Source organism: Elgaria multicarinata, chromosome 12 (assembly GCF_023053635.1).
Source record: "Elgaria multicarinata webbii isolate HBS135686 ecotype San Diego chromosome 12, rElgMul1.1.pri, whole genome shotgun sequence".
Lineage (NCBI taxonomy): Eukaryota > Metazoa > Chordata > Lepidosauria > Squamata > Anguidae > Elgaria > Elgaria multicarinata.
The window spans coordinates 36786514-36918762 of NC_086182.1; the positions used below are offsets into that span (position 1 = coordinate 36786514).

The window sequence follows — 132249 nt, forward strand, 5'->3', positions numbered from 1 at the left end:
GAAGGACCACAATACCTGACAGAGCGCCTCTCCCAACGTGAATACCTGGTCAGTACGTTCAACATCTAAGGTCCTCCTCCGGGAGAGGCTCGGAGTGTGGCAATGAGGGACAGGGCCTTTTCGGTGGTGGCCCCCAGACATTGGAACGATCTCCCTGACAAGGCTTGCCTGGCGCCAACGCCGCTATCTTTCTGGGGCCAGGTTAAGACTTTCCTCTTTGCCCAGGCATATGGCAGCACATCTTAATCACCCACATGTTTACTTTTTTTAATGGTTTTTAATGCTTTATGTGTGTATGTTTTGTGTTTCAGAATTTTAAACTTTGTATACTCGTTTTTAATCTCAATGTTAGAATGTCTGTAAACCGCCCAGAGAGCTCTGGCTATGGGGGCGGTATATAAGTGTAATAAATAAAACAAATAAGGGTCTCAGTGGCTACCAGCCCCGATGGTTCTGTGCTACCTCCAGTATCCGAGGCAGTAAGCCTGTGTGCACCAGTTGCTGGGGAACATGGGCGGGAGGGTGCTCTTGCACCTGTGTCCTGCTTTGTGGGTCCCTGGTCGCCAGCCGGTTGGCCACTGTGTGAAGAGCGTGCTGGACTGGATGGACCCTGGGTCTGATCCAGCCTCGGGGCTCCTCTTAGGTGCCGCCGCCGCCGCCCAGCGTGTCATCTGGTTTTAACGGAGGCCTTGCACCGACTGCATCGGGTTTTACTGCTGGGCCGTCTTTCTTGTTCCACCGTTCGAGCCCTCCGGCTGCCCTGGCCGCGTCTCGCTGAGCCACCCTGGGAGCTCCGGCGGGCGGGCGGCCTGCAAGCATCTGGCCTGGGTGAATGCATCCCTCTTCCAGGGCTGTTTCCAGGACGACGACGACGACGCAGCCGCAGGGAAGGGCCCCTGCGCCGGAGCGGAACCGGCCCTGCCCCGGGGCTCTTGGCCTTCCGTCGGAATAATCGGGCTCCTTCGAAACAGCAGCAGGACTTCTGGGGCCTCCTGGTGACGGCAGCCTCCGGCAGCGCCAGGCCAGGCCGGGCAGGGCGGCTTCTCCCCCGAAGGCCCGGGGTGGGGGGGGGACCATCCGCGCCCACTCGGGCTGGCGGCCGGTGACATCATCACACGGAGCCACTCGTTTCCACGGAACGGCGCGGTGACGTCACTAGCCGCGAACTCCGGCTCCGCCCCCTCTCAATATGGCGCCGGGCGAGCCTCTGCAAGAGGAGAAAAAAGAAGGGGAAGCGCGCTGAAGCGCAGGAGGCGGCGTGAGCCCTCCGGCGCGCCGTAGGAGATGGAGGCGCGCCCCCTGGAGGAATAGGCTGGGGAGAGCCGAAGAGGAGGTTTAAACGGGCGGGACTTCCGCCAAGGGGCCGAAGGCGATTCGCTAGCAGCGGAGCTGCACGGGCGGAAACAGGTCGTTGCGCAGGCGCGCTGCAGGGGCGGTCTGAGTGGGGGAGGGGCAGGCCCGCCGGAGTAACAGGGGGGAGGCGGAGGCGAGGCGGATCGGGGCATCCCCATCGCGAGGGGGCGGGAAGGGTCGCGGCGCGATGGAGGCGCGCGGGGAGCCGCAGTCGCCGCCAGCGTGAGTGCGGGTGGGCGGGTGGGTGAGCTCCCTCCCCTCCCCTCCCCCCGCCTTCCGTTAGCTGCCCCTCCCCGGGCCCGGCTGCAGCGCCTCTCTTGGCCCCGCGGGGAGGAGGAGCGGCGAGGAGGAGCCCCGACCTGAGGGCGCTCCCGGCCGGGCAGGGGGAGGACAGGATCCACAGGCCGCCGCCGCCTCCCCCCCCCACGGCGGTGCCCGTCGGTTTCCATGACAACGAGGCCCCGGCGGGAGGCCTTGATGGTTCTGGCAGCTCCCCGGAGCTCCGGCCCTCGTGGCCGCCAGGTGCTCCCGGGAGGAGGCCGGCGGGGCTCCCGCCTCTATGGGGCCGCCGCCCCGGGGGGAAGCGCCTCGCCCCTTCGCAGCGCCCCGTGTGCGGCTTGCAGGCTTCGGGGCCGCATCCTTATGAGCATCCTTAGAACTCTGGCCGAGGGGAGGCCTTGCGGGAGGTGGCCCGCAAGGCCTGCAACCCAGGCACGGATCCTGGGCTGGACGGTGCCCAGGCTCATAAGCACGTCAGAAGGGCCCTGAGGCTGGATCAGACCAAGGGTGCATCTAGTCCAGCACTCTGTTCACACAGGGGCCCACGAGGCAGGACCCTCCCAGCGCCTCTGCAGGCACTTTCCCATCTCTGCTCCTCAGCTGCCTTGTTGTTTTTCTTCCCGGCACATGCAAGACGCCCCACCCGTTCCTCTGAAGCAGGGAACTCTGCACAGGCAGCGAGCAAAGCACACGCGTGTGCTCTCCTCACCAGGGCTCCAGCCTCTTGTGTCTACACACACACACACACAGCAGCAAATAGTTCTGTTTCTCTGTTGATTTCTGAAATTCCCCCACCGCTGCCGTGATTGGCATCATTATCCGAGCGCATGTGCTTAACCTAAGCTGTATGCATGGCGCTGATCTCTTTGTATATGGTGTATTGAAATGATTGTTTCCTCAGGGATAGAATGAGCCAGGGTGACTCAAATCCAGCAGCGATTCCACATGCAGCTGAAGATGTCCAGGGAGATGACAGGTGGATGTCACAGGTAAGAGATCCGTTTGTGCGATTGTAGGATTACCTGCTTTCTGTAGCTTGTGAGGCAGCTTGGAGCACCCTGATCACGCTAGCCAGAGTAATTGCTGCTACTGCCACACGACTTAAGGACTGTGTAGACTTGCTAATGCGTTAACATTGTTAGTCCAGTTCTTAACCTCATACCCAACTAAAGAGTGCTGGAAGGGTTACTTAGGGGAAAGGAGAAGAGTGCTGGTGTTCTTGCTTGCATAGAGGTGAAGCAGCTATAGGGTGGCCCTCGTTTTTCTCGCCGGCGGCAAAGGCCAAGAGTATACTTCCCCTCACCCTCAGGCTCTGCTGTCTCAAGGCGAGTTGCTGTAACGAAGTGGGCTTCCATAGGAAAGACATTTCAGCAGCAAAGACACAAAGTTCTGGTGGTTACTAGGAGTCAGATCCAGGATTAGGAGCACAGCCTGTTCTAAATAGGGTTGCACTCTTTCCCTCTGAAAGATCAGGTTTATAGCTTGCGTGTACTTCTGGACCTGGCATTGCGCCAGGATGTTCAGGTGATGATTGTGGCCCAGGGTGCCTTTGCTCTGCTTCAGTTGCATCCCTTTCAGGAGGAGATTGATTTGGCTACAGTGATGTATGACATAATCATTTATCCACCCCTGCAGTAGTCTAAGTAACCTTTTTGACCATGAGTGGACGGTGATGGGCATGTCCAAAGGAACAGGAGCAGGTGGGTGCTATGGCACTCACATCCTGCTTCTGGCTTCCTGTACACATTTGGGTGGCCATGGAATGCTGGATTAGAGAAGACCCTTGTCTGACTCAATATGGGTTTTCTTATGTTCGTATATCTAAAAGACCACACTCTCCCGTATGAACTTGCCTGTAGTTTATGATCTTTGTCTGAGGCTACATTGCATGTCGCACCATTGAAAGGTTGGTGGGAAAACAATACAGGGCCTTTTCTGTGCCAGCACCCAAATTTTTGGAACTCCCCACTGGGAAGGTTAGTTGAGCCCCTTTATTGCCATAAAGACATTCCTGTTCCGTTTAATTGGGGCTCGAGATTTTTTGTTCTGTTTTGTATATTTCATTGTTCCATTCTGAATTTTTATTTAAAGTTCTTTTAATGTTTGTTTTGTATACCGCTATAAATAAGCAGCATAGCTGAGAAAAAAACATAGGATCACTCACTGATTAGGTTGTTCTGTTTGTGTGCAAGAGAGATGCTGGCTTGCCTTAATCCCTCTTGCTTCCTTTTATCCAGCATAACCGATTTGTCTTGGACTGCAAGGACAAGGAGCCTGACGTGCTGTTTGTGGGAGACTCCATGGTGCAGCTGCTACAGCAATATGAGGTAGTCTGTGATAGGAGCTGGAGCTATGGGGCTCCTTGCGTAAGCCGATTTGTGGCTTCCGTAACACCCCACCCCCACCCCCAATAATCCTGGGATATCTTTTTTGGTGCTTCTCATGTTGGGATCACTTTTAACACAGAATACTTTGTGCCTTGCCTGTTAAGGTATAAATAATATGCATTCCTGCTTTGTAAAGTTAAACTTTACTTATTTATGGTATCAATTTATATCCCACTTTGATTTGTGAAAAACATTCAAAGTAGTTTGCAAACAAAGGCACAACAATAAATAATCAGGGTAGAACTCCAGCAATTATACTAATAAGTGTGGCTGCACGAAAGATTTTATTTTAAATTTCTTTCCTAATTAAAACTAATATGGAATTAGATTTTTTCATAGCAGTTGCACACTGGTTGACACTTTCATTGAACTGTCCACCACAGCTCCAAGATCTCTCTCTCTCTCTCAGCCACTCACTGCTAACACAGATTCCATCAGTTCATACTTGAACTCGGGATGTTTTTGGCCCAACATGCATCACTTTACCCTTGCTTACATTGAATTGCATCACAGATTAAAAGCTTAGGGGGGGTGGAGAAACCTCTGTTACCAAAAAGACTGCAAGTAAGAGACCCGACGGTGTACTTGTTAGCAGAACCACCTCCAAAATGGAGGTGGTTCTGCTAACAATTTCATACTCTAACATACTCAAAGTAACATACTCTACGCCCAGGATGCCACTTACACCATCCGTTGGTGGATTCCAGGGATTCTAGTTGAAAATATTCTCTGCACTCTCTCTTTTTGTGATCTCAGCATCTTCTACTTGCTCCAAATTGCATTGAGAGCAAACACTGTTTTTCATCAAGCGCAGACTTACCTGTAGAGCCAATGTCAGACATCCACACATAGGACTAAACACATAAAAAGGGGGGAGCAGAACCGTGCCTCTCTAGAGATATAAAATCTCTGGAAATTTTGAGGCCGTGGGAGAAAAAAAAATCCCTCCCACCCACCCTCCCCAAAAAAAATAATTTGGGGAAAAATTAAAAATGTAAGTAAAACTTCTCTCTTTTTAGCACTGTTTACAGATCTAAATTGCCTTTGTTGCTTTAAGACAGCCATCCCCAACCTGGTTTCCTGCAGGTATTTTGAACTTCAGCTTTCATCGCCTCAGGCAGCATGGCCAATGGTCAGGAATGCTGGGCATTGTAGTCCAAAACATCTGGAGGGCACCAGGCTGGGGAGGGCTGCTTTAGGAATATAAAGCAGCCTTTCTGTTCCTAAAATTATATTATTTATAAGTTGGCTTGGTCATAAATTTTTGATTATCCCCCTCCTCCTCCCTCCCAATCCTCTTTCCTTTTGTGTCATGTCTTTTAGATTGTAAGCCTGTGGGCAGAGACTGTCAAGAAATACTTTTGTAAGCCGCCATGAGAGCCTTTTTTGGCTGAAGGGCGGCATAAAAATGCTTAAATAAATAAATAAATAAATTATATTTAAAAACTTAGAAAAGTAAACGCAGTAAATTTGTAATTATTGTCTGAATACGCTTTATTTTTACATTTAATCCAAACGTGATGATTTTATGAGCAAACCAAGTTATACATAACATATTTTAGGTTCCTATTAATGTCTGACCAGAGGGAACGTCAGCAGCCCCCCCCCCCAACCTGTTTTTATACTGTTTGTTTTATACTTTGAATGGTTTAAATTTTTGTGAACCGCCCAGAGAGCTTCGGCTATTGGGCGGTATAAGAATGCAATAAATAAAGCAGGACGAATTGGAGGCAGAGGAAGATTGGTGTATGGCATTTGTTCCTATTTGTATGGAACTTTAGGGAAATTCCTAAATCTGTTCCTATTTGTGGGATGGAGCTTAAGGAAATCTGATCTGAAGGAGAAGCTAGAGATTTTATTTAGCTGGAAAAGACTCAGCTTAGAAATGGTGAGCAACCATATTTAATTTAAGAACTTTTAAGCAATCACAAACTATTTGAAGAATTACATTTTATTAACTTTTGGAAATAATTTCTGTTAATGACCTTCTCCTGCTCCCCAACTGTGCATTTAACACTGCTGTTAGGAGATTCACCAATCTGGTCTGAATAGAAATTATCCATTTTTTCCAGCAAATATTTTACAGGAACTTTGAATATTTTTTTATTTACAATATTTATATACCGCTTCCCATCCAAAAGATTTCGGAGTGGTGAACAATACATAGAATAAAAGAATAGAAACTTTTTTAAAAAATTACTATTTGTAGAAGAACAAAATTCTGATAAAATCCGTTCCATTGTATGAGCTGTCTGTCAGTGAAATGCCCTGTTTTTGTTAAGGGTGTTTATCTAAAAGCATGATTTGATTTGGTTACAGATATGGCGAGAACTCTTTTCACCTCTACACGCGCTGAATTTTGGAATTGGTGGGGACACAACAGGGCATGTTCTGTGGAGACTGAAGAATGGTGAACTGGAAAACATTAAGCCCAAAGTAAGATATGGGTGTGTGTGGGTGAGCGTGAGCAAGCAAGATGGTTGTAGGCGTGTGAAGATTCTCCTCTGCAAAAGAAGAGTTTGCTGGCTGTTTCATGCCCTCATTTTGTGATGTATATTTATAGCCTGTGATCTATGGCTAGTAAGGAAGTGGAGGGCTGGTAAGCTGGTTGCAAGGTGCCCTGGGCATTGAATGATACTGCATAATTCGGTATTAGTTCCTTAACTTTTAAAGCTGTGGAATGCAGGAATCATTCTGGTTTCCTTCTCTGTCTCCTGTTTCCCCCTCTACAGGTTATAGTTGTTTGGGTTGGAACAAATAACCACGAAAACACAGCAGAGGAAGTAGCTGGTGGAATAGAGGCCATTGTGAGGCTGATAAATACGCGGCAGCCCCAGGCCAAGGTTATCGTACTGGTATGCATAGCTGTGGTCAAGCAACAAGTAGCACCTTTCTGAATACCTGCATGCTTTCTCTAAGCTCCACTTGACCAGGAGGAATTGGGTGGCAGGATGAGAAGGAACACTTCCTGTTCTTCCAGCAGTTCCTGGAAGGCTGTTCTTGACCCAGGAAAAGGAGGTCTGGGTGTCTCCCTCAAGCCATCATTTATTTAGGGGGAAGTTTCTCATTGTGCTCCAAGGGAGGGGAGGGGGTGCTTATGCGGGGGAACAAGGGCTGTCTTAACTAGTTGACTAATCCCATATTATAGATGAGAACAATTTATTGAGTGTCAATGAGGTGGGGCGGAAAAATTCTGGTCAGTGTTCCAGTACTTTATTTTTCTTCAGAACATTTTCCATTTCGTAAGTTCGTTAGTAATAATGAATGGAGGCCAGGTGCAAATATAGTATTAGGCAAGCTTGGCCGTTCCATAGTTGAAATTAATGTTTTTCATGTGATTACCCCTAACAGTTGTGTGAGATACCTATATGTGACAGAGATACATAAATGTCTCAGTGCGAAATGGGACTAATAAATAGTGACAGTGAAACATGGAGGCGCCCCCAACGATTGCAGTGGAACTGTTGAAAGAGATCCGTGGTTGTCAGCATACTGGGCACAATTCTTTGGGTTGCTAAAATTAACAACTGCAGCCTCCCCCAACGGGGTTCCCTCCAGATGTGTTGGGACTACAACTCTCAGCATCCCCAGCCAGCCCTGATCACTGAAGCATGCTGGGAGTTGTAGTCTAACATCTCTGAAGGGCACCTGGTTGGGGAAAACTGAATGAGCGTGTCAACAGTCTTCAGTACCTTTGTTTCTTTTATTTAAACAATGTAAAGGAAGTACAATGCTACTGTCTAAATTTTTGCTCCACAAAAACATCTATATAATATACCATTAAAATGACAGTAAATGTGTTTTAATTTCCCCCCTCAAATATTTCAGGCCAAATACTTGTGGTATATTGAAGCAAAAATTAATGGGGTAGGGTTTTTTAGCTGTGTCTACTAAATACAAGTAGAATAAACATGTAGAATTAGATGACTCCCTAGGGCACCCAAAAATTTTCCGATGTAAATAAACCTGTGCAAAGTAGCCTAATTCAGATTTTTCCAGAAAACCCACATCACTGCACAGAGTTTTAAAAGTAAGTAGGTCTTCTTTTTATGGAATGCTTCCCAGAGAGATTTGTCATACACAACTCTAATGCTTCTCTGATGTTTTTATTTGTGCTTTTAAAATCAATTTCTCACTGTTTACTGTATAGTTTATTTTGTCTTTGCTCTTTATTGTATCATTTATTGTGTCTTTTATCTGCTTTAGTTTTGCAAGTTAGTTTCAATATTTGTTTTGGAAAGCAAGTATAAGCTAATCATGTTCCCCTCCTGCCTTCATACATGACGATAGGGTACATTGAGAGCTTTGCATAAGAATGATTCAGAATATTAGAATAGCCTACATAGAAATTCATTTAAAAGGAAAATGGAGAGGAAGAGCCAAGATTACATTAACGGGAAGCAGTTGGGCTCTCTAGGTGCAAATGGAGAATAAAATACTTCAGGTGCTTCTTAAAGGTGAGGAGGGAGCAAGGTCGGGCAGAGAGAGTCTAGCATTGTCCGGAAAGGTGGTGGGATGGATCCAGAAAGGTGGTGGTGGGTGGTGCCAAAGCCCAGAGAGCTGCAGCCAGGGTGAGCTTCCAAGAGCGTGCCTCTTACGAAGTCTGACGTGCTTTTCTCTGCTTCCTCGCGCAAGGGCCTCCTACCCCGGGGTGAGAAGCCAAACCCACTGCGGCAGAAGAACGGCAAGGTCAACCAACTCCTGAAGACCTCACTGCCCAAACTCAGCAGCGTCCAGCTGCTGGATGTGGACGGGGGCTTTGTGCACTCGGATGGCGCCATCTCATACCACGACATGTTTGATTTTCTGCATCTAACGGGAGCCGGCTATGCTAAGATCTGCAAACCCCTCCATGAACTGATCATGCAGCTCCTGGAGGAGACCCCTGAAGAGAAGCAGGCGACTCTGGCCTGATCCCAGCAGTGTTAACAGCAACCCAGCTCCCATCAGCGCAGTTCTTTTTACCCTGGCACTACAGAATCCTCCTGACTCAAAGCGCTTTCCATTGTTGAATGTTACTGGGTGTTGTGTTTAGCACTGGAAAGGGGGGAGGGGGGGGGGAAGGGAGGGAGCGAGCTGGCGTCGCAGCACACCGGTCGGCCCAGTAAGTCAAAGAGCCACCTTGATGGGGTGGTCATAACTGCAGGATGATATTGACCGAAGAAGAAGGATTTTACTTTGTCATTTCTCGTTTACAGTGTGAACATATCTGTCACCTGTCCATGGCTCATGTTCTGCTGTTGTTCTGCCAGTTCTCCTTCCTTAGTGTCCAGGCTTATTTCAATAGCCCTTCAGTGTCTGAGCTTACTAGCTGTACTCACATTCCACTCCCTGAACTGAAAAGTAGCTGCTTCTTTAAAAGTTGGAATTGTTTGGAGAGTTTTTATACTTACTGGGGTTGGGTTTTCGTTTTAAGTGATGCTAGCTGCTTTCTGGCTTTGGCAAAAAAAAAAAAAAAAAGTTACAGCTACGTACAACAACTTCAATGTGTGAAAAATGGTGTGTTAAGTGAGTGAATTCATTTAACTCGGTCTGTTTTCATTTCTCTAGTTTGATGGACATCCTTGTCTTGCTGGGGACAGTGAGAGCTGTCCAGGGTTGCATCCTGGTAGAAGCTGCCCCTTCTTGTGCGCTTTGATACAACATTCCCAGCTTCTAAAGGCCCCAAGGCCTTGGAGCCTGGCTTATGGCCAATCATTCCCACCAATGTAAAACTGACATTTCTTCTCACTGTGGTGTCTCGGGCTGCAGGATGCTGTGCGATGCTGTTCATGTTCATTTAAAACACACACACGCACACGCACGCACACACACAAAGCAAATGACTGTTACTTTTTCCCCCTTAAAAGAATAATCCATACTCATTTCCCTTCCTACAAGGGCTGAAGTTGTAAGTTGTATATTTCTTTGTTGCGTCTGTCTTGTACAAGTGTTTTATTCAAGCCAACGAGGCCTCTGGCAGTGAAGCTGAGCTGCAGCCATTCTTTCTGCTAGGCACGCTGATCCTCCAGCAAAGGGACCCATTGTGAAGAGCAGCCTGTTTCCAGGGTCCTGGTATGACCAGAGCTTTTAATGAGGAAGTTATCGGGGGATGTAAAAGGCCTTTATTCATTTCCATGTGGATGGGAGATATTTTCCATTTGAAGAAAAATACTTTTCAGATTTCCGGGTTTGGGGGCCTTGTTCTGAAACACATTTTTAAAACAAAGATGTTTCATCTATGGCTTTTACGTGAGCAAGTAATTTGTCAAAATTACCTGTTTAAACTTGTCCAATCAGTCATAGCACGAACGTGTGCTATTGCACCCCGCAAAGATGTCAGTGGTTCTTGCGTGTGTTTGTGAAAATGCTCCATGCTACAGGAGGGCTCTCAGGACCGAATATGCTTTCTGACAACCCGCACCTGATGCTTTTCATCTTTCTCATCATTATCACCTTTTTCTTGTAAACTTCTCCAGCAGAGGCAGGAGAAACCACAGGGTTGCTGTCCCACAAGAGAATTCTTGGGTCAGCTGCTGTGGTGGAGCAGAGCCTGCTGGAATCATGGATGGGAGCAGGAGGTATCCATGGCTGAGCTGGCCAGCCCCTGATGAGGCCGCGCTGCTTACCTGGAGTGACACGCTTTCACAGAAAAGACAACACTGGCCTAATGCTTGTGAAATACCTCTGTGTGGTTCCTTCTACATTAGTGAAACAGATGTTTGTAGGCCAAACATTCCAGTTTACAAAAAGCTCTCAGTTGCTCTGCTCAGAGCCAGAGGCCAGGAGATTCCAGCTGTGGGAGAGAGTGTTAAGCAGACCTCAGCAGTTCCTTTCAGCACTAGCTGCTTGTCTTACATCTTGAGTCCTGCTCAGTTGCATTTATCCATTTCCCGTGTGCTGCCTTGGCTCCTACATAAAGGAAAGTCAGTATTTTCCTGTGTCATGTCACAAAGGGGCTCTAGTCATTAACGTGACTAGAAGGCTTTGCGTTGCTCCACTTTTGTGTGTGTGTGTGTGTGTGTTTTTAAATCCTGCAAGTGCCAGCATTCTGTGTCCTGCTCCATAGTGTACCCAGAAGAGGTCCTGATCCTGGGATGTGCTGAGAACTTACTGTATTGGCTCTTCTGCTGCCAGGTACTCCTGGTAACCCCCAAGTACATCCTGTTTATATAATCTGCCTCCTCTCAAGCTTTTACTTGGATTCTCTCTCTAATCTTGTTGCTGTTTACAGTTGTGTGCTGCAACCCAGAATCTTGTCTGTCCTGTGGTGTATGAGCATTGCCAATTTTATATTTATTGCAGCGAAGAAAAAGTGTGAAGGCAAAAGGAGTATTGTCTTTCTCTCGTAATGTGTGTGTGGCTGTAACCAGGGGGCCATTGGGCCCAGGGGAGAGAATTATGTGGGCCTGAGAGTGTGGAAATGCCCTTCATCGCTGCAGTGTAGTGACCTTTTGCTGTAGGGAGATTGGGAGGCAAGGTGCTCCCTGCCCTTTTCACTGATAGCTGGCTGAACCTTCCATCCACCCCACCAAAAAGTGATGGATCTGCTTTGGCAAAATGGCATTGATGACTGGTAGAGCTCACTGTTTAGTGCATATTTCAATATAAATGTATATGTTTCACCAACAAGTTCTCATCAGTGTCTCTCCTTTGGGAGTGGGGTGGGAGCGGCTTGGTCTTCTTCTGCCTCTTGAGATCTGGCCGTGAACTGCATTAAGATAGAACCACTTCTGTGTTATGAATGGAACAAGCATCTTGGCCAATGGGTACTGGGGTTTATCTCAGCCGGGTTCTACTGGAGTATAAGGAAATGTCATTGAAATCTCTTAGGGAATGGCACGGAGTGTTTTATTTGCACCATAAGTAAGGGGTGGGTGGAAAGTGCTCTAGTCTAAGCTCATGCTGCAAAGAGGGTTTTTCTGGCACCCCCACCCCCACGTGAGGGAAGACAACTTGCATACAGGCAGCCAAGAGAAGTCATGAAAATAGTGCTAATCAGAGATTGGTCTTTGGCTGCCAGAAAACACTGGGCCTGTTTTCAGAAGACACCTTAAACCCTGCTGGTTAAGGGTTTTGGTTAAGCAGCAGGGTTTAAAGTGTCTTGCGTGATGCGTTTTCGCTAAACCCTGCTCACTCCTCTAACCACAGTCAAACTGACTGCAACAGGGTTAGCGGCTCTAACCATGGCTTAGTGTTGTGTGCGACAGCACAGCTTGTGGTTAGAGCCTGAAGTGTCATCTGAAGAGGCCCGCTGACAAAACATCCTGTTGGCCCTGTGCATTGGGAGGGTGGGGGAGATGCTGAGCTGTGGGTCCTCCGCCAACAAATGGTGCTGATTCCCTTTCTTCAGATCAGTGGAATGGAGACCGCTGGGCCTGGCTGACAAGAACCTCTTCCGGACGCCTTGCTTTTTGGTCGCGGCAGAATGAACAGATGGGAGTGTGCGGGGGGGGGGCATATATTGTGAGTTCCCCTGCAGTCTTTCCAAGTCGTGTTCCTCCCCCTGGCTTCTGGTTCTGCACAGGTGAGGGGGCAGCCAGGGGCGGCTGCCTCCTGCTCCTCCTCCTCGGGCCTTCTCCTTGGCTGGGTGTTGGGGCCTCTTCTTGACCGCCGCCGCCGCCGCCGCGTCTGCTCAGCTGAAAGCTTTGGGGCCGAGCGACGCAACCGCCCAGGTGCTTCGCCTGACCGGGGCGGAAGGAAGCCAGCCAGCCAGCAGGCCTGCCTGCCTGGGCAGGGGCCGAAGCGGCCTCTTAGGCGTCGATACCAGAGCCGCTCGCGCCCGGGCCCTGTGTCCGCACCCCGCAGGCGGTTGCGCCACCTTTCCCTGGGGCGGGGCGGGGCGGGGGCCCTTCTTTGCCAGGCCGTGTGCCGAGAAGGGCTCCTCCACCTGTGCGAGTGGAAAGGCCAAAGGCGCAAGCGGGCTGCTGGGGAGGGGAGGGGAGGGGAGGGGAGGGGGGCAGCAGGGCCCCGCTCCACCCGGCGGCTGCCTCGGGCTCCCGTTGGGGCGGCCGGTGCGCGCGGAGGCCCGCCCCCGCCCGTCCGCCGTCCCTCCCTCCCTCCCTCTCTCTTCGGAGCGGCCCCTTTAACAGGGCGCGGCCCCGCCGCTGACGCCACCGGCCGCGGCCCCGAGCCAGTGGCGATCCGAGGAGGAGGAGGAGGAGGAGGAGGAAGGAAGAGAGGGCCGGCAGGCAGGCAGGCAGGCAGGCAGGCAGCGGACGCGCAGGGAGCAGCAGCAGCAGCGGCCCCTCGCCGCGCCTCGGGGCTGCCCACGCCGCCGCCGCCGCCGCCGCCGCCTCCCCCGCACCCCACCGGGCATGCTGCCCTCCCCGGCCGCCTTCGCCCGCCTGCCGCCTGCCGGGCTGAGGCCATGCTAGGCCTGCAGAGGGCGCCGCCGGTGCCGGGGCTGCTGGCGCTGGCGGCGGGGTTGCTGCTGCTGCTGCTGCTGGCGCCGCTGCCGGGTGCGGGCTCCGGCTCCGGCTCCAGCTCCGGCCCGGCCAAGAGCGTGGTGCAGAAGGAGGCCGACTTCGACAAGCTCTACGCGGACGCCGTCAACGCCGACCTGGTCAACATCTACGCCTTCAACCACACCGTCATGCGGAACTGGGTGAGCCTCTGGGCGTGTGCAGAATGCCTCCCCGGCCCCTCTCGCCCGCCGGGCTGGGGCCCCTTCGGGGGCGCTTGGGCGCGCGCCGGCAACACCCGCGGGCCGCCCCGCTCCTTCCCCCGCCGGGGCCGGGGGGGCTGCTGGCTGGGCGAACAGCTGGAGCGCCTGGGCGGAAGAGCGCGGCTCGGGTGGCCCTTCCGCAGCACCCCAGGGTGGGCAGCCCCCTTGTGAGGCTTCTCTCAGGGGACGCCACCCTGGCTGTGGCGCGGGCTCCCCCAGAGCCTCCCCCTTTCCTCGCCCTGCGGGTCCGCCAAAGGTCGGGCCTCTCCGAGAGTGCAGCCTGTAGCCCACACCAAGGCACTGGCTTGCCAGGCAGAGCCACGTCGTCGTCCTCCTCGTCGTCTTCTTCCTCCTCGCCCCGCTGGCACCCGGGGCTCCGCCTTCCCTGCCTCAGGCAAGAGCTGTGGGTTGTCTCCTACTGCACTTGTCCAAATCAGCTGCCCTCAAGTTTCTAGATCTCAAGCGGAAACATCTCGGCTCCCTCCTCCCAAATATCCACCAGAGCAATTCCAATTAGGGGCTCTGCCTGAAGAGGTTTAACTCCTCCCCCCCCCCCCCCCCGGGCCTCCAAGTTGTGCCAAACCTTTGGCTCCGGAGGGTTTTCCTTCAGGTCCTCACCTGCTGCTTTCTGATCGTTTGGGTGGGGAGGGCGTCGAAACTTGGCAAACTGTGAGAAGTCTGTTGCTTCTGGGCAATTTATGAGGTTGGCCTTTGTCCAGATGTCTCCACGGCGGTCTAGAGAGCAGTCAAGGGCGGAGGGAGCAAAGGTGGGCTTTGCACCATAGAAGGTGCATCTTCTAACCCCCTTTCTACCAGTTGCCCTTTTCCACCTGGGGTGTTACTGCTGTCACCTGGTGCAGGTGCGTGGCAGGGCCGTGCCCATCCTTAGAGCAGCACCTCTGAGCTCAGAAAGAGACCCACGTCATCGGCGGCCTCCAAGAAGGGTTCCTTTTTTCTGAAGCGAAATCCTTTCACTCATTTTGAAATGTTGCAGTCTAGGCAATAATACTTTTGCCAGTTTCCAGCCACGGCGCCCCAGGGGTAGGTTCCAGCCCCTGGCAAGGCTGAAGCTGCCTTCCCAAGGCTGCCTCGGCACAAGCATTCAGCCTTTGGTGTTGGGGAGGGCGGGGGGGGGATGCTTTTCCTTTCTTCTGGCCGTCTCCGCGTGGGGCCGGCCACCTTGGCTTCCCGTTGGCTTTTCTAACACTGAACCGGACGTACTGCAACCCCACGGGGGATGCGTCCCCCACTTTGAAAAGCCAGCCTCTTTCTGCGGCCGCATGTGGGTAAGGACTGGCTCTTCTTTGGCTCCCGTCAGCCTCTCCTCGGTCAGCCTGTGGGGGCAGATGCCCGTTGGGGTACCGCGGCCCCTTCTCTCGGCCCCCGCCTGGCTCCTCCTGCCCCTGAAGATGCTGCTCCCACGGTGGCCGCTTCCGCCTTGCTCTGCTCCCCGCTCCTGTCTCGCCCTGCAGAGTAGCCTTGCTGGGGCCCTTCACGCCCCAGGGCAGCAGAGGATGATGTGTCGTCCTGCAGGCCGGCTTGAGCCCCCGGCCCTGTCTTCTTCAGAAACAAAGTGGAGGCCTTCACAAGCGCCGAGCCTGGTGGCCGGATGTGGCCTTCTTTTCAGGTCGCTGGCCAGCTGGCCTCGATGGACCTTCGGCCTCAATAGCAAGGCTCTGTCTGTGGTCCATCTCTTGGCCTCATGGGTGCCTTTGCCCCTGGGGAGAGAGCGGGCAAGGGCCCAGGGGGAGGCACGCGCCGCCCTGCCATTCTCTTCCCCCCCTCCGTCCACTGCCCCATTTTCTTGACTGCTAGCTCTCAGACCTAACCCCTCCCCTTGTCCTGGTTGCTCTGCAGACAGAGGGAGTCCGGGTGTCGGTGAACGTGTCCTCGGAGCAGAAGGAGACACCGCTGCTCTTCGTGGTGAGGCAGAAGGAGGCCGTGGTGTCCTTCCAGGTGCCGCTAATCCTCAGGGGCCTGTGAGTATCCCGCTCGCCTGGGCGATGGGCAGCCACCGTGGTGCTTCGGAACACCCCTTGGGGGGGGGCTCCTCTCAGCCGAAGGCGAGGCTGCTGTCGGGTCATCGCCCGGCCCTGTTCGTGTTCGGTTGCAGCCGGCCCAGACAACAATGAGGTCTGGAAATACACACACACACACACACACACACACATCTCTGCCCACCACTTCTTCCGTCTCTGTCAGTATCAGAAAATAAGTCCGTGAAGAAGGAAAAGACAGAATATCTGCACCGTGCTTTTGACTGGCAGCGCTCAGAGTCCTCTGCTTCAGACGCTTCAGCTAGGCCGCCAGAGCGGTGGGCTGGGTGTTGAACGTGGAGCTCGTCCACCCCAGCATAAGCGGCTTCCTCCTGGCTGGAGGGGGGCTGCAGCTTCTGACCTCCTTGGCGCACCCTCCCACCCACGTCCCTGAGGTCACGCCTCTGTGGTGAACTCCCCAGAGAGCTTCAACTATTGGGCAATATGGAAATGCAAATAAATTAAATAAATAAATAAATATCCAAGCTCCAGCTTTAGCAAGTCCTGCCTGGTCCCCAGCCTGGTATGGTGTGGATGTAACAAGGACTCACCTCCACCATGGTTTTGCACATAATGCTAAACCAAGAGTTATGTCAGCATGGATTGTTGCCATTACATGCAAACTCAGAAGTATGGGTTAGCTAGGGGTTGTTAACCCTGAACAATCCACAAAGAGAACCCGTGCTTTGTTGTTCGTTGGTGAACTCTGTGTTGATGTTGCGTGCCAGCCCAGAACCGTTGGTTGTTCATGGGAGGGGGGCGTTGCCAGGCAACAGAAGCAGAGTGGCCAAGAGCGGTAAGAAACCCAGCTCCTCTGCCTGCCCAGGGAGGAAAGAACCAAACCCAGGAATTGTGTAACAACATGCGGTTTGCTCAGTTCTCTGGCAGCGAAATTGTTGGTTAACCCTGGTTAAGGCAACAACCCATGGGTTAATTAAGCTAATTCATTCTGCTTCCTCCATCTTGGGCGGGGTGGGATGGGATGTGGTGGGACCGATTTTCAGCGGGTCTGCCATAGTTGAGTGGGACCAGGGGTGAGTCTCCTGTGCCCCAGTACTCCACAGCCTGTGTTCTGACGCCTTCCTGCTTCTCTCGGCCTCCAGGTACCAGCGGAAGTACCTGTACCAGGATGTCGGCCGCACGTTGTGCCAGCCTCCGACCAAGAAGGAGGTTGAGACGCAATCCTTCTATGTGGACGTTTCCACGCTTTCGTCGGTCAACGCGTCCTACCAGCTGCAGGTCTCTCGCGTGGAGAACTTTGTGCTCAGGTGAGCAGGGTCTGCCGACTCCAGCCGTGAGGAGCCGGCCCCTCGCCCTGGCAGGCCCCCTTCCGCTGGCCAGAGGGACAGGCAGCCGCGGCCACAGTGCCCCTGTGCTGGAGTTGGCCTGGTAAATGGGTACAGTAAAGGGGCGGGCAAGGAAGGGGGCACAGCCTCTGCGGAGGGGATCATGAACTAATAGTAACGAGATTCTCTGAACATGTGCAAAGTGCTCTCCCGCTCCTGAGTAGCTGAAACTTGCCTGCCCACCCATTCCCATGTCAAATTAGGGAGCTGAGCCTTCTTCAGGTTGGGGGCGGGGGCGGGGCTTCCAGGCAAACGTGGCTCCTCCCCTGTTAGCTTAACCACCATTGGTGTCTGCGTCACCCCACCGGCATGCGCGCACTCACCCCAAGGCGTTGCTCTTTCCCCTCGCAGGACAGGTGAGCACTTCAGCTTCAATGCCACGGCATCCCAGCCACAGGTGAGTCCAGCCCAAGAGCCTGTTTCTGCTGGGATCGGTGCGAGGGGGTGGGGGGTGGGGCCTGGCTGGTGAGTGCGAGGGGCACCCCTGGGGCTTCGGTTTATGACGCCAAGGCCCTCGGGTTCGGCACCTGGCTGTGAAGTGAGGAAGCACCGGTTGGCCGGTGGTGTCTGCGGGCGCCCCAGGAGTTGTGTGGCTCTGGTGGTGGTGCTTGGCCGTCTCCCTCGGGGCGCAGGGCTCGGCCTTCTGCCAGGCCGCCAGGCGATCTGTCCGCAGCCGGCAGCGATTCTCTGCTGCCTTTCCCTTCCCCTTCAACCTGAGATCCGCGTCAGCTGGACGTGCCGGGAGTGGGTGGAACCGGGGACCGTCTCCGTGCGGACCCAGCCCCGTCCTCCTTCCCCACCCAGCCGCCCTCTTCCCGCCTGCTGCCGCCCTTCCGCGTGGCAGGAAACGGCTTCTTCCGTGCCTTGAGGGGCATTTGCAGGCCACGGCCCTGCTGGGGGGGGGGGGGTTCTTGCGTGGTCACCGCTGGAGTTACCTTGAGCTGCAAGTGATTCTGCTGGACCTGGGCACGAGGGGCGGGGACGAGGGGGGGCGAGAGGGGCTCCTGCAGGGGAGGGGGCGGGAGGGGCTCTCCATGGCGCTGCTTCTCGTTCGCCAATGCCTCCGTTCTCTCCCCGGCAGTATTTCAAGTACGAGTTCCCCGCGGGCGTGGACTCGGCCATTGTGAAGGTGACCTCCGCGATGGCCTTCCCGTGCTCGGTCGTTTCCATCCAGGACATTTTGGTAAGCGAGGAGGGCGGGCAGGGAGGGTCCGTCCCCCTCGGGCCCCTCCCCCTCCTCCCCCCAGGGGCTGACTCTGTTGCTTCTTCCCCGCCTTCCTCACACGCTCGCTTGCCCAGTGCCCCGTCTACGACCTGGACAACAACGTGGCTTTCATCGGCATGTACCAGACCATGACCAAGAAGGCGGCCATCACTGTTCAGGTACAGCGCGCCCGCTGGGAACCGGGCCAAAGGCAACCTGAGCCCTGTCAACCTGGCCGGCCGGCCGGCTCCCTGGTTTCCGATGGCATCAATTAGCAGGTGCTCGCGATGCTATCGTTGTGCCCGAGGAGTCGAGCCGTGCCCCGGGAGCGCCGCGGAGGAAGCGATGCTTGTTGAACGGAGCACGGATTCCTCGGGTGCTCTCAGCAATTGGTGCGCTGCTCCTAGCATAGCAGTTGGCCACTGGGGGCCCACAACCCCCGGCCAGACCAGGCTGCCTGTTGGCTCACAGCGGCCTTCCAAAGGGGTTAAGAATGAGCCTTTTGAGGGAGTGGAGAGGAGGGCGGCTTCTGGGTCTCTTCGGAGGCTGCTGGTTGGGGCATTTGGCCCCTGAGCGATGCCCAGGCAGTCCCTTGAGCCAGGTGCCCAGGAGGGCCGTGATGCCAGCGCTGCCTCCTTCCCCCCCCCCTTCGTTTGCAGAAGAAGGATTTCCCCAGCCACAGTTTCTACGTGGTGGTGGTGGTGAAGACCGAAGACGAGGCCTGCGGGGGGCCCCTGCATTACTACCCTTTTTCCAAAGGTATGGAGGTGGGGGTGGGGCAGGGGCTTCAGCATAAGCCTGCCGGTTGGTGTTGCGTCTCTGATTATGATGCCACCAGTTGGTGCCTGTGGCAGTATCCCAGCAAGACAAATATTTGGTTGGGAGGTAGCTTAGTTTGGAGGGTGGAAATGGACTCCCCCTAAAACAGGGGGTGGGGATCTTCTTTGCCCTGAGGGCAGGATTGCGACCCGGGAAACCTCCCGGGGGCCACTTCGCAGCGGTGGCCGCACCTGCCCCCCTCCAGTCCCCCCCCCCCCCCGGGATGCAGGAGGCAGAGGCGGCGTCCTCGTTCACCTGGCTCCTCTGTGGTGCTCCTGGTGCTTTGGAGCGGCGGCGGCTGCCGAGGAAGGCCGCTCCGCACGCCCCCCCCCCCCCGCCTTTCTCAGAGGTGCCCCTGTGAGCTGCCACCTCGAAGCGCCTTGAAGGAGCAGCAGGTCCCCATACCCGTCTCTTCCCGATGCGGAGCCTTTTGCTGGGGGGGGGGGGGGGGGCAGGAGCCCCACTGGGGTTCTCCGTGGGCAGGGAGGCCTCTCGGGTTCCCCACTCCTGGCCTGCAGGAGCGGGGGTGGGGGCGTTGTTGTTTGTAGACCCAGCATCAGCATGCTAAACTTGCGCCCTTGGTGGGGGTGGGGTTGTGGCCTGCAGGGGAGCAGGGCCTGGCATCAGCCTGCTCCTGACCCTTCCCACCGATGGGGCCGCCCCAGCTGGCTCTTCTGCCGGCATCTTTTTGCTCGTGTAGCAGCCGCCCTGTGGCCCTCCAAGCGCACCTGCAGAGCTCTGCTGCTGGCAGCGTTGTCTGCCGCCGTCGGGTCTTGCGCCGGCATACGCCATCGCCCTCAGCCAGCCTGTCTTCAGAGTAGGAGCAAAGGGAGAATCATCCCTCGTTCTGCAATGAGCCAGGAGGAGGCCCTCTTCTGCAGACACCCGCAGGGTCTTTGGGGGCACTTTTTAAAAGGGTGCGAAGCAGAGACGGGGGCCTTGGAGGAGGAGGAGGCGGAGGAGGCGGAGGAGGAGGAGGCTCTTTGCCCCGGCTCAGTGACGTCACTGGTGCCGCCGTTCCCTTTAAGAGCAGCTTGCCCTCTTCCTGCTGCCTTGACGTAGGAGGCACCCTTTCGCTGGCCTGCATGCAGAGCTCTCCCGGGGGCTCTGAATGTGTAGAACCCTGTTGCCAGTCGCCAATTCCCGGGCAGACGACAAACCCACGGCTGAGTTTCAGCAGACCCCTGCTTGTGGGATGCCTGGAGGAAGCGGGCTCCATGCTGGCTGAAAGGACAACAGTGGGACCCCCGACTTGTGGCCAGCTCCTGGGGGGAGGGCGCTCCCGAGGGTTGGTTCCAGGGGAGCTGAAAGCAAGGCCTGCGTTGTTCAGGAAGGGAGGGGGCCTCGGGAGGGGGGGCGTGGAGCCCTGCCTGAGGGGAGGGGCGTGGATTTGGGGCTGCGCTCCTCTCCACCCCTGGCCTTCTTGTCCCCCCAGACGAGCCTGTCAATCAAGGCAACCGCCAAAAGACGCTGGACGTGGTTGTGTCGCCAGCCGTCATCTGTAAGTAGCGCTGGGTGGCCTCTGCACTCATTTGGTCCAGCGAGGGATGGAGAGACCAGCCTGACCTGGCTCGGTACTGTTTGACTTCCATGTAGCCCCAATGGAGCCTGGTGGTGCATAACCGTAGTGGCCCAGGTCCCCCCAGGGAGGGGGAGAGAGGAAGGCCACCCTGTCACGTGAGGCAACCACCAGGTGAAGGGAAGAGGCCGGAAAGGGCATGCAGGCCACGGAGGAAGTGCCGTCTTGCTTTGAGAGCCACGGTGAGGCTTGGCGGATGTTGGCAGGCGTCGGGCCTGTTGCCCTTTAGCAGTAGGGCTTTGGGGGGGGCTGACCGTCCGCTGTGCCTGCCCCCACCTGCCCGCCCCCATCGGACTCCAGCATCCGCTGCTGCCCCTCTGCAAGGCCTCTCTTTTCCTTCTCCCTCCTTGCAGCGCAGGCCTACGTGAGCGGGATGCTCTTCAGCCTGGGGGTCTTCCTCTCCTTCTACGTGTTGGCAGTGCTTATCGCCTGCTGGGAGAACTGGAGGTGGGTCCTGCCTTTCCCCCCCCCCCCCGCACCTCCCCCCCGGCCTTTCGTCTCCGTTGAGAATGGCCTGGTGTTGCAGCCACGCAGAGGGTCACCACCCCGGCCGTCCCATCCCGGGTGCAGGGGGCTGCCCGTCGGTCTAGGAGGGTCCTTGTGGCAACCGGCCTTCCCGCACTGCCCAGGATCTCCGTCTGCGCGTTGGCACCTGCATGAGAGTTGCCTGGAGTCCCCCTCTCTGCCCTCTACCTGCTGCCTGGCTTGGCTTGTGGCGGGGTGGCCGGCGGGCCTGCCTGCTTCACAACCATGGGGTAGGCCAGGTAGCCGTTGGGCCACCTCCCAGGACGTGGCCCGTCTGTGCTTCTGCGGCCCTTAGCGCCTCCTGAAATGAATGCCCTTCCCTGGGGCGGAGGGATCCACCCCTCAGGAGGGACACAGCAGCCAGCCTTCGCCCGCCAGCTTGGACGCCCTCTGCTCTCCTCCGTGGGCTTTTGGAGGGGCGCGAGGGCGGGCTCTCTGCGGAGGAGCCGGTGCCTGAGGCTGTGAATTGCTCTGCAGGCAACGGAAGCAGCAGCAGCAGCGGCGCCTGGGGCTCTCGGCTGCCATGGACACGCCCAGTGCTGAAACCGGTAGGTGAGGGGGAGGTTTGGGCCAAGGGCCTCTGCAGGGCGGCTCTCTCTCCAGGCCCAGCTCTTAAGCCCCCTGCCCTTGAAAGGAACTGTGCCCCCTCTGCAACTGGGTGCTCAGCTGGCACAGACCGTAGCAAGCCTAGCAGAGCTTCGGCTGAACCCACGACCTCCGAGCAAGGCGAGTGGGTGTGGGTGGGGAGATACAAGCACAAGGGGCGGACAGGAAGTGCTCCAGCCCCCAGGCGCTGCAGCCCCTGCGGAATCGTTAGGATTTCAGGTCTGCCTCCAGAATCTGAGATTAGAACCTCAACAACCCCCCACCCCACCCCCCCACACATGCCACCACCGCCACCACCACCGTCAAGAAGAACTAGGAGTCAGAGAGTCTTTGGGATGCAGCCCTGTCCCAAGACACCGGTTCCCACTCAATTCTGCCGGCTTGGAATTGCCCCTGTATACAGCCTCTGTCTGTCCCGGCATCAGACAGGAACTCCGCCTTGCTCCTCGTCACCTCCGGGCCTCCAGATATCTCGTGGGGTGGGGGGGTGGCGCTAGGAACTGTGCCCACTCCCTGTCTTGTTTCAACTGCTGCTGCCCGCTAGCCAGGAGTGACTCAGGCCTCGCAAGGCCAGGCTGCAGCTTTTTGGCTGACAGGCCCCAGGGAGGAGTGCTGTCTCAGGCAACTGTGCCATGAACTGATGGGGCAACTGGGTTTGGGTTTACACTGGTAAATCTCTCTCTCTCTCTCTCTCTTTCTTTTCCTTCTTCCTTTTCTGGGGCACCCCCCATTCAGCTTCTCTCCTGGGTAAGCACCAAATCTCCTTCGTTTCTTAGCTTCCTAACAGCGAATTCTCTTAACTCTTTCTGTGCCGTGAGGGGATCTTGGGTACACGCCCCAGGCTCCTTCCAGAGCTCTGATGTGGAGCTTACAGGGGTATGAAAAAGGGGCCGCGGGCAGAGGGCAGAGTAGGCCCCGCTCCGCCAGCACCCGTCAGCTGCGCCTTCTCCTGGATGCTCCCTCCAGCTGAGGACGGAGCCCCGGAGGAGCAGGAGCCTTGCCCACGCCCCTGCCCAGACCCCTTCTCCCCAGTCGCGGTCTGCTGATGGCTGTGCTCTGGTTCGTTGCAGGGCAGCCCCGCATCTCCCCAGACGCCTTCCTGGGACGCCCACCGTACAACGGCTACAGTTACGGCTCCTTCGGTGAGTGCAGGCGCTGCTGCCCCCTGCAGTCCCTCGCCCCACACCCCACCTTGCCTGGGCTGAGGGCGTGGAGCGCCAAGGAGGGCGGCCTGGCTCTCGCCTGCCTGCCGGCCCCCTGACTCAGGGGTGGGGGACGGGGTCTTCTGCCCCTTCACTCCGCTGCCGAGCTCTGCCCGTTTGTCAGGAACGTTGGCAGTGGGATGAGGAGATTATAAAGCAGATCATAAAGAAGTCAATCTGTAAATACCTTGAAATCAATGCGGTGATCATTAGAAGCCAACATGGATTTGTCAGGAACAAATCCTGTCAGACTAATTTGATCTCATTTTTTGATCGGGTAACCTCCCTTGTGGACTGTGGGAATGCTGTGGACGTCATATATCTTGACTTCAGCAAAGCTTTTGACAAAGTGCCCCATGATATTCTGATTAATAAACTAGCTAAAAGTGGGCTAGATAGAACGACTATTAGGTGGATTCACAGTTGGCTACAGAATCGGACTCAAAGAGTGCTTATCAATGGAACCTTCTCAAACTGGGGAGAGGCAACGAGTGGGGTGCCGCAGGGCTCCGTCCTGGGCCCAGTGCTCTTCAACTTTTTTATTAATGATTTGGACGAGGCGGTGCAGGGAACACTTATCAAATTTGCAGATGACACAAAATTGGGTGGGATAGCTAATACCCTGGAAGACAGAAACAAACTTCAAAGTGATCTTGATAGGCTGGAGTGCTGGGCTGAAAACAACAGGATGAAACTTAATAGGGATAAATGCCAAGTTCTACATCTAGGAAATAGAAACCAAATGCAGAGTTACAAGATGGGGGATATTTGGCTCAGCAATACTACAAACGAGAAGGATCTTGGAATTGTTGTAGATCGCAAGCTGAATATGAGCCAACAGTACGATATGGCTGCAAGAAAGGCAAATGCTATTTTGGGCTGCATTAATAGAAGTATAGCTTCCAAATCACGTGAGGTACTGGTTCCTCTCTATTCAGCCCTGGTTAGGCCTCATCTAGAGTATTGCGTTCAGTTCTGGGCTCCACAATTCAAGAAGGACGCAGACAAGCTGGAGCATGTTCAGAGGAGGGCAACCAGGATGATCAGGGGTCTGGAAACAAAGCCCTATGAAGAGAGACTGAAAGAACTGGGCATGTTTAGCCTGGAGAAGAGAAGATTGAGGGGAGACATGAGAGCACTCTTCAAATACTTGAAAGGGTATTTGAAGGATCTCTTCTCAATCCTCCCAGAGTGCAGGACACGGAATAACAGGCTCAAGTTAAAGGAAGCCAGATTCCAGCTGGACATCAGGAAAAACTTCCTGACTGTTAGAGCAGTACGACAATGGAATCAGTGACCTAGGGAGGTTGTGAGCTCTCCCACACTAGAGGCCTTCAAGAGGCAGCTGGACAACCATCTGTCAGGGATGCTTTAGGGTGGATTCCTGCATTGAGCAGGGGGTTGGACTCGATGGCCTTGTAGGCCCCTTCCAACTCCACTATTCTGTGATTCTATGAGGAAGGCGCTGCGAGGGGGGGAGGCTCTCCCCTGCCTTCCCACCCACCCACCCACCCTCCCCGGCCTTCTCTGAGTCTTGCTGCGTTGCTCAGTCAGACTTGCACTCCATTGCTGTTGCAGACAACGGCTCCACGGCCAGCACCGAAAACGTCACTGACAGCCTGCTCTCCACAGAAGCCTCCTACAGTTACGCAGGTGAGGAGAGGCTTCGCTGGGCTAGCTGGCACCTGGCAGCCCGAGAGGAGCCTCCTTCGCCCCAAGGCCTGGGGTTTGTGGGCCTCTGCATGTGCTCTGCCTCCCCGGAAGGGCGGGGCGGGCGCCGGGCTCTCTTGATCCTTGGGCCTCAGGGATTGCGCAAAGGAACGATCCTGGCTGAGATTCCTGCGGTGGTCCGGAGCGCCGCCCCCTTTGCCTGACTCTCTGCTTTCCTTTCAAGGGCAAGATCCGTGCCAGCACCGCCAGAGACACTGGGCCATGGCTATGGGTAGAGGCCGGCAGAGAGACCCAATCCCCTCAATCAGGCATCCCATTCCTGGCGCCAGGCCCTGGCGGAAGCTTTGGCCCCTTTGCTGGGCCGGGCGGAGGGGAGCTGCCGCCAGGCCTCTCTGTGTGCGCCGGGCTGAAAGATTTGTCATTCATGAATCACGCTTCCAGCCCTGATGGCTGGGGAGATAAACTCGCAAATGTGGGCAGTAGCCGGACTAGCCTTAAACTTACAGGCCGAAGTGGTGATGGGGCTTAAGCCCCCGCCCCCTTCTTCCCTGGAAGCCAGCTTCTGCCCATCCCCTTCTCCCTGGATTTCTGAAATTGTATTTTGAGGATTCACAGAGTACACAGAAGCCTGGTGTTGCTGCTCCCTGCCTGGGGGAGGAGGCAGGGGGCACCAGGAATCTGATGCAAAGACACCCCCACCCCACCCCACCCCACCCCTCCCCTGCTGCTCCATCTTGGGCAAGCTGCAGCTTTCTGAGGGCCTGCATGTGGGAGCCACTGAGCCCACGGAAGGGGTGGGGTGGGTTACGCTGGCATACACAGGTGCGCCCGAGGACGCGAGGGTCCACTCTTTTCCTTCCAGCCTGGTGGGTGAAGTGGGATCCCCATTGCAGCTGATGGCTGTGTGTGCGCGTGTTCCACTTTTTGCTGAGCCTGGGGGACCGAAGCCCCCTCAGAAAGCTGACAAAGACGGAGGTGATCTGCATGATGCCTCCTCCTCCTCCCCCCCCCTCCGTCCCCCAATACCAGACGATTTCGTGGGCTGGGCTCCCAGAGCAGGGCGATCACTGCTCCTGGGAAGGGAAGGGGCTTATAAGGCAGGCCGGCCAGCAGGCAGGCCGGCCGGCCGCCTGCAGAGCTGGGTAGTAGCAGGGGCCTTTGCGCATGCTCTGTGCCCGATGCCCCTGTGCCCCATGCTCTGTGCCCCATAGCACTGGGTGGGCAGAGGTCGGCTTTGTCGGTAATTCGATGGCTGGGCCTTTTGCCCCGAGGCGCTTCCCGAGACTCACAGGGTGCTGGGCTGGAGGGCCCCGAGGTGCTCGGAGGTGCCTGGCGGGCCAGCTGGCCACGGGAAGCCCCGGCAGGGGCGCCCCCTGTGGCTTGCCCTGGCGGTGACGCTAGCCCTCCCTGCCCCACAGAACGCTCCCTGGAACACGTGGCAGGGCGCCCACGGCTGGACTCGCTCAGCTCCGTGGAAGAGGACGACTACGACACGCTGGCCGACATCGACTCAGACAAGAACGTCGTCCGCACCAAGGTGCCTCCGGGGGGGGCGGGGGGGCAGCCATGGGCAGCCTTTGCGGACCAGCTCCCGAGGAGGGTGGGTCGGCAGTGACGCTGCCGTGGAGGGCAAGCAGAGGAGGCCCGAGGGAGGGAGGGAGGGAGGGAGGGGGCAGGCGGTGGGAGTGGGCACGGCGCTGGCTCCCCCCTTGAGCCCCACAGGCCCCCTGCAGGCCCCCCTTGCTGTGGCAGGGGTGGAAGGGGGCAGATAGTGCTGCCCTTGGGGTGGGGGGCAGGCTAGACGGTGGCTCAGCGCTGTGAACGGCGGGGGCGGAGTGCTCTGGGCCCCTCCGGGCGGGGGAGCGCTGGCCGCCTTGCAGACCTGGGGCCAAGGTCCTCTTTCTCGATGGGGCCGGGGGAGCTGGCTCCCAGCGCTGGCTCACACCTGCTCCTCCTGTCTCCTTGCAGCAATACCTGTACGTGGCGGATCTGGCCCGCAAAGACAAGCGGGTGCTGCGGAAGAAATATCAGATTTACTTCTGGTGAGAGGGGGGCTCGGGATGGGAGGGCCCCGGAGGCCGGCTGCCAGCCGCCCCCCCCCTTGCCCGGTCCCACTTCCTGGCGCTCTGCTTGTGCTCCTTGTTCGCCGAGCAGAGCCCCTGCAATGGGTGTCCGGCGGCGCTCTGTGGAAGTGACGCCGGCTCTCGCCTGCTCCATCTCCCACAGGAACATCGCCACCATTGCTGTCTTCTACGCCCTGCCTGTCATCCAGCTGGTCATCACCTACCAGACGGTAACAAAAGGCTTCCGGGCCTCCTCCTGCCCTGCCGGCGCTGTGGGAAACCCCCTCTGTGCCCTCCTGGGGGTCCAGGCCACGGCCTCCACCCAAGCCCAGCCGGGAGAGCCCAGCGCGGCCCAGTCTGCCAGCTCTGAGCTCCGCTCCGGTCCCCGGGCAGCCCAGGCGAGGGCCGGGGGGGGGGGGGAGGGCTGAGGCAGCCGGCCTGCCCGCCTGCCCATCCAGTTCCCTGCCCTGGTGACTCTTTCTCTCTCTCCCCCTCCCCCCCCCCTTGTGGGCAGGTGGTCAATGTGACCGGGAACCAAGACATTTGCTACTACAACTTCCTGTGTGCCCACCCTCTGGGCAACCTCAGGTATGACGGGCCAGGCCGGGGCCGGAGCTGGGGCGTGTGGGCCCCGGGAGGGGACGGGGCGGGCTCCTCTGCCTCTGTGGTGCCCTGACGCCCGCCGGCCCGCCCTTGTTCCTCGCCCCTGTTCCTCGCCCCTGCAGCGCCTTCAACAACATCCTCAGCAATCTGGGCTACATCCTGCTGGGGCTGCTCTTCCTGCTCATCATCCTGCAGCGTGAGATCAACTACAACCGGGCCTTGATGCGCAACGACCTGCAGGCTGTGGTGAGGGATGGGGGGGCATCCTGTGTGTCCCTGCCCAGACGCTGTCCATCGCCCCCGACTTGGCCAGCTCCTGTTGGGCCTGTGCTGCCCCCCTTCGGGGGGGGGGCTGTCTTAGGAGCTCTCAAGCAGGGAGTTAGAGGGGGGGGGCAGAGGATACAGCCGGCCCAGTCCTGCGGTCCTGCTAACGGCGCCCACCAGACCATGCCTGCCTCTGGAACCGCGGGTGTACATACATGCACCCGTATGTGCTCTGAGCGGTGCGTTCCTCCCTCCCTTTTCCCTTCTGCCCTGGTTCCTGGGCAGCCCTTGCCCTGGGTGAATGAGGGAAGGGCTGCCGCCACCGCTGCATGCCGCTTGGCTGGGTGTGGGGCAGGCAGTGCCGTGGGCAGGGCATTGCCCCCTTTCCCCTCCCTGAGACGGGGTCCTCCGGCCTTCTCCTAGGAGTGCGGCATCCCTAAGCACTTTGGCCTCTTCTACGCCATGGGCACGGCCCTCATGATGGAAGGGCTCCTCAGCGCCTGCTACCACGTCTGCCCCAACTACACCAACTTCCAGTTTGGTGAGCATTGAACGGGAGGTGCGATGGGGCCGGCCCCAAAGCGACTCTGCAAGCGGGGGGGGGGGTGCGGGGAGGCTGCAGGGAAGGCCCTGCAGAGCCAAGGGCTTCCTAGGACACAGCCTGCCTCACATGTTCTGCTTCGCCTTGGTGCGGGTGGAGAGAGGGCCGGGGGGGGGGGGGGGCAGGGCAGGGCAGGGCAGGGCCCTCCTGCGCATGTGCAGAGGGGTGCCGGAAGCCATCCCGGGGCCTTTCCGCACCCAGCTGCCCCTGCTCATCCCCCCCACAGACACCTCTTTCATGTACATGATTGCTGGGCTGTGCATGCTGAAGCTGTACCAGAAGCGCCACCCGGACATCAACGCTAGCGCCTACAGCGCCTACGCCTGCCTGGCCATCGTCATCTTCTTCTCCGTCGTCGGGGTGGTGAGTGACGCGGAGCCAGCTAGCTGTGCGGGGCCGGGGCCGGCTGGGAAAGGGGCCCGGGCAGCCGGCAAAGGCACCCTCTGGATGCTTGGGACTACAGTTCCCATCAGCCCCTAGCCAGCCTAGCCAGAGGTTGTAGTCCAAAACATCTGGAGAGCATCAGGCTGCCTCCGCCTTGCGCCAGGGGCGCGTTGCGCTCTCCCAGGGCCTCGATTACTCGCTTTGAGAACCGAGGCGAGAGGCTTAGGGCGGTCCGGGGCCCTTTCGCCCTCCTCTCTCCCATTACGCGCCACGCTGTTTACGTTGCCAAAAAAGCTCCAAACGGCTTCCTTGGAAAACAGAACTGCGGGAGCGGAGCACTCCCTGCGCACACACAGAAGGCGTCTAATGTGGGGCGCGGGACGGGGGGAAGGGGAGGAGGCCGCGGGCGGCGTGCAGAGCCCTAACCCCACCCTACTGCATCGCAGAAGCCGCGGGCCGTGCGCAGCCCAGCTTACACCCTAGAGCAGCTTTTCAGGACGTCCGAACCTGGCCAGGGTGGGTGGCCGGGCTGCTTGGGGGTTGCGCTGGCGCCGTCTTCGTCACTGGAGGCTGAGGTAGCTGTGGTGGCATGGAGTGCCTTTGGCCAGCTCTGGTTGGTGGCCCATCTGCATTCCTCCCTGGACATGGATAAACTAGCCTCTGTAGTCTGTGCTCTGGTAACCTCCAAGTTAGATTACTGCAATGCAATCGACGTGGGGCTGTCCTTGAAGACGGTTCGGAAGCTGTAGCTTGTGAAAAATGCAGCAGGCAGATTGATAGCGGGGACCAGAAGGTCTGAGCGTGGAACACCGGTTCTGGCCCTCTTGCCCTGGCTGCCACTATGTTTCCGAGCCCAATTGAAGATGCTGGATTTGACCTATTAAGCCTTACATGGCTTGAGAGCAAAGTACCTGATGCAGCACCTCCCCCGGTACAAACCTGCCCATTCACTATGATGGCCCCCTGAGGCCCTCTTCCAGGTGCCTCGTCTGAACAAGGTATGGTACAAGGGAGAGACCGCAAGGGCTCTTCCGTGTTGGCTCCCGACTGTGGAACACTTTCCCCAGTGAGGTCCGCCTGGCACCCACATTGCCATCCTTTCAGCGCCAGGCTAAGACTTTCCGCCACTCCTCGACGTTCGGCAGCCCTCTGATAAGGTTTTAACCGGTCCTGAGATTTCTGTGGTTGATTGCGTTGAGTTGTTTGTTGTCTGTAAATGGCTCTTCTTTTTTCCTGTTAGGTTTTATGTTTCATTTTAAGGGTTTTGTCTTTTGCAAACCACCCGGAGAGCCGTGGCTCTTGGGCGGCGTAGAAACGTGGCTCAGGGTAACAGTGCGTGTGCTCCATCCTCCCAGGTCTTCGGCAAGGGCAACATGGCCTTCTGGATCGTCTTCTCCATCATCCACATCCTCTCCACGATGCTGCTGAGCACCCAGCTCTACTACATGGGCCGCTGGAAACTGGGTGAGCTGTGCCAGCCCTTCTCCCTTCGGTGGCTCCTGGCAGGGACTCCCCCCTCCCTCTCCTCCCCTCTCTCTCTCTCTCTCTCTCTCTCACACACACACACACACTCACACACACGAGCCAGTTTTCTCTCAGCATCCCTCCCTGAGGCTCGGCAGAGTCCAAAGGACAGAGGCCTCGTGGGTGTCTGTCACCCACGGGCGCTGAGCACAACAAGCTACCCCAGAGGTGCCACCCTGTGGTCTAGCTGGGATGGAGGCCGGCTGGGTCAGGCAGGCCTGTCCAGCCCCTAGAGAAATGCAGGCCGCCCCCTCTCTCAGGACCCACCCTCATCCTGGACCCCCGGAGGGGCCTTCTGCCTCCAGCGAGCCCACTCCAGGACCGCGCAGGTTCCGCGTGGCTCTAGCATGACGTCTCTCCGCAGACTCCGGCATCCTGCGCAGGATTTTGCATGTGGTGTACACGGACTGCATCCGCCAGTGCAGTGGGCCCCTGTACGTGGTGAGTCACTGGCCCTGCCTCTCCCTGTCCTGGAAGGGGGGTGGCTGGAGGCTGTGTGGAAGCTCTCCCCCCTCCCCCTCCCCTCCTCTCCCCTCCCCGGCCTCTCTAGACGTGTCCCCTTCCCTCTGCCTGTGTCCCCAGGATCGGATGGTGCTGCTGGTGATGGGGAACATCATCAACTGGTCCCTGTGAGTAAAAGCGTTGCATGGTTTGAGGGTGAGGGTTTGAATGGAAGTGTCTTAATGTGGGTTGAGGGTTTTAACGGAATTGTTTTATATGTGATTGTAAACTGCCTTGAGGCCAGGAATGGTGAGGCGGCGCTATAAAAACGCTTTAAATAAATAAATAAAAGCTGGCGGGCAGGAAAGGGGCCACGAGGGGGTTGCGTGCAGTCGGGCCCTGGGCATGGGGAGACGCCGTGGCCGTTTCGGGGTGGCATCAGATCTGTGGAATACTTTCTCGCCCCAGATCTGCCAGGCTCTCTCCCCCTCTTCCTGCACTTCCTGCTCTTCCAGGCCCATGGGCAGAGAAGCAGCGTGTGGGTCAGTTTTTTAAATGGCCCACCTGCCCCTTTCATAACATTGTTTTGATCTGCGCCTTCCTTGTCCTTCATTCTTTATTTTTTTGCAACGTGACCCTGCTCTCTTATTTCACCGTTTAAGGTTCCGTGGCTGTTTTTGCTGAGTTAGTGTTTTTAGTGAATTTGCATTAGATCTTTTAAAAAAACCCTATATAAGCTGCTTTGGTGGTAGTTGGACAGAGAAGCAGGCTAGCAATGCAGAAGTCGTGCCAACACGAACGGGCCACGGAGCCTGGCGAGTCCTAGCCCCACCGGAGCGGCTCTCCAGGTCCCCCCCTGACCCCCCGACCCTACTCCCACAGCGCTGCTTACGGCCTCATCATGCGGCCCAACGACTTCGCCTCCTACCTCCTGGCCATCGGCATCTGCAACCTGCTGCTCTACTTCGCCTTCTACATCATCATGAAGGTGCCCCCAGCCGCAAGACGGGGCTCCCGTTGGGGAGGGGTGTGGAGGGAGGGGTGGCAGCCAGTCCCACCGGCAGCTCCGAGAGAGAGAGAGAGAGAGAGGGAGGGAGGGGGAGGGAGAGAGGGGGGCTCTCAGTCACTGCAGAATTGCACCCCCCACGCACTGCCAAAGGGGACCCCAGGCCACGGCACACATGCGCCACGGCGGCTCTGATCACTCCCCTTTGCCCTGCAGCTCCGGAGCGGAGAACGCCTCAAGCTCATCCCCCTGCTCTGCATCACCTGCACGTCCGTCGTGTGGGGCTTTGCCCTCTTCTTCTTCTTCCAGGGCCTGAGCACCTGGCAGGTGAGCCGTTTCTCTCCCCCCGCCCACCCCAGGGGCCAGAAGGAGCTGCTTTGTCCAGCCCGCCTCGGGGGACACGAGATGAAGCTGCACTTCGGAACCAAGTCTGGAGGGGCCCGAAACACACACACACACCCCAGCACCTGCCGTGCAGCCCGGTCAGCCCTGCTCCGGTGCTCCTGCTTGGGCGGGGGAGGGGGAGGGCGGCAGTCAAAAGGGGGGTGCGCCTGCCCCCCTCCCCCCTCGCAGCGCCCAACTCCCGCGCTTGTGCTGCAGAGTCATGGGCGGTGCGCAGGCTGCGCACCGTCTCCACCCAGCACAAACCGGCCCTTGTTGCTGTTCTCCGCAGAAGACGCCGGCTGAATCCCGTGAGCACAACCGGGACTGCGTCCTGCTGGGCTTCTTTGACGACCACGACGTCTGGCACTTCCTCTCCTCCATCGCCATGTTTGGCTCCTTCCTGGTAGGTGACCCTGGCCGGTCTGGGGGGCCCAGTGGGGGGGGGGCAGAGGATAGCAGCAGCCTCTCCCTGGGGCCCCCCGGGGCCATCTGTGCTGAAAGGGCCCCCTGATGTCAGCAAGCTGGGAGGCAGGATGCGATAAGGGGGCTGTCTGCTGTCATTGGCTCCCTTGGAGCCAGCGCGGTGTAGTGGTTAGAGTGTTTGACTGGGACTCCGGGGACCCGGGTTTAAGTCTCCATTCCTCCATGGAAGCTCACTGGGTGACTGTATGCCAGGCGCTGGCTCTCAGCCCAGCCTCCCTCACAGGGATGTTGCCGTGAGGATGGAATGGGAAGGGGGAGGGGGAGGGGGAGGACCATGCGAGCTGCCTCTGATTCCTTGCAAGAGGGAAAAGGCAGGATATAAATGTAACACATTAAACAATTACTGACTTATTAACATTTATATGCCACTTTATTTGCTAAAAAGCCATCGAGGCAGACTGGTGCAAGAATTTTAATCAACAAAAACAAGAACATAAAAAACTGAAAAACTTTAAAATAACTACGTAATTTAAAGGCTAAATTAAAAAGAGGAGTCTTCACACCCTTTCCAAAAGCCAAGGGGGCGAGGGCCAATCATTGTTCCTGGAGGAGTGGGGGGGTGTGTGTCATGCCGCAGTTTGAGAGTGTTTCACAGCTGTGGTGTCACCACCGAGAAGGCTCCCCCCCCTTTCTGGTATCCATCCATCTTACCAGGTGACAGGGCACCTGCAGCAGGCCCAACACTGGCGATCTTAACGTAGGTAGACATCGAGCCACTTGGACTTTAAACTACCCCAGTCCTGCGCTATGAAGGGCTTTAAAGGTCAAAAACAACAGTTAGAATGGACGGGGGTCCAGTTCAACGGGCAGAGCGCCACCGTAATATGCTGCCGATGCCCAGTCCTGGGTACTCATTGAGTGGCCGCATTCTGCACTAACTGCTGTTTACAACCAGTCTTCAAAGGCCGCCCCATGTATATCGTTATTGCAGTAGTCCATCCTGGAGGTTACAGGAGCACGTGGATCACTGAGGCCGCTTCCGGGAGGTGGGGGCGTTCCTGTGGCCCGGCGTGGAGCCGGCGTGCCCCACCCCCTTGGCCCTACGCTGAAGCGCAGTGATTTTGTGCCCCCCGGAGAGAAAGGTGGGGCCTTCTTGTGCCCTTGCCCACTCCCCTGGCAGGAAGGGGGCGGCCTTCCCAGCGTGACGTCACGCCTCCTTCCCTTCTCGTCGTAGGTATTACTGACTCTGGACGATGACCTCGATTGTGTCCAGCGTGACAAGATCTATGTCTTCTAGACGGGCAGACCCCTGCCGGGCACTTGAGGGTTTCCTGCCTGCGGGCCTCAACGCCTTTTCAGTGACTGTCGGTTCATGGCGGACCTCGCAAGGGCCTCTGGCGGGAGCCGGGCTTGCAACGGGCTTCCCTGTCTGTTAAACGCATCCTGAAGATGCCGCTGCCCTGGTGGACCTGTGGAAGCAGGACTTGGCTGAAAGGAGGAGGGAAGGAGGGAGGGGCCCTCTGCCCACACGGAGACTCCCTGGGCCGTTGGGCAGCTGTGGGTGTTGTTCGTGTGGCGTGGCTGAGGCCTTGTGCCATCCGGCGGCCCTGCTTGGGAACGAGTCCCTCGGAGGGGATGGGGCACCTGAGTTGTCTGCCTCTGCCGCTGGGCCCTGAACAGCCCTGCAACTGTCCCTGTGGGGAGATGGGGAGACCCTCACTCTAGTGAGACCCTCACTAGAGGCCGAGCCAGGGTCCCGGGGCCACGAGAGCCAAAGCCCTTGTGTGCGAGGGCGGGCAGCCTCCGGAGCCCTGCGTCCCTGGGCAGCACACCTCTGCCAACCTTAAGCACATCCCCTGAGCTGGACAGGGGCCTCTGGCCGCCTCCCGTCCACACGTGGCCTTTCGCCATTGGGCAGCGTGCGACTGAGCTCACTCGGCAACAGCACGCCCTTGTCCTGGGCAGCAGCCGTGTCCCAGGCTGGGGGCGCTCCCGCCGCGCTGGGGGCGCGTCCCTCTCTTCTTCAAGCACACCGTCTGGGACGCTCTTCAGTGCCTACCGCGGGGTGGCGGGCCGGGGTCCAACCGCGCCCTCTCTCCTGGCCAGGGTCAGGGACAGCGCCACCGGACGCCCGCCTCTTGGCTGCCGCTGTGGTTCTCGGCAGCTGAGTGACCACGGGCTGTTTACATTGCACTGCCTGAACGTGTTCCCTCCGCTCTGTGTTCGGCGGAGGACTTTGCTCTTTTTTTTGTATGAGCTACACAAAGTATTCCGAAGAAGAATAACCCTCAGTCCTTTGACCGCTCAGTCTGCCTGGGCTGCAAGCCAGAGGGAGGCGCCAAGCGCCGGGGGAAGGGGAGGGACCCACCCACTGCCTTGTTGGGGAGGGGGCACAGCCCTCTCTCCCCCACCCCCCAAAATGAGAAGGGGTTCCCATGTTTGTCCATTCCTGGTTCTTGGTTGTGGTTTAGATGGTTTTGTTTTTTAAATTGTTCTCCGTGTAAGTTGTTGCAGGGCAAATTGCAGTTTTAATTTCTACAAATTCTGCTGCCAAATGCAAAGAAATAAAAGTCAGCCTTGCCTTGCCCCTGCGCCTGGTCCTTGCTGCTCTTCGAGTCACAGAATAAGTAGAGTTGGAGGCCCTGGAGTCCAACCCCCTGCTCCGCGCAGGAATGCACCCTGAAGCATCCCTGGCGGATGGCTGTCCAGCTGCCTCGTGAAGGCCTCCCGTGTGGGAGAGCCCACCGCCTCCCTGGGCCAGGAGGCAGGGGAGAGGGGTGTTCTCCGCCGCGCCGTTTCCTCCCCCCACGGACCCCCCCCACGATCTCGCCGTTGCTTTTCTGCGCCGCGCTCGGAAAGGAGCGAGCCCGGCGCGTCTCCCCCGCCGGGCAGATCCCTCTCCCCTCCCCTCCCCAGGTAATCCTGCCCTGGTAGCTCTCGGCTCCGGGGGCCGTGAGCTCTCCTCGCCAAGGCCGAGGCCTCGATTGCGCGGAGCTTGGCGTCCAGCCGCTGGGGCCTGCTGGGTGGGGGCTTGGGCTGCTTCGAAGGGGAGGCCATCCCGGAGGCCGGGGCAAAGGAGAGGCTGGCCCCCGGAACGCGCCTCCCCCTCCCCGCCGCCTGGCTTGTGGCCCGCGGGCCTGGGGCAAGTCCCCGGCCGGCGGCCTCCGTGGCCCGCCGCTCCGGAAGCCGCGCCCGGCCGTCTGGAAGGCGCCGTCTGGGGTCCGGGGCCTGGGGGCCCCCAAACCTCCAGCGCCTGGAGGCCGCTGGGCAGCCCTCCCGCGGCGCGCGCTCAGCCCGGCCGACGGGCAGCCTTCAAGGACGCGCCCATCCGGCGCAACGGACCACCCCCTGGGCTTTGGACAGAGCCTCCCTAGGCGAGCGCACTCTACCAGCTCGGGCTCGGCCCGCACCCGGGCCCGGCGCTGCCCTGCCTAAAAAGGGCCGGCTGCCCGGGCCAGCCCCGACAGAGCCCGCGCGCGCCTCCCTCCGCCTCAAGCACGCACGGAATGTCGGCGGAGGCTCCTCCATCACCGTCTTTTGGAGTCTTTCCCCAAATATGGTGCCTGGCGCGGCGCCCCGGCTCCCGGGAGGGGCGGGGGTCGCCCGTGATGTCACCCGCCCGGGCGCTGGAGCCTTTTAGCCGCGGCGCCCGCCCGCGCTGCCCACAGTCCCGGCAGAGCGGAGCATCGTCTGGGCGAACGCCGAGCCGCCTCCGTGAGTGCCCCTCTCCGGCCCTGCGCGGCGGGGCGAGGCTGAGCGGGGCGGGGGGGGGGGCGCTTCAGCCGACGGTGGGGATTAGGCCGCTGTGCCTTTGCCCCCTGCTTGAAACGGAGCCTGGGCTGCGATTCAACCGGTGCAGCCTCTGCGTTCTAATCCAGGCAGGGCTGCATCTGCCCGTTGGGACCAGATGCGGTGAAGCAGGCAGCACTCAAGGAAGAAGACAGGCAGCACCTTGCCGGGGTGGGGTGGGGTGGGGTGGGCGAGGGCGAGGGCGAGGGGGGTTCACTCGCTGTGATGGAGAAATGGGATTGGCTTTCGAGGCCAGCGCGAAGTCGCTGCTGATGAGCAAACTGTAGGGTAGGTGAGTTGCCTGCTTGTGGGCTTCTGAAAGGTGCCTGCCTGCCTGCCTGCCTGGGCTCAGTGAGTGGAGGGAGTTGCACCCACCTGGCTCTGATCCAGCTGCAGGGCTCTTCTGCCCTTCCCCACCCCACCCCAGAATGTCTGAGCCGGCAACTAGCTGAGAATCGGAGAATCGGTTGGAGGTGTTCCTGCAAGGTGGCCCATGCTGGGAGGGTGGAGCGGATCTCCGAGGGGTGGGGGGCAGGTGGACCAGGCGCCTTGGCAAGGGGCTCCGCCAGGCCCATGGGTGGAGAAGCAGCGTGTGGGTCAGTGGACGCCCTCGTAGTGTGCCATCGTGACAGGGCAAGGGGGTCTCCCACCAGAGCGTTGGGCGGTGGGGAGGGAAAGAGTGGAGGTCTGGCTTTGGGGCTGGGGTGTCAGGAGGGCTGTGCCAATAGGGCAGCATCACTCATTGCCTTTGCAAGGCAGGGGCAAGACGAGGCTCCGTGGACTTGGAGACGCGTCAGGCTGCCTCTGGCAGCTCCACCGTGGACATTCCTGAGCAGCTCTTTCCGTCCAGCCCAGCTTGGACTTTCAGGGTCCCGGAGAAGCCAGCGGGAAGGGCCTGTGCCCTGGTTCCCAGGCCCAGAGGGTCCCTCGGGACTGCGGGGGTTCATGTCGCACTTGGCAGGAGGATGGCGGCACGTGGAGCCAGGCGTTTTCGATCACAGAGGCAATGAAAAACAGGCTGGACGATGTGCAGCGGAACGAGAAGGCTTGCAGAATGGGGCGGGGCGGGGCGGGGCGGGGCGGGGGGCGTCTTATCAGCCTCCCCCTGCAAGGCTGGCTTCTGCTTTCCACTGGGGCGGGGGGGGGGGCGCAAGGAAATGTGCACAGAGGCATTGATGCTGCTGGTCAGCCAAGCGGAAGGGTGGGAAAGCCTGCGCATACTGACCGCTGTCAGCCCCCTCCGGGGCCAGTAGCCCTAGGCCAGTTGCTCTCCATGTCACAGGCCAACTGGCTTGGGCTAGGGCCTGCCCTCACAGGCTGGTAGCAACTGCTGACCCTGGCAGCTCTTGTGAGAGGAGAGCATGGCACCAGCGGCCCCTCCAGGTAGAGAGGGCCGGTCCTGCGTGTGGGAAGGGCCCCTGCCAGAGCACCCGTTTTGGACGGCCTCAGGCAGCCAGCCTCGCCCTTCTCTGGCCCACCGCCTCTGCTGGCCTCAGGAAGGTGCAGGGCGCCTAAGCCCCCATGGCTCCCGGAGCACAGCCTCGCACCCAGCCCCTCGGCCCACAGGCCTTGCCCCGCTTTCCACCACGGGGCTGAGGGGCTTCAGCCTCCCCATCTCAGGCCTACGGTCAGTGCCAGACCAACGTGAGGCCCGAAGGCTTACGCCTTTGGGGTGAGAGAAAGCCGTGTTGTGGTTGCTTAGGAGGTAGCGGGAGGGGAGGGGAGGGGAGGGAGCTGCCCTTCTCCCTCTCCCTGGTCAGGCAATGGGCTGGTTTTAGCCGCCACCACCGCCTCTCTGCCTTCCTAGGACTTCCATCGAACATGGCGAACAAGGGCCCTTCCTTCGGTATGAGCAGAGATGTCCAGGCCAAGATCGAGAAGAAATACGATGACGACCTGGAGGAGCGGCTGGTGGAGTGGATCGTGACCCAGTGTGGGGAAGACGTGGGGCGCCCCGAACGTGGCCGGCTGGGCTTTCAGGTCTGGCTGAAGAATGGCATCGTAAGCATTGAGCGTCCCCTCCCTGCCCCTTTCCAAGTTCCCAATGTGGGGTGTAATGATGAAGGAAACAGGGACTCTGCCCACGTACAGACTACGCTCTCACCTTAGCAAGTAGCCTTATGGGTGCCAAACCCTTCTGGGGTGGGGTGGGTGCAGTCCAGGCAAGTCTGGGCCCTGGAGACTCCTCCCATGAGGTAGCCCCCTTTGGAAACTGCAGCTCTGCGGTCTGAGAAGGCAAGAGCTGCCCTGAGCCACGCAGTCCATCCAGGGCAGGACTTGCCACACTTGCTCGTGGGTGATCCAGGTGTTCCTCCAGGGGTGGCCGGGGGGATGCGGAGGTGCCCGTGGCGCTCCGCCTGGCCCCCGAAGTGAGCTGTGCCCCCTTTGCTCCCTCCGGCAGATCTTGGGCAAGCTGATCAACAGCCTTCACCCCGGCGGCTCCAAGCCTGTGAAGATCCCAGCCCCTCCTCCCACCATGGTCTTCAAGCAGATGGAGCAGATCGCCCAGTTCCTGAAGGCAGCCGAGGACTACGGCGTGGCGAAGACGGACATCTTCCAGACGGTCGACCTCTTTGAAGGTGGGCGGCTGGCCGAGGCTGCGCGAAGTGGGTGGCCCTGGGCAGAGCGCTCAAGAGGACAGGGAGTCCAGGTGGGGTCCACGTGAAACTGCTCCGCAGCCCCCTCCCTGGGCTGATACGAAACGTGGCACTGCGCTGGCCTTCACGGCTGTGCCTCACCAGTGGAGGCAGAGGCAAAGGCAGGCGGTGGCCACTCCAAGGCACGCCTTGAGCCCAGTCCTCTCTTCCGCCCTGTCCCGGCTGCCCCAAAGGACGTTTGGCCACGGCTCTGCATGGTCCACCAGGCGGACCGTTTCCCAGTGGGGGAAGGGCGCGTGCAAAGGAGGGCTGCCAAGGAGGCTTGGAGCAGAGGTTGGGGCCGAGCGTGGGCTCAGGGGTCAGGGGAGGCTGCTGCTTTAGACGACCTGCTCTCTGGGGCCATCCAGTGCAGGGTTGCCTACACAGGCTGGCAGCAGCTCCCCAGGGATTCTGGCAGGGCCTTTGCCAGCCCTACTTGGATCTGTGGGAGATGACGGCCGGGCAAGACCTTTTCGCAGGCCACGCAGGGGCAGGGGCAGGGGCAGGGGCAGAGCTGTACTGGAAAGCCAGAGAGGGGGACCAGCCCCCTCCCTCTCGCACCTTGCAGCAACGGGCCAGGGTGGCGAGCAGTGGCAGCGAAGGACCCAGACCCCGTGGAGATGCTTTCTCTCTCTGCCTGTCTCTCTGCTCCCAGCTAAGGACATGGCCACAGTCCAGAGAATGCTGATGGCCCTGGGTAGCCTTGCGGTGACAAAGAATGACGGCCAGTATCGTGGAGACCCTTCTTGGTTCATGAAGTAAGTGGCTTCTGGCACTCACAGGGGAGCGCGGAAGAGGCAGGCAGAATCCTGGGCAGCAGAGCACTCGGAAGGGACCCTGGAGTCCACGTCACCTCAGCCATGAGGATCAGATCCCTGCATCCCCAAAGCCCAAGGATCAGGGCCGGCGGCAAGGGAAGGCCTGGTTGGGCCCCTGCCGAGGGCCCACACCCCAGCAGGGGCCCCTGGAGTTCCCCCTCCTGCTGCTGCTGGTTCAGCTGCCTTCCTTCTGGCCCAGGCAGTCTCTCTCTCTGTGTGTGTGTGTGTGTGTGTGTGTGTGTGTGTGTGTGAGAGAGAGAGAGAGAGAGAGAGAGAGAGAGAGAGAGAGAGAGAGAGAGAGAGAGAGAGAGGAGGAGCAGGGCTGGCCGTGCGGCCTGCTGGCTCCCTGCCGGTCAAGCAAGCAAGTGGCAGCGAGGAGGAGGAGGAGGAGGAGCAGCTGGTGGGGAGGTGGCAATGAGAAGGGGGGCTCTCCAAGGGAGGGGGCACAGGGGGGGCTTGCCCAGAGCCCGCCCCTGCCAAGCTCTCAGCTCCTACCCAGGAGGGGAGCAGTTGCTGGGGAACATGGGTGGGAGGGTGCTGTGGCACCTTGTCCTGCCTTGTGCGTCGCTGGCCAATGGCTGCTTGGCTGCTGTGTGAACAGAGCGCTGGACTAGATGGGCCCTGGGTCTGACCCAGCCTCAGGGCTCGTCTGATGTTCTCATGACACCCCCCCCCCCCCAAATCAAGCAACTGGGTTTTCTTCATTCTGGTTGCACCATGTGCCTTAAGGGCCCAAACAATTGCAGCAGGGTGTGTGTAGAGAGAGGCGGGGAAGTGGCTCGGCCCGGCGCCGGCCCCAGCCGCGGCCTCTCTCGGTCTGACTCTGAAGAGCCTCCTTTCGCTCTCCGACTCCAGGAAAGCCCAGGAGAACAAGCGGGACTTCTCTGACAGCCAGCTGAAAGAGGGCAAGAACGTCATCGGGCTGCAGATGGGCTCCAACCAGGGCGCCTCCCAGGCGGGCATGACGGGCTACGGCCGACCCCGGCAGATCATTGGCTAAGCAGGGCCGCCCAGCACCAGCACTGCCCACCCCCAGCAGAACTGGCCCTCCAGTGCCTTCGCTCACCGCCCCAACGCCTCCCCACCCCACCCCACCCGCCCCGGATGAAGCCTGCTGCTGGGCCTGCGATGGCTGCCGACTGGGTGTTTTATTGGAGGACTGTTGGAAATCACCTTGACTCTGCCCCAGAGGTGGCATCTGGGAGCCAGCAGAAGGGCCCCAGCGAGGCTGCGGCGTAGCGACGGCCTTCCCTGCAGCTTGCTCCGTCTCCGTGCCCCGACGGCGCTTTGCATGCTCCCCGCTTCACTGGCTCCCCTGGCCCTCGCCCCCGCCCGTTGCGCAGCTGAGGCCTGGGCCGCTTCACCCCGCCTGGGCCGGCGGCCTTGTATGGTGCCCCTTGGAGAAAAAGTCCCCTTGGAAATCGTGTCCCTGCTGCAGATTTGAACGTGGCTGAAACTTGCACAAGAGAAAGGAAGCCTTGTCTACAGATCCGGGCTAAGAGGTGGGGGGAGGGGAGCGTCTCCCCCCGCCCCCGTTTTGTACTTTTTTGTTGTTCATCAATTAAAAACTACGAATCTTTTTAGGTTTCTTGGCTCTTTATGTGAAGCTCCCCCATTCAGGTGCTGCCCTTACGATGCCAGGGAATGCTCACGTGGACTGACTGGACTGGGAGGAAGCGGACGGCCAGGCCCAAGCCGCGGCCCCTCGCTTGCTGACGGCGCTGCTGTAGCTGCCGGAGGCCGCGTCGGCTTCCTTGCCTTTGGCGATCGGCACAAGCCGCCGGGCCTTTCCAAAGGGAGGCTGCGGACGCCCTGCAGGTCTTTCAATGCGCCGCTTGCCACACAGAGGGAAGAAACGCGGCCAGTCAAGGGTAGCACCAGCAGCAGCGTGCAGGGGCCAGCGCAGGGCGTAGCCAAGGGCCCCCACCCTCTGGCCAGCTGCACTGCCCAAAGCCCCCGTGCCCTGAGGCCAAGCGTGCCCCTAAGAGCAAGACCGGGCTGCCTCCCAGGGCAGTGAGGGCTCCCGCTTGGACAGTGCGGAATGAACGAGCCCCGAGCTCCGGCACTTCCGTTGCGGCAGAGGCCTGGGAGGGCCTGCCGCCCCGGGAAGCGCTCAGGCCCTTCGTCGGGGCAGGGTGCCGGAGGGCCTTCGCACAGGCTGCGCACAGGAAGGGAGACGCACACGACTTTGGTTTTAATGGGTTTATTTTGGAAAGCCGCAAAGAAAAGCTTCTGATGTTAATTTAAAAAAGCAAAATCAACTCAAAAAACCCCACCCCAAGCCAGACGACGACACTGGGAGAGGTGGCAAAGGCCTCCAGAAGACACAGGCGTTCCCTCCTCCAGTTAAGCAGCAGGCGGCTCATGCAGCCCCCGCCCCGGCCCCCGCAAGGAGGCCCATTCCTGTGATCCTACGAGAGTGAGCACAGCCCGCAGTCCTTCGCGAGGGCTGGGCTAGCCCAGCCCCGTGGGTTGCGCCAGACCGGAAGGGGAGCAAGGCAGCGCGCTCGATGCCTGCCGTGGCTTCAGTTGCCCCTCGGCAGCAGCGCGGGGGGTGGGGGTGGAGGTGGGCTCCAGGAGGGAGGGAGGGAGGTCGCCAGGGAGCACGAAGCGCAACGGCGGAAGCCCCAGCCCTGAAAGAGGCTCCGTTCAGCCCAGGATCTGCGCCTCCTCTTGGGCACGGGGATTTCCCAGCAGCAGGGCGAGGCAGTGGGCCGGCAGGGGCTGGCGTCTGCCAGGGCTCCGAAAAGTGCTTCCCCCCAGGTCAGGGGCTGTCCCACGGCCAGGCCACAGCCCAGCAACCGCCGTGCTCAGGCTGCGTGCGGCGTCTGCCCTCCCACGAGTCCCAGCAGTCCCAGCAGCTACAGGCCAACATGGCGTCCTCAAAGGCTGAGGCTCCGCTTGGACCGTCCCCTCCGGGGAGTCCGGACCGGAGGGGGGAGAGCTGTTCTATGAGAGCGCATGGCCGGCCCGCCGGCCCCAAAGGCAGAAAAGGGCCCGGGAGACCACCAGGCTTCCAGCTCCTTGGTCAGGCCTCCGAGCCGAGCCCCGAACCCCGGGGGGGCAAGAGTGGCTGAAGGAGGTGCCCGCCGGCGCCCTTAGCATCCCTGGTGCTCTCGATCAGCCGCCAGTAAGCCACGAGGGGTGAGGTAGGCGGCTCCTGCCCTGGGAGAGTCCGCCAGCCGGTCCCCAGAGCCCCGTCGGGCTTTGCCCCCCTCCGGGCTTCCGGCGCGCGGCGGGAGCGGCTCCGCCTCGGCCTCCTTGCCCCCGTACAAGGGGACCGTCTCCTCCATCTCCGCCCCCTCCTCCAGGCTCTTGGCTGTCCTGCCTTCGGAGGACCACGGGTGGGGGCAGGGCCTGGCCCCGCCACAGACCACCAGGTCCAGGGCCCTGCTGTTGTGGCGGGTCAAGAACACCTCCAGCATGTAGTAGAAGGTCCAGAAGACAGCAAAGCAGCCCAGCAGCATCAGCGTCTGGCGGGGAGGAAGGGGGCGGTCAGCGCTTGAACCCATCGATCCGCGGGAGGAAACGACGCAGCTTTTAACGCCAGCCGTTCAACCTGGAGGGAAACCTCTGGCCAAGAGCAGCAGCAGCACAGCTCCTCCGCCCTCGCGGGCCACCGGCAGCCGACGCCCAGGGATCGTCCCCTTGTCCACCCCAGCCCTCCTTGGATGACCCGCAGGGCTGTGACGAGGCTCCCTGGGCCCCCAGCCCGCCGCCCCGTTCCCTCCCCACAAACCACCTGGCGGCATCCCGGGACGAGGGCCGCCCCATCGCTTGACGCCTTCGTCCCTCCGCCAGACCCCCAGCACTGCCGGGACCTGCAGCGGTCCCACTGCTGCTCCCCCCCACCCCCGCTGAGCCAGAGGCAGCGTGTGCCCCCTTCCCCCCCAGCTGCCCTCCCGGCAGGCCCCGTGCACGGCCTGCTCAGGCTCCGGGGCAGGCGGCGCTGGCTCACCTTGAGGGTGTTGGCACTGACGGTGTAGGGCTCCTGCTCAGGGATCCGCAGGCCAGGCGGGCAAGGCAAGGCGAAACTGCTGTCCAAATACCGGCCACTCATGGCCTCCTCCAGCAGCCTGCAGGGGGAAGAAGGCAGTGGGGCCGTTCTGCTTTCCTTCCCAGAGCCCCGGCCGGCCTTTGGGGCAGGTCACTCTGGCCCACCCCCCCCACCCCAGCAGAAAGGTGCATGCAGAGCCACTCATTCACGATGGCTCGTGCGAGTGAGCCAAGCCGCAAACTCCTGGGGACAAATGAAGAGGCAGAGGCTGAAGACCCAGTGGGTCGCTGCTAGTCTGACCGGAGGAAATCCCTTCCCCTCCTGAGTACAGCGACCAGACTGCCCCAGGCATCAGCCAAGCCCCTCCATGGATTGCAAGGGGGGGGCCAAGGGGGCCTCACCCCAGGAGAACCCTGATGCTGCAGAAGAAGCTGACGTGGGGAACCGCCTTGGTGGGGGGGGGTCGGACCACTGGCCTGCCAGCCGCTTCCTTCTCCAACCTCCAATGGCTCCCTGAAGTCTCAGGCAGAGGGACAGGGAGGCAGGTTTTTTTTTTTTCCTGCACCCCTTTTTCACTGACGTGATGCTCAGGGCTGCCACGCGCACAGCCCCTGCTCAGCCCGTGCCAGTGGGGTCAGGTGCCCAAGACCGATGCTGGAGGGCGCAAGGCTTCTGCCTGGGGACTGCGGAGAGGAGAAGGCCCTCTCCGGCCTCCAACTGACGCGCCCCTTACCTCTGCCGCTCCTGGATCTCGGCGAGGGCCCACGAGGATCCGTAGAGCGTCAGCTGCCACTGCTTCAGCACGCCAGCTGGTGGTAGTGCCTCGTCCCCTGGGAAGGGGGAGAAGGCAGGGGAACGGGTGGCGGTTCAAGGGGACGCCTGGGCAGGTGCAGCCACCACGGAGCGAGCTTTGCGGGAAAGCCCTGGCGCGTGACGGCCGAGGGCACGATGGGAGCTCACCACCTCCCACAACCCCTCTGAGAAGGCGGGTGGGAGGTTGGGGCTAGGATCTGGGATCCGGGGGGTGGGAGAGCAGCGGCTGAGGGAGACCCCTGAGCCCAGCCACAGGTGGGGAAGGACTGGGTGGGGGGAGCGCCTGGCCAGGGACTCCTCTGGCGGAGGCGGCACGGAAGCCCCAGCAGCGCCCCCAGTGGGAAGACTCACCAACGTCACGGACCACGAGCCGGTAGGTGCCCTGCGCCTCCTCGCCCCAGCAGCGCACTGTGGAGAAAGTCCAGTCCACAAAGCCGTTGGGATCTCTGTGGATGAGAAGGGCAGTGAGGGGACGCACCCACCTGAAGCGAGGAGGCCCTTTCCTGGCTGAGTGGACACCCCGGAGGGGAGGCGAAGTGGCAGCCCCCGCAAGGGACGAACGGCCCAGAGCGCCCAGCCTGGCAAGGCCTGGCGTTTGCTCACTCGCTCCACTCCGCCAATGGCGAACTGCTCCCACGGAAGAGGCCTGCCTGCCTGCCTGCCTGATGGACAAGTGCGTTTAGCGGAACGCCCCAGGTGGGCCTCTCCCGGCAGGGCTAGGGCAGGATTCTGCCTGGAGCCCAGGAGAGAGAGCGCATGTGCCAGCATCGTGAATACAGGAAAGGGCTCCAGGAGGACGCGCTCAGGTCCCATCCCTGGCAGCACCTCCTGGGAGGGCTGGAAAGACGCCTGCCGGACGCCCTGGGGAGCCGCCGCCGCTGCCGCTGCCAGCCAGTGTCAGCCAGACTGGGCTGGACGGGCCAAGTTGGACACAGCAGAAGGCCGCTTCCTGCGCCGGGAGCAGCAGCAGCAGCAGCAGCAGCTGTGGCTCCGTGGCAGAACTTCCCAGGGTCCGCCTCTCCGGCCCGCCTACGCTGCCTGGCTGCAGCCCCCGCCCCACTCACGTGTCCATGCTCCGTGCCGTCCCAACCAAGGACTCCATGCCACTGGGACAGAGGAGGCGGATCTCCAGGTTACCACGGCGAGGGTGCGTGATGGTGACCGTGACGGCCACGTGCTCCAGCGTCCTCATCCCGGACAGGTCCAGGTCCGATTCCGTGACTGAGGAGAAGGAAAGGAAGGGGGTCGAGCTGCAGAGCCAGGCCCTGGCGGTCGGAGCCCCACAGCTGGAGGCCTCCTGCAGGCTGGGGGGCATCTGCCCTGGGCCAAACAGGGGCAGCCCTTGTCCACCGATGGGGCATCTCGGCCACACAACCTCTTGGCTTACACCTGGTGGCCACGTTTTGTGCCCCATGTCCCTATGCAGCTCGGCACTGGGGTGTCGGCGCCCGCTGGGTTGAGCACGTACGAAGGGAGCGCAATGATTATGGGCCAGCCCCCCTCCCATTAGCCCCCCCTCATGGCAGGGCATTTACTTGCCCCCCCTCCGCTCCGCTAACTCTTCCCCATATGGGGCAGGGGTGGGTATCAACTGTCTGCAGGAGCACTGAGCATCACAGCCGGGTGAGCAGCCAAGAGCCTTGGTGGCCATTGGGCCGTGGCCCGCCAGCAGATGTCTCTGGCTCGTAGGAAACGTGGCTCAGCTGCAGCCTCCCCCTCCCCACAGAGATGCTGCTTTGTGAGGGGAACTCCCCCCGCTCACCCCCCCACACACACACCATTCTTCCGTTGCTCTTCAAGCAACCCAGGCTTCCTGCCCCACGGCGGGGGCCTGTGAAAGGGTTAACCCGTGGGCCCCCGCCTCGAGGCCAAAGGTCCTCCCCCTCGCCGCAGGGCCTGACCGGTGCATTCCTCCCGGGGGCTTTGGCTTCCCTGGCCTGGTGCTTGTTGTGGCACATTTCGCTCAAGAGAATGCCTTATAGGGGAACAGGCGCGGAGCAGCAGCCCTGGACTCCGGGCCAAGAGCGCCTGGACCTCCCGGCTCCCGGGGAAGTTGGGAGCTGACTCAGGCCCCCAGGAGGGCTCCGCCCCCCAGCCCCCACCCCCAGCACACACCCTGGCTGGGATCATGTTGTGTCTTGCTGGAGCTGCCTGGGGCCTCTCCAGTCCAGGGCGACGTCAGCCCTCCAGCCTCGCTGAGCTGGGGCTGGAGCCGGGCGGAGGGAGAGGGCCTCAGCCTGTGCAATGGCACGAAGGCAGCGCAGCGGTCCAGAGCTGGACGGAGGCAGGGAGGCAGGCAGGGAGGGGGCAAGGAGCCTGCTCCACAGAGGGCGCCCCCCGCCCGCCCCCCACCACGCAGCCTTTCGAGGCCCCTCAAGGGCCCCGGTGGGCTTGACCCACTCTTGTCTTCCCTTGGGGCTCTGATGCACCCCCGGCTCCCCCTTGCATTCCGCCCACCTGTGGGGCTGGACGGGGCCCTGGAATACTGGGCCTCGCAGTGGGGCTGACCCTCGCCTGCGGCTGACCCTGGCGGAATGAACCGCTGCCGTTGTTTGAAGGCGAAACACACGTCAGGCGGCCTCACGGCTTCTGGTAGGGGACGGACGGACAGACGGACGGACAGAAGGGTTGCCTGGGAGGCAGGGTGTGGGGCAAGGCCGGCGCTCCTCCCCATCAGTAGCTGGGGCTCGGGAGGAGGGTGCCCGGGGGGCAGGGGCGGAGATGCGTGTCTCATTTGTGTGGACGGACGGAGGGTGGCCAAGACAGGAGCTGCTGCATTGCCTAAAATGGGCAGAGGCAGCTGCAGGCCTGGGCACCTGCCACGCACGCATTCTGCAGGGACTGAGCAGGGAGGCAGCAGCCGGGGTTCGGCTGGGGCAAGAGATCCTGCAGGATCGGCGTTCGGGCAGCGGCTCAAAACGCACAGGCAGGCAAAGGCTCCCCCTCGCCCACCAGGAAGTTCTCCTCCCACGCTTCTGCACAGCTCCTGTTCATCCCCACAGGACCTGGAGACATCCGAAGAGCCCTGCAGCCGGATCAGGGCCAGGCCTCCCTAACCCTAACCCCTGTGTTCCCACCGTGGGCAAACAGGAGCCCCAACGGGACGCCCCGTGCAAGAGCCCGCTCCCGTGCAACAGACGGGGACACCCCCCACACACACCCCCTCGAGGCTGGGGGGAGCGCAGAGCCATCTTGGCGAGCAGCCAGGATGGGTCAGCCGGAGGCTTCCCGCCGCGCCGCGCTTCTGTCTGCTGCACACGGAGCCGTGCGTCTTGCCCCTCTTTCTGCTAGCGTGGCCCCCTGCTCTCGAGAAGCCCTGGCAACTTCCCACGGGAAACAACGGCCCTCCACAGACCAGCCGGGGGGAAGTCGTGACCGGATCAGGAAGGGGCCCTCTCCTCCCCCACTCCGACCCCCCCTTCCCGGCAGGGAAAGTGCACGAACCGTTCCACAGCACCTCCAGCCGCCCTGGCTCCGCGGGGATGACTCTGCTCTCCTTCAGGACGGGGCTGACGTAGGAGGCCAAGTAAGGGACCGACTCCCAGACCTGCCGGAGGTTGGGGGGGGGGCAAAAGTCAGGGTTTGGCACCACACTCCGCCCTGCCCGCCGCCTCCAAAGGCCCTTCCCCAGAAGATGCCCCACCTCCAGCCAGCCAGGTCTCCAGTGTGAGGGAGGTTTGCTGCTGGGAACCCACTTTGTCCTGCCTGCCAACGTGACCCCCCCACGGGCTCTTCCACTGCAGGGAAGGAGGGGGCGTCTTGTGGGGGGCACTTCTCCCCCACCCCACCCCACCCCGTGCTTCTGCCCATGCAATAGGCTGACGGCTGGCTGGCTGGCCCTTCACCCTCTCTGGTGGGGTGGGAAGCCAGCAGTCCTCAGCCCCACGGGAGGGGGGCTTCTCTCTCTCCCAAGAGGGGCAGGGAGCCGGCTACCTTGGCCGCATTCACCAGCCTCCACGCGTTCAACAAGCCAAATCCGTGCTGGTGGCTGTGGCTGAGTCCGGCCTGGTTGGTGTCCCAGCTGGCGCGGTGGTCTTCGTACTGCAAAGCAAGGCAGGCAGGGAACGGGTGAGCCAGGGCAGGAGCCTGGGTGGCGGCAGGCAGAAGAGCACCCAGTTTCAGGAGTGGGGGGGGGTCTTTGCCGCTGCGCCCTGGATTCCTGCCTCAAACAGAGGGGGCAGGCTGCATGCAGTGGGGCAGGCAGCAAGGGAGCCCACAGCAGGAGAGGGGCAGCCTGGAGCCAGTGGGGGCAGCTCACCCCACCCCACCCCCTGCCCCGAAACCTTGATAAAAAGAATGAAGCAAGGCCTTTAAACAGGCGGGCGGAGAGAGGGAAGACTCACTCCTTCCGCCAATTTCTTTGGGGGAGGCAGGGGGGGCTTTGTGGCATGAATTGAGCACCAGCGTCGTTTGCTCTGGCAGGCGGGAATCCCCAATCTGCAGGAACACCGCCATCGCCACCGCCGAGCTGCAGCTTCTCTCTCTCAGCAATGCATAGAAACCGTGGGGCTCCCTGCCTGCCTGCCTCCCTCATGTGTAAACACGCAAGCGACACGCGCAATCCAACGCAATGGGGAGGCTTGGAGGGCGCCTTTGGGAGGTGGTTCGCTCGGGGCTGGTCCCATCCCGGCTAGGCAGGCAAGGGATCCGTGGCGGGGGCCCTCTCTGGGCCCCTTCACAGGCCCGTGGGGTTGGGCTTTTCTTGTGGAAGCTAGACTCCCACCCAGCAGAACCAATTAGCCTGGTGCTCAAGTCACAGCCACACATTTTGGGAAGTGGAGCCGGGAGCCCTGGTCTTGCCAGGCCCTGCGGAGTCCCTTTCTCTCACTGCCACCTGTTTCCTCGCTGCCGCAGGGCCACGGAAGCCGCCCGAGGGCTTCGTAACCACAGGGACAGAGGCAGCGGCCTTCGACCGAGTCAGAAGGGCCCTGGGTCCACCTGGCCCGGGGCTGCAGTAGCCCTCCAGGGCTCCCTTCCCAGCCCTCCCTGGAGATGCCGCCGGGGAAAGGACCAGGACCTGCTGCTTGCAGAGCAAGGCTCTGGGCCAGGCCCTTCCCGCAACCGACCGAGCAGGCGGCCCCCACGCATGCCCAGGACCCAGACCAAGCTGGCGCTGCAGAGCGCGCACATGCGTGCACGCTGGGGAGGGGGGCTGCTCTTGGCTCACCTTGGTGGCTGTGAAGACAATGATGTGCTGGACATCCCGCCAGGTGAGGCAGGGGCGCACCTGCAGCATGAGGGCGATCATGCCGGCTGCCAAGGGGGCCGCAGCGGAGGTGCCCGTGTGGCCTTCCGTGCACCCCGTGCCCCGCTGCAAATCCCAGTCCGTGGTGGCCTGGAAAAGGCGAAGCAGAAGGACGACAGGTAGGAACTCTTAGATTGTAAGCCTATGCGGCAGGGTCTTGCTATTTACTGTGTTATCTGTACAGCTCCATGTACATTGATGGTGCTATATAAATAAATAATAATAATAATAATAATAATAATAATAACTCTTCCGGGGCGGAGAGCTGACAAGTCCCAGGCAGAGGATGAGGAAAAGGCAAAACCTCACCCAGCCAGCCAGGCTCCAGAGCATGTGCAAAGGACGCAGCAGGTCTGGCTCAGGACTTTGCTTGCTGCAGAAACAACAGTACTTGAGGGGTGGGTTTTGGGCTCAGGGAAGGGGTCCCCGGTGACAGGAAGGTAGAGGGAGAAAGACCAGCACCGCTCAGGGTACGCCTGGCTGCTTGTTCCGGGCGCCCACTTCTGGCTGCAGCCCAATTAACGCAGTTCTGTTTCAGATCTTCATAGCCCTTCTTTCAAGGAGCTCTCTGGCACACACGCACGGGAGCATATCACATCCTCCTCTATCTCTAGGTTTTGCTTCCACTGTCAGTCCACTAAGCATTCTATACAGTTTGGACGTTTGTTCCTCCTTCACCTTGAACGTTAGCAAGACCAACACACAGGACTGTACACTACAATGATCTTCTGAGGCCCTCCTCCCAGGGAGGGTCAGAGGCTGGCAACAAGAGACAGGGCCTTCTCAAGGGTGGCCCCCTGATTACGGACCCGCCTGGCAACGACACTCTCCTCTTTCTGGCACCAGGTGAAGACTTCCTATTCTCCCAGGCATTTGACAGCAAATGACCAGACTTGAAAAGGGTCCTGGGATTTTTTGTTGTTGATTGTATAAAATTGTTTTGTATGTTTTTTATACGAATGTTTTTATATTGCATTATATTGTATTTTTAGGATTGTAACCTCTGTACGCCACCCAGAGCTCTGGCTGTGGGGCGTTATAGAAATGGAACAAATGAGTGAAGTCCCTTCTCTGGGACAAAGGAAGCTGCTCTGAGGGGAACCTGCAGGAACCCTTCCCTCACAGGCCTCAGAACTGACGCTGAGCAGTTGTCCGAAGTTGTCTGGAATCCTCCCCCTCCCTGCCCCAGTACTCCAGAAAGGGGTCCGGGGTGGGGGTGGGGCTTCCAGACAAGGTACTGATTGTGCAATTGCACGCTCTCCTCCATGGAATTTTACCAGCGCAAGTGGCTTGTCCGTCCGGATGCCATCTTCCACTTGCAGCCCTCTAATGTTTTCCAAGCGATTCTTCTGCCTTTTTTCTTACCAGAAAAATCCATTAAGGCAGGAAAGAAGGACCGACGGCACTGAGGCCTTTCTGCAGTTACAGCAAAGAACCCTTGCTGGGAAGCAGGCAGGGACTGGAAGGGCAGCAGCTCCGGCTCCTGTCCCTTGCGCCGGGCGACACGGGAGGAGCTGTTTGGGGGTCTCACATCTCGGTGCGAGGGCATGAAACCACGACAGGAGGGAAGCCTCAGGGGTTCATTAGACTCAGGGTTAGGGCTGAGGAGGGGGGCTCCCCTGGCAGGAACTGGGGCCACGGAAGAGCCGAGCAGGGCCAGGCAGACGGAGTGTTCTCGATGACCCACTCTGGCCTAACGTTTTGGCTAAGACAGCAGCCGTGCTCACAGCGGCATCCTCTGCGGAGGGAGCTTTGGCTACTGGGCGTTATAGAAATGTAAGAAATAAAGACAAGCCGGACAACCCTCTGTCAGGGATGCTTTAGGATGGATTCCTGCACTGAGCAGGGGGTTGGGGTCAATGGCCTTATTATAGGCCCCTGCCAACTCTACTATTCTTTGATTTTATGTGTGGACTAACATAGAGACCACACCCATGGATCGATAACACAAAATGCAGAATTCTTTCTCAATGGGGGGGGGCAGTGTTGCCTTCCTCCTCCCCCTGACCTATTCAGCTTGGCCACCTGGTTTCCATCCTGGGCAGCCCAGGAGCGCTTTGGACATGGTTTCTGTACATCCCAAGGGAGACGGTGTCCTTGCTTACACAGGGGAAGCCATGGCCAGGAGGCCCTTTACACACGTGTAAAAAGAGCTGCAGGAGTCAGCAGCTGAGATTCGGGAAGCGGAAAGAGAGCTCGTGGTGACCCAGCACAGCCAGGAACAGGGAAAGCATGTCATGTTTTGCAAGAACTGTTCAGCGCAAGCTGCAACAGGGTGGTGGTGGGTGGAATTTGGACCATGGCCATAAGCAGTCCTGTCTCTGGGGAGCCCCACCCTGAGTAACCCCACCCTGAGTAACCACTTGTCCAATGGGGCAAAACTGAGACCACTGCATGTTTAGGCCTACAGATCAAATGGTTTCAAGGGGCAATTTAGATCAGGAAATCGGAATGGGGAAAGGGGGTGAGGTGTCCCCCACCTGCACCACCGCTTCCTTGATGAGATGAGCAGCCTGCTTGGGTTGCATCAAGCGAGAGAGGAAAGGGAGGAGTGCTGGGGGGTGGCTCGTGGCTCTTCCAGCGTCCCACGGAGACAGGCCACGCACAAGGGCGGGAGGCAGCCCTGCCCCACCCTGCTGGTGAGTTTCTAGAGGCATCCGTCCAGCTCCATGAGGAACGGAAGGCCGTCCCAGATGGAACGTTGCCCTGATCCAGCTAGGCCAGTTTTATGGTCACGGTCATTAAGACTCGTTTCCACAAGTATCAGAGCCCATTCAAGCAGGCGGATGGCTCCGTGCCTGTCAGCTGGCTGCCGTGGGATCCGGTGGCGGTGGCTGCCTCCTCGTCCTGCTGCCAAGAACAGCCCTTGCCCAAATGACTTTTATGTCGAACGTGGGACCCTTCTGCCAGCTGTTAACAGCGGAGATTTGCACTCGGATTCTGGCTGCCCAGTCCTCAAACAAGCACTCGCTTTGCCAGGAGACGCCAACTGGTGCCAAGAAACTGGGTTAAATTCTTCCCATTAAGGGAACAGTAGAACATCAGATCAAAAACACGACAAGACGGCTGGCAGCAGAGTGATCTCCAGCACCTCCAAAGGGCAGCTCAAAAGCACGGCCGGGGGGCGGGGGGGAACGGCACTGTCGCGAATGCACACCACGTGAGCCATCTCTCTAGGCCAGAGCGGGAGCAGGCAGGCTGAGCCCCCGGGGGTGGGGTGGGGGGGGGCAAGGCAAGGCAAGGCGCTGTCGGCCCAGCCTTTGCAGGAGGGGAAGCTACGCTGAGCAGAGCCATACCGACGGGGGCCTGGTCCTCCTCTGTGCCAGGGAGGGGGAGGAGGGGGGAGGACCCCGCGACTGCCAGCCCTCCCCCTCGAGCCGACCCACGCTTCAACGGGCCAGAGACCCAGGGCCCCTCGGCTACGGCTGTCCCTGGCTACCCTGAGCGAAAGTGGGATGTTCAGCCTGAAAAGGAAGGTGGGAGGGAGGGAAGGTGGGAGGGAGGGAAGGTGGGAGGGAGGGAAGGTGGGAGGGGGCGCCGCCATCAATAGCTATCAAGGGCAAAAAGCTCCAGCTGGAACCGAGGCTGCGGACTCGGAGGGAGGGAGGGGGGGAGGGAGGGAGGGGGGGAGCCGAGCAGGGCCTGGCTGGGAGGCAGCCGCAATGCAACCAAGGCCCGCCACTGGAGAAGAAGCGCCAGGGGTGCAGCGCTGGGTGGGAGAGGGCTGTGCAGAAAGCAGACGCCCCTCCAGCCTGGGAGGCCGCGGCGATTCCACCCACTTGCCCCCAGTGCGGGAGCACAATGGCCCGGGGGGGGCCCTGGGGGGGATTCCGCTCCACGCGGCATTCGGCAGGGCGCTGACATGGGCTCGGGGAGGAGCATTCTCTGCCGGCAGCTGGCCCAGCAAACGCCCAGGGGAGGGAGTGATGCTGGAGCCCCGAGGGCTGCAAGAGGGGCACGGTGGTCCCTGTCGTTGTGTTCCCCACCCCACCCCGCCCGCCCCCTGCCCTGTCGTTGTGTTCCCCACCCCACCCCGCCCGCCCCCTGCCCTGTCGTTGTGTTCCCCACCCCACCCCGCCCGCCCCTTGCCCTGCTTTTGCCCGTTCCGCCAGGAGCAGAGGCTGCGGTTCTGCTCTGGGAGGCTTCTCCAAGAATCCCAAGATGACTCCCCATGAAATCCAAACAGAGGCCCCCCCTAGGCCTGCCCCTGCCAGGAAGGGTGGCAGGCAAGGGAGACCCACGACGCGTGGGTCAGGGACCAAAGCAATCCTGGGCCCCACGGGAGCGCTCCACCACGTGTCCTACTCACAATGCTCCTCATCAGCCTGTCGCCACCGCTGAAGGTCACGGCCAGCATGGAGGCACACTCCTCGGCGTAGAAGGGCATGTAGCCCATCTCGTCCACAGCGCCTGGAGGAAAGCAAGAGGGGGAAAGGGCTCTGGGGCTGCAAGGAGGAGCAGGGGCCCAGCCTCGGGCCCAAGCAAACTCCCCCTGTTCCCGGTGCCTCCATCACTTTGGGACCCAGGTTGCCGGGCGCCCCATTCCCCAGAGAGCCGGCGTGTGCAAGCAAGCGCTCTTTTGCCAGCGGGCCAGAGGTCCCCGGCCCCAGGATGAGCCTCCGATGGCACGGCACGGAAGGTAGACCCCGGCCAGCCCGGACCCCCTTTGCGGGCTGAGTCGCACGCCTCCTCCTGGCCATGATCCATCAGCCTCGGGCAGGACTGGGCTGCTGTTTCAGCCTCTTCTCTCTGCGAGCAGGTGAGACCTGCAGCGAGCAGAGCGCCCCGCCCCGCCCCACTCCCGCGTGGGATGCCAGCGTCAGCAGGCGCAGCAGCATCCACAGTGTGGCCGCGATAGAATCTGCCTTTGCCTCCTCCCCGCCCCCCCTTGCACTAGGAAGCTCCTGTAGTCTCAGCAGGCCCAGAACCCCTGGGGGGCGGAGGGAGGCGCACTGAGAGGGGGGAGGAACAGCCCCTGAAGCTGGCGGGGGGGGCGGCTCCTCCCTCCCCAGCCCCACCGGGGCCATTACCGATGGTGACGGTGTAGATGGAGTTGGCGTAGCCGTCGTAGTTGCAGTTGTCGTTGTGGTGGCCTCCGTTGCCACTGGCCACCACAAAAATGCTGCCGAAGCCCCGGCGGCCGGCGATCACCCCGTGCTGCAAGGCAGCCTGTGGAGGAGAGCAGGCGGGGGGGGGGGGGTTTGAGGGCGCCAGGCAGGGCGGCCACGGTCCTCAGCTCAGGCACAGGAAGAGGCCACCCAGCCGCACCGCCTCCGCGAGGCACGAGAGCCAGTTGCAGAAGCGCTTCCAGGGAAGGCAGGGGCGCTGCGCTGCGCCCCCTGGACACGGCCCCCTCTCAGCTCCTTCGGAACGGTGGCGGAAAAGGGTGAGGGTTAGAAGCCGTCGCCGCTGTTCAGCTCCCTCGACACTGACCTACAAGTGGGCTCCTGGGGGGCTCCACACCTCCACTGTGCCTGTCATCCCTGCCCCTCCCTCCATGCTGCGGGCCATGAGGTCCACAGGCTAAAGCATCGTCCAGGCCCTGAATAAGGGCAGGAGACAGCCGAGGCTTTAACGGTCTATACATAAATTTTAACTTGGTGTTTTAAACTTGTAATTTTGCATTGCTGCTGTTTTTATCTGGTTGAGCTTTTATATTGTATTTTGTATTATGGTTTTATACTGTTGTTTTATACTTTGAATGTTTTTCATTTTTGTGAACCGCCCAGAGAGCTTCGGCTATTGGGCGGTATAGAAATGCAATAAATAAATAAATAAATAAGACGAGCCCCTCCATCCCTCCCTACCTTCCCGAGCTGGTGAGGGCCATCCACCGTTTTGCCGTCGTCGTCCGGACCCCAACTGGAAGGAGACACCCCAAGAAGCAGCCTGAGAACACATGTGGGACCAGAAGGGCCCAGGGAGCAGCGGCCGCCCCAGACGGAACAGGGTGGAGAGGGAACGTCTCCCGCCAGCCGCAGGTGGAACTAAACGTCTGCAGGAAAGGGCTGGTGAGGAGGGAGGGAGGGAGGTGTGGGAAAGCGGCCTGCTGCATTTGCTTCTGGGACCAGGCCCTAAGGCCCTGACTCTGCCTTCAAGGGGGGGTGCTCACCCCCCCCCGCCCCCGGTGAGCAACAGAGGAAGCTGCCCTGGACCGAATTGGACTGAAGGTTCTGGGCAGGCTAGAGACTGCAGCCGACGGAGCCGCCTAGCAAGGGGCAGAGGAACACGAAGGGTGCTCACCCACAGGGACAGGCCCCGCCCTCGCCCGTCCCGGACCGGCAGCAACGGCTCTCCCTCCCTGCGATGCCGCTGGGGATCGGGCCTGGGGCCTGGCGCAGGCAAAGCAGAGCCTCCATCCGCCACCCGCGCTACGCTTCCCCTCCCCGCCCACCCCCCACTTCCTCGCTACCATTTAGGCGTCGTCCCACCACACCGACCTGCAGCTGTAGATGTCGTTGATCTGGTAGTGCTTGTTGAAAGCAACGGCCTCCATGCTGTCAGTGAGCGGCCCGTCCAACACGCGGATCCCTGCGGAAGCAAGGGCGACTCGGGTGTGCTCCTGGCCACCTGCGTGCCGCTCCCACCTCAGCCCTCGCCTCGCTGCTGTGGACCAGCTGGCCGGCCTCGCAGCGGAGGGACACGAGCCGGAAGGGGAGGGAGGCCAGAGAGCACTTTGCACGTGACAACAAGTGCTAACAATGACCATTTTTGCAGTGAGAGCGGGGGGGGGGGGGGGCTGGTGAAACTGCCGGAGGCTACACACCCGCGGCTGGGGAGATGTTTGCCGCCAGCGGAACAGAGTGCCTGGTCCGGGGCTGTGCATGTATTGCTACGAAAAGGGGGAAGGAGCCAGGAACGGCCGAGGGCAGGGTGGGCAGCAGGGAGCCAGCAGGGCAGAGTTGGGACTTGCTCTGCTCAATATTCCCATGAGCAGAATATCTATTTTCACAATCCTTGTGGGGGGATCTGTGTGGTGCCCCCCCCACCACCACTTCCACCCAAGACCCATCTCTACTTCTATCTGAAGCAAATGAAAAAGGCAGAAGGATTTTCCAGGCAACTCCATGCAATTCATTGCCACCGAGCAGCTAGATTTTTTTTAAAAAAAAACCCCACCAAGCCTCCCTTGGAAAGAGTTTGCGAAAGCAAGTGAAAAACAGGCTGTCAATGAACCAACGACGAAGCCAATTTGCACAGGAAGTACAGACCGGGCAGTTTGCAAACACGGGTCCAGAAAGGAGCTGCAGCGATGCCCGGCTCACCCCAGAACCGGCCCACGAGCGCACGCCCGGCCTCCCGCTCCGGCTGGCGGCACGGCAAGCGCGGCCCTCGCGGCTTCACCAGACCGTCCCCAGCAGCAGGTCGGGCTCGGCGGAGTCCGCGCCCAAAACACCTGGGAGTCGGGTTTTGTGCAGCTTGTGGTATAAAAGGGGACCCACTCTCTCCTCACCCCCAACGCGTGCGCACCACTAAGAAGAAACACGAAACCAGAGAGCGTGGGCAAAAGGCCGGGGACCCAAAGCATCGCGCAAAGTCCGGCACGGCGGAATCCTTCGGCACAGAAAGCTGCATGCCAGAGCCCGAACACCTTCCTGGAAGCAGCAGCGCAGGGGCCATTTTCCTAGGGAAAAGACGCCCCCTGCTGTTCAGAGGGGAGAACGGCAGCCCAGGAGTGCTACACCCGCAGGCCCTCCGGCCCGGGTTCCTCCTTCCTCAACCTGGTCTCCCCACCCCTTTGAATAGGGGAAATGGAAACGCCTTTGACTACTCAGAGGGCTTCACGGACCCCACCTCAGTCCTCTCCGTACTGTAAGAAGGCCACCCTACGATTCTCCCCAGGCACTGGGTGTGTGTGTGTGGGGGGGGGTTTGGACTCTTTGCCACCACACCAAATAACGACATTCCTGTAAAATATGGCCGGAAGGAGCAGGAGCCCTTCCCCACTGCAAAAATGAGCAGATGCCCCCAGGCCCGGATCCCAGACACGCGGAGGGAGGGAGGGAGGGAGGGAGGGAGGGAGGGAGGGAGGTACCTGCGATGCGGCTCCCGTAGGCCACTCCCACGGCACAGAAGCTGTTGTTGGAGACGGCCGCAATTTCCCCGGCACACCGGGTCCCGTGGTGGTTGCCGTTTTCCTCATCCGGGTGGGGCATGGGGTCCGGGTCGTTGGAGTTCAAGTCGTAGCTGCCTTCAGGGCTCTGAAAGAGAGACCAGGCCCAGCGTTGGGGCCAACCATTTCCATAGGGAAGAGTGGGGCACCGGGCGCTCCACACAGGTGAGCAAAAAGACACACACACACCCAGAGCAACAAAGGCCGCCATCCGGACTCACTGCGCCTGGGGCTCAGAACAGGGCCAGAGCGCCGGGCTGCTGCCTCTCTTGAAGCCTTGAGGGGAACGGCCAAAGCCGGCTCGTTCCTAACGCCGCCCCCCTCCTCCTGCTACAAATTGTGGATGTCCAGAAGCAGCCGGTTGGCTGCTGTGTGGACAGAATGCCGGACAAGGCAGGACCCTTGGTCTACAAGGCCATCGAGTCCAACCCCCTGCTCAATGCAGGAATCCACCCTAAAGCATCCCTGACAGAGGGTTGCACAGCTGCCTCTGGAAGGCCTCGAGTGTTCAAGAGGCAGCTGTGCAACCCTCTGTCAGGGATGCTTTAGGGTGGATTCCTGCATTGAGCAGGGGGTTGGACTCGATGGCCTTGTGGGCCCCTTCCAACTCTGCTATTCTATGATTCTATGATTCTACGGTCCAGCTGCAGGGCGCTGGGTTGTAACGCTGTGATGGAGATTTGTTGGTTCTTATTGTGATTTCATTATATACACACACACACACACACACACACACACACACACACACACACTTCTTTTTCAGCTGTGTTGATAGAGCCACCTACTGTAGCCAAGCGGCAGGATATAAATAATGTAAACGTATAAACCACTGAACACCTAGCTGCCCTATTTCCTAGGCCCCAATGGGGCGAACGAGCCGGCCCCTCCCCTCCCCTCCCCCACAGTGCTTGTGGGATCAGGTCAGGGTGGGGCTGAAGGAGGCTTCCCCCCCTCCCCCTGCGTCAAGCACAGCCCGTCCACTCGGCCACGGCCTTTGACCTTCCAAAGGGAAAGTTTCACAGGCCACGACTCCGCCTTCGCCAGGCTGAAGGAAGCACCCGGGCCTCCCGGTGCACGTTCCCCCCGCACTCCTGTTTCTGCGGTCTCAGTCAAGGGACACCCAAAAGCACCTGGATGTGTTTCAGAGCCTTGGTGGCCGTTGTCTGAATCTATCCTTATTTAAACACGGCACACTATTGAACAGGGCAGGCCACCTCTTGCTGCTGTTGGAAGGCAGCAGAACTCGAACCCAGAACCTTGACATCCAGAGAGAGGCTTTGCACGGCAGGCCTAGGAAGCTGCAGCTCACCCCCCACCACGGCCCATCCCAAGGTTGTAGGCAGCCAGTCTGCACCATTCCAAGTCTCTAGGCCAGCCCCAGTTTCCTGCCCTGGCGGGAGTGGGGCATCGTCGGCTACTCACATAGTTGGGCTGGATGTCTTTGACGGTGTGCTGCACGCCGTCGTCCACCACCACCACCGTCACGCCCTGGCCCGTCACGTTCCTCTCCCACACGCCCGTCACATTGATGTCCATCCCGGGGCTCTTGCGATTGTTCTAAGCCGACAGAGAGAAGGGAGGGGCAGAGGGCAGAAGGCACAACAAGAAGTGCAGCAGGCAGGTCGGCGGGCAGGGGCCCCCCCACGCCCCGATGGCAGAAGCAAAGTCTGCTCCCTCCACGGATGGTGGGCAGGGATGGAGCAGCAGCCGCCCCCTGCCCCAAATCCCCACCCCAACAGCCCGGCCTGATTCCTCCCAAGCGCTAGCAGCAGAGGGCCTCCTGATCTCCAGCCTCTGGTGGGACGAGACAGCAACCCCCCTCCCAAGCCACACCTCTGGCAGCCCCTCCCTCCTGGGAAATCATTCACATCCTGGTTCTTGAGAAACTGCTGTCTGCCCCCCCCCCTTTCAGCTTTAGGGCAGGGATGAGCAAGACGCAGGACAGGCCTGGATGTTTGGCCCTCAGTGTGCCACATCCCTGACCATGGGTGATGGTGGCAGAACCACCTTCCACCCACCGCTGCTTCAGGCCCGGGGCCCTTCGGACGCTTTGGGCTACAACCACGGGCCTTGTATCCAAAACATCTGGATACACCGTTGGGATTGCCTGGAGCCGGGCAGCCGCTGAGCCGTGTCACGGGAAGGGGGGGGCGGGGGCTTACCAGGTGCCACTGCTGGGGGAACTTGGGGTCGTTAAAGTGCAGGCTGCGCTTGGAGCGCTTGAGCAGGCTCTGCTGGGCGTGCCACCTCACGCCGTCGTGCCGCGCGAAGAGCGCCTCCGCCGAGCGCTGGACGGCCTCGAGGCCTGGATCCGCGGGGGGGCTTGCCAGCCGGTAGCCAAAGAGGTAGTGGCCTTTGAGTTCACCGATCCGGCCGATGTTCACGAGGCCGGCCTCCTTCGCCAGCTGCTCCGCCCGCCAGTCCAGCTCCCGCTCGAAGGAAGGCAATCCCTCGGGCACAGCCAAGCGCACCGCCCAGGTCAGCGCCACGGGGCAACGGGCGTCCCCGCAGGGCTCCGCCCCGGGCTGCAGCGCTGCCCCAGAGGCAAGTCCACTTGGCCACAGCAACGAGATCCAGGCTGGCATCAGCCAAAGGCACGTGGGGGGGCGCGGCACAGCCTCCATCACAGCTCTCCATGGCCGCCCCTCGCCCCTCCCGGGCGGCATCCGACAAGCAAGCTGGAAGGGAGCAGAGAGCAGCGTCAGCCCAGCAACCCACAGGGGCGGGCGAAGGCCAGCCTCACGAGCGTGCCCGATCCCTGAACCCAAGCGGGCCGCTTTCTCGGGCAGAAGCCCCTCCTCCTGCGACGCAGCGGCCGCTTCAGCCCAACCGGAGGCCCCGGCTTGCTCTTTGGGTGCCCACTGCCTTCACCCCACGGCTCCGAAAGGGCTCCTCTGTCACATGGGCCAGGCAGGGGGACGGGGAACCGGAGTGCTCCCTTCACGCCTTTTATAAAGCGGTTCTGAGACGAGATTCACATTCGGTCTTGTTTTTTATCACTGAGAAAAAGTTGGGTGATGCTGAGAATCCATACAAAGAGCCGCGAAAGGGCCCCCACCTAGTCCAGCGTTCTGTTCCCACAGACGTCCCCCTGGGAGGCCCACAAGGAGGGCATGAGGCACCCCCCACTCTGCTTTGGCATTTCCACCCGCGCAAAGGACATTGTCTGGACTCCAGACCTGCTAAGCAGGCTGCGGGAGTTAATGTTTCGCCAGCCCGCCCGCTTTCTGCCCGCCCGCCTGGCGTAGTACCTGACGTTGTGCTCAGCAATGCTGCCGCTTAGCAGACTTCGGGAATTCAGCAGACAGCAAAACAGGAAAAAGAAATGCTCTTTTAATTACTTTCCGGACAACGGCTTGGGGGGAAATGCAGCTGAGCAACTGTCGTGGCCAGAAGCCTGGCAACAGGACCCTATTCCAGAGGCCTTTGATAAGTTGGGAGCGACACCTGTCTGCCCCACAGGGCCCCTGGGACTGAAGCTACGCCGTGTAGGAAAGAGTGAGCCGGCTAACAAAATGCGTCGCAGGCTCTTGGCAAATGATTAACACGGGCGGTGGCTTTCAACCGTCATGGGATGACTCCCAGAGAGCGCCCCTTCCCTGATATTTATCTTGTAATTTCAGGGCTTTATTACAGCAGCAAAACAGGAAGCTGCAGAGTCTTTTTATGAACTTTTTTAGGGGGCAAACTATAAAACTTGTGAGCATTACCAAAGTACGTCCTCTTCCTACAGGCGGGGTCAGGGTTCCACGCTGAGATTCAAGCCTCTGCAAAGCTTTAATCTCCCTGCCTGTGGCACCGTAGCGCTGACATGCAGCGGCATCCGGCACCCAGGAGCCGCTCCGTCAGCCATCTGATCCAAGGGACACGTCCTGACCAGAGCCTGGTTGACTTTGGTCCCCAAGGAAGCCTCTGGGCCCCACACCCTGCTATCAGCACCTGAATCCCGCCAGGGCCTCCAGAGGGGGGCAACTGTCCTTCCCGAGCCCTGCCTGGGACGGGCATCCATCCGGCTGGAAATGCCAGCGCCCTGGTGCTTTGCCAGGCCGAGGCCAGGCCGCTGGTGCCATCAGCAGGGGGAAGCCAGGCCGGTGGCGGAGGGGGGCAGGGATGCGCCCGGGGCCCCTCAGCTGCACTCGAGGAGCCCAGGGATCCCCGGCGGGGCCACGGGGCAGGCGCTGGGCCCGATCCCGGGGCGGGGGGGCGCGTGGCTTCTTTCCCGGAACGCCCCGTTGAAGGGGAAGCCTGCCGCGCAACCGAGGAGGAGCCGCCGGCCCAGCGGCGGAGAAGCGGGCTACTCGAGCCTCGCGCTTCTTCCGCCTGCAGGCGTGCGTTTCCCCGCGGCGCTTTGGAGCCGGGGCTCTCGGGATCGGGCCGCCGCCGCCGCGCAGGGCTCGCCGAGGCCAGCCGGCTCCTGGCGCCCGAGAGCGCGGGGGCGGCTCGGCTGGGGCGCCCGCCGGTGGCTCGCAGCGCCCCTCCCTGCTGCTCCCGGGCCAGCTGGGCCCGCGGCGGCGGCGGCGGCGGCCCTTTGGGGAGGGGGCTGCGCCGAGCAGCAGGCCAGCCCGCCGATCCCGGCCAGCCGATGCCCAGCGAGGCTCGCGGCGGCGGCGGCGGCGGCTGCACTTACGGCGGAGGAAGGGGCGCTGGGGGCCGCATGGATCGCGTCGCTCCTGGCCGCGGCGGCGGCGGCGCTTGCTTGCCTGCCTGCCTGCCTGCCCGCCCGCCCGCCTGCTCGCCTTGCCGGCCCTCGCTCGCTCCTTGCCGGCGCCCTCCCTCGCTCGCTCCTTCCTTCCTTCCTTCCTTCCTCCCTGCCTGCCTCCCCCTTTACTCGCCTGGGTGCAGAGGCGGCGGGGTCGGATCCAGCGGCGGGAGGCGCGTCACGTCCGGCGGCCGCAGAGCCTCCCCCTCCCCTCCCCTCCCCTCCCCCTCCCCTCCGTGGCTCAGGCGGGCAGGTGCCGAGGTGGGCCCCGATCCTGCTGCCCGGCGCCCAGATGAAGGGAGCCCGGGGGAGGAGGAGGGCGAGGAGGAGGCGGGCGCAGAGTGGGAGCCCCCAGCCCCCAGGGCATAGGCTCTCGGGAAGGGGGAGAGAGGGGAGGGGAGGGGAGGGGAGGCGCCACCCCCTACCCACGCACCCCGAGGTGCCACCGGCGCAAGAGGAGAGGGGGTCATCCCCACCCTCACCCCGAGGTGCCTTTTGGGCCGCCCCCCCCACTGGCGGCTGCTTCCAGCACTGCTGGGGGGCGGGGCGCCTCCAAGCCGCGGAGCGCCTCCGGTTGCATTCAGAGCAGGGCTCGAGTCCATGCACTCTGCACATGCTCCGCCTCCGCTCCTTTTGCCACCAGAGCTGCTGGGGATATGACGTGAGCCCGGGCGGGGGGATAGCCATGGCTCCCTCCGTATTTGGGGGTGGGGTCGGCGCTGCCTAACCCCCCTCCCCCCCGCCTGACATGCCCCCGGGGCGGGGGCGCCTCTCCCCTCTCGCTTGCCTTGGCCGCGGCAGGGCGGCAGGGGGCGCTGTGGCGCTCTGCAGGGCCTCCCTCTTGGCCGCGCCTCGTCGGCGGGACGCTCCTTCCGCCAGCCGGGGCCGAGGGAGGCGGAGGCGGAGCGGCAGCGGCAGGAAGGCAGGCAGGAGGGAGGGAGGCAGGCAGGAAGGCAGGCAGGAAGGCAGGAAGGCAGGCCGGCCGCGCTCCTTCCCGCTCCTGCTGCCTCCTGCCCGGCCCGAGGTGCGGCGGGCTCTTGGGCGGCAGCGCCGAGCACGGCAAGTCCCCCCCCGCGCCTCCCCCCTCCTGGCCTGCCTGTGGAGACCCCCTTCCTTATGGGGGGGCTGCCCCTGTCCTCCTCCCAGCCCCCCCCCCCCGAGAAGGCCGGCGGGAGCCTCCGTTAAGGACCCTCCCCCCCGAGTCTGGCGCAGGGGCCCCGAAGGCGGCAGCCCCCCTCCGTGGGGCGACGTGGAGGGCCCCGCCTGGGCCGCCCCCTGCCCTGCCCTGCCCTGCCCTGCCCGAGGCACCCACGGGCCCTTGGCCACCCGCCTGCCACCCCCGTGGCCGCCTGCCTGGCGGATTGGGCGCCCCAGCGGAAGGGGAGGCAGGAGGCGCCTCTTTCCCTGCCTGCAGAACGAGCTGCACCTGTGGAACATCCTCTTCTGCGCGGCCTGGGACGGGCCAGACGCGCTCCCCCCCCCTCCTCCTCCTCCTGCCCCCATCCTGCCCCAGGCAGATTGTGGCTATCGGCACGGAGGTGGATGTCAGGCTGCCGCAGGGAAAGAGGGGGTGGAGGGGGGACCTGCCAGGCAATGGGGAGGCTCTGAAGGATTGGGGGGGCCCCTCTGGGCTGCGGAGGGTCGCCAGCTGCTTGCTTGCGGCGTCTCCCCATGCCTTGTGGCGGCGAGGGCTGCGCTGCTCCCGCTGCCCTGCCGTGTCTCATCACGGCTGCCGGCTCTTTAGCCTGGTTGTGTAAAATCCACACTTCTGCCCACGCGTGGAAGAGGAGGAGCCACAATCCGCCTCCGAGGCCGTCCTCTCGTGAAGAGAGCAGTTGTGATTGTTGGGTTCTTTGCTTGCAGAGAAGGCGCAATGGCATCAGAGCAGACCAAAGACGAGGAGACGGAGGAGGAGGAGGAGGAGGAGGTGGCGGCGGCAGATGTGGGGGTCCCCAGCAGCCAGCCTGGCCCGTGTGATTCCGACCTACCGAAAGGAATTGCCAGTTTGTCTCTCAGGTAAGCTGGACGTGGCAACGTTGCCTTAGGCTGCTGGGCAAATGGACTCTTGCTTCAGAAAGAGCCGCTTTGCCCCACGAAGGGGAGACTGGAGGCCTCATCCAATAATGCAGCAGCCTTCAACTGGATCGGTCCGGATCGGTGGCTGCAAAGCTCTTGCCACCGGTGGGTCCCATGTTGCAGCTTGGGAGTCCTGGTTTGCATGTAACAATAAGGCAGAATTCTTCAGAACAAGCTGGTGTCCGGTGGACGCTGCCCAATTACTCTTAGGCGAGTCATTCTGTCAGCAGGTTAGTGCTGCTGCATCCAATTCCAAACTGGGATTCCTGGCTTGTTGCTCCCAAACCCTGGCTTCAGATTCTGGCTTATTTGGGAGAAGCAAATCAGGAATGCTGGTTCGGACAGAGCGCTTAACCTTTTGCTTGCTGGTGTCTTCTTGGTTAGTTTAGCTGCTCTGGCTGGCAAGGGGAGCCAAGCAGGAGTGACTGGGCAGCGTGCATCAGCATGCTTGCTTGTGACCTGGGCCCCTTGTGTCTTTCACCTCAGAAGGTTCCAGGACGAGGTTCAGGCACAGAAATTGCTTCCTGAGCATCCCTTTGCCACTTTTTCAAGATTTTATCCAGGAAAAATCAATCCTGAGACATCTGGCTTCCTAGCAAGAACACCTGGGCAGGTTCCCTTTCCTTCTGGCACCTGCATATGTGGGGAGAGGTTGCGGTCACATACGTGGCTGACGTTGGCGGTGATGAACGTCTCCTTTTTTATTCCATTCTCTCTCTTATCTCTCGGATAGCGTAAGTGACCTTTCTATTCACAAAGATGATAGTCTGTCACTGGCTGCTGCTGACCACGCTCATCCCACAGTCAAGGAGAACCGGGAAGATGAGCACATGGATGAAGGAGAAAGAGATTCTGGGATTCCGCAGAGGGACTCGTCCTTGCCAGTCCCCAAGGACCACGAGACCTCAGCGGAGCCTTTGGCCAGTCCTCCTGCTGAGGCTTCCTTGCTGCCTCCTCCCGGCCCCTCAAGTGAGGAACTCTCTTTGCCTGACTCGGATGCTGCTGTGGGAGAACAGAGATGCGCTCTCGCTGGGGAGATTCTGCTGCTGGCTCCTCCACTTCCACGGGCGGACCCTTCCACGGACCAGACTCGTGCCGCCCTTAACTGCTCCGAGGCTGAGCTGGGATCTTTGATCTTGCAGCATGGCAGGCGGCAGAATGGGTGCCCAGATTTGGAAGACTCACCCTTGGCAGCATCTCCGAGTGGGGAAAGCCAAGGCCAAGAAGGCGCGTCCCAAAAGCCCTCCCAGAACATTGCAGTACAGGTTAGCGCCAGTAAGGTTTCCCGGGGTTGGAGTCAGGGGGGCGAGAGCACTGTGTGTGTTTGGGGGGGGGGCGGCTCTCCAGTCCTAGAGAGGGTTCTTCTCACCCTGTGCTGAAGTGGGAGGCCGGCTTGCTGTAGGCCAGCGGTTTGCAGTTTCTTAGTCCGTGCAGCAGCCATGCAAGTCTGGGCCAAGGAGAAAGATGGCAGACTCCGCGGCTGCGCAGGCGTTTCAAACGACGCACAAGGGCCGACGCCCTCTCCTCCACGCCAGTTTTTCTCCTTAGATGTGTTTTGGCCCTCAAGCAGCGCGAAAGTCTGGGGCTTGAGTTCTGGGGGGGGGGTCCTCATGACCAAGGGCCCCGCAAAGCAGCGTCCACTGGAACCTCTGCAAGAGGAACGATGCATCCGCGCAAAGCGTAGCGGTTCTTTGACAGGCAGGACTCTCGCCTCCCTTTGCAGACCGACTTCAAGACGGCTGACCTGGAAGTGAACACGGATCAGGACATTGAAAAGAACCTGGTAAGCGTTGGTGCCTTGATGTGTCCGTGTAGCTGACTCTGTGCTCGAGGGGCCGCGGGAGGCCATCGGCACGGGGGAAAGCCCTCTCCTGGGATGGGAAGACAGCGCCCAGGCTAGTAGCCGCCCATGGAAATGGCAGGGAAGCAGCTTTTGGCTTTCCCTTAGGAGGAAATTCCTAATGGAGGAATCTGCCTCGGGAGGCAGTGGGCTCTCCTTTGCTGGCGGCAGAGGCTGGAGGGCTATCTGCCAGGCAAGGGGTTGGACTAGATGATCGCTATGGCACATCCCACTTCTGTGATTCCCATTTCTGGAGGACAGGCCTCCCTCCGTGACCTTTTCTTGCCTTGATAGCAGGCAAACAGACTCCAGCAGGGCTCCTGCGTCAGGGCTCCTGTGTCAGGGCTCCTGCCCTTTAGCTTCTCGGCCTGGAATTCGGGGACATGCGAAGGGCTGCTGTGTCTGGCCAGCCCACAGGAGGTGCGCTTCAGTCAGAGGCCCACTGGGCAGCTAGCTGTGCAGGGGCGAGAGGCGCCCCCAAGCCCCGGAGCTCCCTGTTCGTGTGCAGTTGTTTGGGGACCCCACTGGGCCCCTGAGGGGAAGGGGCATCCATCCCCGTACCGGCTGTGATGCCTGGGCCGCCTGCCTGCCTGCCTTTGTTCCAGCAAGGCCTCTGGCTGGGTCCAGGCACCCTCAGCTCTGGACTTGGGCCGCTTGGAGGCCTGGAGAGCCGTGGCTTCTTTGCTCTCAATGTTGCCCCAGAACTGGTACCTGGTTAGGGCGTCTGTACTGTGCGTGGGGCCTGCTTCGTTTGCTCGGGCAATGGGGGAGCTGGCCCAGCAGCAGCGCCGTCATCATGCTAGCAATGGACGTCCTGTTGGTCCGAAAAGGGACCTACTTCCCCCCGCCCCTGCCCAGGTTCTCCCTTCATTTTCTGACTCCCACCAGGCTTAGAGGGTGTGGTGGGAGGACACGTGGCGGAGCGGAGCGGAGCGACCCCTGAGACGGAGAAAGGCGGGCGGGGGTCTCTACTTACCTGTCTCTTTGGGCCCCGGCAGGATAAAATGATGTCCGAGAGGGCTTTGCTGAAGGAGCGCTACCAGGAAGTGCTCGACAAACAGAGGCAAGTGGAGAATCAACTCCAGGTGCAGCTGAAGCATCTGCAGCAGCGAAGGGAGGAAGAGATGAAGAACCACCAGGTAGCGGCACAGTTCACCTTCCTCGGCTCTCGTTCCCACAGCAGCTGAACGGAGCCACCGCCGGCCTCCGGCTGCAGGGGCAGAGGGGAAAGCGCCCGGAGGAGCCGGGCCGCAGGGTCCGTCTCGCCCAGCCTGCCTGCTCTTTGGGCTGAACAGGATTGCTGCTGCTGCTGCTGCTGCTGCTGCAATCTTAGGTGTTTTGTTTTAAATGTTGTGTATATTTTTTTGGCATTTTGTTTTATCTGGACGTGTTAGCTGCCCTGGTTATGCAAAATGGATGTTGAAGGTGCTAGATACGAATAGCCCCCAAAAAAGTATGTGGACTGCCTTAGAAAGCACCAGATACGGTAGAGGCAAAGTATTTACTGCTGCTGCTCCTTCTCTAGGAGATCCTGAAGGCTATTCAAGATGTGACTGTAAAACGAGAAGAGACCAAGAAGAAGATGGAAAAGGAGAAGAAGGAATTTTTGCAAAAGGAGCAGGATCTGAAGGCAGAAATTGAGAAACTCTGTGAGAAGGGCAGGAGGTATTTCTGAGGGTTCAAAGGCTGCAGCTTCCGGCCCTCCACAGAGGCTGGTTCAGAACAGAGGAGAAACCAAAGCCAGGCTGGGGGTGGGCTGAGTCTCTGCTTCTGCCCAGCAGCTCTGGCTGGCCCCAAAGCCCCCTGCAGCCCTTCGGGTGGCCGGTCCCACTGCTCCGGAGAGCCCATTGGGCCAGCTGCCCTCCATGGTGGGAACCCAGTTGGGCCGGGGCCTCCTTGCTGGGCGCCAGCAAGCGCTCGCTGCTTATTCACTGAACCCAGTGAGCAGCGGAGGGCGGCTCGTCCGCCTGAGCGGCGCTTGGGCCCCCGGCGGTGCCTCTTCTGCTCCGCCCGGCCCCTGACTTGGCCCGTCCCGTCCCGTCCCTCTTTCTGTGCAGGCTGCTGAAGGAGCAAGAGGAGAAGGAGAATAAGATTGTTTCGCTCATTGCCGAGCAGTCTGAGGAGAAGTAGGTTTCGCTCGCTTCTCGGCGCTGGGCCCTTGCCAGGAAGCCGCCCTTTGCGCACGAGGCCTTCTTCCCACTGGTGGGAGGGGTTTCCTTTCCCTGGATGAGGTGGGCCGCTCTTACACCGCAGAGTTACGCTCAAGCGGGTGAACTTCATCTAAACGTTAGCGCCCCTGGAAGTGCCAGCCACTGGCGGGTCTGCACTTGGTGGTCTTGACATGGGCTGGCGTTTCCTCCTCACGAGCACGACTGGCACGGGTTGGGGCTCACATGTCCTATGGCTCCCAAAGGGCGGTGGGGTGGATGTTAGAGCTTGCATGCGAGGGTTGACTAATCTGCCCCGTCCGCTCAGGGGGGTGCCCGGTAGCGTGCCCCACCATCTGGAAGCTAAGAGGCCCAGGAATGGCGGGGTCCTGTTTCATGGGACGCCCATGTCAGGGGCGGCTGCTGCTTCCTGGCCCCTAAGCCAGGGCCTCCGGCTTGCTCCGCAGGGAGGTGTGGGAGCTGGAGCTGGACAAGCTGAAGAATCAGCACAACGAGATCAACAGGTCAACCCTGGAGGAGACGGAGCGGGCGTGGAAGGCAGAGGTAGGGCGGCTGCTGCTGCTGCTGCCGCTGCCGGCGCCATCCTGCTGGATGCGGAGCGTCCTCTGGCTGCCTAGAGCGGGTGGGGGCCCGTGGACGGGGCGAGGGGAGGCAGGCCTCCGCCAACCTTGCTCCGAAGGCGTGTCTTGAGTTCAGGGCACCGTCGCGGCCCCAGGGGCCTGAGCAGAGGTCCTGGGAGGCCTCCCCGAGGGCTATGAGCAGGCGCCTCCTCCCTGAGCAAGTGAGCAGCCGCAGCCTCCGGGTTCTTTCCAGATCCTGTCTCTGGAGAGCCGAAAGGAACTGCTGGTGCTGAAGCTGGAGGAGGCAGAAAAAGAAGCGGAGCTGCACCTCACCTACCTCAAGTGAGTGTGCGGCCTGGGCACTGTTGCGGCAGAGAAGCCCGATGGCGTAGGGCCATGGGCAGCTCCAGCGGGATGTCCCCCAGGCCCCCCCCCCCCCCGGAACTCAGGGTAGCCGGGCCTCCTGCTCTCCTTGCACCCTCCGCCCTTCTCCACCTTTTTCCTGGCAGGGCCCAGGAGAGCGGCGCCCAGCCCTCTTCCGCCACCCTCCTGTCTGCACAGTGCCAGGGGCCACGTCCCTTGGGGACGGCCTTTCATCATGACCGGGCCATGTGGCACAAGTGGCGGCTCGTAACCTAGCCAACGGCTGCGCTCGGAGAGGCGGCAATTTCTTACTTCTCTGAAGCTGGGCCTCCACCCCTGGGAACGCTTTTTAGGAATCTCGCTGGTGGCTTCGCCCTGGCCCGAGGGGCGGGAGGCCGAAATGTGGGCCGCTTCCCCTGAGGTTCTTCCACTTAGAGTAGGAGCAAGGCTGTGTGTTCCCTGCAGCGCCACAAGCGATTACCTGTCCTGTGACATCACACATGCCCATCTGTGACTGAACGTGTGCTGCTCCTCACACAGAACCTCTTGGGAGAAGAGCCTGCCTTGCTTGGCTCTGGGGAGGGCCAGGCGGGGGGAGGCCTGTGTGCTTTTCCCTCCTTCAGCTGGCTCTCTCTCTCTTGCCCCTGGCAAGAGCGTGGCTGACACTGTTTTGCCTTGACTGCTGCTGTGTCTGGGCAGGTCGACGCCCCCCACCCTGGAGACCATCCGGCCCAAGCAGGAGTGGGAGACGAGGCTGAACAGGATACGGATGACCAAGGAGAGCGTCCGGGTAAGTCCGGAATGTTCCCACGCAACGTTCCCCGTGACAGACAGGGTGATTGGCGGAGGGCTTTGGGGCCCGCCCCCTGTCCCAGCTAGTAAATAGCCCCCCTCCCCTGGGATTGTTGGGGAAGGGGCGTGTGTATTCAGCAGGAGTGGCCGTGAATCGAGGGGGAGGCTTTTTGTTCACCTGCGCGGTCGGCCCCGCGGATGGCGTTGGTAGGGGAGGGCGCTCGCCTCTGCCTCTGGGCTCAGGCTGGAAGCAGCTTCACAAGACAGTCTCCTTTATGGGGAAAGCTATGCGTTTGGACCTGTGACAAGACGTGGCCTGTCCCATTCTGGGCATAGGGACTGGTAGGCTGACTAGCCCAGCTGGGCTTGTGGCCTTCTCTTGGGCTGCCCTGTCTGCTCCCAGAGGGGGTCATCCCTAGATTATGAGACTTGGCTCACCCCACCCCCCACCCCCACCCTGTGCTATATGTGTGTTTTGTTTGCCAGGACCAGTTCAACGAACACATCCAGTTGGTGCGCAACGGGGCCAAGCTGAGCAGCCTGCCCCAGATCCCCACGCCCCCGCTGCCGCCGCCCCCGCTGGAGGTGAGCCTGGCCTTGCCTTCTGGAGCTGGGAGTGGGGCAGGCTTTGCGAGGGGCGCTGGGTCCTGAAATGCCAGCTGCAGCCGCTGCACTTCCCGGGCAGCCCCTGTGGCTGGGCCCCCCCCTCTGGGAAGCCTCCAGGCTAACGGCCTCCCTCCCCCCCCCCCTCCCTCTCTCTCTCTCTCTCTCTCTCTCTCTCTCTCTCTCTCTCTCTCTCTCAGACGGACTTCCTGCTGCCGGCCTTCCAGCCCAATGCGGCCTCCCTCCCCCCGCGGCTGCCCTTCCCCATCGGGACCGTGCCCATGGTCATGCCCAGCGCGGACCCCCGGGTGCTCTCCTTCCCCCTCCTTAACTCTTCCATCGCCAGGCCCCCCCAGCCCTCGCCCCCGTTGCCCGCTGCTTCCCAGGGCCGGAGCAGCCCCGCGGCGGCCTCCCTGGTGGGCCCCCGCATGGCCCCCATGGCTTCCCTCCCTCCACCGCCGCCAGGCCTGGCTGGGGTCAAAGCAGCCCCGGAATTCCCCAGACCGCCCCCCGTGGACAAGCTGGAGAAGATCCTGGAGAAACTGCTGACGCGGTTCCCCCAGTGCAACAAGTGAGTGGCGCGTCGGGGCTGGGGGAGCTGCTGGCGGCCCCTGCCCCGGACCGCGTGCCCTGGGAGCAGGCCTGCGAAGGGTGGAGGCGGCCGCCCCCGCCCCCTGAGCTGCAAGCGACAGCTTGGAGCAGGGGTGAAGGGGTGTCCGGCCTGAGCGCCGCGGCATGGAGTTGGGAGTGCTGGATTGGCCCCAGGCAAGCCAGCAGCCCTGCCCCCGGGGCGGCTGTGGGGTGTTAGATGAGCAGAACTGGGATCGACCCAGGAAGGGGAGCTGCGTGGCGGATCCCGAGGGGACCCCCTGACGTTGCTCTGGGCAGTTCCTTGCACGGTCTGCTGGGTGGGGTGCAGCTGTCCCTGGCCAAGGCTCAGCCGGGCTCTTCCGCCACAAGGGGTGCGGCAGGCAGAGGGCGGCCCTGCGTCCTCTCCGATTTGCGGGTGGGGCGTCAGCCTGGAGGGCAGCTCCCTTGCAGGCCGGACCTTCCCCCCAAGCCAAGGCCTCCCTCTGGGGGCTCTAGCTGGCCGGCATCCCGGCCCCTTCGTCCCTCTCTGGGGGAAGGCCAAGAGCAGAGCCCCAGCTTCCTCCGCTCCCCTCCGCAGGATCCAGCTGACCGGCATCCTGCAGCAGATCAAAGCGGCACGGAGGACCTTGGCAGGACTCACCATGGAGCAGCTGAGCCAGCTGGTGGCAGCCAAGCTGGCCCAGCAGCAGGACAGGGGGGCTGCCGTGGGCACCCAGGTAGGTGGGGGGGCTTGCGGGGGCCACACGTGTGGGTTCAGGCCTGCGAGGTGCTGGGTGCACAGCCATCCGGCCTCCTGGGCGCTCTGGCAGGGGGAGTCCATGACCGGCCACCCTTCATTTCCTCTCCTGCAGCCTCATGGCCGGATCTGCTCCCCCATGTTCCCTGCGCCTCTGCCTCAAATCAGCAACCCCATGTTCTTGCCCCCTGCCCAAGTCTCCTACGCGGGGAACGCACCTCAGGTGAGGCAAAGCTCCTGACCTGGGCCCGGGCACCCTGTCGGGGGGTGGGGGGAGGGCGGCTGGGAAGGGCCCAGGCCACTCCCCACTGCCTCTGCTCCTGCCAGGCTCCCGCTGCTGCCTGCAAGCTGTGCCTGATGTGCCAGAAGCTGGTCCAGCCCACTGAGCTCCACCCCATGGCCTGTACCCATGTGCTGCACAAGGAGGTGAGTGCTGTGAGATGCCCCCCTCCCGGGGGGGAGAAGCTCTGAGGACGTTCCGGGCAGGGGTGGTGGTGTGCAAGGCGCTTCCTGCCCTGTGGGGGAGATGCCATAGCATCCGCTCGGCGGAGCGGAGGGCCCGGGTTCAGTCCCCGGTAGCAGCAGTAGCTGTGAGCTGCTGATACTGGGCTGGACGGGCAGAGGTCAGGCCCGCTAGAAGGCAGTTCTTGGGTCGTGGTGGCAGTTCAAGGTTTCGGTCTACTTACGTCATTTCTATACTGCCCCAAAGGCAAGGCTCTCTGGGCCGGTCACAAAAAGATCGACGCTCCCCCCGGGCGGGCCGTTCCTTCCCCCTTTAAACCGGTTCCCCTTGGGGCTGGTTGAGGAGACAGCGGTATGTATGTGGCTGCACGCCCCCCCCCCCCCATCCCCGGCCCCCTGCACATGTGCATTTCCCCCCCCGCAGCGCCCTGACCTGCACGGCGGGGGAAGTGGTTGGCAAACGGCAGGCTTTGTCCTCTTCCAGTGCATCAAGTTCTGGGCTCAGACCAACACGAACGACGCCTGCCCCTTCTGCCCCAGCCTGAAATGACCAGCGGGGCAAAGCGATGGTGGCAGCAGCAGCGGCAGCAGCAGGCGCCTGGGGCAGAGGAGGAGTCGGACAAGACCGGAGGCATCCCAGGATTTCTACAACTCTGTATTTATATGGCCATGTATACACATGTACATTTTTATTCTATAGGGAATGTGTGTATAGAAAGTCTGTATCCAGACCAGTTCATAATAAAGTGTGTATATTATGCAGGACCTCTTGCTCAGTGCTGAGCTTTCACTGCTGGGATCACCCCCACCCCCACCCCCACCGGAGCTGTGCAGCGGCTTTCTCTGCCTGGTGGTCGGGGCTCAACTACCCCAAGTTTTGGCTCTCCCCCCCAACCCCCCCCTTCCACCGTGTCTCTTTCCACTCTGCTACACCGCAAATAACTGGGCTCAGAGCAAAAAAGGCATTTTTCTCCCTTTAATGCAGTAATTTACCATAGTAACATTCATGACACTGACACAGACCGGGGTGGGGGTGGGGGAGAGAGATGGAGGGCCTGCCCCAAGCGCCTCTCCTCTTGCAGCCCCCTTGCTAGCACTGCTGCTGGGAACATGGCTGTCCTTGGTGGGGGGGGGGCAGGAGCAAGGCCGGCCTGCCTGCTCTTGGGGGTCAGCAGCACTTGGGGCTGCCCCCCATGGCTCCACCTGGCAGCGCTGCCACCTTCCCTCACGCCCAGCCCTGAAGTCCCTGTAAGAGCGGATTAAGGCAGTGGTTGCTAGGAAGTCTGCGGAGGCCAGGGAGAGATGGCTGCTGCAGCCTCCTACCATTTATGGAATGGAAAGGAGTGGGGGAGAATGTCCTGAGCCCCCTCACATGGCTGGATGCAAAGCTAGCTAGAAAAGGTAGTAGATCCCCCCCTCCCCCCCCCCTTCTGCAGAGCCTGGCTTGCAGTTACTCTGCTGCAGCTAACTTAGATCACTGGTCTTCAACGTGGCCGTTAGGTCACAAGAGCTGCACTCCCACCTTACGAGTATGTGGTGGTGGAGGAAAAGTAAGTCCACAAACACATGTCTGAGCTAAAGATGGGTCCTGGGTCTGGAGAAGGCGGACGATGGTCGCCTTAAAACAAAGGAGGCATTTCTCAGGCTATTTAAACCGGGAGCCCCTGCTAGACTCACTCTACCGTCCGTGACGCACCCACCCACGCTCCTTCCCAGCGATGGCTTCGACGAGCAAACACAAAGCCACGGCCACCGCCGTGTGCATGAAGAGCTGCAGCCTGGGGCGTTACTCCACCACCTGAGAGTCCCTCAGGTGCAGGCTGGAACTGGGACAAAGCAGCTAATGCCATTACCAAAGCCGACAAATCAGGGAGGGCGACACGCTGCCACCGGCCTGATCACGCTAGAAAGCTTCCTGCTATGTGGAGTTCCTTAAAATGGAGATCTAGGCTATAGGAAATGAAAATGGGCCTGGTGTGTGCTGGGTGGAGGCAGGAAAGGGGACTGTTTGCCAGTGTTGCAGTGAGATCATTAGCTGACCATGACCATTTTACAGAGCTGTGCTGATCGCTAACGGAGTCTCGCAGCCACTGGGCAGCCCATCACGGTCACCAGGCACGGGGGGAGGGCATCCGGCAGCACCACCACAAACTTGGTGCAGCCCATAAAGTGCATCTCCAGCCATCCCCCCCCCCGTCCCTCCCTCCCTCCCTCGCAGCTCAAAGTCCACCTGCCCGTGAAGCCCAAACAAACAAGTGCTTCAAAGCAACCAGACATTTACAAAAAATTAAATTAAAAAGGCCTTGGTCCGGCTCTCTTGCCTCCACTTGCGTTTGAGACCTAGGAGGGGATTTGGGAGCCAGCATGACAAATATTTACAGATTATTGTACAAGCACAAAGCGCCCGGTATTCCGGCACACAGAACGCAGCTGCCTACATCCACAGGGCAATAGCCCTGGCCCTAGGCAAATGGCTTCTTGAAGGAGCATTAAGAACATCCCATAATATATGCGTATTAGAACCATGGAGCTGGCTGGGCAGGCAGGGGAGCGCTCACAAGCCGCCCCGTGTGCTTCGGAGCAGGGCCGTGAGCCAGCAGCCTCTGGCAGGCTGGAGGGGGGCTTCTCCAAGCAGGGGGCCCAGAGGCAGGAAGCGCTGCCCACGGCGCCAGGCACCCCCTCCCCTCCCCACGGCTTTGGCAGATGGACGAAGGCAGGCCTCCACGTGCTCCTTAGGGCCCCTCTCTTCCGTGGCTGGGGCCGTTCCCCACTGGCTGCCGCCGCCTCCTCCTCCTCCTCCTCCTCCTCCTCCTCCTCCTCCTCCAGGGATGGCAGCAGGCAAGCCATCGATTGCCCCGGCCTCACCGGCAGGCGAGGAAGCAGCCACGCCGAGGCCAAAGCAGCTCCAGGAACGGCCGGGAGAGACGTGGCCGAGCGCCAGCGGAAGCAGCACCGCCTGTTCCGTGGAGCTCTGAAGGTGTTGACTAGGGGTGCAAGAGTGGGGGCCTGCAGCAGGCCTCACGGCAGGCCAGGGCCTCCCTGCCCACTGCAATGGCAGCCAGCCCAAAGGCCAAGGTCTGCAGCCAGGAGGCAGGGGGCCTGAGCGTGTTCAAAGGGGGCTGGGAAGGGCCCCGTTTCCCTGCAGAAGAGCTGGAGACCCCATGGGGCAGCTGAGCACACGGCACCTTCTGGAGCCCTCCCAGGGCCGCCCCGCCCCTGGCCCATCGCCCCTTCCCGGCAGGTATGGCCCAAGCCACAGGGGCTTGAGACGGAGGGGAAGCCTTGGAACCAGAAGCAGGAGCCTTGGAGCTGGCCCAAAAACTGGCTCAGGGACACGTTCCCAAGGGCAGGGACACGATCCTTTTGGAGGGAGGGGGGGAATCCTAGCCAAGAGGATGACCGGGGATCTCGCTCCACCTGCGGCTGCTGTTTGCACGGAGGCTCCCACGTGGGAACTGCAGTGGCCAGCCACTCAGGCAAGCATTTGCCACAGAGGGGTGCCCTGCGGAGCACCTGTGCTAGAAGCCCCGGATCATGTCCTCCAAGGCAAGGAGCTGCCGGGAGGGTCTGGAGCAGCAGGGAGCTGGGCTGTGCAATCCCAGAGTCCAGCTCATGGGCGGGTGGGTGGGTGGGGGAGATCCTCCCAGAGTTTGGGGAGAGGGGATGCCAGCCCCGGCGGAGGCGCCTTGAACCAGGGTCAGGACGGCTGCTCCTTGAAGAACGGAGCCCCGGCCCCTCTGAGGGAGCAAGCTGGGAAAGGTAGTTAGAGGGTGGCGCTGTGGGGTCCGAAGGGGAGGCCGCTGCCCTTCCGCTTCCCCCCCCCCCCGGCCTTGTGAGCCACCCATGACCGGAGGCCGGTCCCTGTGAATGAGCTGGGTCCCTTCACTCACGATGGACATCTGCAGTCCCTGGCCCCGGCCCCAGTCTGGGCTCCTTCAAGAGGTGCCCCCGGGGGGGGGGAGATCAGAGCTGGAGCCTGCAGGGGGCCCCCATGGGCATCAGGGGCCCCTCTCTCCGTTGGTCATTTCATACGTTATATATATTTTTTGAGAGCGAAACACGCGCACACACGCACGCACGCACACACACACACAAACTGCTTCAGAAAGAACAGCCTCTCTGGTCAGCTCTACCGAGAAGCGAGACCGTGGGGCCAACGCTTCCACGAAGAAGGGGGGCCTCATGAAGCCTCAAGGGCAGCCGCGGCGCTGAGCGCACAGCAGCCACCGGAACACCACCTGGGCTAGGAAGCAAAGGCAGGGGATGTCCCCGGAGCTCACCTGCTGGAGCCCCTCGCTCACCGCTCCTCTTGCCAGGAGGGCGGCAGCAACAGGCCTCGCCCGCCCACCCCGGCGGGAGGCTGTCCTTCCGCTCACCGTGGGAGGAAAAGGGGATGGCGGCGCATCGTCCGCCGCGCTCCTTCGGCCAGGCGGCCCCCGCTTGGCGCACAGTCAGTCCCAGGGGGCGGCAGCCGCCCCACTCGGTCGAGGCGAAGGCCCTCCGGCGAGAGGAGGGGGGAGTCCGTCCCTCGCTGCCCCCAAGCCCCTGCTGCCGGCGCCCGCCTGGGGAGGGGGCAGCGCTCACTTGAGCAAGGAGACGTCGTCGGCGAAGTCGTCGTGGCCCCGGTGCAGGCAGCGCAAGCAGCGCCACTGAGACACCATGAGGCAGAGGGGGAGCATGAAGAGCGCGCAGATGGCGGCCATGACGTAGGCGATGGTCATCAACGTGGACTCGTCCGTCTGGGGAATGTTGTACCCGCAGTCCTCCATGTCGGGGTGCAGGAAGGGCCCGTCCACCCCGGCCATCCGGAAGTCATCATGCACTGAAGGCAGAGCGGAGGAAAAACGTGAGCGCGTGGCGCGGCCCCTGACACGAGCCAGACCGCCGGTCCGTCTGGCTCAATAACGTCTGCCCTGATTGGCCGAGCATCTTGGCTGGCGAAGGCCTTTGCACAAAGAGGGTCACCACGAGCGGGGAGGAGGCGCACAGGAAGGGCGACTGCGAGGGTCCGGCAAAGAGGCCGCACTGGGCTTAAGCCAACCCGACTCTCCTTGCCCACCACGCAAGACAAACAAGGCCTGAGCGTGGCCACTCAGCGGCCAGGGAAGGAAAGGGACCTGGAGGAGGTTCAGAAAGGAAGGCAGTCTGGCCACTTCACACGTTCCAACGCCAGACGCACACACACACGGAAAACAGGTTTGGGGGCTGAGCCCTGCCTCGACTTAAGCCCTGCAGAGGAAGCAAGCCGCAGGCGATGGGGCGTGTGGCTCAGTGGCGCCAACCTTGTGCCCTGGAGTGGCTGTGCAGGTGGGGTGTCCACGGGAGCAGGCCGCCTGCACCGTGCCCCTGTCCTTACCGTGGCAGGCACTGACGGCAAAGCCGATGCGCTTGCGGGCCCGGTCAAAGACCACGTAGAAGCCCTCCATGATGACCGCGCCCATGACGGTGCCCGTGGAAGACTGGGAGATGGCAAACTTGTAGCACTCGTCCATGGAGGTGGCGACGTCCTCCACAGGGCGCAGGTATTGCTGAGGGAGGGAGGGAGGGAGGGAGGGAGGGAAGACAGGCCTTTGGTCAGCGGCCCGGCAGGCTCCCTACCTTCCCCAAACGGGAAGGCTCAAGACTCACGCCAGCTGCCACACCCAGCCTTCACCCGGAAGCCTGCCGGCCTGAGCTCACGTGCGCTGGGGCTACTTGGGATTGCCCAGGGTGACAGGGAAAGCCCTCCCCCCTGCCCAAAGCCATGCTGGGACTGAGCCCTGGCGCCGAAAAGGGCTGCAGCTCCAGCGGCAGAGCCCCGGCTTTGCACGTGGAAGGGCCCCGTCCACCCTCTGGCACCTCCCTCTCCAGAGAGGGCTGGGCACCCCAGGGGAGCAGCTGCTGCCAGTCAAAGCCAACAAGACTGGGCTGGATGGACCAAGTGGGGAGGCCGGACTCAGGCAGCTTCCAGTGCTCCTGGGGATGAGACCAGTCCGCGTTCATCTCTGCAGCGTGGCCTCTGGCTCCTGTGGCTGTGGCCACCAGCCCACGGAGCGCCTCGCACCAAGCCTCTTTCCCCACTTGTCAGAGGGAAAGAAAAAGATGGAGGCCCGTTCAGCACTGAATGACAGAACTGCTCCACCGTCTCGCCTTCCTTGTTTAGTGCCATCCGATCCGTGCGCACTGGCAGTTCCCGTCCTGCCTTGTTCGAGGAGAGCGCTGCCCGCTCGCCCACCCACCTGTCCAGGCGATGCGCGCTTGACACGCCTGACCTGAGCCTCTCTTCCCTGACGCCCTTCTGGAGCTGAAGGAAGGCGGTCCTGCAAGGGCCACTTTACACACATTTTAGGAAAGCCCTCAGCCCTCCCCAGCGGCCTGATTTTAAACAGCACTGCTGGTATTTAAAAGGTTTTTTAAAAAGTATTCAAATTCTGCATTTCAATTAGTTGAGGAAGGCCTCAAATTCTCAAGCAGGTAAAGTGGGCACTTCAGGAGGGGCTCCTCTCCCCCATCCCTCCCCCCAAATACCAGCCAAAACTTGATTCACTGACCTTTCCGGCTGAGCTCTAATCCAGGTGCCCGCAGCCCCCATGTCCAGACCCCAAATGCCCGCCTGAATCTGAGATCTTCCTCCAGCTGATGCTGTTTTCCATTCCCCAGAACCCCCCCCCCGCACCCTCCCTCCCTTCCCCCCATCTAAAGCGCAACGAACTCAGGTGCTCACCTGGGGCAGGATGCTGATCCGGAAGGACTGGTTGGCGCTCTCGCCCATCAGGTAGAGAGAGATGGCTGGGAAGATGTGCCAGGGAGTGGTGTCCACCTGCCAGCACACCAGCTGCTCCCCCAGCCAGAAGCCATCGGGGAACTTCTCCGTCTGCGGAAGAGGCAGGCGGGGGGGGGGGGGTGGAGGAGGAGGAGGAGGAGGGTCTTCTTAGCACTGGCTGGAAGAGGAGCTGCTTTCTGCTCCCTCCTCTCCCCAAGTCCACAAAAGCCAAGGAGCTCCAGAGCTTTGGGACCTCCCCACACCCCACCAGCAGTGCACATGGAAGTCAAGCTTCCACGCGTGGCGACGCTGGCTCACACTCCCGGGGGCGGGGGGGCGCACACCCCAGACGCACGCCAGTGGACGTCAGAACACACCCATAGTCCCTTAGGCCCTCCGAGACCACGTTACGCCCAGCCAACCCACCTGGCATCCTATCCGCCCACTGCAGAACCTGAGCGGCCTGGCCCGGGAGCCGAGAACGGATCAGGCCGCACCCCAGACAGCCCCCACCTCAGAACTCCTGCTCTCAGAACTCCTGCTCTTTTCAAGGGGCTGCCAGGCCCCACCCAGCCCTTCGAAGCCCTCCTGGGCATCCCTCACCGAGGAGGCCGTCTTGATAGATTTCACAGCTGCCTCAAAGACCTTCTTGGGGAGCCGGAGGTTGGTGGTGCCGCTGTCCACGATACTCTTGTCATAGTTGTACTGCAGGGGAAAGTGAGACGTGCAGGCTCAGCCCCGGCCTCTGCGTGCGCGCGCGTGTGCCTTCGGTGTGGCGGTTCCCCACCCCACCCCGATCCCTCCTACCGGGTCCACGGAATGCCCTTCCCAGGGAGAGCCAACACAACCAGACCTGGCTCTCAAAGCCGGCACTGAACCGTTAATCTGCTGCTTGATTATTAATGCTACTGTGGACTCCTCAAAAGTTTTTAATAATTTAATATTTTTAATACTTCACAATAAGAGCTGGTGTGGCACTGGGAGTCAGGAGACCTGGGTTCGAGCCCCCACTTGGCCATGACCTCGGGAGGTGGTGGGCTCTTCTCCCACACTGGAGGCCTTCAAGAGGCAGCTGGACAGCTGGCTCCCAGGGATGCTTTAGGGTGGATTCCTGCATTGAGCGGGGGTTGGACTCGATGGCCCTTTGGGCCCCTTCCAACTCTGCTATTCTATGATTCTATGACCCTCACTGGATGATTTAGGGCCTCACAGGGTTGTTGTGAAGAAAAAATGAGGAGGAGGAGGAGGAGGACCCACATCAGCTGCCCTGGGCTCCTTACAAAAGGGGGTGGGGATGTAGGGTATAAAAGTAATAATAATTTTTAGAAAAACAATAAATATATAATATTGAATTATTGTCTTTTTGTTACTTTTTGTAGTAGTAATATCAGTAGTAGTTTTATGGTTGTAAACTGTCCCAAGGGCATTTGCCAGTTTGTGTGTGTGTGTGTACAAATCTAACAAATAAACAACCCAGCACCTGGATACTGGGAGACTGAGAGAAGCAACTCCATGCAAGCCCTGGAACTCTGGTGTTGGTGTTGGGGGTGGGTGTTGGGGGGAGCTGGAGCTCTGCTGCCCCCTCCCCTTTTGCAGCCTAACTGAACGTGATTGGATCTCAAATGGGGGGCTGGGAGGGGGAGCCTTGGTGAGTCCTGCCAAGCAGTAGAGGGCCTCCAATCTTCAGCCCTCCCGCCGGGAGCCTGTCCTGCCCCCCTGGCCCGCCAGATCGCGGCTGCCCCCTCACCTCCTTGCAGTCCATCTGGAGGTCCTGCCCGTTGATCTCTATCTTGACAATGACGACCTCGTAGTACCACTCCTTCCGAATTGGCGTGTACCAGATGCTGCCCTGGTAGAGGGATGGGTCGATGCCCCCAATAATCTGCAGGGAGAGCAGGGCAAAGGGGCAAGGGTTAGGGGGAAGGGCCCAAGGGGAGGGAGGGAGAGAGGGGGGAAGGGCTGCTGACCCACAGCAGCACTCCTTGCAAGGGGGGCTCCGATGAAGGGCTGCACTGGAGCCAGTTTGCTGTGGGCCGGCAGCTCCTGCCCTCCCTCCACGGCCGGGTGCGGAGGGAGCCACTCACCATGCTGCCCCCCACAGACGCCAGGGCCTCGGAGCCGTTGGGCGGGAAGGCCGCTCCGCACAGCTGCAGCGAGAAGACGTTGGGCACCTTCGTCTGCTTCACCAGCGAGTCAAAGAAGGGCTCCAGGCTGTCATCGGGCTGGAGGGGGAGAGGAGGGCCGGGGGGGCGCCCGTGAGGTGCGGGTGGGCTCACAAAAACAACCCAGCAAACTGGGCTCTCCTGCCCCAGAGGAAGGCGGTTCCCACGGGGTTGGGAAGGAGGCTGCTCTATGACGGCATTTTCCGTCCTGCTTAAGGCTTGCCTCAATGAGGCCGACCCCCCGTCTTCCGTGCGGTGCCATTTCAGAGAGCCGGGTCACCACTGCCCATCCTCGCCAAGGACCCGGCAGCCCCCAAACCTACGCATGTTCTGTGCGACACCTAAGCAGGTGGGCGGAAGACGGAGCACGCACAGAATGAGCCCTTGCTTTCATTGCTTTCACTTTGCGGTTTGGGATCCCTCTCTTACGTCCCACGGCTTCCACAGCGTCAAGGAGACCTTCTTCCAAGGTGCCAACGTTGATGCCAGACTCACCCGGGCAATCTCTGCATACGCCAGGCCCAGGATCCCTTCCCAGTTGGAGCCGTTGATGAAGAACTTGTCCGACTCCGTGATGGCGGCGATGTTGGCACGGACCGTGACGTTTGGGCCGTGGGGGATGGCCACCAAGTCCGTGCCGAGCTCCCCTTCCCACTTGCCCTGCGTGTACGGCACGTAGACCCCCCTCCGCAGGTCCCGGTAGGTGCTGGAGCTGCAAGGGATACCAAAGGACCGGCGCTTGGGGCCTTCGGAAGGAGCGTGGCCATCGGGGGACCCCAGGAGGTCCAGGAGGGGCAGGTTTGGCTCCGGGGTGAGCTGCCGTACCCCTGCTGCAGCTGGAGAGGCAGGTGAGGCTGAGGCAGGTGTGCCGTCGTGCCCCGAGACCAACCACCCCGGCCCTGCCTCCTGGCCCCACTTCAGCCAGAGCCCCCCCTCCCCCGTCAGCTCCTCCCCCTTCCTCCCTTCTCCCCAGGCTCCTCAGGAGGCCATGAGCCAGGGAACAGCCCTGCCATTGTCTACCGCGTCCCACGGCTCAAAGGCCGGGCAGCGCCCTGGCACGAACGGAGGCATTGAGCCCCGCTTTGCGTGGAGAGCACCGGGTGTCACCCGGACACTGCCAGCCCGTGGCCAGATGCTCCAGGAAGAGCCTGAGGAAGGCAGGCCAGACAGAGAGCAGGAAAGGGTGCAAGGAACAGGCACGGCACTGGCAAAGGCCGGGGGGACGGGGACATGCAGCCAGGCTGCTCGCGAGCAAGAGAGGCGGCCTCCCCTGCAGGGCAAAGCTCAGCACTCGGTCCCCCCCCCCGACCCCCATCAATGACCTGCATACTCACAGCTGGTGCCGGTAGTACCGCCGTAGGAAAGGGTGAGCAGCTGCGCCCACCGCAAAGTTACTGCTCCCCGTGTCCACCAGGATATTCAGCTGCGGCAAGAAAGGGGAGGGCGAGCTCAGTGGGTTGCCCCCAGGACCTTGCAAGGCAACCCGCCCGCCCCCCTGGCTCCCCCGGCCGGGTTTTCCCAGAGGGGAACAGCCTCCTCCCACCTCCAGAAAAAACAAGACACACGGAGCTCTCTCTTACGAAGCTGGCTTGGGTTGGTGCTGGGAATACGCCCGCAGCCCCTCCTCAGGGAGTCAAGAAGAGAGCTCACTCCCAGGCGGCCCGTTGGCGGGGCCGGGGGATGCAAGCCTTGTGTTGCGCCTTCGAGGGCTTGAAGCGCAAGGCAAGCCCCCTCCCCCCCAAAGAGCGCCTACGCGGGCAAGGCCCCCAGCGCCCCACCCGCCTCCTTCCAGCTACCCAGAGCTCCCTTCGAAGCACCGCTGCCACCGCTCACTCGTGCTCAGCAAGCCTTGGAGGAAGCTACACAATCAGCAGCGAGCCGCAGGCGGATCAGCTTCCCTGCGCAGCTGGGGAAGGTCAGAGCTGTGGAGCCCAAGGTGGCCCTGCAGCTAGAGGCAGCCTGCCGGCCAGCCGACCTGCCCTCCCCAGGATGCCCTGTACCAGCCGGGGGCAGCAGACAGGGCGGTGGGAGGGGGGCAGCTAGCCTCGCCCATTCAATGGGACAAACACGGGGCACGTCTGAAGCAACTTCAGTTCGCCTGGCCGGGATGGGCCACAGTGCTTGCCCACGCATGCACGAACACACACGCCCCCCCCGCCCCGTCCCACATGGGCCCACGATGAGAGCACGAGCAGGAAGCCAGAGACTCGCTGGCTTCTTCTCCTGGGTTGCTCACATCGGATCCTTCTACATTTATAGAGCATTTCAGCAAAATTCATCATCGTTCCGTCCCACATGGCTCGCTTGAAAAGTCCACCGGCAGCCCTTAGCCGCTGTGCACAGCACGGGGCTGATCTAGATTACGGGCGTCCTGTGGGTCCGCCGCACGGAAGTGCCGGATGCTGAACGTATCCTTGAAAGTTTACGCAACCCAGAGCGTTTGGTCCTGTTCCTCTTGCAACGTTGTCAGCGCGCTTCACAGGGGCTCTTCCCTGCACTGCTGCCCTCCCCCCGCGGGTTCCAAGGGGTCCTCAGGCCACCTGGCAGAGTCGGGTGCGGCTCCCGTCGTCAGCGTCCCACCGGGCAGCTGGAGAACGCTCTTGGCAGCCTCGGGCCAAGAGCAAAACGCCGGAGCCCCTGAGAGGCCAAGACAAGAACCAGGTGGCAACTGACCCAGCAGACCCTTGACTGGGACGGGGTCTCCACGAGCACCGTGGTTTGCCACGGAGGCCCTCCACACCTGGAGCTGTGAGGGAGGCGTCCTCTGCGCCCAGGTGAGAACTGGCCCCGCGCAGGGACGGGCCTGGCGCCAGCCGGGACACGTCAAGTCAACGGAGAGGGAACGCGGGCCGCCCCCTGGGTGCCTTCCTCGAGAGCAGCTGCGCCCACTTGCTGGAGTTTGATATTTTGTTAATTGGCCGGAGGACGTGTGGCCCTCCAGGTCTTGCTGGACTGCAACTCCCATGGGCCTTAGCCAGCGCTGGGAGGTATGAGGGCACCTGCAGGGGAGGGCCACATTACCCAGCCCTGGTGTCTAAGGAAAGAAGGGAGGGGAGCCCCAGGGACGGAAAAGGCCCTTTGGCGGAGCCCCACACATTTCAAAGGCCATTCTTCTTCAGGGGCCTGGCCAGGCTCAGGTCCTCATCACCAAACTCTGCGGCAGAATCGCTTTGGGGGCTGGAGGCTGAAGCCGGCTCTTCCCAGGAGAGCCCCGGGAGAAGAACGCAACTCAGAGCGTGTGGGGCTCAAGACCCCATGCTTCTCTGCCCTCTCCTCACCTTGTATCTGGTGCCTTCCGGCTTTGCCTTTACCCATCTGCTTTACGAGCAAAGTCCGCTCTGCAGCTCAGGACTCTCTTGCCACAGGAGCACAGAGGGTTGCGCCCGCGGGGCATTTTGCCCAGAAGAGGAGAGGTGGAGAGGCCCGGCCCCAGAACCGGCTCTTCCCTGCATCCCGGAGGAAACAGCAGCAAAGGCTGCCAGGGCTCGGGCAGCAGCGATTCAACACCAACTCCCTCTCTTCAGGTCCAGGCCTGCAGGGGTGAACGCAGGGCAGTATGAACGCAGCCCACGCTGCTCCCGCTGTGGAGAGCCAGGTGTCAGAGAGGCCGTGCCGACCTCTTCATGGGACAGAGGTCCTGCTCCAGAGCCTCCCCGTGAGCAGCAACACAGACCTACAGCGTGGGCCTTAGAGAGCCCAGCCACGTCTCCCTCTTGGGTAACCTTAATCCTGACCTCGCAAGAGCTCCCAGCTCCGCTTAATCCGCCATCCAGAGCAGGCCAGAAAAGGAATTACCGCATTTGTGCTGATCGGAAAACCACAGCAGGGATGGGGGGGCAGGGGGGGCAGGTGTGTGCATACACAGGTGCGCACACCCAGTGAAGCCCCAATCCCTGCTGGGCTCCTGTGTCTGGGTTTGGGGGCGGCATCCGGCCCCCAATGAACTTTTAAAATCCCAGCATCCAGGGCAGGCGACGGGCCGTGTTGCATTTCCATATGTTTAGCTGAATTAACACAGGGTTAAATGAGGCGGGGAGGGGGGAGACGGAGAACAGCCTTCCAGGGCAGGCCCAGCCGTGCTGCTGCCCCTGTGCCCCCTCCCCGCTTGGAGGCAAAGAACTAGCTCCGGCCACAGGAGGGGGGGGGTGCACGTCATAACTTGAAGGCACCAATCCTACGGGGCACCACCGTGCCTTGCTCTGGGTCAAGTCCTATTGAGCACAGGGGCACGTTCTCCGAAAGGGCCCTGCGTAAGGCCGGCCGGCGGCAAGAGGTGCCTTCAGCTCGGAGGACGCGCCGTGGAGGGAATGCTGAGGCGCAAAGCGGCCCCCTCTTCCTTCCCCCGGGACGGAGCTGGTGTCCCACCTGGGGCACCAAGAGCCTGGCAGTGGGGGTGGGAGTAGCTGCTGCCCACCTGACCCAGCCCCACTACCCATCAGGGAGCCCCGAGGGAGGTGGAGGCAGCCCACGACCCCACAACGCTGCCTCAACAGCACTGCCCCTCTCGCCCTTCCCGGACCCCTGGGAAGGCCACGGGGCTGCACGCCCAAGGACCCCGCCAGAAGGGCTTTGCTTATGGGGAGGCCCTCCCCCAAGTCCTGCTTGACTCTCACTCGCACACAGACCAGGCACCAAGCCCCATCAACTCCTTCACACAGGGGCCTGTTGGCACCATCCTGGATTCTGGGTGGCTCGTGAGCCACGGCAACCGGGCGCCTTCACTGGGCCAGGACAAGGGCGCAAGCGGCACCAGGGAGGGTCATGCTTCAAATCGGCACGTGACCAGCACACACACACACACAGCAGCAGAACAAGCCACTGTGGCTTATATCCCCCCCCCCCGACTGCGTGAACCCAGTCGCACCTCCCAGCACTCCGCCACTCCAGCCAGGTTTGAACCTCAGCACCTTCTGAAAGTGCCCCCCCCCCCACACACACACCTTGGTCTGCCCTGGCTTTGGGGGCTTAGGGTTAAGAGGAAGCTTGATGGGGTTTTAAAATTCACTTGACTGGGGTTGTTTTTTATGTCTCCAGTGTCATTCACTGTGAGCTGAAATAAACAAGTGAGCGTGGCCAGAGGCAGGCCTGGTGCCGCTTACTCACACGCGGCAGCAGCGATACACTCTCGGGCTGCTCCCCCCGCTCGCTCTTTATATAAGGAACCTTTAATTCCACTGAAAGCACCATATGCTGTTGGCAACTCTGGCTCACGTGGCGCAAAGCCAGAGCTGAAGAGGCAGCGTGGGGGGGGGGGCATTGGAGCCTTCCTGGAACCAGGCAGCTCTGAGAAAACCCATTTGGAAAGGCGGGGGGGGGGGGGGCGCGGAGCTGCCCATGGCGTTTTCTACAGCCAAAGTTAGTTCTCCAGCAGAAAGTGCAGGGAGCAGCTTGGCCCGAACCGAAAACACGCCCGGGGCTACAATCTACAAGCTGGAGCTGCGCCACCTCCCGTTAGTGGGAGAGGCATTCTGCACATCCTCAGAGGCCCCCATTATTATCACAACACCCGCCTGTTGTTCAGCTGAGCCTAGCCATTCACCGCAGGCGCCAGGGCTGAGCTGCCGCTCAGAGGCAGCCCCGGCACCTGCCCAGGTGCGTCTCGCCCCCCACGTGCCCCCTCGCTGCCCGCAGCTGCCGCCAAGAGTGCCCAGCCGCATTTCTGCTCAGCGCACGGAAGCGCTGCCGCTGCCGGCCTCAGGCTTCAGGGGCTTCAGCTGCTGTGCTTCTGCGGGGAATGCTCGGCGCCCGCGTGGGCCCAAAATTAAGCCACTGAAATGCCAGGAAAAACCCTCCCCACCAGGGCTGGTGCTACCATAGAGGCCACTCAGGCGGCTGCCTAGAGCGCCAAGCTAAGAGGGGCGCCGCGCAGAGCAGCACTCACGCGCGTTGTTGGCTGTGAGCCAGGCCGGCCCAGCCCAAGGATTCAGCTGGGCCTGGGCGGGCAAGATGGTGCCCCGCGCCCACCCAGCCAAAGCGAAGCCAGGGACGCTGGGGTGGGGTGGGGCTCCATGTTCGGACTTCCACCCGGAAGCCGCCCTCCCAGAGCTGGGAAGCCACCGCTGCCAGAAGAAGAAAAAGCATGTGGCGAGCTCGACCCTGGTTCAAGCCAGCCTCTGCCTTACTCCTGAGGAAAAGGCACCGGCTCGCCTCGCCTCTCTCCTCAAATACGCTGCGATGTCCAGGCAGGCGGGCAAGTGGGACTCCGGCCGGATCTACACTACTGCTTTAAAGCACTATAAAACTGCTTTAAAGCAGTAGTGTAGATCCGGCCGCTCTCCCTTCCCCCAGGAAAGCTAGGGACTTGTGGACTCCTTGCAAGGCAAACTCTCCTGCTTCCTGATCCTCCGCGTGTGGATCAGCAGGACTTGCATCCGAGAAAGTGTTGCAGCGGGAGGCACCAGTGCAGCCCGATCCGCCTGTGCCTCCTTATTCGGAAGCCTTATTCCCCCGCGTAAACGTGTGGAGGGGATCGGGATGCCAGGCTGCGTAGTAAGTCCTGGTGAATTCCAGACGGCTCGGTCCCAAATCGAAGTGCTCCAGTCCCAGCTCTCCACTCGGTGCACACGTTTGGACTTCCGTGCAATTCGGGGTGGGGGGGTGGGGTGCAAGTAGCTCTCCTTGCCTAGGGCGCAAAATAGTCTGGCACCGGCCCTGCTCCCCGCCCAGGGAGGCTGCGGGCCTCGCGCTCTGCCTGTCACGCCACGGGAGGGGGAAGAAGAGGCCCCACTTCGGCGGGAGCCCGATCCGACCACCGACTCAAGCACGACTCGAGGCGGACCGCCTTCTCCCCGTGTCTGCCTGCTCAGAGCAGGAGCCCGGAGGCCCACCGGCGCCGCCCCCCCCCCGCTCCGCGCTCCCCGCAACGGGCGCCCTCTCCTCCGGACCGCGGCTCGCCGGCGGAGCGCACCCGGCCTTCCCCCGGCTGTCACAGGCTCCCCGGCCCCCGACCCCGGGGGACCGACGCGGTGCTGGAGCGCTGGCCCGTGGCAGGCAGGCCGGCCGAAGAGCGCCGCGCCCGAAGCGCCGGGAGACGCGAGACGGGCCTGGGCTGGCCGCCGCCTCGCGGCCGCTCCTCGCCGCGCCCTCCCCCGCGGGGCCCGCCGCCGCCGCCGCCGCCTGCCCCCGGCTCACCTTCTGCGGGGGGCTGCCCACCGTCATCTCCACGTAGTAACCCTGCCCGGACTTGCCGCGCAGGTTGTCGATCATGTCCACGAAGCTGCCACCGCCGCCGCCGCCGCCGCCGCGCCGGGGCTGGCCGGGCTGCTGGGCCGAGCGCGGCGCCCGCGTCTCCGGCTGCGGGGAGCCCGGCGGCCCGCTGCGCAGGGGCAGCCGGAGCGCGACGGGGCCGCGCGCCACGCCGGAGCTCAGGCACAGCAGCAGCCCCAGCAGCGCCCGGGCCATGCTCGCCCCGGGACGCGCCAGGCGCCCAGGCCGCGCCGGAGGGCAGGAGCGCGGGCGGGCAGGAGGGCGGGCGGGCGAGCGCGCGGGCGGGCGGGCGCGGCTACTCCGCAGCGGCCCCGGGGCCACCTCCGCGCCGCGGCTGCATCGGGCGGGCCTCCGCGAGAGGCGGGCGGCGGCGGCGGCGGCAGCTGGGCGCACTCCAGCAGCCCGCGAGGCGGAAAGGGAGGCCGGCGCTGCGCGGCTGCCGGGCCCAGGCCGGGGCTTGCCTGCGCCGGAGCTCGCCGGGAGTTGTAGTCCTCGCCCAAGCGGGCGGAGCCGAGGCGCGGCGGCGGCGGCGGCGGCGGCGGGTGCGCACGCGGCCAGGGGCGCTGCCTTCCGGGGGGGGCGGCGGCCCGCTCTCGGCGCCTCGAGGCGGAGGCCGGGCGGGCTGGCCGGGGCCTTGCGAAGGCTGCCTTGTACGGGCCGCAAAGGACGGGGGCGCGGCGGAGAGCGGGGCGCGGGGCGCGGGGCGCCGATGCCCCGGGGCGCTGGAGGCCAGCTATCCAAGGTGCTGAACCTCCGGATAGGCCCAGCGCCTTGTGCATCTCCTCTAGGGCTCGGCCTGCTGAAACCTGGAGCGGGCTCACCTGCCCACGGGGCCCAGAGCCGCCGGCCTCCATGGGATGGGGGGCTGGCTGGCCCCAGAGCCCCGGCCTCACGGGCTCTCCTTCAGAGAGGGGAGGGGGCGCCCCCCAGCGCTGAAGGAGGCTGCTGCCAGAGCCCTTCGCCCTGCCAAGGTCAACCACGGGACTGCCCAGTGTCCAGCCTTCGGGGCATCTTCCTCGTGGGTGCAGCTCAGCTGCGGGGCTTCCTTATTAGTTGCATCCATTCCGGGCTGGTCATCCAGGTGGAGGCCCCGTGAGAGCGTTTGCTCTACTGCGTCGCTCAGCGGCTTTTCGGTACCGTCGGCCAGGGTCCCTTCCTGGACGGGGGGCACCTGATACTGTTCCTTTCTGGTAGGCTGGGCTGAGCAGGTGGAGCTTTAGGGACACCTGTTCTCTCCTTTAGGGTAGCATAAACTTCTGCCTTTTGACCCTTGCTTTTTAACATCTGCAGACATGAAACTGCAGGGTGAATTTATCCAGAGACGTATGGAGCAGGCAGATGACACACAACTCTCCCTTCCGCTCCAGGGAGGGGGAGGGGGGGGGCAATGGAAATCCAATGTCCGGATTCAAGTTGAGAAGTGGGTGGGGTCAACAAGCTGTAATTTAACCCAGACAAGATGGGGGTACTAATTAGTCCTGAAGGGTCCTGGAGTTGGAGGCATTGAACTAGGTGATGTGTTTCGACCTGTTCTGGATGGGGTTGCCCCCTCCTTGAAGGTGCAGACACATGGAGGAGCACTCCACCCCTTCCCAGGGAGGCTCAGGGTTCCAAGGAAGGCCTTTTACCAGCCTTGTGTGGCCCTTCCTGGGTAAGACAGCCTCTCCCACTAGTGGTAGCAAAGGCTCCTTTCTGAAGCCCTGGAGAGCTGCTGCCAGCTGAGCTTGGAAGGCCAACAGTCTGACTGGGCACGAGACAGACTCAGGTGTTCCTATGTAGCCGAAAGTGTGCACAAGGTTGCTCCGTTGCAGACCTTTCTCCCGAGCCTTGCACAGCAGAAGGCAGCTGTGCTGCACAGGGGAGACAGGTTGACTTCTAAGAGCCCAGGTGGCAACACGGGCATAACACAGACTCCGTTGTTGCCCCAAGCCTTGGGGAGGGGCAGGTCAACTCGGAGGGCTTCAGAGTCTAACAGTCTATGCGTTAGACTATGTGCCATGCAGGCGGCAGAGGGCAGCAGACTGCCCCTCTGCCTCCCCTGCACAGACTACAACTCCCACAAGGTGTCGGGGCACCAAGGCGGCTCATGTGATCTTGGGTCCATCTGCCAGCTAATCGGGCATCGCTTTGGTACACATGTGACCAATCAGCACAGGGTAAGGGCTCCAGGACTGACATGGGAGGCGAAGTGCAGCACTTTGGACAGCTACTGAAAAGGGAGAAGCGCCCAGAAGGGGAACCAAGGTCAGGAAATGGGGTGGAGGTGAAGTGGAGAAGTTGCAAGATGGTGATTGTATCCATCACTTCACGCTTTTGTGGATTTTTTTTTGTGGGGGGGAGTTGTTGTTTGCTATAAACTGTAAACGTTCAATCCCAAAACTCTAAATCTGACAGAAGTAAAGATTTTGGTTTACACCTGGAAAAAATTAGCTACTACTGTCAGAAAGAAAAGGAGATCAAGGAACGCAGCTCAGGACATAAGCCCAGGTGGGAGAAGAGCCACCATCTCTCCTCCCCCCCCCCCGCCGCCCCGCAGTTTCTCTTTTCAAACACCTGTGAAACAGCTTGGAGAGAGATTCCCGGGCGCCTTGTACTGCAAGAGCCCCAACCTTATATGAGAGAAGCAGAGAGAGACGCTGCAGGCTGCTTGTGGTTCCAATTCAGTTTAATAAGTTAAAGTCCATCACACAGCAGTGTTCCAACATATACAAAGGTGCGGAATTTCACAATCATCTTTAAATAAATGTTTTACTGTAGTCCTTTAAGTATCTACACAATTCCTATTTCTTTTAATCTAAACAATCTGGGGTTTACAATAATCCACCCACAGAAAAGGCCTCAGGTACGGAAGAGCCCATGAGTGTAGGGTGTTCGCTTGGGCTCTGCTTGGGGTGGGGGTTGGTCCAGCACGTGTACAAGTGAACTACGGTGGCACACCCTAAAGGGCAGCAGCAACACCTAAAAAGTAACGGACTGCCACAGATCTGCGGAGGGTGGCACACGGGAGACGAGGCCGCTCACCTTTCTAGCAAGGCTGATACTGGGGAACTCTGCTCTTGATGCTGCGGGCAGCAGGAGAGGGCAGAGATGCCACCCGCACACAGGTGCCGCTCCATCCTGCCTCAGACGTCATGAGCAGCCATGAATTACCTGTATGGGAACAGCCTGTTCACCCTCATACTGAAATGACGAGGAAGGGCAGAGTGACTCAGCGGCAACTCTGGCCCAGGGAGAGAGGAAGTTCTGCATATACCAACTCAAGGGAAAACTGTCCTGTGCAAAAAGTATGCTGTGTTTGCAGTATTCTGCCCCCACCCCAACCACCACCTTCACTGGTTCCCTGGCAATAATGCAAAACACTGCAAATTGGAAAGGGCACGAACTCTTCCACACCCACCCACAGGCCACTGGCTCCATCTTTGCCGTGGTTTCTGATTCCTCCATTCAGCTGCCACTGATGCTCCAAGCGGATTGGGTGGAGAATTAAGGATGCAAATGCTTCTGGCAAAAGCAAGCGGAGAAGGAGACTCAGAGAAGGACTCACTAGGGTCTGAAACGTGCTCAGCTCACCAGACATTCATCTCTGTGCCTAAAGCATAAGAGCCATTTGTGAAACAACCCGCAAAGTATCTTTCACTCCACGGGAAAAATATATTGTAGTGCACAGTCCCCAAGGAGTTCCATTTATCAGCTTGATAAACCCTGGGCAGCAGAACGGCTGCCCATGCCCCCATGCTCCTGATGCTCTGGCGTGCACATGAGTCACCTTGCATCTCCACTGTGCAGCTCCCCCGGCTTTTTCATTCCTCGACCATCACAGACCTGGGGATTCCTTCATTGCCCATTGCAAGGAAACTCCGTTTAATTTCCTCCTCAAGCTATATACTGACTATCCTGACCAGTCAGCGGCCTTTTAAAAGGCAGTAAGGAAGGGGTCATGCATGAGCAACTGCCGCTCCAAGGCCTCCACTTCATCCTAGCATAAGAGTCAGCCAGAGATTATGCTTCCTGGCCCCTGCAGCCTCTTTGAAACACCAAAACACCCTTTGCAAGTGTGGACGGTTCGAGCTGGGTCTCCGTGGCCGTCAAGAGGTAGTCCACAGTGGCTGGCATTCAGGGGCAGGCAACCTGGTGCCCTCCAGGTGTTTGGACTACAGCTCCCATGTTCCCTGACCATTGGTGATGCAGGTTGCAGGTGATGGGGAATTGTGGGCCACAGCCTCTGGAGTGCACCAGGCTGCCTTCCTCTTAAAACCTTGAGGGGTTCTTCCATTCAGGGCAATGCACAGCTGCTAACAGTGCCTCCCCCCAGCCCACTGTTCAGCAGTCCAGCACTTTATACAGAGAACAATTTATACAAACCAAAGCAGCAAGCCTTACAGAAATCAGAGTGCAAGAGCAAATGTTGTCAGGGTAATTTTTCAAGGCCATGATCCCATAGCACTACCCTATTTCCTGCTCAGAAATGCAAAAAATGGCCGAATGGCAGACATGAGGCACACCTGATCAACTGTGGATGGGTAAGGAATCCATGATCAGCAGACATATATGGCAAAAAGGACGAATTGGCAAACACCGACAAATCTGCAGGAGTCAAAAGAGGATTGATTCAAATAAAGGGGTTGCACCCAGGAGGGAGGGAGGTGTGTGGGGGGAGGAGAGAGGTGTGTGGGGAGGGGGAGAAATGTAGTGGAGCTAGTCTTCACAGTTCAAGTGTGCCGGCCAGGGTGGGGGCTTCAGCCTCTGCCATCGCAGCCATCCTGCCACCCCTGACGGCAATGAGCATCCTGCCCAAATGGCTTCCATGGCCCGTCCTCAAGGAAAAAGGCACCTGCCTTCTCCACTGCTGAACAGTTGCACAGACAGAGTGACAGGTGGGCGTGCCCCGGAAAAGAGCCCACCCACTTCCCTCCCCAGGAGGACTCACGCAGCAAAGCCGGCTCAGGCGCTCTGGAGCCCCAGCCCCCAAGGCGGAGGCAGCCACGCCACGGGCCGGTCTAGACTGCAGACCCGCTTCTCTCTCAAGCATCTGCAGAGAGCGTGCCCATGGCAACCATCCCTGCAAGGTGTCCCTCCTTGGCCTGGAGGTGAACCAAAGATCAACTCTTGGAGCACACCGGGCGTCTTTGGCTCTGCAGCACATCCCACGGGAGATTTCATACAACAGTTCATTGAACCTAAACCCCAAATCCAGCTTTTGAATCCCCCACGACCTTGGACCATGCTGAAAAGGGAGGCCCCCAAACTCAGAGGGATGCAGGACTGCCTCCAACCTGCAATGACAAAAGAACGAGACTCCAGAAGTGGCAAGAAAGTCGTGACGGCAGCAGAGCGCAGTTCTTCCAGGGACCCACGACATCGACACCACAACAGAGGATGTAGCTGACCTCTGATGATGGGGCGACGACAGCTAGCAGCCTGGCCGAAGACACACATTCATTCGTCAAAGAGGAAAAGAAAACACACGGGGGATGGGCGGAAAGCTGCCAACGGCGGCCGAGCCCCCTGTCCGCCGCATTCAAAGAAGTCTACTTGGATGGACGTCCCCCGTCTCCACTGTCCATAGCCCACCCACCCCTTGCTTGGGCAGGCCCCGCAGCCGCTCCTTCCAGGGACAAGACATTCCTTCCTGGCCAAGCCTCTTCCACAATGCTTACGAAACCTGAGTACTGACTTTCCGAATGACCCAAGAGTTTATTTCCTTCTTGTGACAGCGCCACCCCCTCCCTCCCACCCTCCCTCCCTCCCTCCCAGCCTGGTCCTTCCATCCCTTTCCCACAACCTGCAGGGAGGAACCAGCCCAGCCACAGCAAGTTTGCCCCCCCTCCCTCCCCTCCCCCGCCCCCGCCCCATCACTCCCACCGCCTGTCAGGATCCCCATTGGCAAGCAGCCGGATTTTACAAAAGTGCAGTTCAGCTCCGTTCAGGTGCACAAGGCCTCATTTTTGGAATGAAACTTCAGCACTCCAGTGTTAAGCATTTGGTTCTGCTGGAGCAGTCTCTCTCTCTCTCTCTCTCTCTCTCTCTCTCTCTCTCTCTCTCTCTCTCTCTCTCTCTCTCTCTCCAAGCTCTGAGGGAGAGTTGGCGGCTGAGGCATCCTGCAGAGCCTTCGCTTCTTGTCCACGCCCTGACGCAGGGCAGATCAGAAATCCAATTGTGAAGAGCGGAGCAGGAGCGGAGGAAGGACCTTTCCTTTGAGCCAAGGCAGAGGCCTCTCTCGCACCCAGCCCAGCCCAGCCCAGCCCAGCCGCTCTCTTCCCACTGCAAAGTCATCACCCGGCTGCGTCCCATCTTGTCTTCTGCCGACACAGGCCAGGCAGGGCCTTTGCTGCGGAGGGCCATTGTGGCTGGCTTCCCCGACAGTGACATGGGCAGCCTCCGTGGGAGAGGAAGCCACTGGAATGCCCGAGGAGTCTCCTCTGGATATTAGCTTACAAACCGGGCAACTGCAGTAGAACCAACAAAAGCCAGTAAGCCAGGAGAACGCGCCCAGCGCGCGCCTTGCTCCCTGCCCGATAAGAGTGTTTCACGTGCACCCAGAATAGGGTGGGGGGTCATTACCCCACCGGGATCATCTTCTCCTTCACGTACTCCCAGGAGTTGAAGTTCAGGCTGCAGGCGGCACGTGGGGCCCGCTTCCTTCCCCCCGCCCCGCCCCCAAGACAGAGTGCACAGATCAGCTACAAACAGGGCTGTGGCAGCACGTGGACTGTTCCACCAGGAGGCCGCAGCATCCACAGTGGCCACTGGGCAGCAGCTCCCAGCATCATCACACACACACCGCCCTGGAGGGGGCCGCTCCCTTTGCTCGGGAGGGAAGAGGAATTGGGGTTGTGATGCAGACGCGGAGTGGGGGGAGCATCGACACGGGGGGGCTTCTGGAGACCACGGTCCGGCAGCCAGCTTCTCAGTGCTTGTCCACGGCCAGCGTGCTCCCGTTGGCCTTGGCCTTCGGCTTGGACTTGAAAGAGAACCGCTTGATGAGGCGCCGGGAGAAGCTCCCGGACTTCTTCCTGGCGCTGGAGCCGGCTGCAGCGTTGGGCAGGTCGTCGTGGGACTGGCTGAGGCCGGCTTCCTTCTGCTTGTTCTTCCTTCGGAAGATGAGTTTCGTGCCGCTCCGGAGGAAGCTCACTGCAGCGTGGGGGAGAAAACACGGCAGGGCGCGTCAAGGGGCTGCCCATCGGCTGAGGCGGCTGAACGAGCTGCCGCCATCGGCAGAGAGGGGCCGGTGGGCCTCAGGCCAAATCCGGGTTTGGACAAGGAATCCTCAGGACTTCACGGTGCCCGGGCCCCACGGAAGGAGGGCCCTGGTCAGCCACCAGCCCCCCACGCCAGGCTTCATCCCAGCATGTCAGCCAGCAGGACTCCAGCTCCGTGTGGACTTGGAGGCCCACGCCACCCCGGGACCACCCCAGGGGAAGGGTCTGGGAAGGGCCTTCCACCAAGGCAGCAGGGCCGGCTCAAAGCTTTCTTGGCTGACTGACGGCGACTGCCAGGGCTTCAGGTGGGTCTCTCAGCCCCCGCCTGGAGACGCTCAGGTGCCTGCTGCTGCACAAAGGCGCCTGGGCAGCTGCACTGGCTCTCATGCCCTTGGGTGTGCAGGTCACTTAGCGGCACCCGAGGAACGCCACCAGTGACCAGAGTTTGTCAGTCGTGGAAATACCAGCTCTCACTTCCCAGACGAGACGACACGAGAAAGGGAAACGCGTGGCCGTCTGAAGAAGTACGAGCATGGGGTGGGGCTGGGTGCCCGCTCTTGGCGTTTCTGCCCGTGGGACGCGGGGGCCGGCCACGCTCTCCCGCTCCCTCACAGGAACGCCCCAGGCCCACCCTGCAGACCCACCCTGAGTCCCACCTTTGTGGTCTTTCAGGCTCCGGGTCTCCAGCGCCCCTGTCGAGCCGGTCTCGGATTCCACGTCATCCACCGAGGGCCTCTCGGAGATGTCCGAGCGCGCCGTCTCATCCAGCTCCTGGCTCGCCCTTTGGGCTGCGTAGGAGGCCTCCAGCTGCTGAGCGGGATCGGTGAGGCTCTGGCTGTACTCGGACATGCCGGCCAGGAGGGAGTCCTCATGGAGCGTGGCCTCCAGCGAGGCGGCATAGCCCAGGGACAGGGCCATTTCATCCTCGGCAAGCGGCACCTGAGGGCAGGGAGAAGAGCCGCCTGCCAGGTCACGGGAGGTGGCGGGGTCCCCGGGGCCTTCCGGCCAGAGCCACCTCCGCCTTCCCGCCCCGAGCAAGGACTGCCAAGAGCTGCTACCTTGGAGACGCCCGAGATGATCAGCGTACTGCGCTTTGTTGGCGTCTTCTTGGAGGGCTTCTTGGTCACGTCGGTCAGCTGCCTGATGGCCGTCTCAGCCACCGGGTCCAAGCCGTTGGACACACGGCTGCTTCCTGGAGCGCGCAACACACAAGCGCCATCCTATTAATTGGTGTGGCCGAGGGAAGGAGGTCTTGATGCTGGCCAAGCCTCCCACGGCCCCCCACAGCCATCTAATGGCAAAGGGAGCCAGGGAGCCGCTCCGCCCCTGCTTCCAGAAGCCCTTTTCTGCATGAGGCTTTTATCCCTGCCATCCTCCATGGAGCCAAGGGCGAGGCATATTATTATTATTATTATTATTATTATTATTATTATTATTATTATTATTATTATTATTATTGCCCGCCTCTCCATTTTGATTGAGGCGGGGAACAACAATAAACGATAGAAACATGGTCCCCTCCGCCCCACCCCGCCCCCAACAACCCTGTGAGGTGTTTTCGGCTGAGGAGACAGTGGCCGGCCTGGGAGCACCCAGCAAGCTCCCCGGCCGAGTGGAGCTTTGAGCCCAGCTCTCTCCGATCCCAGACCAATGGTCTAACCGCTATCCTGGCCCCAAATCTCATCCCAGGCAGGAGTGAAGCCAAGTGCAAAAGGACTGGGCGGGGGGGGGGGAAGGAAGAGGGCTTAAAGGGAAGGTCTCCAGCTGGGCCCAAAGAACCCCCCTCTGATGCAAGGCGGAGCAGGGCGGGAGAGCCACCACGGCCACGTGGCTAAATTTGCCCACACTGAAAGAACTGGGCATGTTTAGCCTTGGGGAGAAAAGACTGAGAGGAGACATGATAGCACTCTTCAAGGACAGAGGAGGGCCAGGATCTCTTCTCGATCCTCCCAGAGTGCAGAACATGGAATAACGGGCTCAAGTGACAGGAAGCCAGATTCTGTCTGGACATCAGGAAAAACTTCCTGACTATTAGAGCAGTATGACAGTGGAGGTGGTGGGCTCTCCCACACTAGAGGCCTTCAAGAGGCAGCTGGACAGCCATCTGTCAGGGATGCTTTAGGGTGGATTCCTTCAATGAGCAGGGGGTTGGACTCCATGGCCCTATAGGCCCCTTCCAACTCGACTGTCCTATGATTCTATTGATTCCTGGTTCAACCACGCACGCAGCCTCTCCCCCATGACTCACTGCTACTGCTGGGGGATGCATTGCTGGGACAGCCGTTCTCTGGAAGCATCGTGGTCACCTTCTCCGTCACCTCCACCTTTGATGGAGACCTCGAGGGCGAATCTAGGCTCCAGAAGGAGGGGGCAAAATTAGCGAAGAAGGGCACAGGCAGGCGGGATGCAATGGCTGCCCCCTGGGTGTGCTTTCCCCCTCCCCCGGCCTCTCTCCCTTCTCCTGTGGCTCCCTAGAAACCCTGGGGAGATGTACAGCCCCATGCGTGTGGGAGAGCCCTGGGCTGATACCCCAGATCCGAAATTCGAGGGGAGGCAGGGACTCCAAAGCAGAGCTGCTCTTATAAGCGACAGTCTCTTCTCAAGTGCTGCGAACGTGTCCAAGCCATGAGTGGGGGAAGGTCCCACACGCCCTCGCAGAGAGCATCTCCCTTTCAGCTCAGTAACAACTGCTAACATTTCACACCTCCTAGCAGGGATGCTGTGCCGCCGTGCAGGCATCACTCCCACAACGCCCCCATGCCTCCGATGAACCATGGCCCTTCCCACAGGCAGGAAGAGAGAACCCCTCTGAGGCCCAGCCCTGCTGCTGGTGCTGGGGGCCAACGGCTGTTCCCCCTTTGCCTCCTTTGCCCTTCCCCAGGGCCGTGTGCAGCATTGCCGCTGCCCACGTGTGCACGCAGGCGCGCAAAGGCTCCGTGGGAGAGCGCATCTCCCGGGGCCCTCTGGCGCAGTGGAGCTGCCGGGTTCCTGCAAGGCCCGGCCAGAGCGGGCCCTTGGGCCACTGTCCCTGGCCACCACCGGAACCAGGCTGGCTGCTCACCGAGCTTGCAGTCCATTTTGGGCCTGGACTGGATGGTGGTGACAGTGGTGACGATGGTCCCGTCGGGCATGATGGTGCGGTCCATCTCAATCTTCTTGGTGGGGGTGATGGTGCTGCGCAGCAATGATGCAGCCTGCAGTTCCGGCACTTCCTGATAGAGCAGCTGCCAAGACAGCCAGAGACGGACGTGGCAGGCAGGCAGGCAGGCAGGCACAGGTGACGCTCGGCAGAGCTTCGCACCCGCAGCAGCTGCCTGCCTGCTTTGGGGCAGGTGAGCTGCAGCTCTATGCCCAGCATCAGCTGCCCTTTGTCCGGCCTGACCTTCGGCGGCTCAGCTTGCCCCAGCGAACAGCTGGGAGACAGAGGGTCCCTCGAGGGCGTGCAGTGGCGCCAGCCAGCCAGCCAGCCAGCCAGGACTGCGGCTTCCGTGGTGGTGGAGAGCGCCTGAACAGGAGAGCTCATTCGCGGGAGGGGTGGGGGGCTTCTAGGCTGCATCACTTTCAAGCCCCCGCTTCTCCTTCCCCTCCGTGATGGATTTTGGGTATCCCACCTCCCCCCCCCCCGCCACACACACAGAATCTCGAATTCTGATTAAAAATGAAAGAAAAAAGCACCAGAGAATTCCACCTATGCACAGAGACCGACGCCCTCACCGCACGGCTCTCACCTCCACTGCAATGGCGGCGGCTGGGGCCAGCTTCCGGCCAGCCCCAGGACTCAGCCGATAGAGCTGCTGCCCCCGTGGCTCCTTGGCGGGGGGGTCCAGGGGGACCGTGGCAAACCCCACGAGCACATCTGCAAGAATCAACAGTGGTCAAGAGCGGGAGCACAAGAGGAGGCCGCTTCTGTCAGCCCGGGAACCGGCAGCGGAAGCGTCTCATGCCGCTCCCCCCTAGGCTCTCCCAGAAAGGGGCCCTGAAAGCCCAACGCTGGAGCAGGGGGCAACGAAGCAGGAGCCCGGGCCCAGCAGGATCAGCCTCCACGCCCCCAGGGCCGCGGGACTCTCAGCCCCCCCCTCGGTGGAAGACTTACCCTCCCCCCAACTGTGGCTCCGGAGGACGCTCAGCTTCAGCTCTTTGCTTCTGGGGCCCAGCTCCCTGTGCGAAGCCAAAGAGAGGAAAGGGCTGCTGGGCTGGTCACACGGGGCTCCCCCTGCCCCCCGCCCAGCCCCCTCCACCCCGAGGGACGTGCCTCTTCCCCAGTGCCCTGCCCCACCCTCGCGGCTGAGGGCTGGCCGTCAGGCTGACCAGCAGAGCAGTGCGAAGGGCGCGGGGCAGAAAAGTACTGTGCAGGCAAAGGCTGAGAGCACACCCTTGGGGGCGCAGCGGGGGGGCATCCCACCCCCTCTAGGTGGGGAGGCAGAAGGGGCACCCGGGCTTTGAAGGGCACCCTGTCTCGCCCATTGGTATCTAGGAGTGCCAGTCAGGGGGGTGCTGCCTTCTCCAGCGAGCCCAGCGGCCAGCAGCAGTCCTGCCCCCGCCCCGTGCCCAAAGATGCAACCTCGCGGCCTCTTACAGAACGAGCTGGTCGGCCCACTCCACCTCGGCTGCAGGGCTGGAGCTGACGCACGGCACCGGCTTGGTCCTCTTCTGCTGCTGGGGGCTGCCCAACTCCACCACGCAGCACAGCTGCCCACCTGCTGAAAGGGGCCCAGAGAGCAGGACTGGGCTGAGACGCAAGCAGAAGCTTCCAGCCGGGCTCGCAAGCCCCGGGAGCGCTCCTCCAGGAAGCCGCCGCAGGGGAGCCAGCCCCCAAATGGCACTGCTGTGATGATCCATTTATGCTTCTGCTATCTTATTCGTCCTCACAACAACCCTGTGAGGCGGGACATTAGCATCCCCATCTCATAGTTTGGGAACTGAGGCTGGCAGGGAGCCATTCACAAAAGCTGCTCCGGCAGCAGGCGCTGAGCAGGGATTGGAACGGCCGCCTCCCAGCCCGCCTGGACCCCTTCCGCCACCCTTGTATAACCTCAGCACATGCGCCAGAAGCCCAAAGGGCCGTTTCCCCTTCCCCTTCTGAGGGGCCCTCGCCCTCTGCTGCACGGTGGCCCCTCGGGGGCCTCTGGCTTGGCAAAGCCCCGCACAGATGACAGATGACAGCAGGGCTGCCCACAGACTCCCTGCAGCCCAGGGGCTGGACCGAGGCGTGCTTGGTTCCGCTGTGCAAGCGTGACTGGGCCTCCGCCCCCAGCTGCAGACGAGACCACCACCACCACCAGAAGCAGGGGCCCCCATGTTGCAGGAGGCCCGTAGCCCCCCAATTTCTGCATTGTACCTGGCATCTCTTGGGCGCCCAGGCGGAGGGCCTGCAGGTGCTGGAGGAGCAGCTTGGGCATCACAGGAGAGGCAGGGCTGGACGGCAGCCCCTGGGACAGCTGGTTACAGGATACCTGGGCAGAAAAACAAGGCAAGGAGGGAGGGAAACTGGCAAGGAGGGGCCACCCCCACCCACCCCACGGGCATTCCACCCCACAAGCTCCGCCCCGGAGAGGGGCAGAAGGTTAAGTGTCACGGCATCTTGGCCTGGGATGAGTTTTAGATGGCTGTTTGAGTTTTGTCATCCTCGATGAGTTAAGTTCTCATTGCACCCTCTGTTTTAACTTGTTCGTGAGTCACCTTGGAAGGGCCTTTTGCCCTGAAAGGCAGTGTAGATATTCTACCACTAGTTTTAAAAACAGCCATCCCTCTAGGCCACACTCAATCTCCCCAACTAGTTCTGGGCTAGACGGAGCAGTGATCTTATTCAACAACAACGAAAGAGGCAGGTTTCTTCCCCATGGTCAGTCAACGCTCCCTACCTGCCCCCCACCCCCCACCCCAGAGCCCACAATCTCACGTGGAGAAGACGCCCCGTCCTTACCACGGTGCCGTCTGCTACACAGGCCTTGAGATTCACCATCATGGCTGGCTGCGTGCCAATGACAGAGTCTTCAATCAGGTCCTTTATGGTGGAGAGGTCCACTTTCCCCTCCTCCTCCTCCTCCTCCTCCTCCTCCTCCTCCTCCTCCTCCTCCTCCGCCTTCTCCTCCTCCTGGGGAGAGCATCGCGGAAAGGAAGTCAGAACCAGCCCAGAGATGGACTGGGAGGGTCAATAGCTTGGGCCGGAGAGGACCATCAGTGGCCCTGGGCAGTGCTTCAAGAGGCAGCTACTGCCCCAAGGCCGGCCAGCCGGCCGGCCACTAGAAGCCCCTCTGGGACAGCTCCCCCTGAGCCCCAGGAAGAGGGCAGCTCTAGTCCTGCTGCTCACACACGTGCACTTGGCACCACCGGCGGGCCAGGTGCTTTCGGCGCGCAGCTCTCCTGGGGTCAGCCCACGCAATCTCACAGCGCGTCCTGGGCAGATGGTGCACATGCCTCTGGCCAAAGCCATGGGAAGCGAGACGGCGCTTTCCTACGAGCATGACTCACAGGATGGAGGCGCAGCCTTGGCTTCCGCCACATCCAGCCCTGAGTTGTGCAAACGAGCCCTTGGAGGAGCTCTGCTCTGCGGACACGGCCCAGAAGGCCCGCGCCCGTTCCGCCGGATCCCAGGAGCCAAGACAGAGGGCGAGGCGCTCCGGGCCTTACGCAGCGCACGCAGCATCCGCACGAGGGGCCGCTCTGGCGCCGGCATGCAGAACCTCTCCCAGCCTGCGGGAGATGCTCTCATGGGGGGGGGGGGCTGCATTCGAGTGCGGGGGAGGGGGGCAAAGGCAAAGCGGTTGGAGCCCAAACACCTGCGTGTTTCAGCTCGAGGTGCTTTGCTAAGGCCTGGGGGAGGCATCTCCGCCTCTTACAATGGGGATAGCTGCACAGTAGCCTGGAGGCCCCCCAAGGACTGGTGGTCGGGGTGAAAGGAGGCGGGCCCATCTGCGGAACCCCCAAGAGAGCTGGGTTTCGCCCCTGGGCCTGAGGACCCCTACCTTTGCCAGAAGTCTCGGGCAGCTGTGGGAATTTGCCACACACACACACACACACACACATGCACACATGACAGTCACATGTGACCACCCCACCCCACCCCACCCGGAAGGCCTTTCTCAGGCCTTTGCTCACTTCACGTAGCTGCAGCTTTGGGACGACCGAGAGGTTCAGGCTGGGCCGGCCTCTGAACGCCCAGGAGACCAGCAGTCCTTCATCCCGGATCTCCTCCAGACGGATCTCCAGCTGGCCCCGCAAACAGAAGGGGGCCCAGGTCAGTTGCAATGACCATGTGCAGAGCTATTGATATCCCACCTATGTCGTATGAACTGCAGGGAGGCTGCAACCAGCTGAAATAGTCCACGCCACGTACCGCAGAGCTCATCCTGCACTCCGAGAGTGGCACCCGAGCCAGAAGCCGGCCTCGTGCAGACGTGCCCAGGCGCCCACACGGCTGGCGTCAGCCTCCCTCCACCGCCCCCAGCGATAGCGTAGGAGGCCAGAACAAGCCCTCCTGCAAGGGCTGGGGCCGGAGTCATTCCAGCCCCACAACCGCCTGCCCCCTTTACCTGGGCCTGCAGCACAACCAAGGTGACATGGTAGGTGTCCATGGAAACCGCAGCTGGGGACTGCTGAGTGACTGAGACGGGGAACTGCACAGCATCAGCTGAAAGGTGGCAGTGCAACATCTGGAAGGAGAAGGGGAGGGGGAGACCGTCACAAAGCCCACTGGAGGGGCAGCCAGAAGGCCAGCAAACAGCAGCAGGCAGGAGGAAGGACGGAAGGAAGGAAGGAAGGAAGGAAGGAAGGAAGGAAGGACGGAAAGACGCCCAGGGAAACATTTGGGGTCTCCCTCTTCATCACCATCTTCAAACCCAGGTTGCCGACCCTGGTGTTTTTTTTTACAAATAGTAGCCATGGGAGACCTGGGAAATGGGGAGGTGAATCCTTTTGTCCTCTGCTCTGACCGCCCCCCCCCGCACCCCAAAGCTGCTATTTGCCATGACTGGAATGCAGATGTGGGCTTAGATCACAGCAAGCAGCAGTGGGGGCCGGGAGGCAGGGGAGACGTTCACCAGTAAAACAGGACAGATGGATCTCTGTCAGGCCCACTGCAGCAGTCATGGATTTCCTGTATCAGCAGCAGGGGGTTGGTCTAGGTGACCTTTGAGGTACCTCTGTAAGAGTTAAAACCCTCCCTCTCAGAGAGAGAGAGAGAGAGACAGAGACAGAGACAGAGAGAGAGAAACTGAGGGAGAGAGATCCAACAGATCCCCCCTCCTTATGGCTTCCTTTCTGAAAGTTTAAGACAGTGGAGATGCGTTCACACATCTCTGTCATCACATCTACTTTGACCCTGAGTTGCCTTGGGACACATCTGCCCCAATGAAGCCTGGGTCTCCGCTCAGCCACACAGCCTTGGCAAGATCCCCGTGGGAGTTTATGGCTCCTCGCTGACCCCCCGCGGAAGGCTGCTGCTCTCTTTACCACAAAGGCACTTTTCGTATCTGCTGACAATGTTGATCTGGTTCTCTCCTGGTTTCCTGCCTAGATTCTGCTCTGTTCTTTTCCACATTACAGCTTGAGTTTCCTGCCACCGCTGCCGCTGCTGCTGTAATTAAAGATTCACAGAAGAAAACCTGCCACCGGGATCCTGCTCAGAACAGCGATCTCCACCAATGTTACGCTGCATCTTTGATCAGCCGAGAGAGCACCCTGTTGCTTCCGCTGGCTCATCCCACTCCCTGGGATTGTTGCTTCTCTGTCAGTTCTCCTGCTCTCTCTCTCTCTCTCTCTCTCTCTCTCTCTCCCTCTCTGATCTTTGGTCATTACAACCTAACAGACTCACGGCCATTCCCCAAGTGCAGGGCTTAACCTGGGGCCAGAGCAAACCAGGGACTTGCCCTGGAGCCTGATGTCAATGCCAGCACAGTGGCTCCTCTGGGCATGTACAGGGTGGACTCACATGCCTGGCATTACAGGAAGAGGTTTCTGTGGTTCCAGGCTTTGAGGCAGCCACGGCATTTGAGATTGTCGGAAATATCCTTCCAGCTTCTCTGCTCCAGCCCCATTGGATGTTTCCAGGAGGAGTGCCTTGGTTCGCTTGAGGGTCCTCCTTTGTGCATCACTCACTGCCCTCCTGGAGCCCGGAAGAGCAGCTCCTCAGGCAGCGGCTGAGTCGCACGCCTCCCTCAGGTGCTGCCCCGTGTTCCCCCCCTGGGCAGGGCGAGTGGCACACAAAGGAGTCCCTGCTCTGGGACAACCTGGGGGCCAACTCCTCTGTGGGCTGGAGTCTCCTCCTCCCTGCCCCAAACGGCTTAGGAACACAGCATGTGAAGGGCTGTCTACACACATTTATTTTGTAACATTGATAAACTGCTCTATTTTTGAAAGATTCCTGAGTGGTAAATATATATAGCTACAAAATAATTAAAATATGTAAAATCAATTTATACTAATAAAATTGTGGTTGGTGCTTTTCTCAGGAAAGGCCCTTTTTTAAAAAAATGTTTCTGGCAGATGCCCCAAAAGAAGCCACGTAGACACCTGCCTGACAGGGAATTCCACAGAGAGGGAGCCAAAACACGCAGGCAGACTCCAGACCTCAGGTCCATGCGGAACCACCAGGAGCATCTCGGAGGAGGACCTCGGTGGCTGGGCAGGTGGAGAAGGGAGAAGGCACCCCTTCAAGTATCCTGGTCCCAAGTCTTTATACAGCAAAACCAAAACATTAAAGCTGGCAAATAGGCAGCCAGTGCTGCTCCCTCAATCGAGGGATGACCTGATGAAAAGTGGACGCTCCCGCATTCTGCACCATCTCCAGCTTCCAGGGCAGCCCCACATAGAGCGTGTTGCAGTACTCCAGTCCTGATATGATTGGATATAGAGGCCTTGCTCACGTGCCCAACATTAAGATCCATTTGGGTGGCGGGTCCCTTTCAGCCGTGGCTCCGTCCCTCTGGAACTCCCTCCTGTGAGATGTCTGGCCAGCTCCCTCTTTAACGAGTCTTAAACAGGCCTTGAAACCTTGACTATTCCAATCTGCATGCAATTATGTTCATGGTCTGATGTATTTATGGAAGACGCTATATTGGATGGTTTGAGTTTTGAAGTTTTTGTGTTTAACTGTTTAATTGTGAGAGCCTTTGGTCCTACTGAGCTGAATATAGATATTACAAACCATCTCTCTCTCTCTCTCTCTCTCTCTCTCTCAGACACACACACACAGAGCCTTGTGGCATCCATTCATACCAGTAGAAGACTGGTGTTGGAACGTCATCGTGGCTTACCATACTGCAGTCCGACTGGTCTGTGCAGGTCACGTGGCTGATGTTTACAGCTGGCAGCTGCTGAGGCCTCTCCTCAAATGTGATCTGGACCGAGCTCTGGGTGAAGAAGAGAACCTGGTTAGCCCCCCAAATGACCAGAGCAAACACAACGCAGCCGGTGCTGCGTCATCATCAGGCGTCTCCCTGTCAGGGGTCCTCAGGCAGGAGCTGCCGCACCAGCACTGGCACAGGTGACAGGGCTCGCGGTGGGCCAGCCAAGGGCATCCTCTGCTGGGATCCAGACACGCCCCGCTTGCTTTACGGATGCAGGCCTGAGGACGCAGCCCATCTTTCCAGTCCTCAGTTCATGGAGCAGAGCCTGGCAAGGCAAACCCCATCCAGCCACAGGGCAAAGAGGCTTGAGAAACCCACGCTGAGGCACCATCCAGTCACAATACGTAGCTTTTGCGTAGCACTTTCAAGCGTTCAACATGCTTTCCACACACCCTCTAGTTATTATCCTTACAACAACCCTGCGAGGCAAGTCACTACGATCACCCGACATCTGCAAGAGACCGAGCAAGTCCCTTGCCTAAGGGCCACCAAGCCAATTGATAGCAGAAGTGAGCTTCAAGCCCGGGGCCTTTCCGATTAAGCAGTGCTGGCGAGGAGGGGCTGCATGGGCTGCCCCCAGGTTTCTGCCAGGGCTTGGGTGCTCCATGGCAGGGGAAATTCAACAAGTGACGTTTCCCCTGGCATGGATGTAAGCAAAGAGGAACTCTGCACCCACTGAACATTCAATAGGCACCCCTGCCAGAACACACAGAAGCGCCCCCTGTTGGCACCGCGCCCCCTGGCTCAAGGACTCCTCTGACAACTGCCCTGCAGGGGCTGCCTGGGTGGAAGGAGGAGAAGCGTTGCCCTGCAGGAGAGATCCTGGGAAGGAGAAAAAGAGGGCGGCAGAAGGAGGCGGGGCTGTGTTTCACAAACCGCAGGGAGTGTTCTCCATTTGCCCCCATCCCCAGGGATGCATTATTCAGCCGCAGAGTCGATCCACCCACAGCACTCCCGTCTATTCAAATCACAGATCCGTGGGCTGGTCAAGGCAGGTTAAGCCCAGGCAGGGTTGCCATGGCAGCCAGGGGCTGGGATGCCCCTTCTGCGTGGGACAGCAGAGCGGCGGCCAAGAGGCAGCTTCCCCGCTGCCTGAACCCCGGTGGGTCTGCCCCAGTGCCTGGCCGTGCTGGCGAAGGATGAGAGAAAGTGGCACGGGGAAAGGCGTAGGTCAGCGCGCCAGGTGCTGCATGAGGGGACGCACAGAAATCCAAAGGGGGGAGCATGAGGGAGGGAGGAAAGGGATCCGACCCCCCCTCGCACGCACGCACACTCCTGTCATTTGCACCTGAGCTGGTGAAGGCATTCGAAAGGAGCAGCTGTTTCCAAGGAGTCCATTTGCATGAAACAAAACAAGTGTTCTGTTCCATCCGCCCCCATTCTGTCACCCCCCCTGCCCCAGTTCTTTTTTTTTTCCAGGAGATGAGCTTCTGTGTGGCTTCTCCACAATTCAAATCGCTAAAAGGGAAAAACGATGACATCAGAAGGAGCTAAAAATAATCCTATCCAGAGGGGACCTGAGATCCGTTGCCTCCAAAAGAAAATCCATCCCAGAGTCCTCTTGGGGTTTCAAAGGGAGAGAACGGAGTTCCAGCGCAGGCTGGGAGGGGAAGGATCAGGCCTTAAGCCCTTCTCGTTCCCCAGATGAAAGATCTTCACTGCCACTGCAGTCCTCGTGGATTAGGGCTGGGGAGAGAAAAAGCTTCTTACGAGGACGTGAGGATGTTTTCAGTGACAAATCACCAGAGCCCAAAGAAGGGTTCAGCTAAACCTGAATTCACCTACATGAAACAAAAGAACTTACAGCTAAGCACAAGCTTGGATTTTTTGAGGCACGGAACGAAACTCCTGTTCCTGCACATAGGCTTGATTTGATTTCAGTGTTTTGCTTTTCTTAAGTTTAACATACTTTGAAATTTAACCCATCAAAGGTAACATGAAGTCAAACAAGACCCAATGAAGCAGGTGCCAAAGGAACCTTGCTGCAGCCATTAAGACAGCAAGCCTTGAAGAACCCCAGGCTCAGACTGTGGCCAGTCCCCAATGGAAGGGAACCCAAAGCTGTGGGGCAGAGAAATATGGTCAAACAGGGCTAATCATGCTCACTGCTCCCTTGCAAAACTCCCCAAATCTGGGGCTAGTTATGAGTGAATCATCAGAACAGGTGGATGCAGGATCAACACATGTCCTGCCCTGTTCCTAAACAAGGAGTTGGGTTTTTTTAATGTGTAAGAAGCCGTACAAACATCACAACACATCACCTGGGTCCATTTTGCAGTCTGCACACATACTCCCCCTTTGTACAGGTATCAAGCTGGACACGCACCTGCGATACGTGATGGAACACCCCAGGTACTTTAAGAAGGCTGCAGACAGGCAGGAATGGCTGATCTAGGTCTGGGCTTCCAGCACTGAGCCGGAGGAGGTCGGGCTCCATGGCCTATGAGGTGCCTGTGAACTCTGGAGTCCGACAGAGATACACGCAACACTCAGGAGAAACAGCCTCAAACGCTGAGGGGCCCCATCTGGTGGGGAAGCAGCCCAGCAGGGAGCCCCCATGGCCACCAAGTCCATAACTATTGAAACTTGCCATCTGCTGGGCGACACAAGTGTAGAAACACACACACACACACACACACACTTTCTACCCCCCTCCTCCCCAAATATTTGTATAACCAGGAGTGCAGTGGAACCAGATCAGCAGACAGACAGCATCTCCTCTGGACTGGAGACTGAATGAAAAGGGGGCTGGGGCAGAGGAGCGGCACTCGGGGTGGGGTAGAGGAAAGGCCAAAAGGAGAGCCGGACCTGGTAGCCCTGCAAGGAAAAGAGGAGCACTCCCCCCCCCCGCCCCCAGGCTGGGAAGGCAGGTGAGGAGGAGGCGCAGCAGCAGCTACCCCTGGACTGCTGCCTCTGCAGTTGTCCTCTGGGCTTGGCGCTGTTTAAACAAAGGTGAGAGACGGGTTCAGTTTGCGCAGGGAGGGGCCGGCCAGGCCTCCTGGGCACAGCCACATTCCAGCAGCATTCCTCAGGACCCTGGCGGAGAGCGCTGCTTATTTGTTTGTTTGTTTATTTATTTATATAGCACCAACAATGTACTTGGTGCTGTACAGAACATCCCAATAAAACAGCAATACCCTGCCTAGAGGCTGACACTCTAAAATCACATTAAAACATATGAAGGGGGGAAGGGGTTACCAAAAACAGAAATAAGGGAATCATCATAGGAATGAGAACAGTAAATTAGGGTAAAATACCAAAAGCTACGGGAAACAGATGAGTTTTGCATGATGGCACTGGCCTGCCCCCAGGCAGCCCAGATGGCTCAGGATGGGAGGGTGGAAAGTCCTGCATGGCGGGGCAGGTGTGTGAGGAGCCCCCCGCCCGCCCCCAGGCAAAAGCACCCCAAGCCCACCCGGTTATCAGCAGGGTGGTGCCTAATAGAAACGCGGTCTTTTGAAAGCAGGTTTTGCTCCTGCAGGCAAACGTTTTGCGGGGTGGGGGTGGGGGTGGGGGTTGCAATTGCCTTTGATTGGTGTAATAACACCTTCTGATGGTGAGGTGTGCATGAACACAAAGTACGATTCAATGCGCTACAACGCCTGCGAGACGTCCGGGGCTGTGGATTCAGGAGCACCGGGACCGTTCACAGGCAGGTCTCCAGAAGCCCTCCGCACAGCTGGTGGCCTCGCCAGGGAGAGGCTGGCTTTCGGCCGGCAGCCCTTCCTCGCCCGCCACTGCTGGGGCGGGGGTGGGGGGCAGGCAGCGTGCCCCCCCAACACACACGCGGGCTCCCAAGGTGGTCAGCCCGGAGGGGCCCCTCTCCCGGAGAAGGCGGGTCAACCTCGCCTTGCTTTCTCAGCGCCGCTCAGCAACGGCCTCCGGCCTGGGAACCGGAACGCCGCTGCAGCTCGCGCGGAGGGACGCGATGCCCCCAGCAGGGCCGGTGCAGCGAAGCTCCTCGCTGGGCTTCCCGCACAGGCAAGACCGGGACGGGGGCTTAGCCCGCCTCCCCACTCGGTCGGGAGGGAACGCTGTCGCCCGCTTCGCCAAGGCTGCCTGGGCGTTCGGCTCGAGGGGGCGGCTGGGGAGCAGCAGCAGCAGAGCCGCCTACCCCAGGAGGCAAACGAGGGGGTCGGGGGCCCGGCCTCCCTCTGCGGCTTTGAGGAGGCCGGGGCGGTCGGGGGGGACGGGGGACCGCGTGTCCGCCCCTTCCGAAAAGCCGCAGCCCGAGCCGCTTCCGCGAGAGACAGCTCCGGGCCTGAAGCGCCAGCGCGAGTGAGGACAGCTCCTCTGCACATGTACAGAGGGCTCCCGCCCCCGCCCCTGTCAGCTCAGGCACTCCGCGCGCCGCCCCCCCCCCGATCCCCCGCGCGACTCACCCCGTGCCGCCGGGCCTGCTCGTTGAGGGCGCGCAGCCAGGCGCGCTGCCAGTTCTCGCGGAAGGCGCGGAAGGCGAAGAGCGAGGCCAGCAAGCCGCGGGGCCCGGCCGCCGCCGCCGCCTCCCCGCCGCCTCCTCCTCGGCCCGAGCCCCGACGCAGCAGGGCGGCCCAGAGGCCGGCGGCGGCGGCGGTGCGCGGCGTCGGCGTGGGCGTCGCTTCCTGGGGCCGGCCCCGGCCGCGCCACACGCCGCGGGCGAACTGCAGCAGCCAGGCCGAGACGGTGAGCAGCGAGGCGGCGAAGAGCAGCACCAGCGCCGCCCAGCCCCAGCCCAGCCCGGGCTCCGGCTCCGGCTCCATGGCGCGGCGGCGGCGGCGGCTCACGGGGGCATCGCGGGCGCGCCGGGCCGGGGAAGGGACGCGGCCGGCTCGGAGCTCCGGGCAGCCGCGCAGCGCTCTTCCTGGCCAGCCTGCGTCCCGGCGGCCGTAGCGAACGGGGCGGGCCGGCGGGGCGGAGCGCAGGAGCGCGCGCGGGGGGGGGGGGCGGCGGCTGGGCAGGGCGAACGCGTGGCCGCGCCTGCCTCGCCTCCCGCCGCCGCTCCCCTCCTTAAAGGCGCCCCAGCAAAGCGCTCCGCCAGCGCCCACCCGCCCCGTCGGCGGGCCCCGAGCCCCGGAGAGCGCCGGTCCAGGAGAGGCTGCAGCGGGGCTGCGCTTCGACGGGCAAGAGCGCCAGCGAGGGAGCCGCCCGCAGCCCCGGGGGACGCCGCGCCGCCGCCGCCTCGTAAGTGCGCCGCTGACGGGGGCTCGGAGCCCGGGCAGGTGGGGGCACGTGGAGGGCTGGCGCGGCTCGCTCGGGAGGCAGGGGAGGAGGGGAAGGCGCGCTCCTCCTCCCGCCTGGCAAGGTTTACTCGCAAGGAACACCCCTCCCCTCCCCACCCCCCACCCCCTGCCGCCGAGGAGGCTTCCCTTGGGGCAAGTGGCCCCAGCTGCCGGCGGTCCCTCGGGCGGGGGTTCCGGAGCGCAGGAGCAGTTCGGCGCCCCCCTCCCACGGAAGCTCCCTCCGGCCTTGTGACCCCTGCTTTTCAATCTGTTCACAAACGCTCTGGAATCCGGAGGGAGCAGTGACGTGGCCGAGTTGGTTGATGACACCCAATTAGTTAGGGTGGTCAAAACACCAAGGGATCGTGAGGAGCTCCAAAGGGATCTCTCCAAGGTGGGAGAGCGGGCCTCCCAACGGCAGGTGCCGTGCAATGTAAGCAAGGGGAAGGTGATGCCCCGCCCCGCTTGAGGCAAAAAAAAGAGCCCAAATATAACCTGGTGGGAGCTGAGCTGGCAGAGACAGACCAAGCAAGAGATCTTGGGGTTCTGATGGACAGCGCCGTGAGACATGCGGCCGCTGTAAAGAAGGCAAACTCCATGTCAGGCATTATTTAAAGAAAGAAAAGAATTGGGAATAAAACTGCCACTATCTTTACTGCCTGTATACAGATGTATGGTTCGACCACACTTAGAATGCCGTGTACAGTTCTGGTCACCACACCTAAAAAGAGATATTGCAGAGCGGGGAAAAGTGCAGGAAAGGGCAACTCAAATGATCAAGGGGCCGGAGCCTCTGACCTAGGAGGGAAGGTTACAGCAGCTGGGATTGTTCAGCCTGGAAAAACAGAGGCTGAGGGCAGACAGGATAGAGGTGTACCAAACTATGCACGGGACAGGAAATGTGGAGAGGGAGACATTGTTCTCCCCCTCTCATACAGCTAGAACCCAAAGGGGTCATTATCCCACGAAGCTGATTGGTGGGAGATCCAGGACAAATAAGAGGAAGCCCTTCTTCTTCACACAGCGCATAGTTAAAATACGGAATTCACTTCTGCAAGATGCGGTGATGGCCACCAATGGGCATGGCTTTAAAGGGGGTTGGAGAAATTCCTGGAGGAGAAGGCTGCCCATGGCTACTGGTCCCGGTGCCTATGTGCTACCTGCTGTATCAGAGGAAGTATGCCTACGTACACCGCTTGCTGGGGAACATGGGCAGGAGGGTGCTGCTGTTGGACTTATGTCCTGTTGTAGGTTTCCTGTTGACAGGCAGTTAGCCACTCTGTGAACCAAATGCTGGACTCGATGGATCTTTGGCCTGATCCAGCAGGGCTCTTCTTGCAATCTCATGAGGCATGAAGGGGATGGGGGGACGCCGTCCCTGCTCCTCCGCTCTTCTTTACGGCCTGTGCAGCAGCGTCTGTATGGGGTTTAGGAGGGCTGCAGGGGCAGCGCCCTCGCTGGTCTGTGGCTGCCCCTTCAGAAGGGCTGGGGGTGCTGAAGCTGCTGCCGCAGCCATGGCAGATGTTAGGCCCCGTGTCCCCAGCCTGCTGCCTCCAGGCAGGTGTTGGACTGCAAGTCATAGAGTCACAGAATCATAGAAAATAGCAGAGTTGGAAGGGGCCTACAAGGCCATCGAGTCCAACCCCCTGATCAATGCAGGAATCCACCCTAAAGCATCCCTGACAGGTGGTTGTCCAGCTGCCTCTTGAAGGCCTCGAGTGTGGGAAAGCCCACAACCTCCCTAGGTAGCTGATTCCATTGCTATACTGCTCTAACAGTCAGGAAGTTTTTCCTGATGTCCAGCTGGAATCTGGCTTCCTGTCACTTGAGCCCGTTATTCTGTGTCCTGCACTCTGGGAAGATGGAGAAGAGATCCTGGCCCTCCTCTGTGTGACAACCTTTCAAGTATTTGAGAGTGCTCTCATGTCTCCCCTCCATCTCCTCTTCTCCAGGCTAAACGTGCCCAGTTCTTTCAGTCTCTGCTCATAGGGCTTTGTTTCCAGACCCCTGATCACAGCATCCACGTTGCTGGGAGTTGCAGTCCCAACACTTCTGGCGGGCACCAAGCTGGGGAAGGCTGGGCTCAGCTTCATTCTGAAGCCTTGTTCCGTCCGAAAGAGCAGCTGACACGCCACCCATCGCGCAAGGGAGGCGGCGGCGGCTCATTCCTCCGTCCGTCGGAGCGGCCCCGCTCCGTCCCTCGCGCAGCCTCGGGCCGTCTTGGAGGTACCACAACAGACGCCGCTGTTTGGCTCCACCAATTCGCCCAAGATCCCGGCCAGGAGCTTAGGGCTGCAATACTGTCCACGCTTACTCGCGAGTAGGCCCCGTGCAGTGGCGGTGCGGCTCGAGCTGCTGCCTGCGATGTACTAAACAGCCGCGGCTCCTTTAAACGGCCCCGCCCGGAGCAGAAGCGCGTCGCCCAGCCCATCGAGAGTGGGGTGACGTGGAAGGGAAAGAGGTGGCCAGAGCGGCGCCCACGTGACACCTGGGGCCCGCCATCTTTGGCGTGGGCGGCATCGCTCTCGGCTCAGCCTCTTCGTCCCAAACACCGCCGTTCCAGCCAGTAACAAATATGGCGGCAGTGACGCGGGTCCCATGATACGCTCGGACGGAAAAGCCGCACTGGAAGTTGGCGGTGCATCGCCGTAAAACGTCCGGGCAGAAACCTTTCCAGCGAGCAAGGACGCGAAAGGAAAGGTTCCGGCCTGTCGGGGCGTGAGGTCGCCCAGCAGGGGCGGCAGCGGTGGCGGCGGCGGCCGAGCAAAGGCCCAGGCCCGCCTCTCTGCGGAGCCATCCCGGCCCCTGCCGCTCGGGTAGGCCGGGAAGCCGGGGGTGGTGGTAATGTCATGGCCCGTCTTACCGCCTGGCCGAGGAAGCCCAGATCCTGCTCCCTTGTACACGTGTCCGTTCGTTCCTCAGTCTGGAGGCGTGTGTGTGAACGGGTACAGCCTTGCTGGTTCTGAGTGCCCCCTCCTGCTTGTGGGCGTGACACCCTCCCCACCCCCACCCCACCCGGGTTATTCCACTCGCCTTTCAGGTGTGCACAGATGTGTTCTGTGAGACACAGGTGGACTCTTTGCATCTACAGCGACCGCTTATTTCTTATTCTTAGTGATGGAGATCGGTCACCATGGTTGATGCTGGAACTGGATGCTGGCGTTGGCGGTTGTGGCCTAAGGATCTGCCCTCTGCCACTTGAGCAATAGTCTGCAGCTGACCGACCGGCGGCAGCGACGAGGCCGCCCAGCGACTCCCCTTCCCTCGCCCTTGCATTTCACCACTTGGGCGCCCCCGGACCTGGCCCTGAGATGTGGAAGTTGCCGGTCATCCCCCTGTTGATCAATCTCTTTGGCTCCCTTCTGGGCTTCGTGGCAACTGTGACGCTCATTCCAGCCTTCAAGGACCACTTCATTGCTGCCAAGCTTTTTGGGATTGATTTGAACAAGACTTCCAAGCAACCGATGTGAGTAAACGCACTGCATTCTGTTGTGTTCTAAGCTGCACTTTGCAAGAGTAGAGTGAACCTGGAGCGTAGAAGCCCGTGAGGAGATGTAGGGCTGAGGGCTGGGGCAGTTGTGTTAAGGTATTGCGCAGGGAAGGAGATGCTGGATTAAGTCTGCGTCTACAAAACGTGGAGATCAGTAAAGGGAGTTCCAGCCGCTGCTCTTTGCGCACTCTGACCTTCTGCTCGAAAAGCCCACTTGTGCTTCAGTCCTGCGGTGGGCCTGGTGGGATGGCGTCCAGTAACCTTTGGCCTGTGCTGCGTGTTTTCAGCCCAGAATCCCAAGGCGTCATTAGCGGGGCGGTGTTTCTGATCATTCTCTTCTGCTTCATCCCGGTGCCCTTTCTGAGCTGCTTTGTGGAGGAGCAGTGCAAGGCCTTCCCACACCATGAGGTGAGTCTGGAACCGGGACGGGATGCTCCAGCTGAGTCGGGCGTGGAAGTGCAAGGAGTGGAATCTCACGGCCTCTCTCTGCCTCGCAGTTCGTAGCACTCATTGGTTCCCTTCTCGCCATCTGCTGCATGATCTTCCTGGGCTTCGCGGATGATGTCCTCAATTTGCGCTGGCGCCACAAGCTGCTTCTGCCCACCATGGCCTCGTTGCCTCTGCTCATGGTCTACTTCACCAACTTTGGGAACACCACCATTGTGGTGCCCAAGCCCTTCCGGATGTTGCTGGGCATGCACCTGGACCTGGGTAAGTGACCCACGACCAGCCCTGGCAGCCTGTGTCCCAGGTGACATCCAGGTCGTCTGACTAGTGTCACTAGAACAGCCGTCGTCTTGACATCGCTAGGGGGCAGCTGGCCCTAAGCACTCTGTCGGTGTTGCAATGGGCAGCCGTGGGAGCAAGAGTCCTGGTCTGACAAATACCACGACGGGTGGGTGCGTTGCCACGCCTCCCCACTGCCCCCTGCTCTAGAGAGTGTTGTGTGGCTGGTGACTTCGGAAGGAATAGGAGTGGAGGACGGATGGGTTTTTTCTTGCAGGTATCCTGTACTATGTGTACATGGGCATGTTGGCTGTTTTCTGCACCAACGCAATCAATATTCTTGCTGGAATCAATGGCCTGGAGGCTGGTCAGTCGCTGGTCATCGCTGCCTCAATTGTCACTTTCAACATCATAGAGCTGAATGGTAGGAAGGGGATGATGCCTGGGGACTGGCCCAGAGAAGGCCTTGCGTTGTCTGCTCTGCAGAGCTTCAGGCTGGATGCATAGCAAGAGCAGGGCTCTCCCTCAGCTGCTGTGCTGCAGTGGGCCTGGTGGGCAACTGCACGTGTGGCACGGAGGGCCCTGGGGCTGATGCCAATTGCCTGACCCGGCTGCCTTCCCCCCTCCCTTTCTCACAGGGGATTACAAAGATGACCACATTTTCTCTCTCTACTTCATGATTCCCTTTTTCTTCACCACGTTGGGGTTGCTGTATCACAACTGGTAAGGGACACCATGGAACGAAAGGGCCGGCCCCTGTCTTATGGGAGAGAAGAGATGGGAGGATGTTTGTTTGTGAGGTTGCAGGTTTTGGAGTTCACTCGTAGCAAGACAGGATGTGGTGCTTTGATGTAGCTACCATGTTGAGGGTTCCAGGGGAGCAGGAGGAGGTGGAAGTCTTGCTTCTGGAGCTAGAAGGTCCAAAGGGCCATTTCCTTTGCCTTGAACTGTGTGGGAGTGTCTGATGCCCACAACTGTGAGTTTGTTAGAAGGAGCTTCAAAATGTCACCCGCTCATTAAACCACGTGTTGCCTCTGTTCTGATTGCTCTCTCCCTGGCTGAGTACAGGTACCCATCCCGTGTGTTTGTGGGTGACACGTTCTGCTATTTCGCTGGCATGACCTTTGCCGTGGTGGGAATCCTCGGGCATTTCAGCAAAACTATGCTGCTCTTCTTCATCCCTCAAGTGCTCAACTTCCTCTACTCCTTGCCTCAGCTCTTCCACACCATCCCTTGCCCGCGCCATCGGCTACCCAGGTAACAAGGACTCTGCCGCCTGCCGGCCTTGCTTTGTCAGCGGTTGTGGACTGGTACAGCATGCCTCCCCTACATGTCCCTTGGCTTCGAACCAAGGAATGTTATTATTATTATTATTATTATTATTATTTATTTATATAGCACCATCAATGTACATGGTGCTGTACAGATAACACAGTACATAGCAAGACCCTGCCGCGTAGGCTTACAATCTAATAAGTTGTAGTAAACAATAAAGAGGGAAGGAGAATGCAAACAGGCACAGGGAAGTGTAAACAGGCACAGGGTAGGGCAAAACCAACAGTGTAAAGTCAGAACAAACTCAATATTTGAAGGCTATAGGGAAAAGAAAAGTTTTGAGCTGAGTCTTAAAAGCAGTGATTGAGTTTGTAGTTCTCAAGTGTTCTGGAAGAGCGTTCCAGGCGTAAGGGGCAGCAGAAGAAAAAGGACGAAGCCGAGTAAGGGAAGTGGAGGTCCTTGGGCAGGCGAGAAGCATGGCATCAGAGGAGCGGAGAACCCGAGCGGGGCGATAGTGTGAGATGAGAGAGGAGAGATAGGCAGGAGCTAGGCAGTGAAGAGCTTTGAAGGTCAGTAGGAGAAGTTTATATTGGATTCTGAAGTGAATTGGAAGCCAATGAAGAGATTTCAGAAGTGGAGTGACATGGTCAGAGCGGCGGGCCAAGAAGATGATCTTAGCGGCAGAGTGGTGGACAGAGACCAGCGGACTGATGTGAGACGAAGGAAGGCCAGAGAGAAGAAGGTTGCAGTAGTCCAACCGAGAGATAACCAGTGCGTGAACGAGAGTCTTGGCAGAAGAGACAGACAAAAATGGTCGAATCCTGGCAATATTATACAGGAAGAAACGACAGGATTTAGCTACTGCCTCGATGTGAGGAGTAAAGGAGAGCGAGGAGTCAAATATAAAGCCAAGACTACGAGCTTCCTTGACCGGAGTAAGCGTGACATCGTTGACAGTAAGGGAGAATGAGAGGTGAGGAGAAGGTTTAGGAGGAAAAACTAGCAATTCAGTCTTTGCCATGTTAAGTTTCAAACGACGATGAAGCAGCCAGGCTGAGATATCTGAAAGACATGCCGAGATACGATCGTGAACATCTGGAGAAAGTTCCGGAGATGAAAGATATAATTGTGTATCATCGGCATACAGGTGATATTGGAGGCCGTGAGATTAAATGAGCTTGCCCAAGGGCAGCATGTATAGAGAGAACAACAACGGGCCAAGCACCGAGCCTTGCGGAACCCCAACTGAAAGGGGAAAAGAGGAGGACGAGCTGCCGTTAGCCGACACGCTGAAAGAGCGACCCTCTAGATAGGAGGCGAACCAGTTATAGACAGAGCCACAGAGTCCAAGGTCGTGGAGGGAATCTAAGAGAAGATCGTGATCAACCGTGTCAAAGGCTGCGGTTAGATCAAGGAGAATAAGAACAGAATAATGGCCTTTAGACTTGGCAGTAAGAAGATCATTGGTGATCTTGGTAAGGGCTGTTTCAGTGGAATGCAAAGGACGGAAGCCAGATTGAAAGGGATCCAGAGCAGAGTTATTAGAGAGAAAGTCAAGACAACGAGAGTAGACCAGACGTTCCAGGATCTTTGAGACAAAGGGCAAGAGGGAGACAGGTCGGTAGTTAGACAGGGATAGTCGAATGCTGAGGACTGTAGCGGGTGGGGAATTCTACCAAAGGCTGGATCGCAGGGTTCTTAACTCCAGTTCCCAGAGTTCTCTATGGAGATCCAGGAGAGTTAAATCAGCCTAAATGGGTGGGGGCGCCTTTACTCAGGAGTCTGGGGTGGGCAAGTTGTAGACCTCCACATGTTCTGGTGTTCAGCTCCCATCAGGCTTAGTCAGCATAGCCAATAGTGACGGATGACGGGAGCTGCAGAGCCGCCTTGCCCGTCCCTCCCAGTTGGGGCGCAGGCATCCGTTCCTGGCATCGCTGCATCCTGGGCTGACTGATTTTGTGTCCTTGCTGACTGAGCCTGTGCCTGCCTGCAGATTCAACGTTCACACAGGGAAGCTGGAGATGAGCTATTCCAGGTTCAAGCCAAAGAGTCTCTCTCCCTTGGGAGCACAGATCCTTAAGGTAATGTCAGAACACTCTCAGCATCTGTGGGGTGGGAACATCCAGGTCTCCTTTGGACCAATGAAGTGAAGGAGTGGGAGCTTACTAGGGAAGCACCAGTAGCAAATGTTTCTCCCCAGATATCCAAGAAACTCCATCTGGTTGACGTGCATCGAGGAACAGACAAAGATGGAGAATACATTGAATGCAACAATATGACTCTCATTAACTTTGTGATAAAGCTTATAGGACCAACTCCTGAGAGATCCCTGACTGTTGTGCTGTTGATGATGCAGGTAAGAAGCAGAGCGGGAGGAAGGAGGCCAGGAGTTAGAGACACTGTGGTATAATTCTTTACCAAAGGCTGATGGGGTGGGAAGAGAAAAGGCCTCCTTCATTAAACGTTTGGTCCCAGAATATGGGTAAGAAATCATGTTCTTGGATTACAGCTTGTCCCTTCTGTTGGTTTGTCTCTGTTTAGGTTGCGGGGAGCATCGTTGCCTTTTCTGTCCGGTACCAGCTTGTGCGTCTGTTCTACGACGTCTGAGCTGCCCTTTCGGCACCTGCTCAAGCCCCCACCTCTTGGCTTGCTTCTACGCGTGGCTCAGAGCTGCACATGGCCTGCAGCAGCCGGTCCCCCTCCCAGAAGGGCTTCGGAAAGGGCCTTTGGGGATATACAGGTGTCTTGCGGTGGGGCAGTGGGGGTGATGCCTGTTTGGGGATGGTCTGCTGCTTCTGCTCCTATCATGGGAGCTGCACTGTGTGTTCCCGTAGCATCGCTGCTGTACTGACAAAAGTGGAAACGTCACAATATGGGTGGGTGGGTGGGTTGACGGGCTGGTTTTGTATATCTTTCTCTGGTGCAGCGTTACACAGCTGCTACCGCCGCCACGAACGTCTTTTTAGGGTGAACAGGCCCAAAGCACATGCAGCCTGGACTGAACTGCTCCCTCCCTCCTTCTCACTGGCTCCTGCATGTTAAGTTTCCTGCGAGCGGAATAAGCTGCAGCCGCCTGTGATTTTCTCCTGTATTGGCAAGCGCCCTTGTGAAGACGATGAGGAAACAGCGTTCTCCCTCCGGTCGGCTAAGGCCAGCTGCAACAACTTTAGCGATGAGCTCCTGAGCCAGAGCCCCAGGCAGCGTTGGGGAGGGGGCTTTGTAAATATTCCCCCTCGCCTGGGTGAGTGAAGGGCTTTATGTCAGTGTCACTTTTGTGTCTCATGGTTGGCGATGAGGTGCCAGAACTGCCACCCCTAAGCAGGCTCACGGTGGAGGGAGAGCCCAGCGGGGGTGACTTCAGCTCACGCTTGCGTAAGTTTGCGCACGGAGCCCATTCAGGACTCCTGCACCAAACCACTTCTGTGCTACGTCCACTCCCCCTGCCCACCACAAACCCCCAATGGAGATGATTTTGATGGTGCTTTTCTATGCCATTATCTTGTGCACATTGATGGTGGTAGACCTGTCCAGAGCAGTAAAAAAAAAAAAGGGCCAGTGGTTAATGCATTCTGAGGATATGGGAAAGGGGGAGGAATGTTAAAAACCAAGGGATATTTTAGCCTTCAGTCAGGAGGGCAGGAGACAGACGACCCTTTAATAAAGCCATGAATGAATGGAAGTGGAAGTTGTGTTTATTGGGGAAGGGAGGCTCATGCAACAGAAGGCGTTTTGGCAGGCTCCCTTGAGCCGTCAAGGGAAGGACTTCTCCAAGTTCGTGCCCATCTTACCTCTTAGTAATTCCTCCCTACTTACTCCCACCTGCTTTGGTCCTGCCCAGGCTGGAATGTGGCCCCTGAGACCTTTTCTCAAATTGGAACTTGGTCTTCAGACTGAAAAAGTCCTTCCAGCCCCTGCCTTACTGCTTCTCTTCAACTGCACTATTCACACTTATTGTGGCCCTTTCTGTGTTGTCTCATTCATCTAAAATCTCATCCTGTTCTGCATGACTACCATGAAACAATGCGGGGGGGGGGGGCTTTTAAGAATGGGCTCTCCTGACTGCCCAAGTGTGAGGGCATGGCCACGAGAAGCAGCTTGTTCATTCCAATAATAATAATGGGCCCCCACTAATAATAATAATAATAATAATAATAATAATAATAATAATAATAATAGGGCCCCACTAATAATAATAATAATAATGATGATGGGGGCCCAATAATAATAATAATAATAATAATAATAATAATAATAATAATAATGGGGGCCATGGCCTTAGATGTGACTTGCAGTTGGGGTGACACAAGAGGGGCTGAGTAGGTGATCACAACCGTGTCTGCTGCTGCTGCAGTCACTTACGGGGTAAGATATGGTAACAGAGCCGCTGTTTCCTTAGCCTCTGAATGCAATTGACGTCTGTTGCCTCTGGATACCTTTCACAGGGCCGGCCGCACCACATTCCCAGTTGTGGCCTAGTATGCAGACCTTACTGCCTGTGGCATCACCTTTGTGACGAGTTCAGATGGTGACAGAAGTCAAAGTTCCACTTAGATGCCTCACAGTTATGGAACCTCCTCCCTGGAGAGGCCATCTGTCCACTTGAGGGGTTTTTTTTGGAAGAGAATATAAGGAGAGCTGTGCCAGAGCAGACCGAGGCGCCACGTAGTCCTGCATTCCGCTCACTCAGTCTGGGACATGAATGCTATAGCATGATATCTCTTTTCTGTGCGGTTCTGAGCTGGTAAGACTCTTTGCTGCAGGTGGTTGGTCCGAGTGCAGCAGCTAAGAGACAGACCTAGGAAGTCCCTCTGCCATGCCCACGGGCGTTCTGCGTGGGCAGCCCACACTTGAGAGAATAATGACTTGCTTTACGAGGCGCTTGTGAGCAGATAAGGCAGGTAAACGGCCTTGAGTACTAGAAAGTGCTGTATAAGCATTAGGCCTGTTAATGTTTAAAACGTGCCTGTTTTGTGAGGCAAACTGCTCTAAAAGTGTTTTGGGGAAAGTGATATATACACATTTTAAGGATTCTCTTAGGATATACAGGATATCTCTTACCCACGTGGGGGATGGGGGATTCCCGCCGGCTCCTTCCTGCGCAATAAGGGGACAGAGAGGCGCTTTCGCGCCTGGCCGGCAAGGAAGTGGGTGGGCGCAGAGAAGCGCGGCCCTCCCGCGTATTTTGAATTTGGCGCGCTGCTTTCCCAGTGGCCGGGAAGCTGGTGGCGGCGTGCCCAATCAGCGCGCCGGCTGGCCACGGCAGCGGGCCAATGCGAGCGAGCGCCGTCCAATGGGCGGAAGGCGCGGCTCCTATAAATGCGCGGAAAGCGCGGGCCAGGCTGTTCATTCGCCTCCTTCCGCGCGCGCCTGCCTGCTGGGTCCATCCTTCCCTCCCTCCGTCCCTGGAGTGGGCCATGTCGGGGCGCGGGAAAGCGGCCGTCGGGGCGGCGGCGCGGGCCAAGGCCCGGTCGCGCTCGTCGCGGGCCGGGCTGCAGTTCCCGGTGGGCCGCGTGCACCGGCTGCTGCGGCGCGGGCGCTACGCGGAGCGCGTGGGGGCCGGCGCGCCCGTCTACCTGGCGGCGGTGCTGGAGTACCTGACGGCCGAGATCCTGGAGCTGGCGGGCAACGCGGCGCGCGACAACCGCAAGACGCGCATCGTGCCGCGCCACGTGCAGCTGGCGGTGCGCAACGACGAAGAGCTCAGCCGCCTGCTGGGCCGCGTCACCATCGCGCAGGGCGGCGTCCTGCCCAACATCCCCGCGGCGCTGCTGCCGCGCAAGGCCGGCGGAGCGGCCAGCGCCGGGGCGGCGGCGCCCAGGAAGAAGGCCAGCCAGGCCTCGCAGGAGTACTAGCCCCGGCCGGGGCGGCGGCGGCGGCGACGGCCACGAGACGGTGGTGGAGTAGCGGCGGCGGCAGGAGGCGGCCCCCCTCGCTATCCGGGACCGCGACGCCCCCAGGGCCGCCGCGGCGCTTCGGGACGGGGCCCACAGACGGCGCGCCACGTTTGGACAGGCGGGCGGCGGGGCTGCCGCCGGGACTGTGTGACTTCGAGGCGGGCGGCGGGTTCATTAAAGAGCCGAGTGCATTGCAGCCGAGTGGCCTCTCCGTTTGTGGGGCGGGGCGGGGGCGAGCGGGCTTGGCGGGGGGGGGGGGCTGGGCATCAAAACGAGCTCCATCCGCCCAAAGCGTTCCCTGTGACGGGGCTGCCATGCGAACGCCGAGCTCCTGCGCGTCGCTGGGGGAAGAGGGCAGCTCAAACGGTAGCAGGGGAGGCTTCGGACGACGGGCCGGAACGCGGCTCAGAGTGGCCCAAAGCCCTCTTTGCAATACAGGGAACTTGAGGGATGTGCTGCTGGGAGGCCTGGACAGGGATGGCGGTGCGCGGGGCTTTACCCTAACCCATAGCCAAGATGGGGAAGGTGCCGTTGCTTGCCGCAGTGCCTGAGCTCTTCCCACAATGGCCAACCAGATGCCTCCGGTCGGGCCCCTCCTGCTCGTCCAACAGGTACTCGGAGGCAAGTCGAGGTGGGGCTTGAGGCTCTCCTTTTTGAACTCGCTTGTGCCAGAAGTGTTGGGTGGGCAGGTGAGACATCTGGGGGGCCTGCAACAGCTGGACAAGGGCTTCTGAGTAAGGCTGCCCCATCCCCGCTGAGGCCACTGAAATGAACACAAGGAAGGAAACAAGTGTTTGTCTTGGTGACAAAAGAACTTGAGCCCCCTTCTTGTACTGAAATGGAGCGTGCTCAGGTGCCCTGACCCTTAACTCCCAAGGGCATGTTTGGGCCCCGGAGCCCCCTTTTTCATTTGGGTCTGTTTGGTGGATCTTGGGGTTTAGCAAAAAAAAAAAACCCACCCACCACCCAAAGTTCTTGCGAGCCTGAGGTTTGCCTGCTCCTGCCATCTCTTCTCTAGGCCAGGGCTGGCCATCCTGCAACCCTCCAGATGCTTTGGCCTGTTGATCTGCCATGAGCCCTTAACCAGCAGAGTCAATGGTGAGGGATAATGGGACATGTAGGCCAAAATGCTTGGAGGGGCCACAAGAAGCCCAACCCCTGCTGCTTTAGGAAAACTGGTTTCCCTCCTCTGAAAACAGGCTAGTTCTTCTCGCTGGACTAAGAGCCCCTAGAAGTCCATTTGCACCCACTGCCTGCTTGAACAAGGCTTCAGGCACTGCTTTCAGTTTAGATGTCTTTAATCAATTTTGGCAATAATTATAAACCAATATGAATCACTTAATTCTATACAACTGGTACCCCGCCTCTGCCTTGTGTAAGAACAAAAGTGTGAGTCCAGCTTCTTTGTGAGGGTTCCTCGAATTTTGAGCTGTGTGTTACTGGGAATGATCCTTGCCAGCAGCAACATTCAGCAAAAAATGAGACTATTAGCCAGTCTGTAGGAGCTGAAATGAACAGTGGTAGCTACCGTAATAAATTAAGATCTCTAAGAGAGGGGAGAAATTGGCAAGTGGTGTGGGGAGCAGCCCCTCAGGCGTCGTTCAGCTGCCTGGCCACGCTGAGGATGTGCCCGGCCCCTCGGCTCAACAGCAGCCCAGCCAGCTCAATGCCCAGCTTCTCTGCAGCCTCTTGAGCCAGGTGGGGGATGTTCTTGGCTGTGATGCCGACGTGCTGGATGTCATCATTGGGCCCATCTCCGTTCTGAAAAAGGGCAGGTGGCTCGTGGGCAGGTCCCTGGCAGAGGACGCCCCACACCCTCCAGCTGACACCACAGGGGAGGGGGCTGCGTCTAGGGCGACCCTGACCCATTCAGTGGACCAAGCGGTCAGAATTCCAGCTGGGGTAACCAGGCCTGCCATGAAACAGAACCAGAAGGGGGCACTCCTGGCTGAGGTGCCCAGCAGGTGGGGCCAGACTTCATCCAGAGACCTAAGAGACAGGGGGGGGCGTCTCCCCAAATGGGATGTTTTCAAAGCAACAGAAGCGGGTACCTCCTGTGAGAAATTCACGCTGGTTTGCATGGTCTCCCGCAGGCTGTCGGATCCATCCAGGCTGTAAACGGCTCCAGTCATATATAACTAGGGAGAACAAAGAGGAATGTTTACTTGAGCAGAGGAAAGTGCAAGCGAGCAGTGCAGAGAGAAGAGCAGAAGGCCACCTCGGGGCCCCTCCTTAGAGAAGGCGTGGGCAAGCCGGGAAGCCGCCTCTAGTTTTCTACGTGGCCCCCAAAATAAGCATTATGAAGGCTGCAGGATTAGAATGTTCAAGGTGTTTCACCTCCGTCATCTTGGAATGACCTTTACAACAGCTCTAAGGCACCCAGTGAGTTCATAGCAGAGGCAAGATGGGGACCAGGGACCCCTGGATTCATTACTCGGTCCCGGCCCCCTCCATCCTGCTCTATCCTTCAGAATAGTCTCCATCGTTAACCCCCACCCCATGTCAGGAAGCAAATGAGCAGCAACGGCGGCCTGTGTTATTACCTGAAAGTCCTTCAGCAGGGTGGTCACTGCCACCGGCACGCTGCAGCCACCCTCCTGGAATGCAAAGTGTCAGAGAGGTCAACGACCTTGCCGCCATCGAGAAGCTCCCCTCCGCCCTGCTTCTCCCCCCCCCCCCGCTCCTTTGGCCGCAGAACCGGCACCTCCCCAACCTTACCAGGTGCTTCATGAAGGCCCTCTCGGCAATGCAGCGCAGCACGGTCTCCCCATCGTGCAGAACAGACACCATGTCCAGAATCTCCTGGTCTCTGGCTCTCACCTCCACAGCTAGGGCACCCTGCAAGGAAAGAGGCAGCCCATGCGTGCCCTGCTCAGCCTCTGCTACAGCGGAGTGGCTCTGAGTTGCCCCCTCCCCTATGATTAAAAGCCCCCGCCCAGCCCGCAATGAGCAGGGACAGCTGTCTTGAAAGAGAGAGGACGTGGGGGGGGCCCTCCCCCATTCTGAAAACAGGGATCCATTTGGGACATGGATATCGAACACACACAAACCAATAGTTTAAGATGGATCTGTTGTTGGGAGTTTCAAGTAAAAAAAAAACCCCGCTGTTCAGAGGTTTCACCTGTCAGGGCTCAGGGAAAAGCTGAGTGGGCACCTAATTAAAGAAAACTTGCTGATTAATCAACTGCATTTTAGTTGATTAATTAAATTAGCATTTGCAAAAAAATAGTTTGAGGGTCTTCCCACCCCCTCTGTTTAGGCACAGATATTGCAGCCGGGTATCATCTTAGACTGGACCTTCCTTTGTTGTGACGCAGAAGGAACGTGGGGCGATTTAAGTGTTCTTCCAATTAATTACATTGAAGGCTACTTTAAAGAACATGTTGATCAAGGAGTTTTAATTACTGATCTAAACATCACCTGGTCAAAAGACATACTGCCCCACCCCCGCTCACCACTGTTCCCGGTGGAAACTATGGGGAAACTTGCAAGTTACCTAGATTTGCTGCCTAGACACAGCGCCTCTACAGGGACCGCTTTCGCCAGGGGCCTTCTGAGGGTGGGCTTGGAGGTCTGAGAGCCCCACCTCGCTTGCCCTCCACTTCTTAGCCCAAGCGAGGTTCACTTGTGGGAGGACAGGGTGAGCTGCTGGCCTCTCAGGCGAGGGGGCACCGGCGAGGAGCGTATGGCTACGTCGCTTCCCAGCTCCGGCGTAGATGCTAGAAGAGGGCCTGCCCGAGAGGCGCACGGAGCCTGCTGTGCCGGCCAGGGGGTGGGGCGTGTGAGGCGCAGGATCAGGGCCTGCGTGTCACCCGGTCCAGGAGGAGGGGAGGGGGACCGGCCACGTTGGGCTCAGCTGTCGGCACAGCAGGGAACACCGGGGAGCACGGCACGCACCTGCCCGACAGCGTATAAGCACTCCGTGGGGCTCAGGATCTGGAGAGAAGCAAAACGGGGGCGAGGGATTAGCCTCCCCAAGAAAGCCTCAGCGCCCCACCAAGAAGGGCACCCCGCCAGGCCAAGGCCTGACTCCAAGCAGGGGCCACCCCCCCGGGCACCTCAATCCACCCCCGCTCACCTGGCCAATGCGGCTCTCCCAGCCCATCCGCCGCAGGCCGGCAGCAGCCAGAACAATGGCGCTGAAGTCCTCCTTCTCGTCCAGCTTCTTCAAGCGGGTGTTCAAATTGCCCCTCTGCAGGATGGCTTAAGTGAAAACAAGAGGCCAAGAGCAGCGGCTGGAGGGCGAGGGGGCGGCACTTCCACACCTGGCCACCAGGGGGCTCCGGCACGCCATAATCAACACACACGCGCACACACACTACCCCCCCCCTTGCAGGTGTGTGAAAATGCAGAGGGCAGGGAGGGGGGGTTAGAATGGCATTGTGGAATGGCAAAAGGATACAATATCCCGGAATTCCAGCTGAGGGAACATCCTCTTCAGCTGAGCTGCCCGACGAAGTGAGCTGGTCCCAATCACACTGGGGGTGGGTGGGGGCAAAACAGAAGCTGGGTCAAGGGGCAGCCCCCTCCTGCCCAAACCATCCCTGGGCTCCTCCGCTCTACGAAAGGCGCCCTTCTCTTCCTGGCTGTTTTGCTGCCCAGAGGGGCGGCCCTTTCGATGCCCTCCAGCCCCTGGGAGTGCCAACTCTGCCCATGGCAGCTGCTCAGCCAGGGCCCCTTCCCAGCATGGCTACCCAGGGAGAGGGGCTTAAGTGGGGGTGTCTGAGGGGCACACAGCCCAGAAGGGAGGAAGCAGGCTCACCTCTTCTCGGGGAGGCTGCTGAGGGTTTTGCCAGCATGTCTGGGGTGAAAGACCACGGCGTCGTAGGGGCTCTCTCTCCTGGAAAGGAATGGGGGGGGGGAGTGCATTTTAGGAAGCAGCTCCCAGGCCCCCTGAGTGACGCACACCTGCCTGGGCAGGCCCTGGCACTGCAGGGAGGGAAAGGTGGGCGGCCAGAGAAGTCCCTGCTGGGCCCAGACAGCAGAAGAGCTCAGCACTCACTTGCAGACGGCGCCAATGGTGAAGCCGGGCGGGAGGGACGTGGGCAGGTCCTTCAGGGAGTGCACCACCAAGTCAACCCTGGAAGAATCAGAGCAGCCCGGTTGGTGACTGGGCGCTAAGCCTGAGAGCAGCCTCTGAGTCATGAGCCCTGCATGGCCATAAAGCTCAGTGGGTGGCCATGAACAGGTCGGTCTCCCCGTGAGCAGACTGTGCGCTTTAGAAAATTGGGCTCTGTTCCCTCAGGAGAGGGCAGGGAGACACCGAAGACCCGAGGGGAGGGTACCGCCGGAAGGCTGCGGCTCCGCTGCCAGTCCTGCTCCGCGCCTGGCCTCCCTCTCCCCGGAGCGAGTGGATTCCTCGCTGGCAACGCTGGAGCAGAGGAGGTGCTTCCACCCACCGGGGATTCATCGCTTGCCGGGAGGCTCCGGCTGAGGGGCTGCCCGCCCGCACCAAGGGCCCTGCCAGGCTGTGCTGCCCCGACTCCTGGACTTCCGCGGAGGGGGGGGGTGTGTGCGCTTCCCACACGCCTCCCAGGCAAAGAGCACTTACTCCTTCCTTTGCAGTGCATTTTCCAGCTCCTTGGTGAAGAGGCTTTTCTCCCCAATCTAAATGGAGAGAGAGAGGGTTACAGCCCGGGCCGCATCCTGCCCGCCTCGCACCCGTTGAGCCATATTGGTGCGTCAAGGGAGGAAGAGAGAGCTTACCTTGGACAGCGCCGTGTCCAGGATCTTGTCCCCAGTGGTGGACATGGCAACTAGGCAGAGAGAGGCAGAAATGACCGGTGGGATCACACTGAACCAGCACCACCAGGAGACCCGGCCCCCTTTGCCCTCCGCCCTGGAGAGGGTCCCTGCGGAGGGCAGGCGAAGGGTGCGCTTTCTAACCACTCCCAGCTTTTCATCTGGGGCCCAAGAAGTGCAGCAGCCAAGCAACACAGACGTTTCTAGATATATGTTGTCTGTTTGAGCGGTTGTGATTTTTAAAAATTTTGCATATTGTAATTTAAATTTTTCGCACCTTTGCGAACTGCCCCTATATCGCTTCTGGGGCGATATAGAAATGAAATTAATTGCCGTGGCCTACTTCCCCTCCCCACCCAGCCCTGCTTGGCCTCGCAGCCCAACACTCACCAATCTCGAAGCGGAGGTGCGAGTGGTGTTCCTGCAGCATCTGCACCACGCTGTCCGTCTGGATCCGGGCCAGCTGCAACAGAAGCAAGAGAAGGGAGGCCAAGTGCCGGGGCAGGTGCGGGGGGTGTCCAGCTCGGTCCCTTCAGAAACGCCGAGGGCAAGCGCTTGCCACGCCTGTAGCCAGGGGCCCTTCTGCACAAGGAGGCTAGGCCCACCCCGTGCCCTGCGAGCTCGAGGCCCGTTCGCCTGGGGCTGCTTGTCCCTTCCTGCAGTTCTGTGGGGGCAGCTGGAGCCTGATCAGACATGAGAGACCACTGCAGGCAGCACCGGAGAACGGGGGTGCAGAAATGGCCGCCCAGCGGATGTATCCGAGCAGCGTCCCAGCACCAAGCTGCCAGCAGGCCCTCAGCTCCCAGGCCAGCCCAAGAGGCACGGGCTTCTAGGGAAGGGAGGGTTCTGACACGGCCCCCTCCCTCTTTCACACCCAGGCGCCACCCCCTGCGAGGCCCAGTTCCGGAAGGGGCTCCGTGGGCTCCCTGCTGGGGTGCCACAGCCCTTGGCAGCAGGAGGCAGTGGGAGATTAGCGCTCCGGCCCGAGGGCGGGGTGTTATCTTCCTCCGCAAGCCTTTGTCTTTGGGCGACTCCCTTTGGGACGGGACATGGGGAAACCTTCGCCTGGCTGTGCAATGCCCGGCACTCCCACGGCTGGAGATGCTGAACTCCCACTCTTGCTGCTGCCGCCGTGACACGCGTGCAGAGCTGCCCTGGGCCTTTTGGCCTGCCTTACAACCCGTGCTCCCAGCGCCTGTGTAGCCACCCATATCCACTGCAGAAGTGTGGCTTTGAGGTCCGCCCAGCCCGGGCCTGCCAGCCGGCGTGAAGCAACAGTAGGGACAGATGCTCAAGGGGGCTCAGTCACCGCAAGGGCAGTCCAAAAGGTCTAGAAAGGCCTTTTGCGGACGCTGCTATAAGCCTCCCCAAGAGCAGCGGAAAAGCCCTGCCGCTGGATCAGACCCCAGGCCTCTCCCCTCCAGATGCCCCAGCCGGAAGCTCACGGGCGGAGAGGAGTGAGATCGCGCCCTCGGGCTTGTGTTCCCCAGCAACTGGAAGCCACCCACAAGTGGCTGTAACCACACAGTGAGGGGCAGCAACGATCCACGAGCGACGATGTCTTGGAGAGAAGCACCAAAGCAAAGCTCACAAGTCCGAGTGGACGGCTGCTGGAGGGAAGCAGCCCCACCAAGCATGACCCAAAGATGAACGCTGCCTGGGCTACTGACCCAGCTGGAGAGGCCGGGGTGGCTCCCAGAAGAGCACGGGAGCTCATGCTCAGCAGCCATCATGGGGAAGGATCCTAGAGCAGGAGGGGGGTCGGGAAGGTCATCTAGTCCAGCCCCTGCTTGATGCAGGAAATGCAGCGCTAGAGCATCCCCAACAAGTGGCTGTCCGGCCTCGGCTTGAAAACACCCTGCGGGGAAGAGCCGACTTGCCCACTAGGTAATCCTCTCCATTAGTGCCTCCTAATGTCCCACCAAAATCTACCCTCCTTAGCTCTACTCCTGCCCTCTTGGGCAGCAAAGGACAAGCCATTGCCCTCTCCTCTGGGACAGCCCTCTGGGTAAGTCTCCCCTCCGTCTTCTCTTCTCCAGGCTGTGCGTATCCAGCGTCCACAGCCTTTCCTCACAGGACTTGTTTCCCATACCCCTGACCATCTTCCTTGCTCTCCTCTAAACCTGTTCCAAATGTCGTTACCAGGAAAGGGATAGAAAATACCACACTGGCCCAAGCGAAATCCATACATCCTGTTCTGTGTGCAATGCAGTTCACCCCTCCGCAAAAGGAGCAGACCCAGGAAAGGCAGACAAAAGCAGCAGGCAGGAGAGAAATCAGATGCCTTACCTGGCTCTTCCTGGTTCCCACACGGATAATCTGGTTCTTCAAGCCATTTTTGTCCTGCAAAGAATGGTCTCTGTTAGTTCACAAAATGAGGCTCCAGTTGAAATTCCACGGGCTCTCTGCAAATCCAGAGGCAAACCGGCACCACCCGACGCCTTCCTGCTGGTGGGGTGCGGAGTTACAAAGAGGGCCGCCCCAGGAAGGCCCGGGCGGAAGCTTATCTTCCCAGAGACATTCTGCAACGTTCAGTGCTTTAAGGGCGCAATCCTCTGAGGGTTTAGGCAGAAAGAAATCCAGGAGGACTTTTTTCTGTTTACAGGTACACAGGGTTGCATCCTAAAAGAAACAGTTCTAGAAGTGAACTGAACCACGTGCAAGCTGAAGCACATGCCAATGAATGGGACGCTTCCCCTCCCCTCTCCCTCATTCCTCTTCCTCACATCTAAAATTGCAAGCTCCTCTGGGCAGAGACCTGCCTTTCTGTTTCTTACTCTGCAATGCACCATGCACATGGATGGCGCCATCTTAAAGCAGTGCTCTTAATTTAGTTTCTTTGCCTGAGCAGCCCTCAGCAGAGCCCGGGGCAAAGGGGACCCCATAAAACAGAACCGTGGACCTGAAAGAAGAGCTCAGGGGATCCAGCCCACAGACAGGGCCCCCCGTCACCCAGGAGCTCCCCACAGACCAGGAGTGTGTGCGGCTAGCAGAGCACAGTGGCCCCACAGTTAAAGGGCTCTGCGGGGAACAGGCCAAGCCACACGTGGCAGGACGAGGCCAGGCGAAAGGCAGGCAGGCAGGCATTGGTAAGCTGTAAAAGCACTTGCTGGTGCGGGGTGGGTGTCTGTCTCGGGCAGCACCCCTGAACCTGTCCCAGCAGACAACAGTGGAGGTTCGCATGGGGGCTGGGAAGCCCGGCTGCAGATCCAGGTCGGAAGACGTCCAGGCGCCTCAGAAGGGGCCCGTGGCTCCCGGAGGTTTGAAGGTGCGGATGTATTTCGCCCACCCTGCAAACAGGACACCCCCAGCCCGGCTTCCTTACCGGACGCTGCTGCCCCTCCATTGCCATCTCAGCCGGGAGCCCGTGGGGTCTTTGCTGGAGGAGTGGGGGAGAGCTGCCTCTTTCGCTGCCTTGCCCTGCCTGGGGCTGACGGGGGAGTCTCTCCTCGCCCGCCAGCCCCAACCTGGGATCAGAGATAAGGACGGGGAGGGCCCTTTGCAGCAGGGGGAGGGGCAGAGCCAACCGCCGGCACGGGGCGGCTCAGCCTGGAAGGACCTGCAGCTGCCGGGCCGGCTGGCAAGGAGCTGCCCAGGTTTCACACAGAAATAAACTGTTCTA

General features: G+C 60.2%; 11 protein-coding genes across 17 annotated transcripts in view; 7 read left to right on the top strand and 4 right to left on the bottom strand.

The window, feature by feature from the left end:
- The first annotated feature begins 1192 nt into the window (after positions 1–1192).
- Positions 1193–9499, top strand: PAFAH1B2 (platelet activating factor acetylhydrolase 1b catalytic subunit 2). 2 transcript variants are annotated; one of them, XM_063139342.1, is made up of 6 exons: positions 1193–1407; positions 2534–2621; positions 3870–3959; positions 6339–6455; positions 6752–6874; positions 8655–9499. In XM_063139342.1, exons 2-6 carry the CDS (start codon positions 2541–2543, stop codon positions 8931–8933), a joined length of 690 nt encoding a protein of 229 aa, XP_062995412.1. In that variant the 5' UTR covers positions 1193–1407; positions 2534–2540; the 3' UTR covers positions 8934–9499. The 2 variants fall into 2 exon arrangements, with proteins under 2 accessions (XP_062995412.1, XP_062995411.1); XM_063139341.1 differs by lacking the exon at positions 1193–1407 and adding an exon at positions 1499–1575.
- A 3997-nt stretch (positions 9500–13496) lies between these two features.
- On the top strand, positions 13497–34926 carry SIDT2 (SID1 transmembrane family member 2). 2 transcript variants are annotated; one of them, XM_063139338.1, is made up of 27 exons: positions 13497–13605; positions 15523–15644; positions 16805–16969; positions 17399–17444; positions 18129–18230; positions 18347–18430; positions 18911–19010; positions 20506–20571; positions 21003–21100; positions 21662–21722; positions 22851–22922; positions 24561–24635; positions 24877–24924; positions 26072–26190; positions 26622–26695; positions 26880–26946; positions 27231–27304; positions 27442–27565; positions 28007–28124; positions 28411–28547; positions 29924–30032; positions 30457–30533; positions 30675–30721; positions 31416–31521; positions 31756–31866; positions 32213–32326; positions 33581–34926. In XM_063139338.1, exons 1-27 carry the CDS (start codon positions 13594–13596, stop codon positions 33641–33643), a joined length of 2391 nt encoding a protein of 796 aa, XP_062995408.1. In that variant the 5' UTR covers positions 13497–13593; the 3' UTR covers positions 33644–34926. The 2 variants fall into 2 exon arrangements, with proteins under 2 accessions (XP_062995408.1, XP_062995409.1); XM_063139339.1 differs by lacking the exon at positions 24877–24924 and having other exon boundaries at positions 21003–21096; positions 21652–21722.
- A 1076-nt stretch (positions 34927–36002) lies between these two features.
- Positions 36003–40925, top strand: TAGLN (transgelin). Its single transcript, XM_063138868.1, has 5 exons — positions 36003–36060; positions 37943–38136; positions 38537–38714; positions 39427–39529; positions 40445–40925. The coding sequence occupies exons 2-5, from the start codon at positions 37957–37959 to the stop codon at positions 40587–40589; spliced, it is 606 nt and encodes a 201-aa protein (XP_062994938.1). The 5' UTR covers positions 36003–36060; positions 37943–37956; the 3' UTR covers positions 40590–40925.
- Positions 40926–41776: 851 nt separating this feature from the next.
- Positions 41777–62478, bottom strand: PCSK7 (proprotein convertase subtilisin/kexin type 7). Of its 3 annotated transcripts, none has more exons than XM_063139356.1 (16): positions 62385–62478; positions 59920–60435; positions 59180–59314; positions 57680–57845; positions 56085–56175; positions 55452–55506; positions 54675–54813; positions 53954–54054; positions 49567–49734; positions 48333–48440; positions 47844–47946; positions 45464–45620; positions 44751–44845; positions 44320–44416; positions 43548–43665; positions 41777–43062 (listed from the first exon to the last, which is right to left on the bottom strand). In XM_063139356.1, exons 2-16 carry the CDS (start codon positions 60421–60423, stop codon positions 42688–42690), a joined length of 2412 nt encoding a protein of 803 aa, XP_062995426.1. In that variant the 5' UTR covers positions 60424–60435; positions 62385–62478; the 3' UTR covers positions 41777–42687. The 3 variants fall into 3 exon arrangements, with proteins under 3 accessions (XP_062995426.1, XP_062995425.1, XP_062995427.1); XM_063139355.1 differs by lacking the exon at positions 62385–62478 and adding an exon at positions 61009–61797; XM_063139357.1 differs by lacking the exon at positions 62385–62478 and adding an exon at positions 60816–60889.
- An 875-nt stretch (positions 62479–63353) lies between these two features.
- Positions 63354–73412, top strand: RNF214 (ring finger protein 214). Its single transcript, XM_063139359.1, has 16 exons — positions 63354–63515; positions 64320–64472; positions 65266–65797; positions 66256–66315; positions 67371–67511; positions 67898–68037; positions 68430–68498; positions 68987–69083; positions 69354–69442; positions 70163–70253; positions 70742–70840; positions 71059–71429; positions 72027–72165; positions 72301–72408; positions 72513–72611; positions 73132–73412. The coding sequence occupies exons 2-16, from the start codon at positions 64330–64332 to the stop codon at positions 73195–73197; spliced, it is 2244 nt and encodes a 747-aa protein (XP_062995429.1). The 5' UTR covers positions 63354–63515; positions 64320–64329; the 3' UTR covers positions 73198–73412.
- A 3684-nt stretch (positions 73413–77096) lies between these two features.
- BACE1 (beta-secretase 1) lies at positions 77097–88952 on the bottom strand. The gene is made up of 9 exons (XM_063139134.1): positions 88683–88952; positions 82886–82974; positions 82047–82263; positions 81474–81611; positions 81137–81271; positions 79993–80094; positions 79351–79500; positions 78004–78175; positions 77097–77469 (listed from the first exon to the last, which is right to left on the bottom strand). Exons 1-9 carry the CDS (start codon positions 88950–88952, stop codon positions 77228–77230), a joined length of 1515 nt encoding a protein of 504 aa, XP_062995204.1. The 3' UTR covers positions 77097–77227.
- Positions 88953–89271: 319 nt separating this feature from the next.
- Positions 89272–132249, top strand: part of RPS25 (ribosomal protein S25) — a 92729-nt gene continuing 49751 nt past the window's right edge. The window contains exon 1 of the mRNA XM_063139059.1: positions 89272–89275. The gene's annotated coding sequence lies outside the window, so the exon portion shown is untranslated. The remainder of the gene's footprint in view (positions 89276–132249) is intronic.
- C2CD2L (C2CD2 like) lies at positions 94613–111046 on the bottom strand. 2 transcript variants are annotated; one of them, XM_063139048.1, is made up of 14 exons: positions 110685–111046; positions 106210–106305; positions 103489–103608; positions 103055–103165; positions 101880–102017; positions 101295–101409; positions 100533–100653; positions 100050–100114; positions 99685–99812; positions 99018–99180; positions 98205–98306; positions 97015–97148; positions 96613–96895; positions 94613–95888 (listed from the first exon to the last, which is right to left on the bottom strand). In XM_063139048.1, the coding sequence occupies exons 1-14, from the start codon at positions 111039–111041 to the stop codon at positions 95665–95667; spliced, it is 2157 nt and encodes a 718-aa protein (XP_062995118.1). In that variant the 5' UTR covers positions 111042–111046; the 3' UTR covers positions 94613–95664. The 2 variants fall into 2 exon arrangements, with proteins under 2 accessions (XP_062995118.1, XP_062995117.1); XM_063139047.1 differs by having other exon boundaries at positions 100533–100656.
- On the top strand, positions 114248–120670 carry DPAGT1 (dolichyl-phosphate N-acetylglucosaminephosphotransferase 1). Its single transcript, XM_063139053.1, has 10 exons — positions 114248–114316; positions 114616–114966; positions 115278–115398; positions 115488–115701; positions 115994–116140; positions 116355–116439; positions 116785–116973; positions 118985–119072; positions 119192–119347; positions 119533–120670. The coding sequence occupies exons 2-10, from the start codon at positions 114812–114814 to the stop codon at positions 119596–119598; spliced, it is 1221 nt and encodes a 406-aa protein (XP_062995123.1). The 5' UTR covers positions 114248–114316; positions 114616–114811; the 3' UTR covers positions 119599–120670.
- On the top strand, positions 122406–122864 carry LOC134407335 (histone H2A-beta, sperm). The gene has a single exon (XM_063139057.1). It carries the CDS (start codon positions 122406–122408, stop codon positions 122841–122843), a length of 438 nt encoding a protein of 145 aa, XP_062995127.1. The 3' UTR covers positions 122844–122864.
- HMBS (hydroxymethylbilane synthase) overlaps positions 124166–132249 on the bottom strand; it is a 76363-nt gene continuing 68279 nt past the window's right edge. Inside the window, exons 1-14 of one of the 2 annotated variants that reach the window (XM_063139054.1) lie at positions 131953–132073; positions 130917–130970; positions 129018–129090; positions 128592–128641; positions 128437–128492; positions 127888–127965; positions 127648–127725; positions 127288–127363; positions 126964–127077; positions 126783–126821; positions 125604–125723; positions 125429–125482; positions 124937–125023; positions 124166–124646 (exon numbers count right to left, since the gene is read on the bottom strand). In XM_063139054.1, the coding sequence (XP_062995124.1) occupies positions 124476–124646; positions 124937–125023; positions 125429–125482; positions 125604–125723; positions 126783–126821; positions 126964–127077; positions 127288–127363; positions 127648–127725; positions 127888–127965; positions 128437–128492; positions 128592–128641; positions 129018–129090; positions 130917–130970; positions 131953–131979 (1077 nt within the window). In that variant the 5' untranslated portion in view covers positions 131980–132073 and the 3' untranslated portion in view covers positions 124166–124475. Of the gene's footprint in view, positions 124647–124936; positions 125024–125428; positions 125483–125603; positions 125724–126782; positions 126822–126963; positions 127078–127287; positions 127364–127647; positions 127726–127887; positions 127966–128436; positions 128493–128591; positions 128642–129017; positions 129091–130916; positions 130971–131952; positions 132074–132249 lie in introns of those variants that run through there. The other variant, XM_063139055.1, reaches the window with a different exon arrangement.

Bases quoted from the DNA above. Each gene is read 5' to 3' on its own strand.
- TAGLN (XM_063138868.1), top strand. From the start codon at position 37,957: ATGGCGAACAAGGGCCCTTCCTTCGGTATGAGCAGAGATGTCCAGGCC. The intron at 38,137-38,536 runs GTAAGCATTGAG...TCCCTCCGGCAG, and splicing joins TCTGGCTGAAGAATGGCATC to ATCTTGGGCAAGCTGATCAA. The intron at 38,715-39,426 runs GTGGGCGGCTGG...CTCTGCTCCCAG, and splicing joins GACGGTCGACCTCTTTGAAG to CTAAGGACATGGCCACAGTC.
- PCSK7 (XM_063139356.1), bottom strand. From the start codon at position 60,423: ATGCCGCCCGGGAGGGGCGAGGGGCGGCCATGGAGAGCTGTGATGGAG. The intron at 55,507-56,084 runs GTCGGTGTGGTG...GTCTCCTTCCAG, and splicing joins AACGACATCTACAGCTGCAG to TTGGGGTCCGGACGACGACG. The intron at 47,947-48,332 runs GTAGCCGGCTCC...AACCTCCGGCAG, and splicing joins GGCTGGTGAATGCGGCCAAG to GTCTGGGAGTCGGTCCCTTA.
- DPAGT1 (XM_063139053.1), top strand. From the start codon at position 114,812: ATGTGGAAGTTGCCGGTCATCCCCCTGTTGATCAATCTCTTTGGCTCC. The intron at 115,399-115,487 runs GTGAGTCTGGAA...TCTGCCTCGCAG, and splicing joins AGGCCTTCCCACACCATGAG to TTCGTAGCACTCATTGGTTC. The intron at 119,073-119,191 runs GTAATGTCAGAA...GTTTCTCCCCAG, and splicing joins TGGGAGCACAGATCCTTAAG to ATATCCAAGAAACTCCATCT.
- RNF214 (XM_063139359.1), top strand. From the start codon at position 64,330: ATGGCATCAGAGCAGACCAAAGACGAGGAGACGGAGGAGGAGGAGGAG. The intron at 69,443-70,162 runs GTGAGTGTGCGG...GTGTCTGGGCAG, and splicing joins CTGCACCTCACCTACCTCAA to GTCGACGCCCCCCACCCTGG. The intron at 72,166-72,300 runs GTAGGTGGGGGG...CCTCTCCTGCAG, and splicing joins GGGCTGCCGTGGGCACCCAG to CCTCATGGCCGGATCTGCTC.
- C2CD2L (XM_063139047.1), bottom strand. From the start codon at position 111,041: ATGGAGCCGGAGCCGGAGCCCGGGCTGGGCTGGGGCTGGGCGGCGCTG. The intron at 97,149-98,204 runs GTGAGTCATGGG...TGCGCGCTCCAG, and splicing joins TGCATCCCCCAGCAGTAGCA to GAAGCAGCCGTGTGTCCAAC. The intron at 96,896-97,014 runs GTAGCAGCTCTT...CCCTGCCCTCAG, and splicing joins TCATCTCGGGCGTCTCCAAG to GTGCCGCTTGCCGAGGATGA.
- SIDT2 (XM_063139338.1), top strand. The intron at 21,101-21,661 runs GTCCTGCCTTTC...AGGCAACGGAAG, and splicing joins GCTGGGAGAACTGGAGGTGG to CAGCAGCAGCAGCGGCGCCT. The intron at 22,923-24,560 runs GTGAGTGCAGGC...TTGCTGTTGCAG, and splicing joins CTACAGTTACGGCTCCTTCG to ACAACGGCTCCACGGCCAGC.
- LOC134407335 (XM_063139057.1), top strand. From the start codon at position 122,406: ATGTCGGGGCGCGGGAAAGCGGCCGTCGGGGCGGCGGCGCGGGCCAAG.
- PAFAH1B2 (XM_063139341.1), top strand. From the start codon at position 1,541: ATGGAGGCGCGCGGGGAGCCGCAGTCGCCGCCAGC. The intron at 2,622-3,869 runs GTAAGAGATCCG...CCTTTTATCCAG, and splicing joins ATGACAGGTGGATGTCACAG to CATAACCGATTTGTCTTGGA. The intron at 6,875-8,654 runs GTATGCATAGCT...TCCTCGCGCAAG, and splicing joins AGGCCAAGGTTATCGTACTG to GGCCTCCTACCCCGGGGTGA.
- BACE1 (XM_063139134.1), bottom strand. From the start codon at position 88,952: ATGGCCCGGGCGCTGCTGGGGCTGCTGCTGTGCCTGAGCTCCGGCGTG. The intron at 80,095-81,136 runs GTGAGGGGGCAG...TTTCCCCTGCAG, and splicing joins TCCAGATGGACTGCAAGGAG to TACAACTATGACAAGAGTAT. The intron at 79,501-79,992 runs GTGAGGGATGCC...CCTCTTCCGCAG, and splicing joins CTATCAAGACGGCCTCCTCG to ACGGAGAAGTTCCCCGATGG.